Here is a 110,438-nt window from a genome sequence, read left to right on the forward strand (position 1 = left end):
AAATTGGCCAAGATCATTCCATTGCACAAATCCAATGATTTCACAGACATGAATAACTATCGTCCGATTTCTTTGTTAAGTGTAATCGCTAAGCTATTAGAGAAAATATCTAAAGACCAACTTGTTTTTTACCTCCACCAGTGCAATATTTTAAGTGAAAATCAGTGTGGTTTCAGGAGTGACAAAAACATATCTGATGCTTTATTCGATATTAATAAATGCATTAACGAGGCAATTTATGGCAACAAACGAAGTATGTTAATATTTTTAGACTTGAAAAAAGCTTTTGACTCAGTGGACAGAAGTCGATTGTTGCGTAAACTTGAGCTTGTAGGGGTGCGCGGCACCTCGCTCGCTTGGTTCAGCAGCTACCTCTCTGATAGGCTACAAACTGTCGCACTTGGTGAAGTGTCAAGCGATGTTTTGCCAGTGGAGTATGGTGTGGTCCAGGGTTAGACCCTTGGTCCTGTTTTGTTCCTCCTTTATATTAATAATATTTCTAAAATTCAAACAGAAGGAAAATTAACATTATTTGCTGATGATACTCTAATATTTGTAACCGGATCATCCTGGGAGGAGGTTAAAAACAAGGCAGAATCAGATCTCTGTTTGCTAAAAAAATGGCTTGACCAAAATGTATTGTCTCTTAATATATCTAAAACCAAATTCATGCCAATTTCATTACGCAAGATAACCGAATACAAACTTGAAAACCTATCTATTCATGTCTGTGGAAATCATTCCAATAACTCTTGTTTTTGTAGCAAAATTGAAAAAGTTGATTCATACAAATATCTTGGTATTGTTTTTGATTCAAAGATGAAATGGTCGGAACATGTTGAATATCTAAAAAATAAATTACGTAAATATATTTATGCATTTAGGCAACTTAGTGATATACTCGAAGAGCAAGAAATTAAAATAGCATACTATGCATATGTTCAATCATTTTTATCTTTTGGAATTATTGCTTTTGGTGGTGCTTACAAAACTATCTTGCAACCTGTTTTTGTTGTACAGAAAACAATACTTAAAGTTGCTTTTAAAAAACACTTTAGATATTCAACTGACGACCTTTTTGTAGAAACGGGAGTTTTGACAGTCAGACAGTTATTTTTAAAATTTATTTTAGTTCACATGTACAAAAACTTTGATAATCTAATATATAAAATTCTCGTGTCACAGTGTTTGTCTGCAAACTCCTCCGGAACGACTTCACCGATCATTATGAAATTTGGTGTGTAAATTCTGTAGGTATGCGAATCGGACGTAAACTATTTCCCGTTTCGAAATTCTTAAAAGGGCTCCGCCCCAGTGGCTCTGGAGTTTCCCATGTTAACCTTATGAGAAATGGAATTAATGAATCTTAACAGCTGTTTCAATTAAACAAGTTGGTTCTGTTCTATGATGTTCAATAGCATTAAAGTTACAAGGATTACCAACAGGGTGCAGCACTATTATTTCTTTTACATTTATGACAACAGCTAATTTGCAACCAAAAGGTGAGTGAGCGTAGCGAACGAACTTCAACCTGGAGGCGAGTTAGCGTAGCGAACGAGCTAACCTGAAGGCGAGTGAGCGCAGCGAACGAGCTCCAACCTAAAGGTGAGTGAGCGTAGCGTACGAGCTCAAATCCAAAGGTGAGTGAGCGTAGCGAACGAACTTCAACCTGGAGGCGAGTTAGCGTAGCGAACGAGCTAACCTGAAGGCAAGTGAGCGCAGCGAACGAGCTCCAACCTAAAGATGAGTGAGCGTAGTGAACGAGCTCCAACCCAAAGGTGAGTGAGCGTAGCGAACGAACTTCAACCAGGACGTGATTGAGCGATGCGAACGAGATCATCTTGAAAATTAAACGTAACGGTACTTTCTTTCCATCGGTCTGTCTTAGGGGAAACCTATAACTTAGGCGATACGAAGTTCGCCGGGTCAGCTAGTATTTTTATAAAAATTACTCATCCCCACAATACGCGCTTTTCTCGAAATGTTGGTATAAATGTTCCACAAACTTTAAAATCATTTTCACATACGAATTGCTTTCACTTAACCCAAATCATTTATCGTAACATGTGTAACAGATATCAAAATGTCAACATTTTAAATTCGCCCTCTCTCTCTCTATTTAAGAAGCATGTAGTAGCGTGGCTTGTAGGATTGAGTGCAGAGGACACCGAGGCCGGCCGTTATCGCGTTGGGCGGACCTGACCGTTGACCCTACACAATCACTGATACACCACCTCCACTGACTGACCAACACACCACACTCCACCTCTCCTCTTCAATCTTCACCAGATTTTTATAAATTTTCTCAGTTTTGTACAAAGAGTTTTTTATCGTCAATTTAATTCACAGAAGGACACCAAACATTCAGTTTCAAGCAAGAAAATTTTTTAAAAATTTAGAATTATACGAATTATTTTTTGTTTTCCTATACATTTTTTTACCTCCCATCTAAATTAACCTTTTTCGCAACTCGAGTCTACGCACAGGCCCTGCCTATGTAGACTTTTTCCTTTGTTATAGAAGGTATTTTTTTTTTGCACATTTTTCGTTTTATTTCTACAGAATATAATTTTTCTTTTGTTATCTAGTTAGTAATGTTTGCTGTATTATATTTAAGTAAAAAAAATACAATGTAATTATATGTATATAATTTATGGGAAATAAAATATTATTTCATTTAATTTAATTTCAAATTAGTGCGACCTAACAGTAAAAGTTAGAGTTTAAATACGGGAATGTTTACTTTTAAAACGTTGATGCCCAACACAGTCTTCTTTGCCTAAAATAATTTTAATATAAAGAGTGTTAGTTAAAAATTTAAATATAATACTTTGTATATTATGTGTGCTTTAACAAAGCAAACTTCTCTTTGTACGCAATTTGCTATAAACGGGTGTTAATTAATAACAAATAGTACGGTAAAAGTAAAGGTTTGGAATATGAAATGGTATAGGTAGTTTTGCATTGGTGTGAAAAATAGTATATTATTTTGGTAATGACTGACGAGTCTATAGACTACGTGCAGAAGATGACCTTGAGATCTGGGGCTATGGAACTTCTTTGAATCACGTTTTGATCATTGTAGTAAATTATATGATGAGTTTGCACGTAATAATGATCGAAATCGCAACTTCACAGGTTAAAAATACAAACAAAAGGGACTAAAGTGTCCTTGATTTGCCAAGGCCTTCCCTAGACTAGATGCATGTTATCGTAGTTATCACTTACAAGTTATTACTTGTTAAGCAAATCGAACATCAATAATAGTTGTATTGAATAAAACAGGACATTAATTACGGTTTTGGTAGTATACATTTGACATATGTGATAGTAAGATAATCTTCTAATATATAAAACTAGAGAACCCGTGCGGCTCAATGAGCCGCATAGTATGAAACATAACGCCGAGGAAAACGTTATGCTTAAATTCGAGTAATTCTAGTTACATCTTAGAGTTGTTTAAACACTTGTTAGAAACTAATTTTAAATATCTCTATTTGTATCGTCAAGGTTCACCTACATTATTTCTGCTCTCAGTTTTAACTGATAACTTCTAATAAATGCTAAATGATCTGCTTCAATTCGAGCTAACATGTTGCAACTAAGTTTTTCCAGCATTGAGAATTTAAGAAAACTGTTGCCTAGACATCCCCCTAATCAAACGAATTTTCTTCGAAGAGAATCCTGAAAAGTGGAATGATATCAACCATTTAATGTGCTCCATTTTTTACCCATAAACTCTGGGTTATCAACTGGAAAGCCATAATCTGCTTTGAATAGGCTAAAGCAGCAACACCATTGATAGTTTGTTAACGTATTTTAACGTGTTGTGTGTTAGTCATAGTATATGACCCGCATCAGAACGTTCTCACGTTGTTCAGAGGGGATTCTCTTAAGAGGCTACCTGTCCCAAAGTTTTGATAGTATGGATTCATTTGTCGAAATAGGTTGGATAACTATTGTAGCTATAAGATTTGGATAGCAATTTTCATTTTCCCTTTTTGAACAGCGTATATTATTTGCCTCTCCTGAATTATAAAAATAAACTTGACTGTAACTACTCGATCGTTGAATACATAAACACTAATTCCTCCACTTATGTCTAATATTGCCACTAAAATTCAGCCAAAAACTTTGTATAAGTTTGTCCGAGGAACTGGCAACATAACCTAGAAGTAAACAATCCATTTGTGTTTTCCTCAATAAAGTAGAGCTAGTAATACAAAAGTTTACAATAAAAACATAAGGTCCGCCAAGATTTTGTATAATCTTATTACTTGAACTTATCATAGTCGAGGTATTATTATTGTTTGTACTAAATTTTTTGAGATCTCTCAGTGTCAGAAGTAAACATTTCTCACGTTCATTCATTTGATCTGACATTATCAAGTTTATTTTACCATCGTGACAACACTACAGTATGTGCTTCGTATATTTTTTTCACTTCCAAAGTAAGTTGCATAGCAGAACTGGCAAATATTATTCACCTCACCAAGTGAATGTGTATGTATGGATGTGTATCTGTTAGACCAGGCCTCTCTTTCTCTACTCTCCTTATACGCATAAGATACCTTATTATTAATTGTCTCCTCCATCCGTTTTCAATATTTCTTCTTTAAACTTCAGGCATTTTCCGTTCTTCCAAAAAAACTGATTAACTGTTTAACTTGGTCTTAACCTACTATGTTTAAACATCAATATTTAGGCTACTCCCAAAAAGCTAATGAGTTTCTTTTTATAAACAGCTGATTTTTGTTTTTAAATTTGTTCTATGTATTTCTTATGGAGAAAACCCGACCTTTGAGAGGGTCTCGCGCCCTTAACAGTAGACATTTTAAAGTTCTAAAACCTTATTGCAAAACTACATATTGAGACGAATCTTTTGACACCTTGAACGTTGAAATTGGTCCACAAATAAGGGAGGAGTTGCGTTAACAAAATACGGCTTCACGTATTATATATATAGATTCTCGTGTCACAGTGTTTGTCTGCAAACTCCTCCGGAACGACTTCACCGATCGTTATGAAATTTGGTGTGTAAATTCTGTAGGTATGCGAATCGGACGTAAACTATTTCCCGTTTCGAAATTATTAAAAGGGCTCCGCCCCAGTGGCTCTGGAGTTTCCCATGTTAACCTTATGAGAAATTGAATTAATGAATCTTAACAGCTGTTTCAATTAAACAAGTTGGTTCTGTTCTATGATGTTCAATAGCATTAAAGTTACAAGGATTACCAACAGGGTGCAGCACTATTATTTCTTTTACATTTATGACAACAGCTAATTTGCAACCAAAAGGTGAGTGAGCGTAGCGAACGAACTTCAACCTGGAGGCGAGTTAGCGTAGCGAACGAGCTAACCTGAAGGCAAGTGAGCGCAGCGAACGAGCTCCAACCTAAAGGTGAGTGAGCGTAGCGAACGAGCTCCAACCCAAAGGTGAGTGAGCGTAGAGAACGAACTTCAACCAGGACGTGATTGAGCGATGCGAACGAGATCATCTTGAAAATTAAACGTAACGGTACTTTCTTTCCATCGGTCTGTCTTAGGGGAAACCTATAACTTAGGCGATACGAAGTTCGCCGGGTCAGCTAGTAGTAATATAGATAATTATAGATATCAGTCGATGAAATTAGCATAAAATGTGGTTACTAACCTGTTGTCAATCAATTCTCATTTGTCGTGATGACTATAGTTTCGGGGTTAAACCCCTGTTTTCGAATCTTCAGTCGTCAAATCGTCAAACATGATCGTTCAAACTGAAGATTTGAAGGGTTGACTCTTCAATCCCTCTAGCCTTGAGGCTTTCGGTGAGACTGTAAAGTGGGTCTTTCAGCTTATTGGCGGGTGCATTACCCTTATATATTTGTAGGCTATATCATCTTACGCATCGATGGCACCACTCCTTCCTTGGTATCACTCGTTACATGGTATTATCATCACATACCAACCATGTTGATCATTGAAGGTATATCCAGAGTCAAGGTGTAAAGCCATACGAGTGTACAGTTATTTCGAATCCCATTGTAGATATATATAAACTGTGTGTATACATCGGGGACCGGTTGGGCACACGACTGGGTCACCGACCCTCCCCCCACACATAAATATCAGCTGTAAGTACGCGCCTCATTTGAATTTCATTGGTTAGATTGTTGCAACACTGTAGGTGCTTGTTTTGGCAGATGCGTGTAAGGGATCCATTAAAGAAACAGCTTTATTGCGTTTTGTTGAGCACAATTTAGATAAGCTCGCCTTAAACCGGTATAAACATAAGTATATGCTATATCCTCGTTCCACCGTTAAAGGCGGCCATTTGGATGCATTGTTACTGATATTAAAGTCATGAAATGGATTATTTATGCACTATTTACTTGTGCCTCGATACTTGCGATTACTTTAGTTGGGAATGCAAAACTAGGACTGCATTCGGATTAAAAATGGGAAATGCACAGATAATCAAAATGTTACTTTATATTGAATGTCGTACGTTCTCAATTCGAAATTAAACATTAGCTCAGTTAAACTTGGCTTTTTAAAAGTTATTCTTGAAATCGTGAACTTGGACAAAATGTGTACTGTACTAAGCTTTCTGATCTAATTGTGTTGGTGCAATATATTATGGTTTTCAGTATTGAGTTCTCTTTCATTTTCACTCAATGAATTACATTTAACTTTAAACAAAAATACTAGCATTAGTTTGATGACAATTTATTTTTATTAAGCCTTCAACATTCGTTTGCTAAGGATCTTGCAAAATTGGTGCAATGCTTACATTTTTGAAACATACAATAAGAACGTCGTAATTGAAGTGTCATAGTGATCGTCGGTAAAAAGTTGACGCTATTAACTATGCCTTAATCCGAGAAAATCCTGAAATAGGTTTTGAGTGAATGAAAGCGGGCTCGGAGTTAATGAAGGAGTAACTGACGCAAATGGAGGATGAACGCTCAGCCTGGATACGCGACTGTGAATGTAGGCCTCAGACCGAGTAACACTTGGACAGCTAGGTAGTATTGTAAATGATCTATGAGCCAATGACTGAACTGGGACATTGAAATATCAAAGCAAAATGTAAACATTGTGAGTATTCTCATTGCAGACATGGAGACCAATCAATATTTACTTTTAAAAACCTCACCTTAAGGAGCAAAGCCCACGGTCAGTATCGAAGTGTGAATAGTCCTAATCATTCTTGATATGGTTGTTATGTTTATGTAAAATTTACGCCCAGTCGGTTAAGTAGTTTTTGCGCCTATTAGTAATAGACATACATACAGACACCATAAGATTTTTATATAATAGTATAGACTTTTTATATGGTGTGTATTATAGTACCTGGGGTACGAGCTGTGCTCGGGGGATATATTTAGTATAGTCTGAGAGCAGTCTTTGCTAAAAGTCGTTTATTTATACAAATCTTCTTTTATAATCTTTAATATGTTATAATATGTAGTATACTGTAGTCAACTTTGTTTATGTTTAAGCAACATTTATGACTTTTACTGTATTTATTACGTTGTTATTTTAGTACGGTAACGTACACAATATTCATTAGTTTAAATATAAAAAAACTAATAATATACATTTTTGGCACAGTAATATTTTATATTCCGTAAGACCCTATTAGTTTTCTTTTCCCCTGAGTTATAGCATGAGAAATGCAGCATTATGGTCTTGTCTCAATGTAATGATCTAATGATATAGTTGGATATGCAACTGTTATCAATGTGGCATGTTTAGTTGGTCACTGTTGGGTGGAGTCAGACCTCCTACAGGTGCACGTAATTAATGCACAGCTTATCAGCAACCTTGGAGACAGAGATCGGCTGATCAGCTGACTCACACTGCACCTGCCTGATAAGGCACTGGTCAATTGATTATCACTTGCACTATGTCTTATAGACACTTCCTTATTGGTTTAATTGAATTGTCATTGGTATACCCTTGCGCGGAAAACTTTCAAGTTTCCCGTTGTAGAAAACAACTTTCCCTCTAGTCGTAAATGCCCAGCTGTAATTTTTTCTTGCAATTCCTATTTTTATGTAGCCTTGTATTTTAAAATATAAGTATTGTGGTTTGTGCTCAATTGAACAAACATTTACTAATGCTTGTCTTAAAAAGTAATCCACCCAGCTTGAGATTTGAATTTGTATGTTTCCTATTACAGCAAAAAATGATTAACTAAAAAAATTTTCATATAACTTTAAACTAAAAATGTTTTTTACAAGTATGAATCGTTGTAAATACAGTAATATTATCTATAATATTACTGTATTTACATCTCTTTTTTTATATATAAAAAAGAGATGAATGGATTTGGCAACGCGTGTGATATATCGATAACATTTTGAATAAATAGTCGAGAACAAAATATATCAACATTATAACCTTACAATACAAAAACAACTAAAAACAATAATTGTATAAAAGTAATGAAAAAATACGTTGAATCAATTACAAATGCTAGGGTCGATGAATTTCAACACATCAGAAGCAGACATGTTATTGGCTGAGACCATGGCGGAAGATGATGATTAGATTAGGTAATTTTTCTTGCCCCTGTTACAAAACAGCCAACCGGTAGTTTTATCAAACTCTTACACTATGATAACATCTCTGCCTTTCTAACCTACATCTCATCGCGATCACTGATCAGTTATATAACTGTGTCAAGACTGTGAGCGACCGAGCGACCGCCGCAAATGCTGTTTGCATTGACCGATTCATTTCTTCTAACTTCCATTCCATTTAGTCTGTAATTGCACTACCCGTGTACAGATATGATCATTAGCCTTGTTTATATACCTATTTAATGATATTGGCATAACCTAACTTGTTTACTTGTTAGAACTAATCGCTAACTGTTTTTGCATGGTAATAATGCGAGTGGAATATATTGGTTCATTTTTTACCAACAGACCTCCAGGAAGAGTACAATTCCGTAAATATGACACTTTCTACAATTTATCAAAATAATAATGTCTATTACTACTTGTCTACAAACTAGTAAACACAAGATTATTTATCAGATTATATTACGATGGTCCAGCAAAGTACTTTGCCATTGAGTGTACAATCTACCACCAATAGGGAAGTTTCAATGTATTAATCTCCTTTTGAATCTTAGGTGCTAAATCCTCGTCCACAGTTCACTAATTAAAGACTTTGAGGAAACATTGACAACAATTTTGAAAAAATGTATAGGTATTTATATCTTTCAGTGTAAAAAAGTCTATAAACCTTTTATAAATAGCATTTACCGAGAAAATGTTCATATGTATGATTTTTACAAATGTTATTCCTGAAGTGTCTTCCTTGGCTGAATAGTTTGAGTTAGGCCGAAGAGAACATAGACCTAGAGGGGACTCGGTGGACTCATCCATTAATCGCCTACTGAAACATCCCCAGTCATCGATGTATCTCATGGCTGATATCAACTCCACTACCAATTAATTGATATGAGATACTTCCAGTATTTAAAAATGTACAATTTGCTTACTTGCATCTAGGGTTTGCACTTATTGAAGTGAGATGGACTTAAAACCCAGCTTGCCTAACCTGATCCTAGACCGGGCGACCTCTGTTTTAAGTTGGCAAAAATAACTGCAAGGGTCATGTAGAATAATTTTACATTTTACTACACACACAATGTTGCGTGGAAAAGAAAAATTGATTCACTACTTACAAGAGTTACACTCTAATTGATTCTTGGCAGTTTGTTAAAGGGACTAACGAATATTTAATTGGCCAGTAGAATGGGCGAATCATCGGAAGTAGACTGTATAGGACGTCAACGGCCACCGGAAGTCCAGTAACACCAGCAGTAACGGACAGCAGGTGAGCAGGTGTTGGTGTGGGAACTAACGTCTCTCCCTCTAGGACTCGGTGGTTGGCTGTTTTTGTGTTTAACGGATTTTAAAATTGATTTCTTTACAAGTTTTTCTCTTATTGAAAATCTGCAGTTATAACTTTTTACATCGTCGCCCATGTGTACTATCAAAGTAATTTAGATACGCGAAGAGTCTGTGAAGTAAACTACTAAGGGCTGGACCATTTTGCAACTCTTCTAACCAAGATATACCCCTGATCACACCCAAGAGCTAATGTATATTTTAATAGGCAAGCATGTTTCTTTAAAAAACATTTTTTCTCAGCTCGTGTGCATCACAGGGAAAATCTACTAATACTGATAGAAAGATGGTTTCCTGTAGACGTGCACTGCGCAGTATCCCTTTATGAATTAAAACTAGCAACAGAGCCCGTTGTGGTTAGATACAACGGTCTATATTAAAATAATGGTTGATATATCCATACACCACTTTACGTTTACTCACCAATATTAATGGTACAGATTAGGCACATAACTTTAGAATCGCACACATAACATAAGGAACACACTTTAACCACAAATGCAAATTGTGAACAACAAACAAAATCAATTAAATAACAATATAGCAATCAGCTGTTAATATTAATCAACACATGTTTCACATGATTACATGATGCATACCGGTACTGGCAAACCAATTACTGTCATGAATAAAAAAAAAAATCATGATTATTTGCAAATCTACATGGATGAAGCTTTTGATTGATCTATCTATTAATTAATAAAATCAGTTCAGTAGAACTGTAGATTTAATTGTACATAGTTTGACATCCATATCTCTAATTCAGTATTTTCTCACCACTATAAATTTGGTGGTTGCTTAGCTTTTTTGCAAATAACCTTTGATTGGTGAGGAAATCGACCAAAGTGGAACATGATTTTCTGAAAGAGAATAAGATTTCCTACAAATGACTATATAACATTTCTTACACAATACTCAATAAAGGCGGTCTAAAGTTGTCTGCAAACAGAAACTTTGACATACGAACTTAAATAAGCTGTTTAAATCTATTCTTGTTTTTTAACAAAAAATATTTAATAAAATCAATCATCCATTTTTATTTGCAAATCTACACGAATTAGCTTTCCAATGACTTATTAACAATTATTAACAAAATCGGTCCAGTAGAAGTCAAGTTTTAGTTGTAAGCAAAATTAATAAAAATAGCTCTAATTCAGTAGTTTTTATCAACTACAAATTCGGGGGCCGTTTAGCTTACTTGCCAAAATAGGCCCCTGAATATATGTTTTGACCTAGAAATAATTAGAACACAAATGAAACCATTGTAGTTTGATAGTGAAAAGTATTGTGAATAACATATCAAAAGTCTCCAAAAATATCTTTGGTGGAGCACCACCATTTTTTCAAAATGGCGGCCAAATCCAGTAGTTTTTCCTTTTTATTGAAATGCTGACTTTCCAGTCAATATTGGTGAAAAGTCGTAAATGCATTTTATTTTCCTCCTGAAATTACCTTTAAAATGATACCAAATACATGGACGTACAGCCAAAAATAAACCCCGCAGAAATAATAAAAATTTTCAAATAAAGTTTTTCCAATAAATTAATGTAATAGTCCAAGCAAACTAATAAAACAGAAACAGGGATCGTATAAAAATTTGCAAGTAAACGTTTTATGGTTTTATTTTTATTTTTGTGGTGTGCAGAGTGACATATCAAAAGTTGCAAATAATCAGTCCACGGAAAACCCCTAAATTAATTACATAAAATTGCAGCTTTTCCCAATATTGGACAAATTTTGCAAAAAGAGATACCGAATGCTTTTTGCACATTTTTCAAGATATTGACTTGGGAACACCACCGATATTTATTGAATGGTCCGTAATTAATTTCGATAGGGGATGCTTTTTGGGCCGCCATCGTGGATCTTCCATATTGGATATCGATATTATTTAATGTAATTATAGTGTTGTGACACATCATTATCAACTAGATTTCCACGCTGATTTCAATGCTGAAATCCGTTTTTAAATAGCTATTTTCTATTTTAAGACATATACAAACGAAAATTCTCCCCCAAACATTGCTTATGGACGTTTCGTACTTTGACAATTTAAACACACATTGAAAACTACCACAGCCTAAGGATGTACCATCAGGTTCAAGTATGGCGAGGAAATAATTCACCAGCAGAACCAACAGATTGGGGTTGGTGTTTGACTGATAGTGCATATGCCCTTTATACCAGCACTACCTTCTCTATTAAAGCTCATCCAATGAAAACCGTCATTCTGGTTGTGGCAGTACGTGTAAATGCCAAAAGAGGGGTGATGATAAAAAAAATGCTATATGTGAGTACTTTGATACCAGAACGAACTTGTTGACATTTTAACAACCCGAGATATAAATCTTTTAACAAAAACTTATTTAAATAAAGGGTACCTAATTTAATATTGTGTTGGGGTATGTATCTCGCCTCCAAATAGTCTGTTTTAACTATAAATAGCTAAAATGAAAGCTCTTACATCACTGAATATTTTAAGGCTATAACGAACTGCAAGCATCAATAAGACCTGGAGAAAAATAATCTAAACACATTTTCAAAGTACGATACGTCCATAAGTAATGTATAGGGGAGAGTTTTCGTTTTAATATATTTTAAGAAACGAAAAAAAACTTATTTAAAAACTGATTTAAGCATTGAAATCAGCGTAAAAATCTAGTTCACAATGATGTGTCACAACACTATAATTACATAAAAAAAAAAATTTATGTCCAATATGGCGGATCCAAGATGGTGGCCAAAAACGCGTTCCCTATCGAAATGAAGTACTGACTACCCAATAAATATTGGTGGCCGTCCTAACTTAATATCTCGAAACAATTTGCAAAAAAAAGCATGTTGCATCTTTTTCAAAATTTGTCTAATGTTGGGAAAAGCCGCCATCTTTTATCATTATTTCACGGGTTTCCCGAGGACTTATTTTTGGCAACTTTTAGTATGTCACTCTGCACACCCAACAATAAAAATAAAACCATAAAACATTTACTTGCAATTTTTTACACGAACCCTATGTCAGAAATTTTAGTTTGCTTGGACTATTACGTTAATTTATAAAAAAAAATATTATTTGAAATATTTTATTATTTCTTCGGGGTTTATTTTTGGTTGTAGGTACATGTATTTGGTATTATTTTATAGGTAATTTCAGGAGGAAAATAAAATGTATCTACGACTTTTCACCAATATTGACTGGAAAGTCAGAAATTCAATAAAAAGCAAAAAACTACCGGATTTGGCCGCCATTTTGGAAAAAAGGTGGTGTTCCACCAAAGATATTTTTGGAGACTTTTGATATGTTATTCACAACACCATTCACTATCGAATAACAATGGTTTCATCTGTGTTCTAATTATTTATAGGTTTTGCTATTTTAGCGAATTTCCCTATAGGGAAGTAGCTATTACCGTAGGTCTCATGGTAAGACTTAGGCCCGGGACCGATTTACTTTTTCATTTTAATGTCCCCAGAGGCCAAAAACACCATTCGTTCAAATTTTTATATATGTATATATATATATATATATATAGGTATATATATGTGTCCGTGAACACGATAACTTGAGTAATTTTTATCCGATTTTGATGAAATTTGGTTTGAAGGTGTAAGGCGGGATAAACTTGAATGAGTTCGCGATCCAGCATGATCGGACCATGGGAACAGGGTTTTATGGGGTAAAAATTGGTTTTTCTCACTTTTTACCCTCAAAACACAAAATTTCCCAATTTTTCTCTAAACCTTCTTAAAGAGCTTAAAAAAACAAACAATTCAGTATATCAAAGTGTTTTTGTACGGTTATTGGTTACGGAGAAAACTAAAAAAATAGTAAATTTAAAATTCCCATGTTATTCTTATGGAGAATATTGTAAAATGTTGTAGTTTGCTTGTTTATAGACATATTTTGATCAAACTTGGCAAATTTATTTATTTTATAGTAAGCTATCAATATTTTACTAAAAACACACTACTTTATTAGTTTCCTTGTAGCAGCAAACCTAGGTACTCGTTAAACCTAATATTATTTAAATAGATCAATTGAAAATCAATTCGGCCAAATGGAAATTCGCTTAGACGGCAGGTTTGCTGCGGCGGGGGTATTTTTCTTATTTTAAGGCGCCTAAAAACCTTTAAATGGTGGGAAAACAACGAATGTGGATGTTTTATTCTGAAAGATAATAAGATTTCCTACAAATAACTACTATGTATTTCTTGAAAATCTTACTAATATTATAAATGTGAATGTTTGTGTGTTTGTTTGCTTGTTTGTTTGTTTGTTTGAAGTTCAATCACGCATAAACCACTGGACGGATTGCGCTGAAATTTGGCACGATGATAGCTCAAATTCCCGATTAACATATAGACATATTCTTATCTCAAAAATCCTTTCGGGCTCCGCCCGGTTCCCCATGTTAACCTTATAAGTATTCATATTTAAAGGGAATTAAAGAACTTTGTCGGCTGTTTTAACTAAAAAGTTGGTCCTATTATATGCAAAAGCATTAAAAAGTTATAAGATTTACCAACAGGGTGCAGCACTATTATATTTTTTGCATTCATGATAACAGCTAATTTCAACTAAACAGCAACATAAAGCTGTGATACGCAATGAGAACTGTCAAAGTAGGATTGTTTACAGTTGTTTATGTTTATTATTTAATGAATATTTTTAGATATTTTGTGAATTTTTTTAAACTAAATTTTTCCTATTGTTTAGGAAGTTTAGCTGAAGTGGTAGAACATTATGGCTATGGTAGATGTGTAATACTATGTATACCGTAAATTTAAAGAAGCAAATTTTATCAAACTGTGTCCTCCCCCATTGAAAACGCAAAGCTCGAGTATAACTGCAATAAGCTTTTTATCCCTATATGCCAACACCGCACGAAGGACGGGTTGCTAGTACTTAATAAATGCAGGCAAAAGTTGTAAAGGTAGTTTTTACCTTTGTACTGTGCTTAGGTCGTGGCTTGATTTAACATATGCTATGATTCTTTATTTTGTTTACATTTATGTCATTATTTTGTAACCAGCATGTCAACCCATAAGGCCAATGTTAAAATTTAAAAAGAATTAAATTACTTTTAAAATATAGAGGCATTATCAAAAATTTTAATTGGTTTCGTCTAAACATTCCAAACATTTGACAAAACAACCTTGATAAGTTTGGCAAAAATATGTCCAGCCGTTATTGAGGTAATGTGTTAGAAAGTTTGCATTGAAGTCGATCCCAAAGAGCTTCGCTTCGCTCCGCTGAACAGTCAACAAAAAACTCATGCATTTTTGTTTCGCTACATTTCCTAAACTTGACCTAGCTTATGAAGAAAACTGATGACATTTATTACTGCATCTTCCCAGCGTCTTGGTGCTCTCTCCTCCTCAACCAATTACAAATTACAATTGAAGCTCTTCCCTGCAGATCCCCAGCTAACAATGGCCTGATGCTATCACTTGTGTTATCAGGTCCGGATGTAGCAGCAGGTGAAACCACTTCTCGCGAGTCTATCACTCCAATCTGCATTTGAGACAAGCGCTGGCTTATCTCTTCAATCTCAGTTAGTGACATGTAGCCCGCAAAGCTATCCCTCTACAATGCCACCTATTATATCTCTCGTACATGTATTCCTCCTAGGAGAATCTGAGAAGGCAATCACATTCGGTTTAGTCTGCCACTGAGATGCGCTAATCTGATATTTAGCTAATGGTCAAAGCCAGATTGGAGATTGGATCTGGTTCAAACTCAAAATGGAAAGACAAATTACGTAAATAAAAGTTTTAACTCTAGAAAAAAAATTAAAGTGTATCTGAATAGATTTAAAATATCTTAAATAATACCAATAAACGATATAAACCATCGATATTTTCAAAAGTTAGTTCATAAATGTACATCTGTAGTGTTTTATCATGCTAAACCCTACTTTTTTTCCGTGCATGATTCAAACCATTGATATGATCAAACGCGCTTGTACTTCAACCCTACTCTATGGTATTGGGCGAACTTGGTTCAACTTTCAATTCAATTCAATATGAGGTTTGAACCTGTTGAATAATGTATTGTTGTTTTTGATCATACTAAAACGAGATCCGAAATAGAAAGAGGAGCTAACACACAATAAGAAAAAGTCGAGTTAATGAATTGTGACCACTGGATTGTTCGCGGGAGTCAAGTAATTATGTTTTTGCCAAGACCAGCCAAGCAAAGAGGAGAGCAAGAAGGTTATTGACAAAACTGTTTTGTCAAGACAAACACTTCACCCAGTTCTACTTGGACCGGACACGGACACAAAAACTCAAACTTACTTTGTCCATGGAGAAACAGAATTGGTACTATGACCATTGACTAACTTATATAAACACTAGTGTTTATATAGTCAATGCTATAACGTCCATCAGATATTTATAAAACATTGAGATTTTTCACAATATTTCTTTATATGCAAGTTTATTTGTATGAAATCATTAAATAAATTTGTGAATAAAATTAAATTGTGATCAAATTAATCATTCAATACAACGCAACATGTACCCTTAAAAACCTCCATCGTCCCCTATGAACACATTGCAAGAGGTTTAAGCTACTATTACGTAACACAATCTACAAGTAACTATAAATCATCGAAAAGTTATCTTTGGTTGCTTTAGGTGAGTCTTTTTATTTGTTTTTGTCAAACTAATCAATTGTATAATCTGAAAACTATAGAATCATCTCTTTTAATTTGACAGCTATGCTTTGGATTCAATTTTTGTTACCTAGAAGGTGAATATTGATAAGCGTGCCAAAAACATATTATTTTGAGTATAAAGATAGTAATGCTTATTTAACAAAAATTTTAATTTTAAGGATTGAATAACAAAATTATTTCACCTAAGAATATTTAAATTAGTTCAAATTAAAAATGAATTACTTTCACGTTTCACTTGAACAAAAATTTAAATATATATATATAAACATCAAATGATTATAATATAAAACCTAATATATGGCTTAAAGAAAATACGTTTATTGATTACAAATACTGTACCATCACCATAATACATTTAAAAATGCTATAGACTCCAGTAGGGCATTTTAATAACGAGAAATAATAATGACTTTTATGTATTTTCTTCATTATTAAGTTACCTACCTGACTGAATCGATCGAATATACATAGTAAAATATGGTGACATTATTGTAAAACTATACTTGATAAGAGGCTATGGACGGCGACGAGAGAGTTGAAAATCATTTACGTTAACATCGTCCTCAACATTTTTAAATTGTGCTACTTGGTAAAATTATTTGACAAATAATTTTATCTGGTTATTAAATCAATTGATGAATAGCCTTTTTTATATTTTCCTATGAGTCTTTTCCTATGACACCAATCTTCACTTATACATTGCTTAAATTAATAGATCCCGCGGATAAAGAAAATGTATATCTACACATTATTATTATTATTTTTTTTTATGAGTGCCAAAGCAGCCTAGGAGCGGGGGAAGGCGAGGAGAGAGCTGATTCTGTGAGTGAGTGAGTCAGTGTGGTGTGTATAGCGGAGGCGAGTAGACCTTGTGTAGCGCTGTCTGATACAACAACACGTGTGTGCGGAGACTTGAACGCGGGGAATCGCCCAAGTCGTCACTGACAATGTGCTCGGATATGTGGACGTAGTGTGTCATGTGCATGTAAACCCACAGACAACATCAGTAACAGTTTTGGATTTATCATAACATTTCAAGGTAGGTGATATGGTGATATTTTAGCATAGCTGTCATGATATATGAGTGCGTTCGTATTGACCTGTGTTTTATCTTTACCCGCCAAATTATTTTACTATTTCCCTTTATTATTTAATAGATGTGTGAAAAAATCTTATCTAAAAATGAAATGCCAACGTGCAAAATCTTGAGATGTAAATCATACAAACAGGATGTACTGTGTGAACTTGTTTGTTTCCTATCGTCAGCTACCCCTTCTAAATTATTATCTATTGCATGCGCTCCACGTTTTTCGTTTTAACTCTCACAAGTTTATAAATTTCTCCACATATTTATAAATTATTTTCTACTTTTTAGTTTTTGATATGTAAATATATTAAATCTATATTATACGGACTGTAAGTGCATAACCAAAACCTTTTAATCTGTAATCAGATGTTTTATCTTTACTTGAAAATGTTTGTTTATATTTAGAATCTCTCGGGAGCAGAACCTGTACAATGAATACACTCATTGACCAGTACCTCTTAACCTCTGCCAGTTGAATAAACTGACAAATTAAAGCATTTACAGCTGACTTCAATTGATATATTATATTTACATTCTTCCAAAATGTAAACGTTGAAACTTTGGAAGCCCATGGGGCGTAGCCCAAGAGAAATATGAAAATAAAATGATTTAATATTGCATTGTCATCCATTTGTGAGCTATGTTTCAAGTTTCAAGTCTCTAGCTCATCAAGAAGTTAGTTAAAAAAATCAATTGCAAAATTTGTAACGAACAGACACGAAAGTGAGCTAATAAAAACGAGTTATAGTAAGATTATGTACCAGTTGAGTTGAATATCTATGCTACAAACATTCATACAATCCTACAATATAATACGCTTTATCATATGAGTAGAGTAGGATTTTGATAACACTATATTTTCTATTTTTAATATAGGCCTATACTATGAACATAATTTAAATACAAATTAAAGAAACACACGCACTAATTGAAGAACCAGCCATACAAATACAAATACCCACAGAAAAATTAAGTACAATAAAACTGGCATGATGGTTAGTACGGAATGTTGGGATTACGTAGAAAATCAGAGCTAGACAGCCTTGTTGGTGAAACCATATGGTTCCGAGTGGGATAAGGAAGTTTCACTTAATAATAAATAAAAAAACTAGTTCTTGGCATCATACTTGATTCGAATAGTCTTTCATTCGTTCAAAATGTATTTAACCGACACTTCCCTTTTATATATGGGACTAAACATGCCATAGTTGTTGCGTATGTTAATATTTATCTAAGCGCCTGTGGCCGAAATGTATGTGGGGAACTTAGTAAAATTTAACTTAACGTTAGCCGTTGTCAATGTTGACATGCTCAACAAGCAGCCATATTGCCTGGTTTATGCTTTATCAACGACATGTTTAGCATCAATAGTAGACACTGGTAGTACCTAGTGGATGTATTAAGACATCAAGTACTAACAGGCAATGTTAAGAGGATATAGTGGCAGAGTTGCGTGTGACCTTGAGCTAAGCACCTGCTTGCACCGCCCGCCGCTTCCCTAGATTACTTTAATTAGAAGAGTTGGAAACCGTTGATCGGCGAATATCCGGGCGTCGTCGTCACGCGCTGTTTCAGCTCATCCCGGAGATGGTCGATCAAAACCAGATTGTTTTTCTAAATGTCTCAAGAGTTGAATTCTGATCTAGTTGATAAGTAGCTTCCACTACGCGTTTACATTAATCGTTAACATCATTTTATATGTTTATAATGGCATAAAACATATCTCGAGACGACTGATTTGTAAAATCTCGATGGTCAATGACAGCTGCGTCTAATTTCTATTGACGAAAAAGTGTGTAACTTTTCTCAAAACGGACGGGACCGGCGACTTTCTTGGTGAGCACTATAACCGATCAGATTCGCAGTTCATTTATCAATAATAAAGTTTGTCACCCTGCATGTGACGGACGTTGGCACGTGTGCCACTGTGCTTCTGACATGTGCAGATTCCCATGTTTTCTCGTAAGACCGTTACATTGAGCTGGCTGGGGTCGGTTGATGATCGGTTGTCAGTATGTCAGTGGTGTGTTGTTGTGTTGGTGTGTCGGTGTACGTTGGTGGTGGTGTGACGGACAGAACACGCGGAGATCGTAACTTCCGCTGCCACCATAACTCCGCCGCTCTGACAATCTCTGATATGTTAACTACGCCATTACAACAATCACTGCACCCTTCCCTGCGGCCACTGCCAACCCAACTCGTCGACCATCCTGACCATCATCTGCAGTCCACAACAGACGACACGACGCCAACACCAGCTGACTAATGATATTAGTATGGCAGTGATTTGATTTCAGACAAACCTTTTAGGTTGATAACACGTCAATACTTTTAATGACCAATGTGTTGTCCCTCATAAGTTTCAGTTTTGATTATCATACGAGCAATTTACTACTTTGCGTCATTTTTTTCAATCACTTTGTATCACTTTAGAAGTTAAATCAACTTGAATCCATCCCACATAGAAAGATTTATTTTTTAAATGTAATTATAATTGCTATGAGAATACAAATGAAGCCTAATGAAGATGACCATCCAAAATATTCTGTGCATATTAAACCTCACTCCGATCTCGAGACTTGTGGGGTGGGACTTCACTACTTTATAGTGAACCGAAGGTCAGCAGGATTATTTTACTACTCGAAGCACATTTTACAACACGGTTCTTCAGCCAAGAATATTGATTTACTGCTATTTTATTTTATCGGCAATTCGCCTAACAGAACATGACTTTAGCTTCACATCAGAGGTCGCTATAAACCTACTGCATTCAACCGGTCACCACCTGAGCTCCGTTTAGAGCTTGTTTGCTATTAAATTTTTCTTGGTAAACCTCCATGTTATTTATTCAAATCAATATATTTTATTGCATTTCCAAAGCTATTGTGTAAACGTTCTAGGGATATTAAGTGGTAAATCGTGCTTGATACATGATCACTCCCAACTCCAAAATAACGTAAACAAGAGGATATCAAGTTACACGATACAGATGGCCTTGGTTGTGGATTGTCATACAGAGCTCAGAGCTCAGACAATGTTTGGCCAGCCACAGCACCGGTCCACCTTGGGACTCGGCCAGGCTCTTGTGGTTGTGCATCTGACAAGTAAGCATATGTTGTTACTCTTTAAAATGTCTCTCCAACAGCTGACAAATATTATTATTTTAACAAATTTACATAGGCAAGTGCCACTTCTACGACAGAGATTATACTGTTTTCGACTATCTCGCCTAACAATCTTCTTTACAACTTCATAGTAATTATCTTAGATAACGTTTTCATTTAATTTCGGGGAATCCAGGAAAGTTGATCATCTAGCTCGAGGTAACGCAACAGGATGAGACTATGGACCACCTCAAAGAGAAATCAGATCGAAGCCTGGTACCCGATAATTTATAGCTTTGCTCAGTTCTTCACCCGATGGTTACCGAAATCAAAGGGTTCCTGGTAGAATAAAATGGCCGACACTCCACGCCGCACGCCGCAGCTGTAGCCGCACAAGACGCTACTAGACAACTGACGTGGACGAATAGCCGCCGAGATAAGAGCGTCGCTCGCGCTGACAGAGGCACCGTGTTATTACGATAACTGATAAGCTCGGCACGCGTCTGACGTCATTGGCCCCAAGCGCGCCCCACCGCTCACCGCCGGACTTGTCTGGTCTTCCTCCGAACAGCTGTTCCCGTTTGTTTCCACCCGGAAGGCCCGACAAGGCTTCTCAGCTCCACCCTGCTGTTGGAACTGCGCAGCGCATGATATTTTGCTGGGATAGCTACATTCATTTATGCGAGTACTTGAGGCTACACCTAGTGGGTTTGTTAGTCTAGTAGTGAATAAATTTGTCGCTACATTTATTCAAACTGATTAAAAGATCAAAATCCAAGTAATTTAGAACGATGGCTCCTTATAAAAATAATAACTAGTTACATCCCAAACAAATGCCCCTCTGTGGTGTGCCGTGCTATACGACTCCGTGCCTCGCTGTACTGTGCCGTGCCGTGGACGCCATCACATCAAGGTCCCGTTCCCTTTAGTTCCACTTCTCGGCGGGATAATTCGCGCCTTCCGGATATATGTTGCTTCAACAATGGCAGACTACATGTCTCCGGTTCGATAACCTGCTATTCCTCTCCCCCTTGTGTAAATAACACACTTCATACACTGTTTGCACTACCATTTTATCTTAGTATTTTACTTGTAGGTGGTGTGTGTTTTTGTGTGCGTGTGTGTGTTTATCTAAGTAATTAATTGGTATGTTTGATGTTTTTGAGTTTTTAGAAGGAGTCGGTCCAAACCCTGGTGGATGGTGTTACTAAACTATCTAAAATCGATCTTTAATTACTAGCTAGTCATCATCATTAATTTCTAGCCCAATGATTATTGTAAGTCCTTGTGAACTTGTTTAAATAAAACTACACAATGGATGCAAGCTAAGAGGAAGTCAAACCGTTTGTTTGCAAAATCTCATACCGAATAACAAGTATAATGATACTCGTAAAAAAGTTATTTAAGTATAAATAGTCCACAATTTGCATGCCCACAACAAACTTACGCTTTCATGAAAGTCAGTAAAACTTAACATCATCCTGCGTCACATTAACACGCTCATTCAAGCAGGCTAGTTCTGGCACCACTCTTGATGTTGATCCATCAAATACATTGACGATATATCTCCAGTTCCAGTAGACGAATGGGTGGCCCTAATTACAATATCACTTAGCAGTAATGGATTTTCTTATCTTTACGTACACCAGCTCGATAAATCTGTAAGTGTGTCAATAAGAGTGTTTAGAGAGAGTTATGTGATGAATGTTGCCGGGGGCGGGTTGGGTAACGTCATACATAAACACTTCTCGTACTGGGTAGAGTTGGGACAACCGATATACTGCATACAGCATTGCTATAACTGCCAAAGGAGATTAACCCATCTATATCTATAAGTATAAAAGAGGATGTTTGTATATATATATATCTACTAGCTGTACCAGCGGGCTTTGCCCCGTTTAACTTCATAAGTATTCGCATGGCTCATTCACGTCCTGGTTGAAGTACTCAGACACCGCTGAGCCGATTGCCACGAAACTTGGTACATACGTGTAGAATTTCATGGAATAGGTTTATACACCATCAATTTCGTGATCCGTCCAATCGGCTCCGCCCCAGTGGCTCTGGAGTTTCCCATGTTAACCTTATGAGAAATGGAATTAATGAATCTTAACAGCTGTTTCAATTAAACAAGTTGGTTCTGTTCTATGATGTTCAATAGCATTAAAGTTACAAGGATTACCAACAGGGTGCAGCACTATTATTTCTTTTACATTTATTATGACAACAGCTAATTTGCAACCAAAAGGTGAGTGAGCATAGCGAACGAACTTCAACCAGGACGTGATTGAGCCGAATAGAAAGACCAAAAATATTGTCTACCCACTAGCATTAATATAAGAGCAATAATAAAGAATCGGTTATCCTTTGTACTATATGTGTTTCATTAGTTGTCGTACTTATTTTAATTTAGTTATAAGCACTTCATATACAATAAGACAATTAAACGTTACGGTACTTAAATTATAAATAGTCAAAGGCAAGACAACGTCTGCCGGGTTCAGCTAGTATATATATATATATAAGTCAAATTAATTCATTTATAATATAACCATTCAAGCTTTGATATGAAAAACATTAAGAATCGTCTGAATTAGACTTTAACGGATTATAGTTCTAACTAGCACTATAGAATTAACAAAAAGATACAGTTCAATAGTTATTCCATCTCTGTGGTGGAATAACTATTGAACAAAAAGTTCGTGATAATGCTATCATTGGTATTGTTAACTATCCTGACTTATTTTTGAATTCATATGTTTGAATCTATATTCGTGAGTAGTCTAATTTTTATGCGATTTTTGTTCTTAGGAGAAAATGTTTTCCTGATACTCGTAAAATTTTAAATCCTAAAACCGTTTGATTATATTCTGATACAGTAGATATCTCAAAATCTCTCTTCAATTGATTGACAAATGTATAACGATCTAGTTTATAATGACAAAATGAATTACTAATAAATTACCAGTAGCTGTTACGGAGTAACTTGCGGGTAAGAAACTTTCCTGCAACCATAAATGTTACGTTAATTACAAGTACAAGCACTGGATATATTTAATTTAAAATACATTTAGAATGGAATTTATTAAATGTCTTCGTCAACAGCAGATATCGCACAGCAACGACGCAGTGTCTTCAGTGCATGTCCTAGACCCAGAACCTAGTTCCCAACAACTCTCTCTGTCCCACACGAACAATATCAGTCGTTTATGTTGTTCATTTCACTCAAAACAAATATTACTGGCATACATTGTTAACTTTAGAGGGTCTACGGATCCGCAGTGAGTCAATTTCCATCCGCAACATATGGCCGGAGGCTGAAGCAGCCCCCCAAATCCAATTTCTGTAACTCGTACAGGGACGTGGCCCAATTATGTTTGTTGTCATCACAAAAAAATAAGGTAGGGTGTTGCCTTAAGGTTACATCGCTATGTTTGAAGTATAAAACATTGTTTTTTGTAGCATCCCCCTTACATCTTATGATTATGAGTCTCATGCCAATATCAATGAGCCTATTAAGAAATAGTTACATAATCCATGCTTCTTTAACCCTTGAATGTGTCAAGACCGAGCTAAGTTCACAACGAAATATCATCAATATAACATTAAAATAATTCTCTAAGAAAAAGGCCTACTTAAGAAATATTATTTTACAGCGCTAAAAATTAAATCCTACAGGGAAAATCAGTCTTCAAGTAAATAGGGAATAATGACAACTTTATTCTATTTTTTTATAATAAAGGTTTAAGTCGTTTTTACATGTATTATCGTAAGTGGTGACTCTACACTATTACGTCCAGAAACAATAAAGATGTTTGATGATTTAGCTTTATTCGCATAAATGGTAAACATACAGTATCCAACATTTTTTTTAACTAGGTTTTTTAACTGGGTGTTTTCTCATCATTAGATCCATACTAGAATTAAATTTAACATGCGTGATTTTCTTGAGGACTCAGTCCTCATAGCATACAATCATCATAAATCTGGTTTTTCTTGTCATTCTTGATAACCTAAAAAGGTAATATGAATATTAAAAGAGACATTTAACTTGATGTTTTACAAGGACAGTAAATGTTACTGTATAAGGCATGTAGGTCATTCAATTATATGTAAAGTCGTGATTACAGAAGTGGAACATGTACACTTTATTTAATTAAGAGTGAGCCAGCATAAAACAGATACTTTTATACCGTATATTTCGAAACAATATTTTATTACTTTTATTTTATTATTATTATTATTATTATTATTTACGATTTTTTACGTGATGAAAACTAAACTTATCATGATCATAAAAATTGTCTTAATCAATTTTATTTTGTTGTACTGGCGATGGTCTTAGCAATACGATTCGTAATATGTTCAAATAATCGATTTAAATGCATTTCTGAATTACTTAATTTAAATTTAGCACCATTTAACAATCATGCATGTTATATTCACAAGCTAGTTATGGACAGTGGCTTGTGACTACTGTATATGACAAACAATGTAAGTTATAAGCAAGAGCCGAGAAATTGCCGCACTTGGGATGGAATATGTATGGATGATTTTAGAAAACAGCTCTCTCAACAAATCACACAAACTAAGTAATTTTATTTTAAGTCAGCCTTGAAGTACGATATTTTGGTAATGATCCATTCCTTATAACTAGCAGTCTGTAGAGTCAATGGTAGATGTGACATATTTGTATATGTAATACTAAATTATTTTCGGAATGCTCAGGCCGAATGGCACAGTAAGGACTGGAAAACCTTCCACATGCTCGCTAAATCAATTCGGTCAGACTCTTTTCAGACAATCTCTAGATACCTTAACAGTTATACTTTATATTGGTGTCGGAAACACTTGATGGATTTTAAATGGCCAGTGGCCAGGTAGTACTGTATTTAGTCTATCCACCAAAGTACGCTTCGTTGGCTAGTTGCAGAATAGTTGGTTTTTCAATGATCTACTATGTTGGATCTACTATAATTGGATCAGAAGCTCGATAAGTAGAAGATAGAAGATACTATTTCTTAGGCTATCCATCAAGTTAATATAATCTTAACAAACATAAAAGTATATTGTCAAGATTTTATCAACACTATTTATCCATGCAGTAAACAATGTTTTCCAATCAGTCGGGAGAGCGTGATGTGCAGCGACCACGGTACAGTCAGTCGGTACTGGTTGGCTTGGCGTGGCGGAGTCCGTGTGAAAGTGAACGACAGGAGTGTTTGGTTGAATGGAGGGACGATCCGTTGCAACACCTCATCGTGGAGCAACAATGCCAACAAATCTGTGTCGGCAAAACTCGTGGAAAAACTATTACCGTCTATTACTGCGAGGACCGAGCAGCGAGCAGTGCGTGTGCGGCGCGACCGGTTCCGAGATTGAGCAAAAGATGGTTTGACTCAGCGCAACTCTTCATTGTGTACTGAAAGGTCACTCGCCTCAAACTACTTTCACAGAACATTGGGCGTTAATATTGAATAATATTAAGTCATACATACCTATGAGCCTAGAGTCAAGATGCAAATTTTTAGCAATTCACTATTTTGCCTAGAATCAAAAGGGATCAAATTGCAACAGATTTTATTCCAACGTGTTGTTCTTCGTTGGGTAAGTGATCTGAGTTTGTGATTAAATTCAGTGGAATGACAACTTGATGGCGTGGTAGAATTTCCTTTACATTGTGTGACCTTGACACGTAACCTCGCTACAGCTGCGTGTGTTGTGTTGTGAGACCTCTGCTGGTCAGGATGGGCGGTTTAAGGCCGTGGCTCCGGAGGATGCGTTGCCCAATGCACGAGGTGTGGGAGTAACCACTTTATTTACGAGGATATTTACCTAATTGCTCTTCCCACTGTTATTTTCTCTGCTCCCCCCTCCCTCCTTGTTAGTCTATATCGGTCATGGACAGCACAGGTATTACTTATTCCCACCTCATCTCCGTCATGGCTCTAATGGTTCTTATCAGTCACGCTTGCACTTTACACTGTCATCAATTTTCGTGATCCGTGAACTTAAAATTTGTTATATGTTTTAAGTCCGACGAAATTTTTTACTGCCTCAAATCGATAACCGTCGTTGACCAACACGGTACAGCCTAATAGTGTTCTATTGTTTCCTAGGTGTTGAATGTGTAGTCAGGGATTTTACTACGCTATTCCATCAGGAATATGAAGTTGTATACGCAGTGATAGATTGGCAGAGTGAAATTATTGTTAGACTTTCCAACATTTCCTCGAGGCATCCAATCTGAAGAGAAGAGACCGTCATGGCAGACGGAGGATTCTATTAAGGCAACGTTCACGGACCGACAACCTCTTTGTATGAAGCTGTGATTATGTAGTGGGGCGCTACGCATGGTGGGCCTAGCATGACCGCTGCGCCGAGACGAAGCAACGCAACGCCAGGAAATGACTAGATCTCATCTTCATCAGAGAGATTAGCTAATATAATGACATCGTCATTGAACAAAACACATTTATGTTGCTGAGTGGTACTTGCGATTGTTTTTGGACTGAATTAAAATCCATGCAATATCTTCAGGGACATGCACATGTTAGTATCAAATAAAGACAATGCACGTTACAACATTACAAACAAAGACTTATGGAGATCATGTATGACATACAGCAACCCATCGATGATGAGAAACTCCATAGGCAAAAATATTAGGCTGGAACGAGATAACAGATTTTGTTTACACTTCTACTCTGCGATCCGGTCGTCTAAAATTATCATTGAATGCATGTTTTATCTTATACCAATGTAATGTATTACAGACAAAAGAGGAGTAAAATTTTGTTCTGGATTACCTATTCACGCACACTTCAGACAAGTTGTTTAAGATTCAGCTTTTTCACAATATATTTTTCGTTTGGCTCACAGGACAGTCTTGACTCCTTCCGACCGATCTCTGACCTCCTGGCGTTGTTTGATAACGAAAGATTTAAGACCAACAACAACTTTGCAATCCGATCGGATCCAATTCGATAAAAGAAAGTTCCGTTATATTAACCACCAGAGATCCTACGATACGACTTCTGAGGGGTATTGTATTTTATGAAAGGTCAAGAAATACCGCATGCAAAATGGGTAATAAAGCTGGCGAGCGCGACCGAGATGTTAACAAAGGCGCGAATACTCCTGACCTTGTTGGACCGGCTGCACCCAGGGCTTTGTCCGAAACTGCCCGATTCTGACCTCGAAACCGGGGACCGAGTCACAATATACCACACGTGTGTTGGCACTGCTGCCGAAGCATCCGCAGAAATGTGAGTGTTGCTCCGTGGAAGATGCAGCATCGGGTAATTAGTCACTAATCCACAGATTATTCCTTCTCTTCTGTAGCCAGTTATACAATAGTGTCTCAGTACAAGGTGAGGAATTTTCCGTCGGATCATGTATGGCGGTCGTGCCCCACTTGACCCTCGACCTCACGCGCGTTATTGATGGACCCAGCGGTCACGAGGATTCGGCCCTTAACTAATATTTGGGCGCCTCTGTCTCAAACTTATAATTATTCATTGTGGCGGTTCCTGTGAAACACACGAAAGAAAAAGACACCGAAGAAAAAATTATCTCAGCTAGGCTAGATCATGTTTTGAAAGATCGATCCTAAATACGTTCGTTTGGGTAATCATACAGTGATATACCAGTCACTAATGCTGTTGTCTGCAGTCTCGATCGATAGGAATCAATAAAATCTCGTGTAGGTAATATTTACAAATACAAATAGGTTAATCTAAATCTATGAATTACTATGGATTTTTCTAAGCCATGTCTATAGTATCCATCGTGGTTCTACATAATACTTACATTTATATACCCTGTTTTCTACAGGTATACAGTAATTATTTGATATGTTACATCCGTAAGTTTATAATAAACCTCCACTATCTAGCGGATTATGAGATTTTACACTGGTGTCCAGGACATGCAGTTGGTAGCCTAGAGGAACTCTACGGTAGAGTTAGTTATCTTAAGCTCCTTCTTGCAAGCTAAAAGAGGGATGGGAAACAAAACTCATGTTGACCTACAAATAGAACAACGCAATATCAGCTTAATAATAAAACACGTCATAAAACACGTCGAACGCAGGATGCGAAGAGAAAGGAGTTAGTTAAAACAGGACCGCAGGCACGGGAGACTCGGAGAAAGTACCGTCCGATATCGGATTGCGGATGGCCACAGGTGTCTGTTGACGGCTCGCAACTTTTGCCGCTGATGAGATGTACATGGGAAGTATACAATCTCCAGACAATGCATACTATCTGAGGTTAACAATTACTGCGATGGATGAATTGGATTTAAACGCGAAATCTAGTGGTGAAAAAAGAAGAAAGAAATGAAGGGTTGTTTAATAATATCAAGACTCCAATGGACGAAATATATTATCCCGTAAAACAGACCACGGAATTTTCACTAAGGAAAGCCGCTGCAACTGGACATAGTCCTAAATACAGAATACAAAATTAATAGCTTTTACTTGTGTTCATTGAATGATGGTTCTTGAAACGGGCCATATTACTGGTATAGAGTTTGGGAGTTGAAGTATTAAGATTTCGCCAGGCAAATGTGCGTTGACTAAACAACGCAAACCCATGGCAATATTCGTCTATCGTGTGATGTTAATTAGTTCTCTTAACCATGTACTAAAGAAAAGAAATTAACATTGTTGTAGTTGTTAAAGTATTTTTTTGGTTTGTACATCGTTAATTCAAATGTTAAAGCAAAACTGCTGGAGATGAAGTCGAAGACAATCTAATGAACTACATTAAACCCACGAGACAAATAGTAAAGTGGAGTTAGGTTGTATGTCAGAGTTTGGGGTTGAACAGTCTCTTATGACATGGGGTACAACATATTGCCTATGAATAGCTCATCTATACACGGATTACAATTCCAATCTTCCATACCCCGCACACAATTTTAGTATATGATGGGATTTATACGTTTACTGCATCTGAATATAAAACTCAAAAAGTATCGAAAATTTGTTAAGGGTTACTGTTTTCATTATTGGTTAAATAAAGTAAGAAATTTGGCTAAGTAAAAACTTAAAGTAAACTACATCAGTTACTCATGACGTAAGCTACTTCTCGAGTTAAACATAAATTGATATTTCGAAATTGAATAGGTACTCGCATCTTTGAAACACGACGAAATTGATTGATTGATTTAGCATTGATCCGTTCAGCACATTAAACCTGGCAGCCGTAATTGTCGGGTGAAAACAATTTGAGTAGTTATGAAAGGAGATGGTTTTATGGAGAATTGAAATGAAATTGAAATTTTTTTTTTTTTTTTTTATGTATGTGTGATAGGAGGGGTAGATGTGATTGAAAGTTGAGGGGTGGGGTTTGTTATTGTAATAGAATGAGAGAATGAAAGAGAAAGAGAGAATGGATGATGAAGAGGGTAATGAAAGAGAAAGGGATAGAGAATGTTTGGGGTTGTGTGTGAGAGAGAGAGAGAGTGAAAGAGAAAATGGGGGAGGAAGAGGGGTATTGAAAAGAGAGAGAGAGAATGTGAGATGGGAGTGAGAGAGAGAGAGAGAGCGAGAGAGAAAATGGGGGAGGAAGAGGGGTATTGAGAGAGTGAGAGAGAGTTAGAGAGAGGGGAGATAGAGGAGTGATAGTGAGTGAGAGAGTGAGAGTGAGAGAGAGAGGGTGATGATGGAGGGTGTTCATGATGATGTCATTGTGTTATGTGTGTGTGTGTGTGTGTGTGTGTGTGTGTGTGTGTGTGTATTTGGGTGTGTGTGTGTGTGTGTGTGTTTATTTTTTATTACTGCTTTATTCTGTATTACTTGGTATAGTTTATTATCAATTACTCTGTTATAGGTGTTGTACATTTTAATGGACAGTAGTATGTTTTTATAGTTTGTAAAATTAAAAGATTTGGGTAAATTCTTTAGTCGTGGTATGGTATCTTTCAATGTCCTGTACCCGTATGTTTTACTTCTTACTGTAACGAATTCTAGAATGGGATTATTAGGAGATGTATCTTTGAATTTACCTAAGAGAGTATTAGAAATGAAATGTTGATCTTTTGTAAATGAAGTAGTATCAGTAGTGAATACTTGTATTGCAAATGAATCGTTGTCTGTGTATATTAAATTGAACGGTGGGAAGTACTTTTTCAAGTTATTGTAATACATGTGGTACATGTATCTCTTACTTAGATCTAGTATTGAAAATCCTACAGGTATGGGTTTCTTGCACTGGACCCTTTTCTTTTTCATGAATATTATATAGTTGTTTTCATTTAGAATTAGTCTGTCTATGAACGTGGGTTGTTTTATTAAGTACATGAGTTTCTTAGTGTTGTTGTACAGGAAGTATTTGTTAAGGTTTTCAGTTACTTTTTCTATTGACTTGCCATAGATTAAGTTCGATTGCAGTTTAAAGAAATTTGAGAGGGTTTTGTCGTGTGAGTAGGTTGTTCGTAATTGGGTGTTTATGTCTATGTAGGGTTTTAACCAACATGATTGGTTAAATGAAATGACTCTATGGACTTTCTCTAGTATCATGCCCATTGACAGAGCTTGTTCTAAGGTCTTGTAATGGATCACATAATGCTTTCTATCTTTGAAAGAAGATATTAATGTCCTACCTCCTGTACTTTCATCGTGGTAAGGGCATAGTGGATAGTCTATGTGATCGGTATTGAAAGGGTATTTTAAATCTACTTCTAGAATGTAACCTGTACCATTATTATTACTGATGTTGTATAACATGTTGTATAACATGTTGTTAGAATGTAAGTTTTCAAAATCTGAAGATGAGTTACAAACAAAAAGTTTTAAAACTCAAAACATAACAGTTTTTAATTTAACTGATTTAAATCAACAATATACAGGTAATATAGAAAAGTTATTACTGGAAAAATCTAATTTAGAAATGCGTGGATCAGGTTGGGCAATTTACACGATAGTCAAACTTGAACTTCGCATAAACAGATATGAACCAGTTTGGGGATCATCACACTGTTACAGAAGAATCAAACTACCCTCTTTCATAAATGGTAAAAAATCTCTTGTAAACCCCTTTCGTACAAGTAGTATGAAAACTAAATGTTGTAGTAATAACAACATATGTTTCAAAATAGCTATAATGGGTAAACTATTAGCAGATGCTAAAAAAGATTACCATAACATTTTAAATTACTTCAAATATGTATCTATAAGTAATCGTTATAAATGGTGTATTTCCTTTCCTGTTAAACTTGACGAGATACAAGTATTTGAAACCATAAACAATATATCAATTAACGTCTACACACTAGACAGTAAGAATAAAAAAATAATTCCCCTTAAAGTGACACCACAAAGAAAACATGATCATCGAGATATACTATTGTACAGTAACCATTACATGTGGATAAGAAATTTTGAAGCATTCATAGGTAAACAATTAGTAAAAACATCATCTAGACTGTACATTTGTAGACAGTGTTTCAAACATTTCTACAAGAAACTCCATCTTCTGAATCATGAAACCGTCTGTGCAACAACTCCCTCAGATCCAATTGTCACACTACCAAAAACTGGTACTAAACTGTTCTTTAAAAATTACCACAAACAGTTGAAGATACCCTTTGTCATTTACTGTGACATAAAAAGTAAGTTAGTCAAAGAGGATACCTGTGAACCAAATCCAAATATATCATTCACTCATCGTATAGGTACATACTCAATAGAAAGTCTCACATACAATATCATAGATGAATCAAGTAAAATAATACGTACACTTACCTTTCCAGACATATCCACATTTATGATATCATTAGAAAGTGAATGTGAATCAATAGGAAGGATATATAAAAGAAATATCCCTCCTAACTGTTATCCTCCCAAACCACAAATCAATGACACCTGTCACATATGTGGTCGTATTCTTGATAACGACTATGTCCTTGACCATAATCACGTAAATGGACAAGTAAGAGGTTACACCCATTCAACATGTAACTTTAACTATCGTCTACCACATTTTGTTCCTATAATAATTAAAGATTTCGGAATAGAACTGTTAAACTACTTCACCAGTGTCAATGCAAACATAAAATTCATCCCATTCAAGGGACAGATAGAGAAGTTCTTGTGCATATCAAAAAGAATCAAGAACACGACAATGAAGTTTTTAGATTTCTTCCAATTCATCCCCGATGATATACCATTCCATCAACTAGAATCTATACGATCAATCTGTATAGAGAACTATAACCTCGACATATTCCACTACCTGACAATAGGTTCTTACTGTTTTGACGTCATGCTCAAAGTCACTAAAGTCCAAATAGAACTTTTAAACGACATAGACATGTACAACATGATAATGAAAGGAATAAGAGGTGGATATACATCTGCAATTAAAAGCTATGCAAAATCAAATCACCACACTCTTCCAAACTATAACGCCTCAGAACCAGATTCATGTATATACTTTTACGATATAATAGGTCTATACGCCACTATAATGTCAACAGAACCACTTCCACTTGACAATTTCAAATGGATTTCACCATCAACATTTGACCTATACAACATCAGTAATAATAATGGTACAGGTTACATTCTAGAAGTAGATTTAAAATACCCTTTCAATACCGATCACATAGACTATCCACTATGCCCTTACCACGATGAAAGTACAGGAGGTAGGACATTAATATCTTCTTTCAAAGATAGAAAGCATTATGTGATCCATTACAAGACCTTAGAACAAGCTCTGTCAATGGGCATGATACTAGAGAAAGTCCATAGAGTCATTTCATTTAACCAATCATGTTGGTTAAAACCCTACATAGACATAAACACCCAATTACGAACAACCTACTCACACGACAAAACCCTCTCAAATTTCTTTAAACTGCAATCGAACTTAATCTATGGCAAGTCAATAGAAAAAGTAACTGAAAACCTTAACAAATACTTCCTGTACAACAACACTAAGAAACTCATGTACTTAATAAAACAACCCACGTTCATAGACAGACTAATTCTAAATGAAAACAACTATATAATATTCATGAAAAAGAAAAGGGTCCAGTGCAAGAAACCCATACCTGTAGGATTTTCAATACTAGATCTAAGTAAGAGATACATGTACCACATGTATTACAATAACTTGAAAAAGTACTTCCCACCGTTCAATTTAATATACACAGACAACGATTCATTTGCAATACAAGTATTCACTACTGATACTACTTCATTTACAAAAGATCAACATTTCATTTCTAATACTCTCTTAGGTAAATTCAAAGATACATCTCCTAATAATCCCATTCTAGAATTCGTTACAGTAAGAAGTAAAACATACGGGTACAGGACATTGAAAGATACCATACCACGACTAAAGAATTTACCCAAATCTTTTAATTTTACAAACTATAAAAACATACTACTGTCCATTAAAATGTACAACACCTATAACAGAGTAATTGATAATAAACTATACCAAATAATACAGAATAAAGCAGTAATAAAAACACACACACACCCAAATACACACACCAATACACACACACACACACACACACACACACACACACACACACACACATAACACAATGACATCATCATGAACACCCTCCATCATCACCCTCTCTCTCTCACTCTCTCTCTCTCTCACTCTCTATCACTCCTCTATCTCCCCTCTCTCTAACTCTCTCTCACTCTCTCAATACCCCTCTTCCTCCCCCATTTTCTCTCTCACTCTCTCTCTCTCTCTCACTCCCATCTCACATTCTCTCTCTCTCTTTTCAATACCCCTCTTCCTCCCCCATTTTCTCTTTCACTCTCTCTATCACTCACTCACAACCCCAAACATTCTCTATCCCTTTCTCTTTCATTACCCTCTTCATCATCCATTCTCTCTTTCTCTTTCATTCTCTCATTCTATTACAATAACAAACCCCACCCCTCAACTTTCAATCACATCTACCCCTCCTATCACACATACATAAAAAAAAAAAAAAAAAAAAAAAATTTCAATTTCATTTCAATTCTCCATAAAACCATCTCCTTTCATAACTACTAATTTGTCAGTCAAATCATATGATTAACGAAGTTATCTTCACCCATCAATCAACAAGCATTTGTGAAGTCGTCAATTGCATACATATAGCCTCACAAGAAATCCTATTGAGCCTAAAAAAAAAATACCCCCGCCGCAGCAAACCTGCCGACTAAGCGAATTTCCAGTTTCCTGAATTGATTTTCAATTAAATGTATTTAATTAACATTAATTTTTATGAGTACATAGGCTTGATGCTACAGGGAGGGTAAAAAAGTGTGTTTTTTAGAGAAATATTAATAACTTAGTATAAAATAAATAAATTTACCAAGTTTGATCAAAATATATCCATAAACAAGCAGACTACAACATTTTACAATATTCCCCATAAGAATAACATGGGAATTTTAAAATAACAATTATTTGAATTTTCTCCGTAACTAATAATAGTACAAAAACACTTTGATATACTAAATTATTTGTTTTTTAAGCTCTTTAAGAAGGTCTGAAGAGAAATTGGGAAACTTTGCGTTTGGGGGGGTCAAAAATTAGAAAAACCAATTTTTACCCCATAAAACCCCGTTCCCATGGTCCGATCATGCTGGTTCGCGAACTCATTCAAGTTTATCCCGCCTTACACCTTCAAACCAAATTTCATCAAAATCGGATAAAAATTACTCAAGTTATCGTGTTCACGGACACACACACACACATATATATATATATATATATACACATATATAAAAATTTGAACGAATGGTGTTTCTGGCCTCTGGGGACATCAAAATGAAAAAGTAAATCGGTCCCGGGCCTAGGTCTTACCATGCCACCTACGGTAATAGCTACTTCCCTATAGGGAAATTCGCTAAAAAACAGGGTTGATAAAAATATTGGACAATGGTTGTTTATGGTGCTGTAATAACCTCATCGTAGACAAAACTGTTTAATTTACCTATATATTTCAGTAAAACTTTATAACTTTCTTGACGACGAAAATTTTTACAGGAGTGAATGCAAAACCAAATGATGAGAATAAACCATGCAATCAAAATCAATACTTCAAAATCAATCACCTCAAAACTGAATAACTATAATAGTCACGTAAATATTTGTGCGCACGACTTACTTTCAGAATTTTCGTCCCACCTTGGACATTAAAATAAAATAGGAAATATAATATGTACAAGAGGTCGTTAAGATTTGTTTTGATTTTCTGTTTATATTTCACTGTTATTTCGTCACCAACATGGCAACCAATAAGGCCCATGTTGATTTGTTTAAAATTTTAAATTCATTTATTGTGTTTTTTCCTATTTTAATCTATTAAGGGATTCTGCACATCTACAGGAAAATATATTTCTAAAAATATGCGTGGATTTTCCCTGTGATGTACACGAGCTGAAAAAAGGTTTTAAAGAAACATGCTTGCCTATCAATGTGTAGATTTTACATTTTGATTTACAATGTAAATGTCCAAGAGGTAGAGAGTACTCTTAACAAACTGACGATGAAGATAGCCATTGATAGCTGCAGGAGATAATAAATTTGCATGAGCTCATTGATACATTTATATGTTTAGAAGTGTAGTTGTAATACAATAAAGCGACAGTTTCCTAGTTGACCTCTGGTTGTCCTCCGCAATGCATTACTTCAGCACTTTCACTCGAATGTAATGGCTGAAACCACTGCTCGGAGTTACAGGAAAAATATCATGTGCTTTTAAGGAGATTCCCAATCTCGGAAATGACAGTCTTAAGCCACAAGTTGGACTCGCTTTCATGTTTCGCGGTTTTACAAGACCGATTGAGAGCTGTATGTGTGCATCTGCATAATATATTACGACTACAAACGAGGTTCTGCATAAACTTCGTGTGAAGCTCTGCAGAATATTTGACGAGTGCATTTGGTAATCTGCAGAATGTCTGACGGCTTGTGAGTGGCTATAAGAGAATTTTAGTGCTTGTGTGAAGCTCCGATAATTATTTATCTACGAATCATTCAATCCAAAACTACACATTCTCCCTCATAGCATTGTGAAAAGTTAGTTTTATATAGAGACTAGCTGTACCCGCGGGCTTTGCCCCGTTTAACTTCATGAGTATTCGCTTGGCTCATTCACGTCCTGGTTGAAGTTTGTTCGCTACGCTCACTCACCTTTAGGTTGGAGCTCGTTCGCTGCGCTCACTTGCCTTCAGGTTAGCTCGTTCGCTACGCTAACTCGCCTCCAGGTTGAAGTTCGTTCGCTACGCTCACTCACCTTTTGGTTGAAAATTAGCTGTTGTCATAAATTAAAAAAAAAATAATAGTGCTGCACCCTGTTGGTAATCCTTGTGACTTTTATGCTATTGAACATCATAGAACAGAACCAACTTGTTTAATTGAAACAGCTGTTAAGATTCATTAATTCCTTTTAAATATGAAAAATCATAAGGTTAACATGGGGAACTACAGAGCCACTGGGGCGGAAAGGGCCCGAAAGGATTTTTGAGATAAGAATATACTTTAATGTTAATCGGGAATGTGAGCTATCATCATGCCAAATTTCAGCCTAATCCGTCCAGTAGTTTATGCGTGATTGAGCAACACACACACACACACAAACTCACAAACTTTCAGATTTATAATATTAGTAAGATAATTTAGAGTATAATTTAGGGATTTTTATGCTCTATTTCTACTACATCACGAAAAGTAAAAGTAAAAAGTAAAGTAAAACACTTACACTTTGTAGTCAGCCTAGAGTCGTAGTTTTAGTTCCCAGTGAGCCCTGGGCCGCTCGCCACTCGGCGGAGGTCGGTCTACGTCCCGCCATGTAATTTGATCGGCCCAAATGACGGGGCGGGACGGCCACCCTATCGCTCTCATATTTGCCCAAAACACTTTACAGCTCATCCGTGATTCCCAAGTAAATTGCTTCATCGAGCGAGTCTCGACTACGAGGTCTACCAGAGTGATTAGTTCACTCACGACAAGACTATTGTACACTTGTACTGGTTACTCTGGTGTGCTCGACAGTCTATAACACTCGAATGTCAAATCCTGGAATAAGAAACTGTATGTGTTAGTAAGCTTGTTGGTTTACAAGCGATCCTGTTAACAATATAAGCCCGATTTCAAACATTACTAGTAGGATTGTAGTATCTGAGAGAGATTTAATCAAATATAACCAAAATCAATGTTAATTACCAGAATTTCACTCCTATGTACTTAAAAAAGCACATACAACTAATTTAATCGACTTATTTTTTAACATGACGGAGTTTATTCATTTTCATTTTCATTTTTTATTTTCCACGGCAATGCCATTTACAAAATACAATCAGTTAAGATTATAATAAGAATATATGAATGCAAAATATTAAATTATAACCAAACAACATTTCATCAGCAATAACAACAATACAATCGATCAACAATAAATAAACTATGACATAACAAAAACAAGGCATAAGAATAATAATAACAATAACAATGATAATGAAATGTGGTATGGTAGGATGTCTGAGTTTGATCTGTTGTATTCTAATGTAAGTGGTGTAGTTCTGTAGTATATAGTAGTGTGAAGTCTGGTGTAAATCTGTATTTGGATGTGAAGTGTAATGTGGTGTGAATTAATTAAACGTGTAGGATTTTATGTTTAAGGGAGGCTAGACTGTCGCTGTAGAGGTCAACATGGGTTATTTATTCATGAGTTTATTCCTATACTGGTATTTCTAAAATAAACAGGAGCAATGTAACGTAATGTCAATGAATGCTCTGAGGTAACTTACTCCACATATTGTGTCACAGCCTGTGGGTCTGGGTCAACAACACTGCGTGTTATCATTATGAATGCTCTCGTAATTTCCTCGCACCAGACTGGTCACAAACAATAGACTTGCCGTAGAAAAACATTGCTAGATCTCATATCTGCAGTTGCCTTCCTCCTTGGCGTGCAGATTGGCGTGCAGTCGTTAGAACCAACTGGGATAACGGACCCTTGTCATGTCAAGGAACACGGCTTAAAATCTTTTAAACAAATCGCTAGACCTCATATCTAGAATGGTCTTCTTCATTGACGTGCTTTAGTTCAGACAATGGAAGATATCATATTATATTCAGGGTTTGAACCCAAAATATAAAAACACATGTGGGATTAGAAGATCGCATATATTGCATACGTATCGTTGTTGAAGGCAAACTTTTTATCAAAATTTAAAGTACTGAAGCATTTTAGCTGACAATTTTGAACGTAAAAATCCCAAAATCTGAGTTCCTTGTTTGACTACGACAAACATGTACGCAACACATTATAATTCGTGTTAGTATTTTATAAACACATACAAACTAAGGAGTTAAAACATTCATTTAGACTTTAAACTAGTCATTATGCTCGATATGGAGATATTTCTAAGCAATATTGACTATATCTAACCTTGAACATTCATAGTACCTCGACGTATCCGTGGACTTGTTGCTCACTAGGCGGAACCAATTAATTATCACCAGCTTCTAATTAGAGACGTTATGGCCGGTGTGAGATCTCTCCTCGGCCGATCTGGCCCATATCACGCGCATCTCTTGCATTATAACAGCGTGTATATCATTATCATCGATGCACGGACAAAACTATGTAAAACACAATCGCCAGACGCCAATATTCAAATTATGAAAGATAACCTAAAGGTAATCGTTTGGGTTGGAACGTGTTTTGAAATTGATAACTGCACGGAATCCTTAAGTTAAATTTAATTGAAGCGTTGCGAAATGATATACTTACAACTATTTTATTGGTGTAAACAGACTTTAAAACATCGACTCAGTTTATTTAGAGTATGTGGGGAAGCCGGCGATCTGTGTACAGTTAATTTCCCCTCTGCGATAGCAGGTATTGGCCAGTTAGTTAGTTGGTGGTTGTGGCCATGACTTGTGAGCGCTCCGGGGCCTCTGTATGGCTGCTACTGCGTTCATCACACAACTCTGGTCACCCGACTTAACACAGTTCACCCACAATTAGTAGCCACTCATATCAGCGACCAAACACAGTCCATCCATAACCAGTAGCCACTCATATCAGCGACCAAACACAGTCCATCCATAACCAGTAGCCACTCATATCAGCGACCAAACACAGTCCATCCATAACCAGTAGCCACTCATATCAGCGACCAAACACAGTCCATCCATAACCAGTAGCCACTCATATCAGCGACCAAACACAGTCCATCCATAACCAGTAGCCACTCATATCAGCGACCAAACACAGTCCATCCATAACCAGTAGCCACTCATATCAGCGACCAAACACAGTCCATCCATAACCAGTAGCCACTCATATCAGCGACCAAACACAGTTCATCCACAACCAGTAGCCACTCATATCAGCGACCAAACACAGTCCATCCATAACCAGTAGCCACTCATATCATCGACCAAACACAGTCCATCCATAACCAGTAGCCACTCATATCAGCGACCAAACACAGTTCATCCACAACCAGTAGCCACTCATATCAGCGACCAAACACAGTCCATCCATAACCAGTAGCCACTCATATCAGCGACCAAACACAGTCCATCCATAACCAGTAGCCACTCATATCAGCGACCAAACACAGTCCATCCATAACCAGTAGCCACTCATATCAGCGACCAAACACAGTTCACCCACAACCAGTAGCCACTCATATCAGCGACCAAACACAGTCCATCCATAACCAGTAGCCACTCATATCAGCGACCAAACACAGTCCATCCATAACCAGTAGCCACTCATATCAGCGACCAAACACAGTCCATCCATAACCAGTAGCCAACAAACATAGTTCGCCCATCCAGTAGCAACTCACATCAGCTACCAGACACAGTTCACCCAATACCAGTCATACAATTATTTTCCATTATAAATCAAATGTCCTCTATCAACCAGGAACTACAGATTTCTACTAACACTATCCCTTCGGCACTTCATGTTTGCCCACCTACATACTCATTCACAAACAGTGGCAAAATAAATTTACTACCATACGAATATAGTTTTTTTACAGTAGTTGGAAATAGGATTCAACCGATCCTGTCAAACATATTTTTCCGCTAATACAGTAGTAACCAGAAAAGTCAGATCCAAGAGGCTATCTCTCAGACAGGACTACTATCTGTAGCCACACTTTCAGTTCACTTAACGTTCTCACTCTCCCTTTAATTCCAGCAGGGACAGTTATCTCCTTCGGTTTATCTTCATTCGTTTTTTTATGTTATCAGTTATTAAATATATGGGGTGAAGTGGGGTAAGAGTAACCGGGGGGCTAGTGTAACCACGGCTTATCACTCAACTGATAAGATAATTTTGGACCTAAATACTATCATATCTTGTTATTTGGACCTTCCTTTGTTATATTTAGCCTTAAGAATGCATATAAAATATGTGCAAGTAATAGTTTTAGAATGTTTAAAAAAGGCTTACATTTCCACTCCATCGGCAAGTGCCGACCTCAAACTTTGACAATTTTTCATACTCACATTTTTAATGTAAATTTGACAGTTTTTGGTTTACAAACTAATTTTTGCATGTAGAATCTGAATATAATTTCAGATCTGTGCTAATTCCTATTGTTTAGATTTTACAAGCGTGGTTACACTTACCCCTGAAATTTTGCAGTCGGGGCAAGTGGCTTTTTGGATTCGGGGCAAGTGTAACCAGGGTGGTTACACTTGCCCCGCATATTAATACACAAGCAACATTATTTATTTTACACTAGTTTTGCTGCTGATTATGTTTTTTTTTTTTTTGTTTAGAGAGCTTGCTTTTGCTTTGTTTAATGCCTGCTTTATTTTTGTTTCAGATTTGTAAATTAGTTTAGGCCTAACTTTTTGTCTGTGAAACGTGTTAACATATATAGACTAGGCCTAAACCAAAATGGTGAGACATTACAAAAGAAAAAGTGATCGTGGCCTTTCATATACAAGAGAACAGTTAACAACTGCAATAGATGAAATACAAAGAGGTGTTCGCTCAATGCATCAAGCTAGTAAACATTTTAACATACCTTATTCGACACTGCAAAAACATATTAAAGGGACTCGTGGTGCAAAAAGTGCTTCTCATGGACGATCAACCATAATACCCTTTGAAAAAGAAGAACAGCTAGCAAATGGCCTCAAATCTTTGGAGAAGTGGGGGTGGGGTTTAACCAGGAAGGAAGTTTTGGAATTGGTTGGGAGCTATGTACGGCACAACAATATACCAAACTCATTCAAGGACGGTATTCCTGGGGAAGATTGGTTCTTGGGTTTTAAAAGAAGACACAGACTGTCAATAAAAAAACCACAGACCCTTGAATATGCACGGAAGAAGTCTGGCTCTGACCCTTTTATAATTGAGGGGTATTTTGATATTCTTCAGCAAACGCTCATAGACCTAGATATTGAAAATAAGCCGAAGCAAATTTTCAATATAGATGAGACAAGTTTTTGTTTGGACCCGACCAAAACAAAGGTTGTTGGCCAAACTAATGCACCCTCTTCAAGAGTCACAGCTGGACCGGCTAGGGAAAGTACCACTGTATTGCTTGGTGGGAACGCAGACGGGGAAAAGCTCCCTCCCTTGATAGTGTTCAAGGGCAAGAATATCTGGGACACTTGGATGGCACCAACACGTCCTCATTCTACTGAAACCTGCTATGCTGCGTCAACAAATGGGTGGATGGAATCGGACATTTTTTTCAATTACTTTGATAAAACTTTTTTGAAATTTTGCGGTTCAGATAGACCTATCCTCTTGATATACGATGGCCACACAACTCATATTGATGATCGTGTGATCGCTAGTGCTATAAAAAATGATATCACAATAATCAAACTACCACCTCATTCAAGCCACATGCTCCAGCCAATGGACCTAGCTGTATTCAAGAGTTTGAAATCTGTGTGGGATCAAAGGTTAACTCGTCACCAGAGACATCAGCAAGGGGTTAAAATTAGCAAACGTGACTTCTCCGATCTCCTTTCAACCATATGGAATGACACATCGCCAGATTTGCTGAAAAAGGGATTTGAAAAAGCAGGAATATTTCCCTATAACAGAGAGGTAATTGATAAAAATAAGTATGATCCACTGGCATATAGTAGGTATTTGGCCTCACGTAACAAATCTGTGGCAGAACCTAATCCTGCGCCAGCTTATGAAAATGCAGCCGAAGAATCAGTAGATATTCTTACTAAATCTCTGCCTCCTCAGATTCCTGCAGAGTTTCCAGCTGAACAAACTCCAAAGCGTGTAAATATTTCTGAACCTGGCTGTTCCTCTAGTATTGGTTCGTTTTCATCCATACCTGAAAATCTGTCAGAGACCCCTGAACCAACCAATCTTTCAATTTCGTCTGATGTGTCTTTTGAAAGCTTGCTATTGGAAACAGTCCGTCAGCGTACTCCCCCCAGTAAAGTACAGAAGAAAAGAATTGCACCTGGTGCCGAAGTTATCACATTTCAAGATTCCATAGCCAAAAGAAACGAAGAAAAGAAGATAACAAATGATACGGAAAAGATAAAACAGAAAAACGTTATCAACTTAAAAAAGGGCTTGATAAAGAAAAAAATAGGCCTATCTATGAAACAAAGGTCTACAAATTTATCAAAAAAAACACCTAAAAAAGTTTTTAAACAGAAAAGATTTAAACTTATTCAAGTAGGCCTAGGACAAAAGAGAAAAAGAATAAAAGTTGAATCAACAAGTGAAGAAAGTGAGTGTGATGAATATCTCTATTCAATTGATGAAGAAAGCAAAAAAGTAACGACCATAGAAGATTTAAGGGCAGAAATGCTTGAAAAGTTTGAGGAAGAGCAAAAAGATAAAGCCTTTTTTGAAGCTAAGAAAATTACAGTCGGAAACTATGTTCTGGTATCTTTTGCAACAAAATCGTCAAAAAATCTTCATTTTGTTGGCCAAGTTAACCAAGTAAACGAGTGCGGAGATCCACAAGTAATTTTCCTCAGATGCAAAAGCAAGGCAAAGCATGGCACCACATTCTATTGGCCTGAAAAAAAGATGAATACGAAGTTCCATCTACCGATGTTATCACTGTGCTGCCTGAGCCCACTTTGGGTCGCAGGGGAGACCTTACATTTGGTGTAGTGTTCGACTCATATAATATTCAGTAAAGAAAAAAAACTTTGTTGTAAATATAAAATTAGGAATTTAGAAGATAAGGTAAAATTTGACACATAATGTTACTGAGTTAAGTTGGTTTGAGAAGAAAAACATAATTGTTTGTGAGTGAACTGCTTAAGTGATTTTACGTTAAACTTACCCCGTTTTATAATTTAGGATTTTCTTGCCCAAATGTAAATAAAAAAACAATATTACTGTGAGATTTATTCTACACATGTTAAACAACATTAAAAACCATGTAAGTACCATTTAATGTTGTGTTTTTTATGTTTTAACAGTAATCTTCCGTTTTGCATGTTTTGCGTTTTTCACAAAACGCGAGAAGAGGTTCACGAAAAAGTTCGTAACTTGAGTAAAAATTGAGATATTTTAATAAGTCAAAAAGTCTTGGAATCAGCAAAAGATTTGAAATCTGGCCACTAGCCCCATGTCTCTTTTTCAATGCTTTATATATTTTTAACAGGCAGAGGTTACACTTGCCCCGAACCCTGGGGCAAGTGTAACCACAAAACGCAAAATTTTTAGTATTTTTTTTTACCAAAAAAGATTTTATTTTTTAATAACAATGCATATTGTTTTAAAGCCCATTAGTCAAAGTTTATGCATAAAAATTTCCAGAGCTATATCATGTATAACAAGATGGCAATTTGAGGTCAAAGTTGAACTATGCCAAAACGTGGTTACACTTACCCCACTTCACCCTGATTTATTTCTCGTGGAAGTGTCGTCACGTTAAAAACCTTATTTCATTTCTCTCACGCAGCTCATATTTCAGCAGTGCGTATAAATGCGTATTCATTAGATCAAGTCCATTCAGTTCCTCACACGTAAATATCAAGTTTCAAAAACGGTGCTTGGGGCCATTTCAACTACCCTAAGGTTAAAGTGGGGATGACAGCCTATTCTTGATGAGCAAAATGCTTTTAATGGGCAAACAACTAATTTTTATGTTGAACCCACATTGCATAAAATATACCGGTAAAAACGGAAAAAATAAAACTCTTTCAAATATCATTGGCCTAACATGATGTTTCTGATAAATAAAACTCCATGAAAATGATTAAATTGCGGTATAACTTAGTAGAACTACGTAATGAAGTTGTTATTGTAAAAAAACAGCAACTAAAAAAGTCACATTTTTTAATTACAGATTTTTTTAAATAGGCCTATCTTGACAACAGATGAAGGAGGATTTCGTATAGCAAAAACTCGCTTATGTTATCAAACTAAAGGGTTAGGATGTGGATAAAGTAAAACCGGTAGCTCGCCATCAGTGCGACCCAACGTTCAAGTCACCGGGCTCAGGTCAGTTACTCAACTGCGCTGATATAATTAAATGCCGTCGTCGGTCGAAACCCTTTCTAATGTATGATTGTGTAATATCCAGTATACCAGCGCAGGCTCCCATGAACAAGGTTGTTGTAGCTTACAGCTTATTTTATTACATTTGTTTCAAAATCTACTGCTTTCATTATCTATCCACGCGAAAATATAGGGGCGATGACATACTTTAGTTTGCTTAGCACGTTGAAACTTTATCTATCATAACTTTCACTAAATTTTAGCATATTTAGTTATTAAAAAAGTTTCAACAATAAACATGCATAACTATATCGTATTTAGTTTGGTCGCGGAGCAATATAATGATTTCAAACTAGATTTGACAATAAGTTAGGTTTATACTAACTCAAGTTAAAGAAATGCTGTGATGCGGGTGAGAGGATTATCATAATATCTCGTAGGCTTCCGATATTAGCATATTAGGCCCTTTTGATTAGTTGTACTTTTATTGTAAATCAACACCATTTTACAGTTGAGTTAATGTTGAGAAATACAAGTGTTGTAGTGATGTACCTTTACATATCCTTTGACGAAACTGCAAAACAGTTTATCGACCTTTAAAATCGTGATCATCTATTTATAAAAGAAATAAAAACCTTGTATGCTTCCAAAATTAGATCTGGTTATCATTTAGTTTATAAATAAATGAATGTCGACTACTCAATGAAAACTAAATACATTCATGTACAAAACACACATTGTAAGGCAGTGAGAATGACCGTGGGAAGCTAAAATGCATATTACGACAGTATTTCACTGATGTTATTAGACTTAATCAGTGTAATTAAAGAAAATGCTTAGTTGCCTCTTAGTTTAAAACAGTACATTTGTACGTAGTTAGGATCTGACGAGGCCTATTTGTTACCAGTAGAAAAACGACTACAAAAACGCTAATGGAAGAGAAAGTGTATCACGGAAACAATTAGAAACGGTATCCCACTTGAGTGGAATAAAACGTCAGACATGTTGTAACTTAAGTTCATAGAAATTTCATTTACTGTATTAGTTAGAAAACGTCCTCATGAGTCTAATCAGATGTAGTACAAACACTTAAATGGGGAGGAGTAAAACTATAATCACAGTTTTGGTTGGTGATACAACTCTTTAAAACGTTTATTTTTTTAGCATTTTTAGCGGTTTTGTAAGGGAGCGGTACACCCCCCCCCCGAATTATGTGTATTTTACGTCGACATTTTTCTTAGATAGCATCTTTAATTGATAGCCCAGTTATTGAGTCAAATTCTAAATTTTTTACAAATGACAGTAGTTTCTAGTTAATAAACTCCTCAATGAAAATAATACAGTATTCGTCCGTAAAGAAATAATGAACAGCCTAGAAGTGAAGTCCTCTTTTCAAGTCAACTTAACCAGCTTCCATTACCAACTGAAGTTTCTTAAAATGACTCAGAGTTTTCTGAATTCATTATCGTATTATCCACTAACGAAGCAGAGCACATGCAGTTTCTACATGGTGTTTCCTCAACTTTACGCACAACCACCATATCACAGAGAATACTGCAACTGATGGTAAGCAGGCAAGAGTGAACTGTGGGTATGTGATTAGGGAGACACGAGCATAAGTCAGGAGGTTTAGGAGACTGTAGGACCGAGGACCGTGGGTGAGCGATAGTCAGATAACCTCGTCCAGCGAGTGACACTTTAGTCACCATCTGGGCTTATAAACATGCTGTCACACCTTCAGATGTGGCTTAAACGGTGGTGATAGTTTATATATATATTGCAAACACGATAGTTCTACACAAATCAAATGGAAATCCTCATTGTACTCTAGTAATAACAGTATTTTCAAGGTTCGTTTACTATACAGAGTCCTACACAAGGAAATGCATTTGAATCTAAACTAATATAAATATACAACAATTTTCATGTATTATTCTTTTTGCAGAAACACTACCAATTTAAACGTAGCTTACAAAAAATATCAGGTATGGTACATTTGTGTGTACATTTTTTACAGTAAACTGTTTAAAAATTGATTCGACTGTGTGTGAGGTCCAGGTCAAATATCGGTGTACCTGGCTGGAGATGACTCAAGCACCGTGTTATGTGTAAACATATAACACAACACAACACAGGTGTGTGTCGCAAGCGTGTAAATGTCGACGTCGTGACGAGCTCTCACGCCACACGACGCTGGTGGACAGACACTCCCTCGCCACTCCACCACTCACTGCTTCCCTTACCACTCATCAGTCACTCCTTAAACCCCAATCAACTCTTTTACACCAAGAGTAGACTACGGTGTGTAGCTAGCTTAGTGGTTAGTGTCTCAGACTTCGACAGGGGGCGTTTCAACCCTGGCATGTCAACACAAATTTGTGAGGTTTGGACCGCTTTCCCTTAAAAGAGTTTGCGACTCTTTCATGTAAAATTTCACTGACGTAGCTAACAATAAAAACAAATTAAAATCTAATTGAATCGAGTATTCGTAATCCTAATTTAAATCGGTATAGTATGCCACGGTCTGCAAACAGACAAAGCTCTTTGAATAAGTTTACTGGAATTTTAACCTAAAAGTGCAAAGATGTGAGGGGGTCAGAAGCCAAGGGGTACAAGTGACATTTTAAAAAATTTTGAGTTAAGTACAGATTTGGATAGAAGATTCAAAAATAAATTTGGTGGTAAAGAGATACAAGTGAAACCTCTGTATAGTGCTGCTCTCTGGTGGAGAAACTAAACAACAGCTGAATGTCTTGTCAGCTGTTTTCAAACATTTGGTGGCCAAGGGGTATAGGTGGCACTTATACCTGTTGTGCTCCAAAGTTGTAGGTTATTATTGAGTGTTGTTTTGTAACAGTGTGTTTCCTCTACCCTTCTCATTTAGTAATATAACTTACTATTAGTTATTTTTCAAGATTATTAAAGGAAGATAAGATTATTAAGTCTGTATGGTAATTTATCCAGTGAATATTTTAAGTTTTAATTATGAGTGATTCAGATCCAGATGATCCACTTCCTAACCTCTTTGGTGGTAAGTGCCAATTTTACACCATTATTTAGTGTTTTGTATGAGAATAGATAATTTTAATGACTAGGAAAATACTTAAATAACCAATTAACTAAATGATTCATTACCTTTATGTAAATCTTGTGTACATTATAAAACAGAATATTGTTATGGCACAACTCTGACTACAGCATAACCTCAATCCATTTCAGGGTATTTTTAAGACCCTTATAGACCAAGTAGTTTTTAAACAAGTAGGCCTAGAATTAATTATTATTTTTTGGCAAAATATTTTACTAAATGTAAACAGATCTGTCCCAGAATGGGTATTTGCCCATGTATTTCCAAAGATAACTAAAAAGTGCGCATTTAGTTATGCATAGGCTTAAAGTTTATAATAGACTTAACAGCCAATAATAATAATAATATTATGATACCATAGCCATATTTTATTCTTATGGTTCCTTACTCAATAATTTGGTTTTGTAAATTTCAATGAGTTGTATTTTTTTAGATGACGATACAGACGAGGATCCAACGTATGAAGAAGAAAGTGCAGAATCTGACGATTCAATTGGCTCTCAAAGAGATAGTGGTGGGTTTATTAACTACTTTATACACTAAACTAACCTAAACTAAAATAATTAACGAACTAACAAACTAACGTAACATAACAAACCTAAACTAACAAGTGGTGTAAAGTTATACTAATTTTACTTTCACCCCCTATATACATAGTATAGGGATAAAGTATTGTTTTTGTCAAAATTTTCGAATTTGAGTTGGCAGTGGAAGTAGGCCTATTTGTTTTGGTGCTCCCTGAATCCAAAAGAGCTAACCGCTTCAGTGGTTTTTGGATTTGTGTCTTGTCTGTATGTGAGTGTGGGTGTGTACATAGCTAGAGAATTCTCTGTACACCGTTGGTCCAATTCGGATGAGATTTGGTATGTAGGTAGGCTATGGGTGATCAATGTTATTCTTATGGGGATTATGTTTGTTTCAGGAGTATGCTTGAGGAAATCTGTTGTCTTAAGCATAAATAAGGGAGAAAGTATGTGTCAGTCTACTGATACCTTTTATTCACTATTGTTTTTCTCCTTTACTTCATAATACTTAGGCTACAAAAAAATTTCAACATTTTTATTTTTTTCAGATGATGGTGCGCTAGATGAGCCACAACCAAAGAGGACAAAACATGAAGGACGTAAGAAAACACGAAGATATGATTTGTGGAAAAGAAATATTTCTAAAAAGAAACGAAATGAAGGTAAATCTTATGTTGATAGGAAAGGCGTACATCATGACAAGAAGCAATTAAGAGAGTGCATCCACCGTTGTAGGTTTAAGTGCAATGACAATCTCAGTGAACAGGATAGGCAAAACATTTTCGAACAATACTGGAATCTTGGAAATTGGGAGCTTCAGTCTGCCTACTTGCATTCATGTATAAAAACAGTAGAACCAAGGAGAAAGAAATTATTTGGACAAGGATCAAAATCTCTCAGCGCCCAATATTTTTTTCTTGACAAGAGAGTATGCAAGAAATTCTTTCTCTGTACTCTTGATATCTCTAACAAAAGAGTGACAAATGTTATCAACAAGAAGACGATTTCTACTTCTGGGATTTCTCCTAGGGACAAGAGGGGTCATAAAGTACCTGGAAACAAACTTTCTGAAGACAAAGTTGCATTCGTTAAAGAGCATATTCGTAGATTTCCAAGATACACAAGTCATTATTCACGCAGTCAAGCTCCAAATAAAAAATATTTATCTCCTGGCCTAAACATCAAAAAGATGTACAACTTGTACAGAGAAAGCTGCGTTGAACACATGGTAGAGCCTGTGAAGGAAAGCTATTATCGCCACATCTTTAATACGGAATTTAACTTGAGCTTTCACAGACCACATACCGACACTTGTGTTACTTGTGACACACTGCAGAATACCATCAACAATGGAACTCCAGATGAGAAACAAAGCGCTATTACACAAAAGGAAGTACATTTGCGGAAAGCAGAATCGGCACGACAACAAATAAAGGACGCTCAAGAAACTGCCAAAGATGATACTAGTCACTTTGTGATTTGTTTTGACCTGCAAAAAATGCTACCCTCTCCGGTCCTTACCTGCTCCAGAGTGTACTACGCGCGACAACTGTGGACGTATAATTTTTGTATACACAATTTGGTAAGTAACAACGCTAGTATGTTCATGTGGCATGAGGCTCAGGCTGCTAGGGGCTGTGAGGAGATGCTCTCTTGCCTGTTGCGACTTGTAAAGACACTGCCTACAAGAGTAAAAAAAATTACAATGTTTAGTGATAATGCAGGTGGGCAGAATAAGAGCCGTTTCACAGTGAAGTTCTGGTTGTATATAGTACGTACTACCCACATTGAGGAGGTGGACCATAAGTACTTATTGTCTGGTCATTCGTATAATGATTGCGACAAAAACTTTGGAGTCATTGAAAGAGCCCACAGGAATTCAGGTACAGGGATATTTACACCAGAACATTGGATGAATATTGTTGCTAAATCGTCTAGCAGATTCATGGTAGTGAACATGGAAGACCAGGATTTCATTTCTTTGAAATCTTTGGAAGAGCATTACGTTAAGTCAGTCACAGGTATTCGTAGTATGCAATGGCTACGTTTTCAAAAGTCAGATCCCTATACACTGTTTTATAAAAACACATTCAATGCTGACATGCCTTTTTCGCAGTACAATATGAAGCCCAAGGAGGCTCCAAAACAACGCCTTCCTCAACAACTATCAGCCAAAAATGCTGCCCCAGGAATTAAAGCAAGCAAGTACAAAGACTTACAGAGCCTGCTTCAGTTCATTCCTCCATCATATCATGCCTTCTACAAAAATCTGAAGATTCAGCGAGAAAGACAACAGCCTGGAAGGGGAGGAACAGTGCCAACCGATGCTGAGGAAGACCGTACTGAAGTTGAAGACGAAGAACCTGATGCCGTTTGGGAAACTGATTCTGAGTAATAACTCAGACGTTATTACGGACAATACAATGTCTCTGTATTCAACTCACTATTTTTGTTTACATTTTGTATTTTAATAAAAGTTCTCTTATACACTATTTTAATTTTTTTCTTCAACTTATTGTCCTTTGGAAGACAAGAGGTACAAGTGACGCTTGCTATCACTATTATCTTAATAACTACCATATTTCCTAAGATTTTTTCACAAAATTAGTATCTAAATTTAAGTTATGATGTGTACAACACAACTTCAACTAATTTAATTTTTAAAACAGGTTGGTTGTTTTACCATAGCATTTTAACTTTGAAGAGTTTTATCTCAAAACTAAGAAACCGTCACTTGTACCCCTTGGCTTCTGACCCCCTCATGTATAAATTAAAATAATTGTAAGAGACCTGGTATGAATTTTCTGGTAACTGTATAATTTTACACTGGAAATGTCGTCGTTTATATTTTTTGGCAAGGGGAGAAAAAAAAACACTAAGACGATCAATGAAACCATTACTTATAAATTTGGAGTGGCGACAAATAAAAGTAGGATCTTCTCTCGTCGTCGTGAATAAATAAATAAATTAATGAATGTCCGACTAAAAGGGAAAAGGCCGATTGTGAATGATTGGTTGTGGTGAGCTTGGTACGATCGTCTGCCGCTTATTATTACACGGATGCAATTCATTAACAGTATTGTCACTCATTAGTGGTAAATTACACAGCCCAAGGACGGGGGAAGGTCAGCAGCCGGCGCGTGCGAGACTGGAATCTTGATATCTGAAGGAAAAACTGAACCAGAGCGAAGGAGACGAGACGTAAAAAGCAGTCGTGCACTATCGTATCAGGAGACGACGCGACGGACGTCAGATGTAACAGGGTAGGATCATCCTACCGTTCCCCATATCACGGGAAGCACCGTATAGTAGTCACAGCGGCCAAACCCCATGCCGTAAATCCTAGTCATATACCTTTAAGAGGCACCATGTGATAAAACGTCAAAAGTCCTAGCGGGATCGGTATCATCAAATACCTCTCTTCCCCATATGCATATATCTTGAGAACCACCATGTGATGAGACGTCAAAAGTCACAGCGGGATCGGTATCATTCAATACCTCTCTTCCCCATTTGCATATATCTTGAGAAGCACCATGTGATGAGACGTCAAAAGTCACAGCGGGATCGGTATCATTCAATACCTCTCTTCCCCATATGCATATATCTTGAGAAGCACAGTGTGATGGAACGTCAAAAGTCACAGCGGGATAATCCAACACCTCTGGCCTCAGCACTCGAATTTCTTTGGGAAGCAACATGACATGGGACGTTAAAATCCACAGCATCAAAAGTCAAAAGTTAGAAGATAAATCCCTAACCCCCGTAACCCCTACTCCTACATCTTTGAGAAGCACCGTGTGATGGATATCAAAGGTTAGGGGGGTTCATCCTATCACCCTGTACTTGTAAATCTGTAAGAGGTACCGTTCGATGGTACGTCTAACTTATGTCCATAGCCATGCTCTCGTACTATTCACAAGTCACAACACTGGTATGGTTTAGTGTAAGTTTCAATAAAAAGAAAACGATTTGTTGAACTGAATCATATTTTTGTATTTTTAAGTTCTAAAACTCGTTCATTTAGTTCTGTTGCATAAGCAATTTTAACCATTCAATCGAAGTAAAAAACTACTTTAAACAAGTTGTTGGCACTATGTGTCTTGTGTTTATACGAAGTCAAAACAAAAGTACATCCCTCCTCCCTGTGATTCAAACGGAAGACATTCCATCTAGATTGCATTGTTAACTCCATTTCCGCTTAAAAACCTAATAAGTGCATTTGAAGGGGTGCAAATGAGAAAATGCCACATGCATTTCAAAACGTTCTCAAATGAGGCAACTAAATGTCATGAGAAGTTATTGCATTAGATTATATTTTACACAACAAACTGTTTTCCCAAGAGTAGCTCGCACGAATCATGAAATACTCATTATTTCTGGTAAAACTGTAATTATCTCGTGAAAGGTGAGGAAACCTATAATCAACATATTACAACAATGAGACAATTCTCGCATCTGTGAGGTCGTCTCTTCTGGTCTAATTCTCATTGAAAACACGTCGCGGGACGTTTAGTCATGATGATAGGTCAGTGGCAAAGGTAACTCTTCACAAAAAGGTTTTTAACAAGGAAAATCTGCGTTATAATATATTTTCGTCTTTAGTCCTTGAGAAAGCAGTATTTTAATATTAAACGAGAATGTGACGTGTCATACTGAGATCGATATTCTGTGATAGGCTTTTATATGGCTTGCACTCTGTGGTCAAATCTCAGTGCTTTATGTCTCTTTTAATTTCTACACTGTCTGTACTGTGTTCTTTAGTGTTGTGATCTGTAACATGTACTCTGTGCTATACCTACTATGGCCTCCTGACCCAGAGTGCTGGAAAGTGACATCCATCGCCTGCCCCAGGAAGGACTTTCACGCCGTTTCACACTTGATCGGTCGTTTGATCTCAGGACATTAGATTTCAAAACACTTGAAACTGAGAGGAAACTTCTTACTATCTAGACTTTTCACTACTGTAAACCTTGTGTATTTACAAATTAACCTTAAAAGGTTAATTCTATATTTATCAAATATCAATGATTACAGAAATCTTTTGGTCGATCTATTATATTATTAAAGTGATACAATCAAATATTATGGAAACGGTTAAGGCCATTTACCAAATAAAAATATAGGCATATAGCACATCAAAATGAAGCTTAGAGTGTGTAGGTTTGCCGAAAAGTATTGATATGAATGAATTTCCTAAGGGATCTGCCCCACAGGGCCACAGGCTGATTTCCAAAGGGCTACGCCTGGCATGCTTCCAAAGTTTATATAATTCAATTGATTTTAGTTAATGAAACAGCTGGTCAGTACAATGAACTGGTGTTTGTTTATTAATTTACTAGAAAAAGATGTTTGTGACGCTTTATGTAGATTTGGGAGGGTTATGTTTCGTTTTAAAGAAAGGTTGTATACGTCGTCATGTTCTTTTTGATCTATTAACATCAAAATTAGGGCTTTGAAAGTAAGTAGGTTGACACTTTTAAATCAGTTTATATGTTTTAAATCATAGAGTTACTGTATTTTAAATCATACATCAGCACCCACTTTAATAGCTCTCTAGGTCACATTTTCTTCCCGTTGCAAAGCACGGGTATAGCAGCTTGTATTCCTAAAAAAGAATACTAAGAATGCGCCTCCACTTGTTTCAGACAACATTTTACTTCTGCCATTCAACATCAACAAGCAAGCCTAGCAGTTATATTTTACTCGATAGTACGGGTAAATATTTATTTTTAATCGCCAAAGATTTTCTTTTGTTACGAGGTCGTGAATGGCAATAAAACTCGACAAGAACTCTACACATTCAGTTCCTGGAAATGTTTATTTGTTTTTTGACGACGCATTACGAAGTCGTCGGCCTTCCTAACTCGAGCTATAAATCAAAGGAGCGGCTCTCAGTTACATCGTCGCCGAACTCGTTCGCTCGGCTGAAAGTGAAACCGATTGACGAAATAATCCGTTAATTTGGTCAAAACCGGTTCATTTTTACGTGTCGACATTTTACGCTACCGCGTCGCGTAGTCGAGAGGACCGTTAAGTGTTCTCGCCTTGCCGTGACGGGAGGCCTCTATTTTGTCTATCTTGGTTTCAGAACAAAACTTTTTGTAGTTTCATTACTTTTTAACAATTGTGATTTTATATTTTTTCGTGTAGTAACTCGGCGAAGAATGAAATTCGCAGTGATGTTTCCTAAAAGTCAATTCCATCCAAAGCTGCATTTCATGAACATATTTTTCCAAAATGTTCCTACTTAGTGAGAGAGGGTGTTGCTAACTACTACCCATCGAAAAGCTTTTTAATACTAAATTTGTTTTTTAATTATTTGTTTCAGAATTAATTTATGTTAATCTGGGCCCATTTCGCTAGTGACTCACTGGTATTCCCCGCACATCACCACCACAATGGATGAATAGAATGTAAATCATAAGATAAACTCGTTCGCGTTCCTTGTGACTCACTCCGCTCTAACCGCCCACTCCCAGTCATTCACTCAACATCAAACATCACAAACGAGATTCATGTAGTACCTAGAAACTCCACGAAATTGTGGTAAAGCAAACGGTCAATTCTTCTTAAGAACACTGTTACCAAATTAGTCGCTACCGAACCAGGGGTTTCTCATATTATTATCATGGATACCTTTTAAGTTGTGAAATACCTAACATCATCCAACACGGACAAATTTATCGCAGAACACATGGATGGCCCTGTTTTAAGTGTAAAATACTTACTTCATCGACTTTACATAACAGTTTCGAAAAGACCGTCTTGTGGTTACTGACACGTAATCAGCATAAATCCGTTTTTATGAAGTAAAGTATGCACCAGTCCCAAAATACAATAGGCTACATACTTAACTAACTGCTTAAGATATTTTGATAATCCAGATTATTGTACATCCAAGAAATTGATTCACAACACTACTGCCATAAGCTGCTTCTAAGAAAATAATACCGCTGGGGAGATAAAGTCGTTAGGTCGGCTATTAATTCGTTAGTTATACTTATCACGATAAAGTAGGAATGTTTGATTTAATTTACGAAGGATTAATAACTTGGAGATCATGATATGCTATTGCTTGTCGTACACTACAACAATAGTAAATGGCTCGGCCTTGTAGAAATATCGCGATAGTCATCAAGGTCTACAGTGGTCTTGTTGCAGCAGAGTTACTGCGTTTGTCCTGAACTGTAACATCCATCATGACACGACCTCGGCCACGGTATAGGTCGCGGACATGTACGTCACTACATACTCTCGATGCGAATGGAGTTGTTGTACGGTATGATAAACGGATATCAATTAATGAAAGCTCTCCAGACTCGTGATGGATTATCTGCCGGGCAAGGGTTTATTTGGTTCCTCGTTTGCTCAGGTTTACATAAAACATGGGTTTTCTTGGTTCCTACAATAACAATTTTAACTTTCTCATTATGGAAGTGAAAATTGTATGTGAACTCTCTTAGCAGCTAAGAATAGTCGGGCTGCAACACTTCTACAGAATGATGGTTCATAAGAACTCGATGATAATTTCATTTGGTCATTTGTCAAACATCATAGTTAGCTGGAGGCAACAGCTGTGATTTGTGATTATTCCTGTTCAAGTTGATGACTTCCATGAAGGACCCTCAGCCGCGACCTTGACGGATTTTCAAGTCGTTTCCGCTGGTGACGTTCCTCGCGTGCCTTCGTCTCATCATAATATAACCATATATGTTTGATTGCATCGCCACAATAATTCGGCAGTTCCTGTCTCCAATTAACAGCCTCAGCATAGCTAGAGATGTTCACTCTTGTATACGTAGTTCTGGTCGTAAAATCACTTAAATTACATTTGTAATGTTATTTCGGAAAAACCTTTTATAGATAATAGGGACAGAGTGTTCTCTCTTCGTATCGAGCTTCGTTGCCATTCCAGTAGTGGTTCGTGCGTGGTTTCTTTCATTAGTCTCAAGTACTTGGATGGAAAGAGGAACAAATCTGTTCACTCAAAAGGTTGCCCGTTTTTAGGTTGAAAAACTGCACCAAAATCTCACATTCATGGGATTCTTGAGTCTTGCCAAATGATCCACAATGTCAGCATATAATGATAATCAACACACATCCTTTGATCATAAAAATGTTCTCAATGCCAAGTGAGGTATGAATAAGAAAAAAACTACTTGCTCATCTCATCGCATTTGCTTCAAGATATTTGTTTCGTTTAGTTGTATATCGTCCTTGAACTAGTACTACGATTAGTATTTTTTGTCCAGTGTATCGCATAATCCAAAATTCACAATCTCCACCGACCCAGCTCTTGACAAGCAACCGCAAAACCGCTGTGAATTGGTTTGCTCAGTGGAATGAATTGATCTGTTGACCAAACAAAAAATTAAACCACAGATTTCGTTACGGTAAATAATGTGGTCAAAAGGCGTCCCACATATATGTGACCTTGTGAGGATTTACCACTCGGATGGAGGCTAATACATGTGACTTAGTACAATTTTCTCAGCTACGAAATATGGCAGCTATAAGTCATTTTCTTTCACCTCAAATTGCAAGTCATTGAGTACTCAGAATATTTTTCAGTTACATCGACCCCGCCTATGTTTATAACCAACTGGCAACGAGGGTCTCAATCCAGAGAATCCAATCCCGATATTTCGGGATTCGTCTAAGCACCCTTCGTGATAATATTATTCATGATTATAACTTTTTAGCCATTTTAAATTAGCGTGGAGTCCCCTTGTTGACTCATCTAATGTTTTAACTGGCCGGTTTAAAACATTAGGATTCAACAAGGCCGCAAACGCTACAGTGCGACATTTTGACGTCTATCTAAGTAAATTGTACCACACAGAACGTTCATCACTCGTATTTCATATTTTACATTGTTAAGTTTTTTTAGAATCTATTAAATGCCATATAGAGTAGGTATACTCGTTCTGGATTTACTTTGAAAATTAAGTTGCCCCCGAAATACTCCATTTTGGGGTCCTGGGTAAAATTTGCATAATTACCAAAAAGTGCACTTAACTTATGGACACGACGTTTTTCACGCCCAAAAGGATCATACATTCTCTGCTAACTACGTGACGCATATATTTTTCAATCTCAATCTGATAAGGAATTAATTATTTTGGTCACGAGATTGTAAACAGAATGTTACCCAAGTAAGACGGTGGGTCGAGTGTTTGTTTGTACACAAGACTGGCTGATGACAGGAGACAATCGGAACCTAGTTGGCGAGAAATGGGTGGAAGGAGCGACAATGCTCAATAAATACTCCATTAGTTAGAACAAGAAGTCATAAATATTGTTGGCGACAATGGCATAGACCCGCCCTTCGTCAGCAACAAAAACCCAACGCTCGTTAATAAACTTGTAGAGATTCTAGGAAGATGGTCAGCTTGAAGAGCCCGGAGGACAATATGGCTGGGTAGCAAAGACGGTAGCTCGGTAGTCGGTAGCCTCCTGCTGGTTTATTGCTTAGCCTTCACCGGCTTTGTTTTATGGACCAAAACGAAATTACACTTTAAGCAAATCAGGGAGTGGTGATGACTGACATAGTAGACAATGTCATTTACTTAGGGGATTCGACTACAACACAAGCAGTTCACGTATTCTATCATATGACGCCGCTGCCAAAGCCGTCAGAGCACAGGGTTTCTGTCCTTCGGGCTTGGGTTCAGATCCCACAAATGGCAAGTAAAAATATACTCGAGCTTTAGGCTAAAGAAGTTTATATTTATTGGCCCCTTTCTCTAGGTTTCCTAAACGAATGATATATTTATTATTGTTTATGTCAAGGAGGATTACACTGTACCACTAATTACTTACCTGTATCATAGCTGACGTATTCCTGCAATAGCTGTACAACGTTTAGCCCGTAACGGTACATTCTGCGTTAGGAATACAAAGTGCTTAAAGTTTGAGTACTTAGTTGCGGTTAGTGATGCATACGATTATGGTTAGTTTGTTAACTTTCTATCAGCAAAGAGTATATCTAATGATATTTTCAAATGAAAAACGTTATTTTTATCATCAAACTATTGATTTAAAACGGACAAGTGAAAATGTCCGCACCCATCTAAAGATATACAATGCAGTTGGTTGTCCTCGATGGATTGGTCCGTACCTTTAAACAATCAACAACTCAACTGCCATATATACGTAGATGTAGTTGCTAGTCCTGGTCGGATAGATGTTTCATGAATGGACTCTGTGAGCCTCGCGTGATGTAACAATTAGCAAGACACAGGATGCGATGTTCACTGAAACAAAACGAACTAACGGCGAGTCCCTGGAGCAGGCGCAGCTCCTGTCACACAGGCAGAGGCAGAGGCACCACCCAGCAAAGGGTTATACTACTCAATAAATATTTTCGACGTATTGAATCAATATTTTTAACTACCAAAACATGTTTTTGAAAGTCTACATGTTGTGTGTTTTATTATATGCCTAAACTAAATTGCTTCAGTTGTAAATTAATGCAGATGTACGTAAAGCATTAATTCCAATTATAACGACAATTGTTTTCCATGATACTCAAGTAAATATATTTGGGCAAAATCCTCACACTAGTCTCTAATCACCACGTATGGACGTGATTTGCCTACAACAGAATCACAATATCAAATTAAATTCGTAATCAGCCACTGCATGAATGAGCTATCTGACAAGGCTTAGATTGTAAAGGCACTTCCCATTAGCCCAGAATGGCTTCGGGGTTTGCAGTTCTACTACCGGTAATGAACGACTCTGCCTCCAAATTAGACGCCAATTACAACAATTACAGCATAACAGCCGGAGGACACGGACTGTACTGCTAATGTACAGCAGTTCTCACAGAACCCTGTGTTCAGCTCATCCTCTCAAATGCCAGTTGCGGAGCCCACCATCCGCAGGTAAAAAGCTGAGTAAAGATGTTCAGCGTTGGATGATTTTGTTGATCCAAATATCTTTATAGACATTTTCAATCTATTGGCAATTATATTAGACGAATATGTACAACTGAAGGGCTGTGTACTAAAAAGGTAGACTACTACAATTTCAACCAATTTAACCATTAATAGGCAAGCATGCTTATTCAAAAAAATTTTTTAGCTCGTGTGCAGCGTAGGAAAAATCTACGCATACTGTTATAAAGATGTTTTCCTGTTGGTGTGCAGAATCCCTTTATAAATAGAAATATGCTCAACAATGAATTTAAAATCTAAAATATTTAACATGGGCCTTATTATGGGGCTGGGTTGCATGCTAATGACGAAATAACAACGAAAAATAAACAGAAAATATAAAAAAAATTTCGAAAAATTCCAATCACATGTTTTATTAATTATGTTTTTTAGCGTTTTATGTTTGAGTACAGCTAGGGGTGAAAATAGAGAAGTCTGTACATTAGATATTTTGGTCGAGTTTTCAACCACTGGACGACCTCTAGTACTCTTTAATCTATGGTTTGGTATACAACAAAATGCGATATAGTTTTTATCGTTCTGTGATTGGTTGTACACATCGTATTTCTATTCTCCTAGTTTTCGTTTAACTGCAGCTTAATGTCTTACTTACTCCCTTCTGACCATTCAAAGTTTCTGCTTCCCCGTACTTCTGAATTGTAAACGCTTTATGAGAGGGAGACTGGACTCCGTGAAAGTGAATCTAAAAGGACAATTCTGAAACTTGCTTATAATTAACTCAAGTTGTGCGATAATTGGTGGGAAGATCGCTCACTTGTACTGTTAATGGGGGAGAAAGTTACATAACAACACTTGCGCTTGCATAAGAGAATTTGTCGTGGAAGTCGTAGTCGTCACATGTCTATTTAGAGCTAAATGAGAGAAAGGAGGAGCGTCGATCTATCAGTCCTCTTACTTGGAGAGGCTCGTTAGCTGCCGAAACACCGACGTCTGTGATACTTGGAGTCTGTAACCTGCAAAACAGAATCCGTAGGGTTCCACGATAGGCGTAAAGTATAATTTAGATCAAAATATAATCCAGATATAAAATAACAGGTTCATATTTAATACCTGTTAAAACAAACATCACATTGCACATTTCTACATGATAAGACAAATTAACAATACGGATTGAGTAAAATTCTAAGCGAGGTAGTTTTTGGACCCAAATTATATTTGTCCATGGTCTTTTAATTAATGATGCCTTCTAACGAAATGGTCAACGTGATACCCATCAGTTTCCAATAGTCATCTATCTGGCCATCGTCAGGACAATGGAAGACTGCTAAGAAGTGCTAAGAAGTGTTTTTATTAAAAGGAACAAAGAACTGGTATGGCGAAATAATCTTTGACCATTATATCGCAGATTATCTTACGTAAACGAATTATAACTATTGTTTGCGTTGATCCTATAACTATGTAAAACCCTAAATCCATTCTATATCAAGGTAGAGCGACGTTACGAACTAACGTGTATTTTTATTTGTTGGTGACCAGATAAGTTCGTAATTAGTTCGTAAGTAGTAATAGGACCTGGCTATAACCGTTCTACTATAAGCTAATCCAACTTATAAAATGCATACGAATACTTTGATAGTCATAGTATAATTGTACTAATGCCTACCATTACATTTGAATAACTCCAAATTACAATTTAAAATCAGATTTCTAGTTAAGCCGAGACTTAATAATAATACGTTCATGAAAATTTCAAAATGTGTACAACCCGTTATAGGTCAACTGTGTAGATACAAAATACTTAAGTTAATGGGAATAGGAAGTGGTGAAGACATGGTCTCCATTATCTCCCTTTCATCTAAGAATGTGGGAAAATCGCTTAAGTGGCAAAAATCATTTAACTGGTATGTTTTCCAAACCACATTAATGCCAAAGAAAGACAGATAAAAACGTAATAGCAGTAACATAATTTGCAAGTAACGAGTCGATAACAGTAGTGACTTTCACCCGATAACGGCGAAGTGGTTCATACACAACCCTTCTACTGTACTGCGTCACGACCACATCACCACATCGCGGGGTTATCTGGGGAGTTGCTTTCGTTGAAAGCTCACAACCAGATAGTATAAGGAAAGTAACTGAGCTACTGTAAGCCTACCATTGTAATAATCGCTCGCGTGCCACATGAGTAGTATCATTGACTATATACAGGGTGTCCCGGAACTCTCTACCAATATTTTAGGGCATTGTTCCTGGGTAAGAAACATATCTAAATATCATATTTAAATTGTCCAGAAGTCCTTACTTACTCAGATAGCCGCCATTTTGTTTTTTTCACTTATTAATTTTTTTCTGAAGATTGGTTAAACATACGAAGTTGAAACTTTGCACAAACATTTATGACAACTAGACAAAGCTACAAAAAAATTATGACGATTTTTCAAATTCATAAAACAAAATGGCGGCTGTTTAAAATTTTGTTTCTTAAATTACTCGAAAACCGTTGATTTTACAAAAATACCGCCGGATATTAGTTGCAGCGCATGCTGAAAGCGGTCACGTATCACTAAAACTGCCATATCTCAGTTAATACTCGTCCGATCTTAAAGATTAAGGTGCAGTTTTAGTGATACGTGACCGCTTTCAGCATGCGCTGCAACTAATATCCGGCGGTCACGTATCACTAAAACTGCCATATCTCAGTTAATACTCGTAAGACCTTAAAGATTAAGGTGTCGATCGATTTGTAATAAAATTTCCTTAAAAAAGTTATTCTTGTAAAATTTTTGTAACATCAACGGTTTTCGAGTAATTTAAGAAACAAAATTTTAAACAGCCGCCATTTTGTTTTATGAATTTGAAAAATCGTCATAATTTTTTTGTAGCTTTGCCTAGTTGTCATAAATGTTTGTGCAAAGTTTCAACTTCGTATGTTTAACCAATTTTCAGAAAAAAATTAATAAGTGAAAAAAACAAAATGGCGGCTATCTGAGTAACTAAGGACTTCCGGACAATTTAAATATGATATTTAGATATGTTTCTTACCCAGGAACAATGCCCTAAAATATTGGTAGAGAGTTCCGGGACACCCTGTATAACATTTGAAACTTCGTGATCCCCCTGATTTAAGTAAAGACGATGGTTTGGGATTTACTTTCATTAAACTTAAAAAAGTTAGCTCGGAACCATGCTGATGCTATATCCATAGACTCAGACATTTGACCATAGTTATCAGGTCTTTAGAGGAGCTAAAAAGGGTAGTGCCATCAGCATAGCAGACGATATTTTCCACAAAATTTGGAATGAGGTCATTGGTCATGATAATCAACAAAAGGAGACCCAGTACAGATAAGACCCCTGTGGGACACTCCATAAAAATTCAATTTACCCAGCAGTATCCGATGGTCGACCCGTGTCAAAAGCCTTGCTGAGGTCATACAGGGTGGCCCCAGTAAAGCCTCCAGCCTGAAATTCATGCAGTACTACTGCTTCAAGCTTATCGAGTGCATCTATGGTCGAGAGACCCGTGTGGCGTGTGCTGAGACTCGATTCAATGATTTTGGTCTATAAAACCAAATCAAACTTATGGCTTTTGCTTTAATAAAAAAAAAATACTTTATGTCCAGCTTGAATCATGCCATTTTTACAGCTCTTCTTCGTGCAGTAGTATGGATATTACATAGGCCTCAGGAAGGTATAAAATTGGAAGACCTCTTTTACTCGAATATATCTGTGGAAATTAGAGTAGATAATTTTTTAACCTCAAACACGTTAAGTTTTAAAACTATTAAGAAAAATCCAAATGTTATAGTGATTCTTATGAAAATAAAATGTCAACATAACTCAATCAAGCTCACTTTGCAGCCTCTGGGAATGTATGTTGGAAGGATACAACTGTGCTATGAGCCCAGGACAGACAGTTGTTGACAGGCTTAAACACTGTGGGGAATGACCAGCGTACCTCTGGTAATGTACGTTGGAATGATACAACTGTGCTGTGAGCCCAGGACAGACAGTTGCTGGCAGGCTCAGACACTGTGGAGAATGACCTGCGTACCTCTGGTAATGTATGTTGGAATGATACAACTGTGCTGTGAGCCCAGGATAGACAGATGTTGGCAGGCTCAGACACTGTGGGGAATGACCTGCGTACCTCTGGTAATGTATGTTGGAATGATACAACTGTGCTGTGAGCCCAGGACAGACAGTTGTTGGCAGGCTCAGACACTGTGGAGAATGACCTGCGTACCTCTGGTAATGTATGTTGGAATGATACAACTGTGCTGTGAGCCCAGGACAGACAGTTGCTGGCAGGCTCAGACACTGTGGAGAATGACCTGCGTACCTCTGGTAATGTATGTTGGAATGATACAACTGTGCTGTGAGCCCAGGACAGACAGTTGTTGGCAGGCTCAGACACTTGGGAGAATGACCTGCGTACCTCTGGTAATGTATGTTGGAATGATACAACTGTGCTGTGAGCCCAGGACAGACAGTTGTTGGCAGGCTCAGACACTGTGGAGAATGACCTGCGTACCTCTGGTAATGTATGTTGGAATGATACAACTGTGCTGTGATCCCAGGACAGACAGTTGCTGGCAGGCTCAGACACTGTGGAGAATGACCTGCGTACCTCTGGTAATGTATGTTGGAATGATACAACTGTGCTGTGAGCCCAGGACAGACAGTTGTTGGCAGGCTCAGACACTTGGGAGAATGACCTGCGTACCTCTGGTAATGTATGTTGGAATGATACAACTGTGCTGTGAGCCCAGGACAGACAGTTGTTGGCAGGCTCAGACACTGTGGAGAATGACCTGCGTACCTCTGGTAATGTATGTTGGAATGATACAACTGTGCTGTGATCCCAGGACAGACAGTTGTTGGCAGGCTCAGACACTGTGGAGAATGACCTGCGTACCTCTGGTAATGTATGTTGGAATGATACAACTGTGCTGTGAGCCCAGGACAGACAGATGCTGGCAGGCTCAGACACTGTGGAGAATGACCTGCGACCCTCTGGTAATGTATGTTGGAATGATACAACTGTGCTGTGAGCCCAGGACAGACAGTTGTTGGCAGGCTCAGACACTGTGGGGAATGACCAGCGTACCTCTGGTAATGTATGTTGGAATGATACAACTGTGCTGTGAGCCCAGGACAGACAGATGTTGGCAGGCTCAGACACTGTGGGGAATGACCTGCGTACCTCTGGTTATGTATGTTGGAATGATACAACTGTGCTGTGAGCCCAGGACAGACAGTTGTTGGCAGGCTCAGACACTTGGGAGAATGACCTGCGTACTGTTGAAAATGCCTGCCTTTTCTATTTATTTGTAATAGTCATACAGATGATATGAATGTTGTTTTTACTATCAGCTGTCTGTTTTGTTGTCCAATATTGTTCCTTGCCATGAAAACATTAATGAGAAATACATTTGATTATTTTATAGTTTAAATTCGTTTTTCGTTGTAGTTTTGCTTAGATTATCCCTAAACACCTCCACTTGGGAGAATAATTCAAGAGGTTATGGGCCCAGCATCGTTTTATGTACATAACAGTGTTGGGAAATCTAGTCTACTACGTACACGGTAAGAACAATTTATACTGACTTATTTTTCTGTCTCAATTGGTATATCTTTCGATCGAGTTCGTTCAGCTCTACAAATGGAATACGTGAAAGGTATAAAACCATTGAAAGGAGCAGAAGATTGGCCGACGTGGAAAGATCGAGTGTTGGACGTTCTAGAGTTGTTCGACGCGGTTGACATCGTCGAGGGAAAGAGAGAAAAGCCTACCCTCTCTGAGCCTCCGACTAAAGCCGAAAAGGAAGAACTTCAGAAATTCAACAAATCCACGACTCAGGCAAAAATAGTTATTTCTCAGTGCGTCAGTGATTATCTACATCAACGTATTTCCGGAAGATTATCAGCTAAGGAAGCGTGGGACATTTTGATCGAGCAGTTCGATAACAAGGCAGAAGATCAGTTGTTTCGTCAGTGTTTGGATTTCTTCAGTATGGAATGGGATGATACCGAGGATGCCCCGACCGTGCTTTCAAGATTGAAGAATCAAAACCGCGAATTTGCAGCTGGCCTCAAAACGCGTAACATCCAAACAGTCGAAGATTTTCTTGAGCTCCTGTTTGTGTCAAAAGTGTTACACATTTTGCCGAAGCGTTTTGAATCGTTCAAGTCTAGCTACTTACTTATGAAGGCAAACGAGAGCAAGAAACTTGAAGATGTTTCATCTGCATTGATCCTTCATGAGCGTAATGTTGCTCCTACTTCAAAAGCTGGTGACATTCTTAGTGCCACAAACAGCGGTGGTCAGAAGAATAGAAAACCAAAAGGTGACACTTCGTGCAAATACTGTTCGGGGAAAGGTCATTGGATTCGCCAGTGTTCTAAATGGAAAGCTGACGGCAAGCCTGCGTATCCAGCTCGAGCTAACGGCATTAGCACTAGTTCAAAAACTAGTGACACTGATAAGAAGAGAACGAAGGGCTCGCAAGTTAACGTGACCGACAACCGAAGTGCGCTGATTTCCATCAGCAGTGACATGAATATCGTGACCACGAACGACCAGTGGTGGATCGACAATGGTTCTACGCGGCACATTACGTCAAATCTGAGTTGGTTCACGGAGTACAAACCTTTTCCTGCAAACTCGAACGCAACAGTAAAGGCGGCGGGAAAGGAAGTTATAAAAGCTCTTGGCAGTGGAGTCGTTGAAGTAGCGAACTATGAAAATGGAAAACTGGAAACGTTCACACTCAACGATGTCTGGTATGTTCCTGACGTTTCTCGGAACTTATTGTCCATTCTCGCAGCTCATGATCGAAACCCTAATAGCAGGTTTGAATCGACTAATACCGAGTGTCGGTTCACTATTAACGAAAAAACTGTATTCAAAGGTACTCGAAACTGTGGCGGAACTTTGTATCGTGCCTCATTTCACACAGTTCAACCATCTGAGGTTTGCGCTAATGCAGCAGAAGACAATCGCATTCTGCAGTTATATCATGAGCGCTGGGGTCACATGGATAAACGCTACGTCCGATCGAGGCTCGAATCTGAAATGGGTATCAAAGTGCCAGCCAGCTACGAGATCTGCGAACCGTGTCAGTTCGGAAAGGCACACCGTCTACCATTTGGAACACGAGAACGCCCCTCAGCCCCCGGTGAGTTGTTATCCGGTGATGTTTGCGGCCCGTTTGACCCATCCTTCGGAGGTCGCCGATACTTGATTGTCATAAAAGACCACTTTTCAAGGTACCGATACTGTTTTGTCGCAAGGGAAAAATCTGCTGTGAAGGAAGCGTTGCGTGAAGTGTTGGCTAAAGCACGCACAATTGGTCATCACGTCAAAGAGTTTCTCAGCGACAACGGGGGTGAGTTTGACAACGCTGAAGTTCGTCAAATTCTCAGAGAATATGGTGTTAACCAACGTCTGACAGCACCGTATACACCCGAACAAAATGGTGCTGTGGAGAGAGAGAACAGAACAATCGTTGAAATGGCCCGGACCTTCAAGTACGCCAATCCAAATGTAACATTTCCTGCAGCGATCTGGGCGGAACTTGTCATCACTGCTGGCTACGTTTTGAACCGAGTGGGAAAGTCAGCAGTTGCCAACAAATCACCTTTTGAGCTCTGGTTTGGTCAAAAGCCGAGGATCAAACATCTGCGAGTGGTCAGCTCAAAGTGCTACGTCCATGTTCCTGTTCAGAGGAGGTGAAAAATGGACAAGAAAGCTGTGGTTGGTTACCTGGTTGGATACGATGGTGATGAACGATATCGAATCTACGTCCCAGAGAGAAGAGATATCGTAGTTTCTCGTGACGTCGTTTTTCAAGAAATCGTTGGAAACTGTGACAAGAAAGTTGAGTTGCCTATCAAGATTGATAAAACCAATGACGTCGAAGAAGACTGGCAAGAAGTTGAAGAGACTATTGACGAGCCTAGTTCTCCAGTGAAGGGTAATAATGCGCCCATACCGACTGAGGACCCGTCAAGTAGCAGTGATAGTGAAGATGGAGAGTTATCCAACGATCCTGCAACTCGGCACTCGACTCGGGAAAGAAGGCAACCCGAGTGGCTAAACGATTACGTCTCGTCTAACTTTGCCGAAGTTCTTCTTGTTGACGATGAACCTAAGTCTTACACTGAAGCCATCAGTTCAGAAGATAGTGCTGAATGGAAAACAGCAATGGACAAAGAAATGGGGTCCATGCATAAACACGGTGCATGGGAATTGACCGAACTCCCTCCGGGAAAGAAGACTATCAACAACAAGTGGGTCTACCGAATAAAGCGCAATCCTGATGGAAGTGTTAACAAATATCGAGCGAGATTGGTCATCAAAGGATGTGCGCAAAGACCTGGTATTGATTATGCCGAAACCTTCAGCCCGGTTGCTCGTCTGGAGGTCGTTCGATCAATATTGTCCATCGCAGCTGTTGAGAAGATGGTTCTACGGCAGTTTGACGTCTCAACTGCGTTCTTGTACGGAGTCGTTGAAGAAGAGATTTTTATGAAGCAGCCTGAAGGATATTCAGATGGGACAAATCGTGTTTGTTGTCTCAAACGCAGCTTATACGGCCTGAAACAGGCACCTCGATGCTGGAATAAACGGTTTGACGACTTCATGAAAGGCTTAGGATTTCGACAGAGCCGTGAAGATCCCTGCGTCTATATTTGTCCTACCCCTGCTGGAAAAATCATCGTTGCACTCTATGTTGATGACGGATTAGTCGCAGCGACTAGTCAGACTGAAATGGACTTATTTATTGGGCAACTTCGTTCACAATTTGAAATTGTTGCTAAAGAAGTGTCATACTTTCTCGGACTCGAAATTTCTCAAAGTGATGGTGATATATTGGTCTGCCAATCAGCGTATATCAAGAAGATCGTTTCTCGATTCAACATGGAAGGATGCAAGCCAGTACTTGCTCCCATAGAGAAGCTCACTGCTCAAACACCAGGGAAAGCCTCCGATTTTCCATACCGATCGGCAGTTGGAGCCCTACTTTATGTTGCTCGTGGTACTCGTTTTGACATTGCATTTAGTGTAAGTGTTCTATCACGTCACTTAGAAAATCCTACACAAGATGATGTCACAAGAGCAAAGCGTGTTATACGCTATTTGACCGGCACTGTGGACCAGAAGCTAGTGTACCAATCCAAACCTAAAACACGTCTACTGGAGTGCTATAGTGACGCGGACTTTGCTGGTTGTCCAACTACAATGCGTTCAACAAGTGGAGTTATTATTAAATACGCGAGTGCAGCTATAACTTGGCTTAGTCGTCGTCAGGAGTTAGTTGCGGATTCAACTTGTGAAGCTGAAATCATTGCAGCTAATCTTGGTTCAAAAGAAACAATATGGATTGCTCGTTTGTTCAAAGAACTTATAGGATTGTCTGCTGTTCCTATCCTGAAAGTTGACAACGAATCAGCAAGAAAACTCTGTGAAAACCCCGAGTTTCACTTTCGTACAAAACATATTCAGCGGAAGTACCTGTTCATTCGGAGAGGATAAATATAGGTATGCTGACTGTAAAGCACATCGGTTCAGAATATCAACTAGCAGATATACTGACGAAGCCTATACCTCGACCAAGACTTCAAGTTCTGCGAGAAAATCTTGGACTATGCAAATAAGGGAAAGTGTTGAAAATGCCTGCCTTTTCTATTTCATAGAGGATACGCGTCCGGTAACCGGACGTGGATAAGGCGTACGGCAATGACGTCATGGGGTTGCGGGAGCCTGGAACGCCTTTACCACAACAATACAATGGTCAGCCATCGGTGGTCGTGGTGTAGTGGATAAGGTGCTCGGCTGATATGCATGAGGTCCAGGGTTCGAATCCCATTGATGACTTTAACTTTTTGTCGAAGAGTTTGCATTGAATACCATTTATTCTTAACTGTACATCTTTTATTAGAATTTTTGGCATTTCTAATTTTTTTTATTGAGCAAGAATTTAACCTTAATTCGATTTTTTCATTATCAGCAAGTTTGGTTGGTTAGGTTAGGTTATGACAGTAATTGCCGGACGTCTAATCCACGTCTGGTTACCGGACGTGTATCCTCTGCCTTTCTATTTATTTGTAATAGTCATACAGATGATATGAATGTTGTTTTTACTATCAGCTGTCTGTTTTGTTGTCCAATATTGTTCCTTGTCATGAAAACATTAATGAGAAATACATTTGATTATTTTATAGTTTAAATTCGTTTTTCGTTGTAGTTTTGCTTAGATTATCCCTAAACACCTCCACTTGGGAGAATAATTCAAGACGTACCTCTGGTAATGTATGTTGGAATGATACAACTGTGCTGTGAGCCCAGGACAGACAGTTTTTGGCAGGCTCAGACACTGTGGGGAATGACCTGCGTACCTCTGGTAATGTATGTTGGAATGATACAACTGTGTTGTGAGCCCAGGACAGACAGTTGTTGGCAGGCTCAGACACTGTGGGGAATGACCTGCGTACCTCTGGTAATGTATGTTGGAATGATACAACTGTGTTGTGAGCCCAGGACAGACAGTTGTTGGCAGGCTCAGACACTGTGGGGAATGACCTGCGTACCTCTGGTAATGTATGTTGGAATGATACAACTGTGCTGTGAGCCCAGGACAGACAGTTGTTGGCAGGCTCAGACACTGTGGAGAATGACCTGCGTACCTCTGGTAATGTATGTTGGAATGATACAACTGTGCTGTGATCCCAGGACAGACAGTTGTTGGCAGGCTCAGACACTGTGGAGAATGACCTGCGTAGCTCTGGTAATGTATGTTGGAATGATACAACTGTGCTGTGATCCCAGGACAGACAGATGTTGGCAGGCTCAGACACTGTGGGGAATGACCTGCGTACCTCTGGTAATGTATGTTGGAATGATACAACTGTGCTGTGATCCCAGGACAGACAGTTGTTGGCAGGCTCAGACACTGTGGGGAATGACCTGCGTACCTCTGGTAATGTATGTTGGAATGATACAACTGTGCTGTGAGCCCAGGACAGACAGTTGTTGGCAGGCTCAGACACTGTGGGGAATGACCTGCGTACCTCTGGTAATGTATGTTGGAATGATACAACTGTGCTGTGATCCCAGGACAGACAGTTGTTGGCAGGCTTAGACACTGTGGGGAATGACCAACGTACCTCTGGTAATGTACGTTGGAATGATATAACTGTGCTGTGAGCCCAGGACAGACAGATGTTGGCAGGCTCAGACACTGTGGGGAATGACCTGCGTACCTCTGGTAATGTATGTTGGAATGATACAACTGTGCTGTGATCCCAGGACAGACAGTTGTTGGCAGGCTTAGACACTGTGGGGAATGACCAACGTACCTCTGGTAATGTACGTTGGAATGATACAACTGTGCTGTGAGCCCAGGACAGACAGATGTTGGCAGGCTCAGACACTGTGGGGAATGACCTGCGTACCTCTGGTAATGTATGTTGGAATGATACAACTGTGCTGTGATCCCAGGACAGACAGTTGTTGGCAGGCTCAGACACTGTGGAGAATGACCTGCGTAGCTCTGGTAATGTATGTTGGAATGATACAACTGTGCTGTGATCCCAGGACAGACAGTTGTTGGCAGGCTCAGACACTGTGGAGAATGACCAGCGTACCTCTGGTAATGTATGTTGGAATGATACAACTGTGCTGTGAGCCCAGGACAGACAGTTGTTGGCAGGCTCAGACACTGTGGGGAATGACCTGCGTACCTCTGGTAATGTATGTTGGAATGATACAACTGTGCTGTGATCCCAGGACAGACAGTTGTTGGCAGGCTCAGACACTGTGGGGAATGACCTGCGTACCTCTGGTAATGTATGTTGGAATGATACAACTGTGCTGTGATCCCAGGACAGACAGTTGTTGGCAGGCTCAGACACTGTGGGGAATGACCTGCGTACCTCTGGTAATGTATGTTGGAATGATACAACTGTGCTGTGATCCCAGGACAGACAGTTGTTGGCAGGCTCAGACACTGTGGAGAATGACCTGCGTACGTCTGGTAATGTATGTTGGAATGATACAACTGTGCTGTGATCCCAGGACAGACAGTTGTTGGCAGGCTCAGACACTGTGGAGAATGACCTGCGTACCTCTGGTAATGTATGTTGGAATGATACAACTGTGCTGTGAGCCCAGGACAGACAGTTGTTGGGAGGCTCAGACACTGTGGAGAATGACCTGCGTACCTCTGGTAATGTATGTTGGAATGATACAACTGTGCTGTGATCCCAGGACAGACAGTTGTTGGCAGGCTCAGACACTGTGGAGAATGACCTGCGTACGTCTCGTAATGTATGTTGGAATGATACAACTGTGCTGTGAGCCCAGGACAGACAGTTGTTGGCAGGCTTAGACACTGTGGGGAATGACCTGCGTACCTCTGGTAATGTATGTTGGAATGATACAACTGTGCTGTGAGCCCAGGACAGACAGTTGTTGGCAGGCTTAGACACTGTGGGGAATGACCAGCGTACCTCTGGTAATGTATGTTGGAATGATACAACTGTGCTGTGATCCCAGGACAGACAGTTGTTGGCAGGCTCAGACACTGTGGAGAATGACCTGCGTACCTCTGGTAATGTATGTTGGAATGATACAACTGTGCTGTGATCCCAGGACAGACAGTTGTTGGCAGGCTTAGACACTGTGGGGAATGACCAGCGTACCTCTCGTAATGTATGTTGGAATGATACAACTGTGCTGTGATCCCAGGACAGACAGTTGTTGGCAGGCTTAGACACTGTGGGGAATGACCAGCGTACCTCTGGTAATGTATGTTGGAATGATACAACTGTGCTGTGATCCCAGGACAGACAGTTGTTGGCAGGCTCAGACACTGTGGAGAATGACCTGCGTACCTCTGGTAATGTATGTTGGAATGATACAACTGTGCTGTGATCCCAGGACAGACAGTTGTTGGCAGGCTTAGACACTGTGGGGAATGACCAGCGTACCTCTGGTAATGTATGTTGGAATGATACAACTGTGCTGTGATCCCAGGACAGACAGTTGTTGGCAGGCTCAGACACTGTGGAGAATGACCTGCGTACCTCTGGTAATGTATGTTGGAATGATACAACTGTGCTGTGATCCCAGGACAGACAGTTGTTGGCAGGCTCAGACACTGTGGAGAATGACCTGCGTACCTCTGGTAATGTATGTTGGAATGATACAACTGTGCTGTGATCCCAGGACAGACAGTTGTTGGCAGGCTCAGACACTGTGGGGAATGACCAGCGTACCTCTCGTAATGTATGTTGGAATGATACAACTGTGCTGTGATCCCAGGACAGACAGTTGTTGGCAGGCTTAGACACTGTGGGGAATGACCAGCGTACCTAATGTAAACACTCCCTCGGTCCTCTGTTTCATAGATATGCAGTTTATATAGTATAGTATAACTACCTAATATCAATTTCCTACTTACCTACTTATTAATTTCCTTTTTGTCTTAAGTTGTAGGCACTCCTTAAGCACGTGGGACCTAAACAAACATATGTTTACTGCGGATGTAGGATTTTCAGGTATTGCATACAACTCTTACAGAAGAAGTAGCAAATACGTTCTTGATTGACTACAGATTATTCATCCGTTGATTTGCAGTAGTGTAGGTTCCATTAATTGTTAGATACATAATCCAAGGGCATGATCCTACGCCTTTCATAATATGCTATCTGCCTACGCATTGTCAACTACTAATCTGAAAATGCTACTCATTTCTCACCTGTATGCAGGATTCCTTTAAGAGAATTTGCAATTATTCTAGTTAATCAGTCAGTATTGTAGCATATAGGTTAATGCACGAGAATATGCAATCGATCAACATTGTAGCAAAAATGTTAATGTGCGAGAACATTTGTAGGTAATAAATTAGCATTGTAGCAGATGGACCAATGTGCGAGAACATGTAATCGATCAGTATTGTAACAGACAGTTAAATACACCAGAGTTTGAAATCAATTAGCAGAAGGTCAATCCGCGAGAACGTGTAATAAAAAGCATTTTAGCAGATAGGCCAATGAGAAAGAATTTGCAATCAGTCAACATTGTTGCAGATGGGTCAATGCGCGAGAACATGTTCTAAATCAGCATTGTAGCAGATGGTTTAATGCACGAGAACATACAAACAACAAGCATTGTGGCAGATAGGTCAATGCGCAAGAATTTGCAATCAATCAGCATTGTTGCAGATGGGTCAATGCGCGAGAACTTGCGCAATAAGGCCCTCAGCTACTCATTATAATGCGCTATTCATTATGTCTGGTTCATTTACATTATTATGTCACAAACACAGGGAAAGTTAAGTCCGCCACCGCCGCGCCGCGCTATTGTCGCTGTCGTTAAGAATGGTGTAATTGTAATTGTGCTCCTCAAGAGCGTGATTTACCCGTACTAAACCACCGGCTTTACGAGCTTTCAGCTGATAAATTGTTATTGTTAGTTTATTGCCGTTTAACTTCAGTAATAACTCGGTTGTAGACAAAACAGCTGACAAACACCTGTCAGATAACAACGAGGCTCACACTTGGCGGTTGATTGATATCGCTGTTAAGTCAAATTATAGTAGTTTCTAGATAATGACTAAATCACTCACTATCTATATTTGAACCGTAAGGCGTATTTGAACCCAAATATGAATGATAGATGAGTCTAGAATTATAAGATAACTACAAGATGGCTTGATAAAGCAAATGGCCTTTTTATATTGGACAGTAACAAGTTATAAAGAATCGGAAATAGAAATATATTTATGTATATATTGTATGTTGTCTGGCAAATATAAAATTTAAATATATTATAGCACTTTGAACTATGCATATATAACATACATATTATGATATTCAAAACTCAAATCCGTAAAATATTTTGTGACGAGTGACCTAATTAAACAATAAATACCCCCGCCGCAGCAAACCTGCCGTCTAAGCGAATTTCCATTTGGCCGAATTGATTTTCAATTGATCTATTTAAATAACATTAGGTTTAACGAGTACCTAGGTTTGCTGCTACAAGGAAACTAATAAAGTAGTGTGTTTTAGTAAAATATTGATAGCTTACTATAAAATAAATAAATTTGCCAAGTTTGATCAAAATATATCCATAAACAAGCAAACTACAACATTTTACAATATTCTCCATAAGAATAACATGGGAATTTTAAATTTACCATTTTTTTTAGTTTTCTCCGTAACCAATAATTGTACAAAAACACTTTGATATACTGAATTGTTTGTTTTTTTAAGCTCTTTAAGAAGGTTTAGAGAAAAATTGGGAAATTTTGTGTTTTGAGGGTAAGAAGTAAGAAAAACAAATTTTTACCCCATAAAACCCTGTTCCCATAGTCCGATCATGCTGGATCGCGAACTCATTCAAGTTTATCCCGCCTTACACCTTCAAACCAAATTTCATCAAAATCGGATAAAAATTACTCAAGTTATCGTGTTCACGGACACACATATATATATATATATATATATATATATATATATATATATATATATATATATATATATATATATATATATATATATATATATATACATATATAAAAATTTGAACGAATGGTGTTTTTGGCCTCTGGGAACATTAAAATGAAAAAGTAAATCGGTCCCGGGCCTAAGTCTTACCATGAGACCTACGGTAATAGCTACTTCCCTATAGGGAAATTCGCTAAAATGAATTCATTATTTTCCTTTAATTTTTAACTCACAATTTAATGAAAAAAAAAATGAAGATACGTCCATATAGAAAAATTATTATAACCAATAAAGATGAAATGGGCGAAACCGTCTATTTTCAAACTACAGTAGTTAGAAAAGTACAAGATAGAAATTTACTTTATTTTTCAGTATGATCGTTAAAAAAATAAAATAAACTTAAACCCCCTCGAATTCTTTCTCTAATTATCAGATGAAGCTGGTTCACGAACTCTTTGAAATATTTGTGTCAGAGTTCATGTTGAACCTAGTTGATTCACTGACACGAAGACGTTTTATATCCACAAATACTGGATTCTCCCACTGGAAATTCTAATATTGTTTGCATTCGGAGGAAGGCCTCATATTACGTTGCTGGCTGAATAGAACAGCGATGTAGAATGATTGAAAATTGCATAACTCAATCACGTGTGCCTGGGAGTGTACGTGTTTGTGGGGTGGGTGGCCGCTGTGCCCGCCAGCCGCTACCGTCCGCGCAACGCCACGCCGTCAAATTACAGACCTCGGACTTGGTTAGGAAACTCGGGTTCGTGATCTACACCTACGCTATTAAAACTGTAAAATATCCGCTTCAACTTATCAAACAATAGTCTACTCTAACATTTCGGCCGTTTGGTTCCCCCCAAGGATTTCCTTGTTATAGTGTTGAGTTTTCTATTTGTGAGCTGATTTGCAACGGGATGAGTTTAGAGTTTGCAGTGGGGAAAACCTCTGAACTCTCTTCCGTAAATCTACTGAAGAAACCAGTTAATTACATAAAGATCCACCTAAAATATTTGGACGTGCAAAAGCCGTATCCCGGTGGGACTTTAATAAGGAGGTGAACCGAGTATATTAGCACCTAAGTAATTGGTTCAAAACTTAATGTATCTAAATACTATACATTCCTATATAACTATATGTACAGCAAATCAACTAAGCGATGCAGTTATATCATTGTTATCTTGAACTGTATAGAGGTTTTAGAAACTAAAGACGTGTGAAATCACGTAGATTATGTGAAATATAACCCAGATAAGTGATTGGGTGGCGAAGTGACCGCAACCGCAGAGTGGAGGTGTCCGGCTCAATAACACCTCGGTCACTAAACATGTACCCGCAAACCTAGTTTACAATAGACCAACCAAGTTAATCTACGCGAAAGATTGTGAGAAAAAACTATCTTTAGTGGTTTGCCGAATCAATCCTAACGTAACCATAATTAAATGAATGTAAACGGAGCACAACATTGTTAAATCTATATATTAATATGCTAATATAAAGTGAAAGATGCTCATTGATAAGTCTTAAATATTTGTAGATTTTTCAAAGGTTTAAACTACCATGATAGTTTTGACTGTACATTGAGCCTAGTATGAGCTAAGAAAGACTATCAGAATGCTAAGAGACAACATCATGCACAGCATATTGATGGGTTTGACCAGCCGGATATCCTCATCCTCCTTACACCCTTACATTACTTCGATCATGCGGCGGACATCCGTCACCAACCAGATATTATGAATCTTCATCTTCTGTGACTATAAGATGGCCATGATAAAACAAAAATACTGTGCTCTTGGATACAATATCGCCCTACAATCTATCGAGGGAGATTATAGACTCTAGGATAGCTGCATGAACCTCAATTGGCATTATTTCAGAAGAAATACAGTCGTCATGTATAACCCTCATTTGGAAACAATGAGCGTAGCACTCGTGAAAATATAAAGGATTGTATAAAGCAGTTTAAATATTTAAAAAACGAGTAACGTAGTGCTCCTTAGGATGCTGCAACACTTAGAACATTATAGAGGGGTTTTGTCGAACTTAAGTGACAGTACCTCTCTTCTTATGATAAAGCCATTTCTGGTTTATTCATGACAAATCAGAAATAGTTAGTCAATTTCGGAATGATGTTTAGGTAAGCTTTACTGTAGTGTTTTAAAATTATATTTTTGCTAGAAGATACGAGTCTAGAGGGTTATGCGTGAACTCGACCTCATTAATCAACAGAAGAACACGGCTGGTTCTTTCTATCGCATTGCTGTATAAAGAGGCTGTCAAACTGTCAAGCATGTTGTGTCTCCACCTTTCAAGGGTGCGGCTTTGTCATGGTAATATGGAACAACACCATTGAATACAATACACTAAACACTGATACTAACATCAGTGCATAGAACTCAAGTGTCGAGTCTCTGCTGCTCGTACCAGTAAAATATGTAATAAAAGTAAATATGAAATGTTATTATGAAAAACCACCATACACAGTCCCAGCTCGATTTTTGTAGGAGTCTGGACCCAGCTTAAATGAATTTAGGGTTTACAGGCAGGCGCGTATCCCAACATTTATGAAAACGCATCGCAACTGATGCACTGATTAGACCGACAACTTGGGTAGTGTAGTGAACTTTAAAAGCGTATAAGACAGTCATTCAGAGGCATGTGAAGGTTTTTTTCTACCTCATCCTAGTTTTTGTCCATCCTCAGCCATTCAGTAGTATAACAATTTTTTCTTTTACGGTCTTGTCTTATCGTCAGCGAGCCAGAGGTAGACCATTGGCCTCTCTATTGATCTTGATCTATTCTTAGCCAAGCCACCCAGAGGTAGATAATTGGATTCTCGGTGGGTCTTGACCTATCCTCAGCCAGCGATCTGTGGGTTTTGACCTATCACTTAGAACCAGAGGTAGATCATTCACTTCTCTTTTTGTCTTGGCCTATTCTCAGCCAGCGATCTGTGGGTCGTGACATATCACTTTAAGCCAGAGGTAGATCATTCACTTCCCTGTTGATCTTGACCTATCCTTAGCCAAAGATCTGTGGGTCTTGACCTATCACTTTGAGCCAGAGGTAGATCATTCACTTCTCTGTTGGTCTTGACCTATCCTCAGCCAGCGATCTGTGGGTCTTGACCTATCACTTTGAGCCAGAGGTAGATCATTCACTTCTCTGTTGGTCTTGACCTATCCTCAGCCAGCGATCTGTGGGTCTTGACCTATCACTTTGAGCCAGAGGTAGATCATTCACTTCTCTGTTGGTCTTGACCTATCCTCAGCCAGCGATCTGTGGGTCTTGACCTATCACTTTAAGCCAGAGGTAGATCATTCACTTCCCTGTTGATCTTGACCTATCCTTAGCCAAAGATCTGTGGGTCTTGACCTATCACTTTGAGCCAGAGGTAGATCATTCACTTCTCTGTTGGTCTTGGCCTATTCTCAGCCAGCGATCTGTGGGTCTTGACCTATCACTTTGAGCCAGAGGTAGATCATTCACTTCTCTGTTGGTCTTGGCCTATCCTCAGCCAGCGATCTGTGGGTCTTGACCTATCACTTTGAGCCAGAGGTAGATCATTCATTTCTTTGTTGGTTTTGACCTATCCTCAGCCAGCGATCTGTGGGTCTTGACCTATCACTTTGAGCCAGAGGTAGATCATTCATTTCTTTGTTGGTTTTGACCTATCCTCAGCCAGCGATCTGTGGGTCTTGACCTATCACTTTGAGCCAGAGGTAGATCATTCATTTCTTTGTTGGTTTTGACCTATCCTCAGCCAGCGATCTGTGGGTCTTGACCTATCACTTTGAGCCAGAGGTAGATCATTCATTTCTTTGTTGGTTTTGACCTATCCTCAGCCAGTGCTCTGTGGGTCTTGACCTAACACTTTGAGCCGAGGGTAAATTATTAACATCTCTATTAATCTATACTCAGCCAGCAAGAAGTAGATCATAAACACCTCTATTAGTACTGACTTTTCCACAGCCATCCAGACGTAGATCATTAACACCTCTATTAGTATTGACTTGTCCACAGCCAGCAAGACTTAGATCACTAACACCTCTATTAGTATTGACCTGTCCACAGCGATTCGCGGACCAAGGAGCGCACAATACCTGCTCTAATGGGAGGTCATAAATAAAATCCGTAGGGGTAGGACCAAGGAGCGCAGAGGCACCTTGCGCGCCTCGGTCCTACCCATGCAAGGAACTAATCCCCCAATTATACGGATTAAAAGAGACAATTGCTGGGTCAACCCTGCAAGTAAATCCCATTAGTCGTGCCTCATTGAATACACTACTTTAAAATGAAAATGTAAGGAGTAATTTTGAAACTATAAATATGTTAACAGAGACAATGCAAGATACTGTATTATGCATTCGAAGTAGTTATCTTAAAAACAGTTGGTTTTTGTCCTACGTTAATCAGCCCATTTTCAATGCAGACAAACTGCATATTTTTCTAAGTGCAGTTTAATAAAAATTAAATATTTATCACTAAATAGTACGGAACTAAATTTGCATTATTCTATTATAATTAAAATCATATTAGATTATTCGAGACAGCTAAACTTTCTCTCTGCGTTTCAGAACTATCAAATGTTTACATTATTTTGTTTTGCAGGTATAGTTTATACAATTTTGAAATAGCTTTGAAGGCATGACGACTATTAATTGCTTGATTCTACGTGATTTGTTTTGATCATCGACCCGTGATTCAACCTTCGTCTCCGTCCTGTGGAAACACCTGACATTTTCTCTCGTGATAGAGGTTAGGATATTGAATGACTTAATATTACCGGACGTTCGTACTATTTAGGAGCAACGCATACCATTCTTGAAACTAATTCTTAAGAACAACATTATATTATGTTGTGCATTTCCAGATTAGGTGGGTGAGCCTACTGCTGAAAGTTATATTTGCCAAATGACAATGTGCCTGGGCAAAATTTACTTCAAAAAGTAGTGTTGTTTACATAGGCTTTGTTTAAATTTAAAAATACTTTTTGCATAAGAATTACTTAGGTTTTTCTGAAAGTATGTAGTTAGAAATGTCTGAAAATAAATCGATTATTTTGTTTCGTTTACTTTTTTAACTGTTGTATTGCCGACAAAAAAGTGTTTCTAATGAAAACATTTACTCCTCAAGATCCTATAATTATTCCCAACTGTTTAGACAAGCACAAATTTGTTTAATCAGAATTTACTTGGCTATTTCCAAAGTAATGGTTTAAGCATCGTTTAAGTAGATTTTATAGCCTCCGGATTACCAATGAATATAAACATAATTACTATATTTTAATGCTAAATTCAAATAACAATAACCGGCACATACTCTAAAAGGAATTAAAAAAAAAGAGTAAACTACAAAAATTAAAACTTGTCTTTATTCAAGTAGTGTTACCAGTTACAAAGTAAATTATCTATTATAAAAAAATAAACTTTTGAGTCTAGAATCAAATAAGAGATAATAAGTAATGAGTAACTTACAATCAGTGACTTGGGTTTTTTTTTAATTTCTTGCTGTACATCTAATAAGGTGACCAATTTTACAAATTCGTTACCGGTGCAGATTCCTAAAGAAAGTTCTATTCTCGGTTAATGTTAACGGTGCAATTGGTACATTTTCTAACTAATGTCACAGATTCGTGGGTAAAAATACTTCATTGGGGCCGAGAAATCCTAATCAGAGTGCACCATTAGTCAGCACCCACAATGTAATATGCTGTGATTTTTCTTTAAATTAACAATAACTGTTTCATCTAAATAAGGCTAACTGATTATTTCAGGGCATAATAATCAAACTTATTTATCCAGCGAGAACAAAGTTATTTTTGAAAAACATCAAACCGTAGGCCTACAGTTTAAACATTTTTTAGGCCTATACAAACATCAGTAACAATGAATTATGTTGTTCGACGTTGTGACATGTTGCTATTTAGACATTGTGATGACAATGTTATATTATACATCATTTGTGTCATTTAACAAACGTTTTACATGGTGACAACATAAACGCCAAATATAGATGATAATTCGAAAACTAAAAGAAAGTAATACAAATTGAGTTTAAATTAGGAAGATGATTTGGAATTGCAATAACTTTAAAATTATATGGAATTTGATTCATGTCACCATATAAAGTGTTGGCTAAGTAACTTTAAAAAATTGTTCCTTTGTAAAATCTTTTTTTTTTGTAATATTATGTTATCACTGTTGACATTAAAAAGTAAAGCTTACCTCCTAAGAAATGTGAAATGAATTGAGAATGGCCCGTATTGTATTTTTGGAAAAAATATATGGGATTCGAAATAGTAAAAAATTTGTCTACATAAAAAGTCATCATTTTGACACAAATACAATATACATAGTAAAATTCTGACTCCGATCCTTGCTCTCGAGTCTGAGAAACTGCAAAGCATATCAACTATATACTGTATTGGTACGTATGTTTTGTATTACCTTTTCTTTTTATCAATCGATGGGAAAATAAAGTACTTCAATGGATATGCGCATTTTACATATCATAAAGAAGAGATGGTTTCTGTCTGTTGAATTTACCTATAAAACTAAGATGTAAAATTCAGGTTTTTTAATCAATGGTGGGTACACGTTGAAAGCATTTAATTGTATTCGTGGATTTAAATTAGCTAAGGATTTTACTGACCATTCCTGCATAAAAATTTGTATATTTCATAGCGAGGGGTCCCATTGCAAATTTGCACATTTTAATAGGGTTCAACACCTTTTCTAAGGTAAAACTAACGGTGCAATACCCCTTTATTTTCAAAGATTATGTTTGTTTAAAGCAGTTATTAAAAGTGAATAAACTTACTAATTTACAATAATTTCCATTCATTGATTTTAGATCTACACCATGAAGACTAAAGTCACCTACAAGACCAAGTCGCAATTATTAAAAAGTAGCCTATTTAAAATCCATTTTTATAAAATAAAAAAAAATCTAAATGTGGTTTAACATTCAACTGAAGGATCAGCTTTTATATTGCAATTTAAATTCGAAAGTGAAAGTGTACGGCCTGGTAATTTGTTGATACATTAGTTTGGTAATAAGTTGCACTAGAAAAATATGCCTGAATCAATGGTGTAGTCAGTGAGGCGCGACTAATGGGATTTACTCACAGGGTCGACTCAAGGGGCGCACATGAAAAGAGCCCAAAAACTCAGGCAGACGCTTGAAAAGCGCCCGGACCTCCAAGGTCCCAACCAGGATGGTGCGAAAAGAGCCCGGTCTCTTTTTAGAACTTTCACAACGGGTCTTCAAAATATAAAAAACAAATAACACAGTTGAATTACATGAAATTATTTACAATATTAAAAGATATACTTTTAAAAGATACATTAATAAAATATATAAGATATTTACATTACTAAGATATAGTCTGTTTACCTAACCTAACCTAACCTAACCTAACCCAACCTAACCTAACCTAACCCAACCTAACCTAACCTAACTTAACCTAACCTAACCCAACCAAACACAACACTATTTACTAAAACACTACTATATATACACACACACAATTTATAGTCAGCTTCCTCCTCCTCAGGTACCTGTGGAGACCCGGGCTCTTTCCATGCTTAAGATTAGTGAACCTTTTTGGGGATTAAAATTTTGGGCTCTTTTCATGCGCTCCGGACTCAAGCATTGTCTTGTTCAACCCTCGCAAGTAGGGGATTAGTTTCTTGCCCGGGTCGGACCAAGGAGCGCAAGCACCTCTGCGCTCCTTGGTCCTACCCCGACGAATTCTTCGGGGGAAACGGACAGAGGAGCGCAAGTCGTAAAACTGTCAACCCCGCGGCCGAAGAATTCGTCGGGGTAGGACCAAGGAGCGCAGAGGTGCTTGCGCTCCTTGGTCCGACCCGGGCAAGAAACTAATCCCCTACTTGCGAGGGTTGAACAAGACAATGCTTGAGTCCGGAGCGCATGAAAAGAGCCCAAAATTTTAATCCCCAAAAAGGTTCACTAATCTTAAGCATGGAAAGAGCCCGGGTCTCCACAGGTACCTGAGGAGGAGGAAGCTGACTATAAATTGTGTGTGTGTATATATAGTAGTGTTTTAGTAAATAGTGTTGTGTTTGGTTGGGTTAGGTTAGGTTAAGTTAGGTTAGGTTAGGTTGGGTTAGGTTAGGTTAGGTTGGGTTAGGTTAGGTTAGGTTAGGTTAGGTAAACAGACTATATCTTAGTAATGTAAATATCTTATATATTTTATTAATGTATCTTTTAAAAGTATATCTTTTAATATTGTAAATAATTTCATGTAATTCAACTGTGTTATTTGTTTTTTATATTTTGAAGACCCGTTGTGAAAGTTCTAAAAAGAGACCGGGCTCTTTTCGCACCATCCTGGTTGGGACCTTGGAGGTCCGGGCGCTTTTCAAGCGTCTGCCTGAGTTTTTGGGCTCTTTTCATGTGCGCCCCTTGAGTCGACCCTGTGAGTAAATCCCATTAGTCGCGCCTCACTGACTACACCATTGATTCAGGCATATTTTTCTAGTGCAACTTATTACCAAACTAATGTATCAACAAATTACCAGGCCGTACACTTTCACTTTCGAATTTAAATTGCAATATAAAAGCTGATCCTTCAGTTGAATGTTAAACCACATTTAGATTTTTTTTTATTTTATAAAAATGGATTTTAAATAGGCTACTTTTTAATAATTGCGACTTGGTCTTGTAGGTGACTTTAGTCTTCATGGTGTAGATCTAAAATCAATGAATGGAAATTATTGTAAATTAGTAAGTTTATTCACTTTTAATAACTGCTTTAAACAAACATAATCTTTGAAAATAAAGGGGTATTGCACCGTTAGTTTTACCTTAGAAAAGGTGTTGAACCCTATTAAAATGTGCAAATTTGCAATGGGACCCCTCGCTATGAAATATACTAATTTTTATGCAGGAATGGTCAGTAAAATCCTTAGCTAATTTAAATCCACGAATACAATTAAATGCTTTCAACGTGTACCCACCATTGATTAAAAAACCTGAATTTTACATCTTAGTTTTATAGGTAAATTCAACAGACAGAAACCATCTCTTCTTTATGATATGTAAAATGCGCATATCCATTGAAGTACTTTATTTTCCCATCGATTGATAAAAAGAAAAGGTAATACAAAACATACGTACCAATACAGTATATAGTTGATATGCTTTGCAGTTTCTCAGACTCGAGAGCAAGGATCGGAGTCAGAATTTTACTATGTATATTGTATTTGTGTCAAAATGATGACTTTTTATGTAGACAAATTTTTTACTATTTCGAATCCCATATATTTTTTCCAAAAATACAATACGGGCCATTCTCAATTCATTTCACATTTCTTAGGAGGTAAGCTTTACTTTTTAATGTCAACAGTGATAACATAATATTACAAAAAAAAAAGATTTTACAAAGGAACAATTTTTTAAAGTTACTTAGCCAACACTTTATATGGTGACATGAATCAAATTCCATATAATTTTAAAGTTATTGCAATTCCAAATCATCTTCCTAATTTAAACTCAATTTGTATTACTTTCTTTTAGTTTTCGAATTATCATCTATATTTGGCGTTTATGTTGTCACCATGTAAAACGTTTGTTAAATGACACAAATGATGTATAATATAACATTGTCATCACAATGTCTAAATAGCAACATGTCACAACGTCGAACAACATAATTCATTGTTACTGATGTTTGTATAGGCCTAAAAAATGTTTAAACTGTAGGCCTACGGTTTGATGTTTTTCAAAAATAACTTTGTTCTCGCTGGATAAATAAGTTTGATTATTATGCCCTGAAATAATCAGTTAGCCTTATTTAGATGAAACAGTTATTGTTAATTTAAAGAAAAATCACAGCATATTACATTGTGGGTGCTGACTAATGGTGCACTCTGATTAGGATTTCTCGGCCCCAATGAAGTATTTTTACCCACGAATCTGTGACATTAGTTAGAAAATGTACCAATTGCACCGTTAACATTAACCGAGAATAGAACTTTCTTTAGGAATCTGCACCGGTAACGAATTTGTAAAATTGGTCACCTTATTAGATGTACAGCAAGAAATTAAAAAAAAACCCAAGTCACTGATTGTAAGTTACTCATTACTTATTATCTCTTATTTGATTCTAGACTCAAAAGTTTATTTTTTTATAATAGATAATTTACTTTGTAACTGGTAACACTACTTGAATAAAGACAAGTTTTAATTTTTGTAGTTTACTCTTTTTTTTTAATTCCTTTTAGAGTATGTGCCGGTTATTGTTATTTGAATTTAGCATTAAAATATAGTAATTATGTTTATATTCATTGGTAATCCGGAGGCTATAAAATCTACTTAAACGATGCTTAAACCATTACTTTGGAAATAGCCAAGTAAATTCTGATTAAACAAATTTGTGCTTGTCTAAACAGTTGGGAATAATTATAGGATCTTGAGGAGTAAATGTTTTCATTAGAAACACTTTTTTGTCGGCAATACAACAGTTAAAAAAGTAAACGAAACAAAATAATCGATTTATTTTCAGACATTTCTAACTACATACTTTCAGAAAAACCTAAGTAATTCTTATGCAAAAAGTATTTTTAAATTTAAACAAAGCCTATGTAAACAACACTACTTTTTGAAGTAAATTTTGCCCAGGCACATTGTCATTTGGCAAATATAACTTTCAGCAGTAGGCTCACCCACCTAATCTGGAAATGCACAACATAATATAATGTTGTTCTTAAGAATTAGTTTCAAGAATGGTATGCGTTGCTCCTAAATAGTACGAACGTCCGGTAATATTAAGTCATTCAATATCCTAACCTCTATCACGAGAGAAAATGTCAGGTGTTTCCACAGGACGGAGACGAAGGTTGAATCACGGGTCGATGATCAAAACAAATCACGTAGAATCAAGCAATTAATAGTCGTCATGCCTTCAAAGCTATTTCAAAATTGTATAAACTATACCTGCAAAACAAAATAATGTAAACATTTGATAGTTCTGAAACGCAGAGAGAAAGTTTAGCTGTCTCGAATAATCTAATATGATTTTAATTATAATAGAATAATGCAAATTTAGTTCCGTACTATTTAGTGATAAATATTTAATTTTTATTAAACTGCACTTAGAAAAATATGCAGTTTGTCTGCATTGAAAATGGGCTGATTAACGTAGGACAAAAACCAACTGTTTTTAAGATAACTACTTCGAATGCATAATACAGTATCTTGCATTGTCTCTGTTAACATATTTATAGTTTCAAAATTACTCCTTACATTTTCATTTTAAAGTAGTGTATTCAATGAGGCACGACTAATGGGATTTACTTGCAGGGTTGACCCAGCAATTGTCTCTTTTAATCCGTATAATTGGGGGATTAGTTCCTTGCATGGGTAGGACCGAGGCGCGCAAGGTGCCTCTGCGCTCCTTGGTCCTACCCCTACGGATTTTATTTATGACCTCCCATTAGAGCAGGTATTGTGCGCTCCTTGGTCCGCGAATCATTCTTCGGCCGCGGGGTTGACAGTTTTACGACTTGCGCTCCTCTGTCCGTTTCCCGTCCACAGCCAGCAAGACGTAGATAATTATCACCTCTATTAGTATTGACTTGTCCACAGCCAGCAAGACGTAGATAATTATCACCTCTATTAGTACTGACTTTTCCACAGCCATCCAGACGTAGATCATTAACACCTTTATTAGTATTGACTTGCCCACAGCCAGCAAAACGTAGATCATTAACACCTCTATTAGTATTGACTTGTCCACAGCCAGCAAGACTTAGATCACTAACACCTCTATTAGTATTGACCTGTCCACAGCCAGCAAAACGTAGATCATTAACACCTCTATTAGTATTGACCTGTCCACAGCCAGCAAGACGTAGATAATTATCACCTCTTTTAGTATTGTCTTTTCCTCGGCCAGCCAGAGGTAGATCATTTACTTCTTTGTTGGTGTTGACTTATACTTAGCCAGTCACAAGTAGATAATTTACTTCCCTGTTGGGAAGAGCCAGCAAATCAGAGGTAGATCATGACATCTCTATTGGTATTTTCTTATCCTCAGCTACTCAGAGGTAGATCATTCACTTCCCTGTAGTTATAGACTTTTCCTAATCTAACCAAGGGTAGATCGTTCATTCTCTACTGGCCTTGACGTCTCAGTTTGATTAATTCACGGTGTGAGGCAGAGGCCGAAGCCGGAACGGGATTCTTCTCTCTACATCGTCGCTCTAATTAGACCCGATAATCTAAGCTGCCAAGAGAAACCGAAAGACAGTAAATTTACAATTCAATTAATTATTAGGGAAATATTGCATACTTTTAATTTGATTACAATTTTGCAGTGTCCTTGATTGCTATAATCGATGAAAATTAAATTAAATTACTGTCAATGAGTAGTCTTTAAGATGTTTTATAATTCAGAGCTATACGAAGGTGTAATAGCTAACAGAGCTACATTACCTATTAAGATTTAAGATACTTTTACGTCTGTAATTTATAATTTTTAAAGGCTTACAAAATAGAAAATACGACTTTTCAAGAAGTCTCGGTAATTTTGGTTTACTTCCTATGTTTATATTATAACCGACTCAATTGGACGGGAGTTCAAGGATCGTATAAGAAAGTCAGCCAGTTCCACATTTGGTTATTTCCCATAAAGGGAACACTGCACCTTTAGACATAACATAACATTGAAAAATACTGTACATTTTCATTCCAATACCAGGTCTGTAGAGCGTCTAGACGTGGGCTGTAGTTTGTATTCGCCAGTCACGTTATGCGACGGGGGCCGGGTGTTCACATAATTTTGAATGGTAGAATTCAAGTGCAAGTGTGACTCGTGGGACTTGGCAACTAAGTTGTAACTCTAGACAGACCGGTTGTAAAGTGTTCTAAGCCATCCAATTACCGCGTCTGATTAATTGTATCGCATTTATTCGCTACACTAAATTTACATTCCTCACTCAATGCTTTCAAATATGTTCCTTAAATAATAGCGTGTTACAAACTAAGCACACGATTAAGTAAACTTTTAATGTAAGATCAGAAGAGCTAAATGCAGTAATAAGGTAGTATTTCCATATTTCATAGTCTAAATGTATTAATTTAAACGTAATAGACCTAAATCTAAAATGATGAAGATGCACATTGATATACATGAATAACGAGGAATGCTACGCCGGATGGATTAATGATTTTCTCCCACAATTACAGCTAAGTACGGCATCTGGCTCTTGAGATGTATTTTCCTACACTCATCCTTCACTCATATTTGGGTTAAAATACGCACATAGTGGCGTCCCCATCTTAAATAATTGATAATTGAAATTGATAATTTAATTGCTTATTTGAGAACTCCCTCAGACAACAGACCATCAATTTTGGGCTGAAGTATTAGAATATTGAAGAGTTGGTGTTTTGTGAATAGTTATGCTATGGTGTTTTGTGAGTAAATGAACTATTATTCCAATTCGGGTGTCTTCTGATTGCTCTTTCTAAATGGGTTCCTTAGTTGATATTGGGTAGTAAAGGTTGCTTCACCTCTCAACAAACTGATCAGCTGCGGTTTACTTCGTCTGTAGACGTTGTAAGCATCTAGAATTTTGAACCGATTTTTATGCCTTGACTTGGTCTGGTTGTCGGGATTGCCTAAGAAAGAACGTATCCATGTCTCAGGTGAAAAAGTAATATCTTAAAAGGGAAAAACTACCTCTCCGCATGGATCTCAATTTTAATCCCAATTGTAGTACCATTGACTGTGATGGTCTTATTTTGCCTTGATGAGTCAAATTACCAAACCATTTTCTTGGCTAATATTGCACAAAATATATTTATTTTGCCTAAATAGTGGGAATGGTGGAATAGTTGTGTAAATTTACATAATGATCCCGTGGATCTGTACATAACTTACTGTTCAGATTTTAAATATAATTTGTATTGAAATTAACTTTGTTAAAATAGGTTTGCCATAATTTCACAGGGTTAAAAGCCCCACGTTTTTCGTTTTAAATCTTACAAGTATTTATTCTCTCAACATTCTATAAATTATTTTATACTTTTTAGTGCGTTTAAAAACGTGGCATTTTTAAAAAGTATTTTTATTTATAAATTATTTAGTGTTTTCTACAAATGGCCTTACTCATAGCCGCATTAGGCTGTCCATAATAACGATTATAAATTCTAAAAAAACATGATTTCTATTTCTTCTCCTTGTTGGTGTTCTATGACTTTCCTATGTTACCATAGTTTGCAAATCGGCTCTTTCAATGATTAATTTCTGACAACATCTGAAAGAACTTTAAAGGGCCCCAGGGCCTCACTCTCTAATTATTTCCCTAAAAAGAAAGTTTCCTGCACAACTTCACTTTACGCTCTTTCCAACGACACCAAAAACATGTCAATCGGTTCAGTAGTTTCGGAGGAGTAATTGTCACAAAAAACCTTCTTGCGTATTAAATAAGTATATATATATATATATATACAGGGTGATCAACTCAAGGAGGCCACCATTGGGATATCGGAAACGGTAAGAATTAGAGAAAACTTTAAATGGGGGACATTCCTTTATTTTTTGTGGCAGTTAAAAATATGATTTTATTTTTTCGAAATTCAGCCGCCATTTTCCAAAATGGCGGCCAACTTTGAAATTTCTTATGGAAGACCCTATATTTTATCATGTTTTCGGATAGAACAGGCAATTTAAAAACTTTTTTATTCTTGACATTTTTTCGATAAACCCACTCGTTTAGGAGTTACAGCCTATGGAAAAATGACTTCCGGTGTACATTTTACATCATGTAGCTCCTAAACAAGTAGGTTTATAGCGAAAATGCGAAGAGTAAATTAGTCAAAGAAGTCTTAATATTGCATCCACATACCAAAAAGACCATAAAATTCGTTAAAACTATTAATTCTATTATTTCCAAAATGGCGGCCATTTTCCAAAATGGCGGCAAACTTGAAAAGTGGAAAAATGTGTATTTTATGGTCTTTTTGGTATGTGGATGCAATATTAAGACTTCTTTGACTAATTTACTCTTCGCATTTTCGCTATAAACCTACTTGTTTAGGAGCTACATGATGTAAAATGTACACCGGAAGTCATTTTTCCATAGGCTGTAACTCCTAAACGAGTGGGTTTATCGAAAAAATGTCAAGAATAAAAAAGTTTTTAAATTGCCTGTTCTATCCGAAAACATGATAAAATATAGGGTCTTCCATAAGAAATTTCAAAGTTGGCCGCCATTTTGGAAAATGGCGGCTGAATTTCGAAAAAATAAAATCATATTTTTAACTGCCACAAAAAATAAAGGAATGTCCCCCATTTAAAGTTTTCTCTAATTCTTACCGTTTCCGATATCCCAATGGTGGCCTCCTTGAGTTGATCACCCTGTATATAGATAGTGTGACTGTTACAGATTGAAATAGAGATTTGAGATGTATTTTCCTATATGGCCATGTGCGATTGTGTGAAGGGAGGGGACAGTGAGTGACATACAATGACGTCATGACTCTGTGTTGTATACCCAATGGGTATCCGGTAGCCGCACAAGTAGCCAAAGCGTTTAAGTTAAGGATGAACATATACATTAAATTATGTTTTGACCATGCAATTATTCTTACATATAATTTTGAAAGCTTATGCTGCGTGACAGTTTAATATTTTTCTCACACTTTGAAAAATTAAAGTTATCAACATTTCCTCCCAATTACAAAGCTTATGTTAAGCTAATTTTACTATGCTTCACCTACAAAAATATTGCCAACCCCTTTGATATCAATAGTAACCAGCAAAAGTCAGTCTGCAGCAGTTTTAGTATATGGAGCGAGAGGGTTTACTCGCCTATTGAAAATAATATATTGCACGTGGTTGAGGAATGGAGATGTCTCAATACTCATAATGGACTCCTTATATTGATGTATTTAACGGAGATAATCTCCTAAGAAATAAAACTTGAATTTGTTGATTATGTGCAAAATAATTTGTTGAATTTTGTAAATTGGTAATGTCAATTATAAAATGGATAACTTATTTTTAGTTTTTTCATATTAAATTATGTATGTAATGTGTGTGGTATATGTTACAGGGCATGACCGGGACGGGCGAGGTGCCGGTGTGGGTGTCAGGACAGCAGCTATGGGTACGCGGCGTGGACCGCAAGACTACAGTGTCTGATGTCATCACGGCGCTTCTGGGTCGTCCAGACGAGGGCTACGTGTTAGTGGAGCGATGGAGGAAGGTCGAGCGTCCTCTAAACAATGACACGAGGCTGCTGAAGCTGTGGGCGGCGTGGGGCGAGGAGCAGCGCGATGTCCGACTGTCGCTGCGAAGAGTGGCCGACGATGACAGCGGCAGAGGCAGCCCGGCCAGCGTCAGTAGGCGGAGGAAGCACTACCGCCAGAAACAGCACCTATCACAGACCGTGCATCCACGGAGGTTGGCACAAATTTCCAAGTCACAGAACATCGAGAGACTTTTGAAGTTAATCTTGGTACAGGGGGAGACGATCCAGAACCAACTGAAGAGGTTACACGACAGGGACGACCAGATAGACAACCTCGAGGAACAAAAACACAGGACGAGGACGAAGCTGCTGGGTTCCAACTACCTGCTGGAGACTTACCTGGGCGACGCTTGTGGAGAAGAGGAGGAGAAAGAGAATGACAGCGGCGTCGTAACCGAACAGCCCAGCAGCGAGAACACGAGCACGCCTACGGGAGAAGACACCAAAGAAGAAGACGACGACCCGACCATAGAGGAGGACCTGGAGGCAGAAATTCACGACCTGCAAAAACGGATTGAGCTGTGGGAGAAAATCGTGAGGGTCAATAAAAAGTTAGAAAAGGAGGAAGAATCCGTGTTAAGGTTAACCGTAGCTATTAAGAGAAGTGACGAACTGAGCGAACTGAGGGGTGAGTTGGACAGATTGCGAGAAGAGACTGAGAGGAACGCCAAGGAGTTGGAGAGGACGACGTGTACGTTGACTGAGACGGACACGGCGTTGGACTGTCGGAGACGGTACCTGAGGCGACTGCAGCTGGACCTGGAGGTGACGGACGGAGAGACGGAGCGACTGACGAGGGTGGCCGAGGGACGTAGCAAGGGAGACCATGACTCTGGCCTCAGCTCTCTACACAGCAGCAGCGAAGAGTGTACCTACCATCCCCTGGACACCCTTGTATGACGATGGCCTTCACACCCTGTACATACTGTAGTCATTGTACAATAACTAGCTTTCCATGACCAGTTCAAATCTTAGGTTGAGTTTATTTCTAGTAATTTATTAATGTGTGTTCATACTCTCAGCGAACTGATTTAAAGCCCATCGACAGTAATAATCCAATATTTTTGAAGTCACATAGACACAAATTACACTTGAAGTTCGGTATTTTCAAATAAATTTCTAGCAAATCTCCTGTCGAATTAATCAAACATGTATTGGATTCGCAAAATGAATAAAAGGACACGAAAATTGGATTATAAAATCAAGTTAATAAACCTGGCGTATCCACAACACAATTTATATTATAAGCCCGTGCTTCGTTCTTAAAAGAATGGCATACAATTTCTTAGTTAACAGCGTATGTGGAGATCAAAATTGTCCTCAATTTTGTACAGTACTTTTACCTTAGACTTATAAGAAAAAGTTTAAAATCCAAACAAAAGAATCAGAAAAAAATAGAGTCAAACGAGAGGTAGTATGACCTAAGAGAAATGTTAAGATACGTTGATTAAAAACATTTATCAAACTAAATGTTTTTTAAAGTAAATAAAATATACGTCTAATAAACCTTAAAACAGATATTTACGATTATACTGTTAATACACAACACGGTAAAATTACATAAAAGATGGTACGTGGTGATCGATTTCGATTGGACACTCCAATCATCATCAGACCCAATAGGTGAATGTATCCATGTCATTCGCCTATTGGGTCTGAAGATGATTAATGTGTTTAATCGAAATCGATCACCACTTACCATCTTTTATGTATATTCACCGTCTTGTGATTTAACAGAATAAGCGTATAAATATATGTTTTAAGTGTTATTAGATGCATCTTTTATTTACTTTCCGTAAATTTAATAACATGTACAATGCTGATATTATTTATATTAGTCTACACACAGTAATTTTATATCTTCACTCTTCTGTCATAATATAAGACAAACTCTTCTACAACTGTCCTTTCCTGGTTTGCATCTATTTATGTGACCTGCTAGTATTTAAAATAAAAAAGTGTAGATAATGTAAATACCAATATTTAATTTAATAAAAATGTACATTTTGCTCATGCCAAAGCAAATTATGAAAATGGGACTAAACTGTTTTGTAAGTACATGTTGATTATTTGTAAATGTACCAAATATAACAATCTTTAATAAAATTTTGTTCAAAGCCTAAAGAACTTTAATTTCCCCTCACCTTTCCTTCATTGAAAGAGGATTTAAGCTATAACAGAATTTAATGGTTTTATGCACTTTGTTTTTTCTAAAAATACTAGACTATTATAGGTTAACAAATACATATATCGACGCGTCTGTATTATTTTTTTTTATTATTTTACAAAGTATTAAATCTGTCACTGACGTTGGGATTATTATTCTTTTAATTTAGATCCCTATACTGTATATTAAAAATAGAGCTTAAGTAGTAAATTAATTGAAGTCTTTACATTTAAAAAAAATACATATCTTAAAAAACAGCAGTATATTTGAAACTTTTTGATTCGTCATGTATCAAAAATGTAATTGTAATAAATCAGTTGAAGCTGTTGATAGTTGTTAATTATGTTTTGCAGAGAGACGTGGTTTCAAGTAGACCACGGAAAACGATCCGATGAAAATATACAAATTGGGAGGGCCCCAAGATGGAAAATTGTAAGCAGGTATCCAAATCTAAATACCACAGGACTTTTATTTTGGCTACCACTTGAAGTCAAAACCAACAGAAATCAGAAATTAAACATAAAAACGTAGACGATAAAATAATGTTCTATTTCATGGATATCAGAGTTGGCCGTCTCACCTCTGTTTTCTCGACATAATGCAACATTTAGTTGCATTGTCAGGAGTGCCAATTGCGACAAGTGTCTACTAAATATCCCTACCTGAGCACTGTTGGCCTTACCGGGAACTAATCTGCTCTATCAATTGCTCTACAATTACAACACGCTTTAATGACTGTAAGAAACGTGCTGTTCCAAGTAGGCCTACCGTTGCGACCGCGAAGCAACCTTAGCCTACCTCGAGCAAAATACCCGACATACAGGTTTATAAAAAAGAGGTTTATAAACATTTATAGCTACTATAAGGATGACTAAAACAAGGTACTGTACAGTCAAAATAATGAACTCAGAATGTAATTTTCACCACACTATGATGTTTTTGGCTGTATTACATACGTTAATTGGTGGCTGAAAGTTACGTTTTGCTGGCCATGCCAGCTGTCATCGAAATTTGGGGACCGAGCAGGTTTTTACAGGCCGGGGCCGCAAAATCAGCTGTCCGCTTACTTACTTAAAACATGAATGCATTTTAAATACACAATCAAAATCCATAGCATTGCAATAGAATTGTGTTATTATCGCCGTTGCCTAGCAACTATTTATTTTTATTTTTGCTGATTCCTCAAATTATTTCTTTACATAACCTTAATGTTGTAGTTGTGTTGACTATCAGTGTGCATTATTATAGTGGTGAATAGTGGTAATAGGGTATAGTGTAGTGAAAAATAGCGTTCGTACCACGGGCAGAAATGGTTTTGCAGCTCTCGATCGATTTAAGTTCTCGACTTCGTCTCGAACTTAAAAACTATCTCGAGCCGGCAAAACCTCATTTTCGGCCCTAGGTACGAAATATACTATTCCGACTCAGTGACCATGATAAAAAGTGTAGGAAGTTGTATTAAACCCATTAAATCAGAATTGATCATGATAGAATAATCTAGGTAAAAGTATTTTATTAGTATCAATCAACTCCAAGTAAACAAAAACAATTAACACATGATAATAAACTAAAATGACAATAGTCAGTAGAGCCAACCATTACATCTCCCTCTTTAAAGGTTGAGTTTCTGGGGAGGTTTTATAAGTCGTCTTGATCGGGTTGTTATGTTAGCAGAAGACATTCCAGAGGTGTTTGGAGGAACCGTTGAAAAGTTTGGCATGTCTTCATGATGATCCATCGGACCTCTTGTTAATGGTTGACTGTTACGGTTATCTGTTGAAAAGTTTGTTAAGCACATACCGTTGTCTTCCTCAGATCGATGATCCTTCTGACTACTTGTTGATGGTTGATGGTTGTGGCAATGATCCTTCTGACTATTTGTTGATGCTTGATGGTTGTGGTAACTTTCCTTTTGAATGTTTGGCATTGGTTGTAAGTGAAACCGGTTTCTTCGAACTATGGTTCCTTTGTCCGTCAGTACTTTATAAGATCGTGGTGAGTTTAACTTTTCTACGACTTTTCCTTCACGTTTCAAATCAGATATCCAAACTTTGGTTCCTGGGTTCATATCTGATAAGGGTCGAGCACCATGTCGTCGATCGTAATTTCGTTTGTAATTTTGTCTATAATGATTCTCCATCGATCTGAGGAAGACAACAGTGTGAAAAGTGGCCATTTCGCTTGCACCTAGAACATTTGCGATCTTTTGCTGGACACAGACCTCTTCGATGAGAAGGGGTTGAACCACACCAAATACAAGAGTTGGGATAGCTCTTGACATTTGAGCTTGAATACGTTAATCTCCCTTGATCCCTATTTTCTCTTTTGGATGAATGTATTGCATTATCATATCTAGCACGTTGATTTTTATTTACAGCTTCGATTGATGGGAGGGTCAATTCTTCTTTTTGTCGTTTCAATTCTTCTGATTTGCGAAGTGAAGTTATTGCAGATTCCAATGTAACTTTATTTTCTAATTGTAGTTTATCACTCAAATCTTGATCACGCATACCAATAATAATGACCATTAATAACATTTCATCTTCAAGCGTTCCCCATTCGCAGGTACGAGCAAGAGAATATAAATCTGTCACAAAATCTTCTGCAGTTTCTGTTAGTCCTTGTTTTCTACGTAGAAATTTGGCTCTTTCATAAATAATATTCTTCTTTGGATTGAAGTGCCCATCAAATTTGTCCATGACTGTTTTATACTTTGTTTCTTCGTTGGTCATTTTGAAGGATGAGAATATTTCTTCTGATTTTGGGCCCATTGCATATATGAGTGTACTCACTTGTTTTTCTTCAGATGATTGATCCAAATCACTAATTGTTCTAAATCTTTCGAAACGTTTTTTCCATGGTGACCATTCCGCTGGTTGGAAGGAAAAAGGTTCAGGCATTCTTACTTGTGTATGAGCCATGATAAACTTTTTTGATAATGGTAGATACCACAAAAGTTGTTGATATGTTTGTATAGGTAAAAAAGTTAAATTTCAGTGTCAGTATATTAATTAATACATAAATAGTTGAAACAACCAAAGCCTTTGGTTACCCCAAACTATGCAAATACCGACTGCGCCATGTATTAAACCCATTAAATCAGAATTGATCATGATAGAATAATCTAGGTAAAAGTATTTTATTAGTATCAATCAACTCCAAGTAAACAAAAACAATTAACACATGATAATAAACTAAAATGACAATAGTCAGTAGAGCCAACCATTACAGAAGTACTATAACTTTCAAAGTAGAACTACATCACATGTGTGAAGATAATAAAATAAGTGGTCATAAATACACTGAAATTTTTGTTTACATTACTAACACTAAACAAAGGTTACAAAATAAGAAAACCTTTAAGAGGTCATATACAAAAAATCATCTTAAAAGGTCGTACCTAAAAATTCAATGTTGTTGATCATAGATTAAAACATACTCTTTTATATAAAGATTTATCAAGCCTTATGGATCAACTGAAGACAATTTTATAGTTCTTGGTCCCGTCCAGCTTATGTTTGAGGCGTCTTGTCCCTTATGTTTGTTTCTTTTTGGTTCATTTTCTTGTAAAGTGTAAAACTGTTTTATGTGTGTTTCATGTTCGATAGCTTTGAAAACCACCGTAGTACCCTGACCACCTTATGTGATCTGACTAAGGCGTTTGACTGTGTGTCTCATGAGATCCTTCTCAATAAATTACTGTATTATGGTGTAAGTGGCGTGGAGCTAAGTTTTTAGCGAATTTCCCATATAGGGAATAAGCTATTACCGTAGGTCTCATGGTAAGACCTAGACCCGGGACCGATTTACTTTTTCGTTTTGAGGTCCCCAGAGGCCAAAAACACCATCCGTTCAAATTCATATATATATATATATATATACATATATATATATATTTATATATGTGTCCGTTAGCGCGATAACTCAAGCAAAATTGATCCGATTTTGATGAAATTTGGTACAAACGTGTAAACCTACATTTATTCGAACGAGTTCGCGAACCAGCATAATCGGACCATGGGATCAGGGGTTTATGGGGGGTTTTATGGGGTAAAAATGGGGTTTTCTCATTTTTGACCCTAAAAACTTTAAATTTCTGAATTTCTCTCTAGACTATTTTGAAGAGCTTAAAAAAACAAATAATTTAGTATATTGAAGTTTTTTTGAATGTTCATTGACTACGGAGAAAATTAAAAAAATTGTAAATTTAAAATTCCCATGTTATTCTTATGGAGAATAAATAAACTGTTCTAGTTTGCTTGTTTATGGATATATTTTAATCAAATTTGGCAATTTGGCTTATTTCATACTAAGCTATCAATATTTCAATTGAAAAAACACACCTCAACATCTTCCCCGTAGCAGCAAACCTAACTACTCACTAAAATTAATGTTATTTAAATAGGAAATAAATCTGAAAATTTATAGGGAATATTTTAGTAGAAATCAAGCAGGGTAAATGGAAATTCGCTTAGTATGCAGGTTTGCTGCAACGGGGGTATTTTAGAAATTATCTGGCAAACCGCAGGCAACAAGTTTGTTTTTAAAACAGTCTCTCAGAGGTAGCGGTAGTCAAAGTGGTGTACCTCAGGGATCGGTTCTGGGCCCTTTTCTGTTCCTTGTTTTAATTAATGACCTTCCTGTAAATATTAGTTGTAACAAAGTCATATTTGCTGATGACACTACCTTTTTCTGTTCAGGTAACAATATTGCTGAGCTCTGTAACATTATGTCTGATGTGATGGCATGGCACAATCTGGTTTGAAGCTAATGGCCTCCTTTTGAATACCAATAAAACCCAACAAATATGTTTTTCCTTGTGCCAGTTTGATGTTCAATCTGATGTAGTTGTAGATTCTGTCGTTAAGCTCTTAGGTATTACTGTTGACACACCAAACTTACCTGGGATTCTCACATACAGAATGTTTGTACCAGACTATCTAGAGTGATTTCTCTTTTGTGGCATTTAAAGAAGCTGATCCCTAAAGTCTACCTGAAAAATGTGTATTATGCTTTGTTTAATGGAATAATTTCTTATGGCATTCGTCTATGGGGGAATGGCCACAGTATTGATAAAGTCTTGCGCTTACAAAAAAAGGCAATGCCTATAATCACACACTCAGCTTTTAAAGCACACTGTAAACCTCTCTGTAAACCACTGCTTACCTCTTGTAAGCTCTCAGGTTAGGTTAGGTTAGGTTAGGTTAGAAGAAATCTTGGCAGTGATTAACCAGTATATTTATGTTTGCCTATTGCATGTTAAGCAACATCTGCATGAGTATCCACTCAGAAGTAGTGTGCATGGTTATTGCACTAGAAGCATGTCCTCACTCGATCAGCCTTATGTTCGTTTGAGTAAATCACAATCCCAGCATCACACTATGTATATATTAATTACTTAACAAGTAGCCTGTTTCTGTAATGTGTCTTTCACTAATTTTAAATTCTGTCTGTCTGTGATATAGCCAAGGGCTGAGTTGTTTTATAAGTTATTTATCTGTCTGTTTGTTAGCATTGTATTTTAAATTGTATACTCTTTTCTTTCCCCTGCTATGTTTTTACTCATTTATTGAAAACACACTGCATGTATTGTATACACAGTGCACCTGTTTTCACATGTTTGCTCTAGTCTTTGCATGTTTTTATAACCTTCAGTATTTTATTTTTAAGACTATAGCTGTACCCGCGGGCTTTGCCCCGTTTTACTTCATAAGTGAGCGTGTTCGCATGGCTCAATCACGTCCTAGTTGAAGTTCGTTCGCTACGCTCACTCACCTTTAGGTTGGAGCTCGTTCACTGCGCTCACTTGCCTTCAGGTTAGCTCGTTCGCTACGCTTACTCGCCTCCAGGTTGAAGTTCGTTAGCTACGCCATAGACAAAAGGAATACCAAAGACCTCTTTCGGCAGCTGCGCTTGGTTTAGTTCGAGACCTGTCTGTATTGCAGCGCTGCTGTCGCATGACCCGAACATATGGCAGCGCCCAGTGGCAATATGGCGGCGTCCGGTGGTTTCTGTATTTAGACGAAGCTGACGAAGGCGTTTCTGTCCGTAGTCAACAGTCTAGCTGTGAATTGCGATAGAGGCTGCGGAACTGGCTGGCGCACGCAGCCTCGCGTTATATCGGTAAAAACCGAGAGTTTACATAGCAATTAGCTTGTGGTTTTTTGTTTATTACTGAGCAATACATTTGAGCACACAATAAGCTTATCGGATATTTGTTTACGACGTCCTTAATTTATTCTTTAGATAATGATGCCATTGCAAATCACAATGTTAGTTATCATGGCATAAACAATTTAATGATGGATATTAAGTTGATATTTATTTAGACTTTCACTTCAAACTCATTCAGCATTTACGTAGGGGGGAATGTTTACTACCAATTGATGTCCAATGAAAATTATTATTAGTAGTTAAATATTAAACTGAAAAACACATAACTATTCGTCACTTCGACTCCACTGGATCGTAAGCTTTGAGATGACACTTCAATGCTATTAATCAGTAAACTAACACAATTCATCGTAACACAATTGTTAAACTGATATGAAATATATATTTTTGTATGGATTTATAAACAAAACGTTTGATGAAGTAGGCCTAGTTTTGAAACTGTTCAAACTTAGATAAATACAAGTTTGACAATAATTGTCAAAGAGTTTTTGTTACAACTCGGCTTATTTATTTAGTTTATACTAGAAGTTTTTCAATATTGTTAACTTGAGTAAGGTTAATACTACTCAATGTCAGTAAAAATGGACATAGTGAAATTAGACTATGTAGGCTATTAAAAAGATTGTAACCAGTTTATAATGATGATGTTTAAATTTAAATTAATATGTCTTTTGATTACCAATAATAATATAGTAAGTAATGATATATTAGTGGGTGTCAAGAAATAAATATCACAATATCTTTTTCATTACTATTATTTCAGCATAAAATCTTTGACACGATAAATATGTGTTGTCCAGATAAATAAATAATACTGTACAGAATATATTGCAGTCTACGTTTATGCCTGTTTTTAAACCAGTACAATACACAATGAAATCAGTTGATGAAATAATTAATTTAAAAAATGTCTCACCAATAAAAACCGTGACACAATTTTCTATCCATGTAACAATATTATACTAAAACACGAGTTATTGTATATTGAAATAAAAGATTGACATAAATATACACATATTTACACTTAAAGTACACGGGTAATATGTAGAATTCATGAAAATATACACAATGATAACAAGATTAAAAATTAATTAATTGAGAAATATTTACAAAATTTATTTCTGTAAAAAAGACAAACACAATAATTGTTTACATATTTATTACATTTGCATTATTGGTAAACGCTATGTACAATCCATTACAGTTATAATTGGTCATAGTAAATACGTTTCTGTGCATTATTTTTTAGTTTAAAAGAAAGGCGAAAAACAAGTTCAATAAAAACTAATAGGGGTAAAAAACAACTTAAAAATTCAAGATATTTAAGATAAAAACGTTGAAATTAATGCACATATTTAAAAATGTACATAGAAAATGTACAATTAGAATTTATCATCCGGTAATAAGCTACGTTATTGAAAGAAGTTAACAGGTTAAATCGATTGAGTTGAAAATAATTTAACTAAAACACTCAGTACAATTTAAAGGAAGGTAAATAACAACTTAAAATCCATACATTTGCATTGAAAATTGTCAAACATTATTGTTCAAAATAAGCATTAACAGCGAAATATAGTATTGTAATTCATATTTGGCTTTTTGATGATGATAGTGTATCAAAATAAAAACCTGATATAAAATATTAGCCCTATGTACACATAAATTACCCTGCAATCAAACTTATTGATATATCACCGATGTACTGTGAAGTCTTTTAAAAAAATACAAAGTTTCTACCAGCTATTTATAAATTTAATCGACATTTGTAATATTTACAGCTGCATAGTCAACATGATTTTTTATACATGCTTTAAGATTCGCAGTTTTCCAATGGAAAAGTCTTTTAGATTGCTCGAAGTCCACTTACACTGTTTATACAGCAACACTTTGAACAGTAGATTTAAGAAGTACTTTGATTGTTTGTCACCACAGTTAGAACAAACCATAGAGTCGCAGCTCACAATTTTTTCAGTTATTCGGATTAATCTACGAACAACGTGTTTTTTGTGACCAATGCGCTTGTAGAGTTTGCTGAACACTTTGAATGCTGCACTGGTCACATGCAATGTTCTTTCAGATGGAGAGAGTAATCCACTGCTTGGATCCACTTTAATGTTTGAGTATGATTTATTCAACAGCAATAGTTCCTTACGATTTGTTAGAGTAGACCCTGCATCACACATTCTTTGAAAACAATCTTTACATTTGAATTTCTTATTGTAGTTTTGCACTAAATAGCCAGAAAAATACACTTGAGAACAATCTTCTAGTGTTACTGCGTCACTCGATCTTGATGAGCTCACAGGTTCGTCCTCACCATTTGACGAAACAGTTGAAGTTTGTGATGAACCGTCCTCTGTTAGTTTGAATTCGGGTGCACTTGATGGTTCCGGGAGAGGAGGCTGGGGTACTTCCAACAGTTTGTCTAGGTCGGGATCATATGATGAGCTTTTAGGTGGCTCCAAAAATTGCTGAACAGTTAATAGTTTTAATGTTGACCGTAAAACCCTTACTGTGGGATTTCTGTTAAAGCCCCCTCGCTGTCTGACTGATGAGAACAAATTTTCCAAGGGGTCTTGGTTGAGCCTGGACGTTAGTAAATATTTACAATTTTCACTCTCTAGAAGTCCAAGGAAGGCAGTGATTGTCAAAATGAAACCATCAAAGCATGGTGGTCTTGGGCGTTTTGCATTTATTTTTGTAAGACTTGAAAATAATGATAAGGCATCTTTGAATATATTAATTATATGAATGTTTTGGTTGCTTAGGGCACATTTGTCAGGGTTTTTTGAGAAACATCTTCGACTATTCATTGCATCGAAAACGGAATTAATTTTGCCTACAAAATCGGAAGTGTTTAAAGCTGTTGGAGTTTGCAGCTGCCCAGTTGCAACTGCTGTTTTCAATGCAGCAGAGGTCGTGTGGCTGAAGACTTGAACTGCTAGTGAAACTGACATTTTTTGAAAACTGTTGGGCCAGATATGGGATGGAGTTAACTGATGGGCTGCTCTTGTTGTTCCACTTTGTACTTCAATTTCAAAAAGTTTTCTTATGTCGGAGAATGAAACAATTTTGCTGTCAAAGGTAAAATCGTGGTTAAGCAAATTGTTTCTCAATGACTTTAAAAGATGAGGTGGGTCGAAAATAGCAAAGACTTTTTCTCCTTTACCTGTTAAAAAATATGGTTTGTCCATTGTTACACCCAGTTCTTTGTACGCTCTTGAGTTTGTCGAAGACTGGTCACAAACAATCGCTTTGACCGCTAATCCAACATCTGCCAGATTTTCCAGACATGTTTCAATCATAGCTTTGCTCTGTATCCCGTTTAGCCCTTTCTCAGAGACAAAATATCCTATTGGAAGCTTCCACTGGTAAAACAAGCCTCTTATCATGAACACTGTCGCTTGTTTTGCAATTTTGTCGGTCCTCCCTAAAGTTCCCATGTCCTCAAACCCCTCAATCAGATCGTATTGAGGGGAATATTCCAGGCATTGTTTAATAGCCATGTCATCAAACATAACAACGCACGCTTTTTCCATTTCCGTCATGGTATTAGATTTGATTTTTAACTTTTCCATTAAGTTTTTATCAAATCCTGTCGAGTGGCATTTTTTTGATGATAGCCACCACCTTATAGTTGATTCACCGGGTAAAATCAATATTTTTTGCAAATATTTGTAAGTCGAAGGTGACCTTAGATATAAACTAATGGCTAAATCCCTTTCAGATTTTGTCCATGGCTGACGTTTTTTATGGGTTTGCATCTTAAATAACAAATTTGCCTCTTTCGTTTTGAAGTGGATATTCCCTATTTTTGTATGGTTTCTACATTTGAGTAACTGTCTTTTTAATTTAGATATTTGTGCCCGTTTTGCGGCCAATAGAGCACTTGACTTTTTATTTTTAAGTTCAGTCTTGCTTGATGGAGTTTTAAATAACGTTCTCCTTATGATTTTTCTCGGTAGAATTGGAGATGCGTTATCTATCCAGGTACTCGGCAAAGGAGATACATCTTCTACAATGAAATTAGACGACGGAGTACTTACACATGGAGATGGTTTTTCTGATATTCCAATGTACCTTTTAGGTGACGTCAATTCGCGACGGACTCGAAGAGCAGGGCTTTGTATGGGACTTGAGTACGATGGGCCTGCGACACTCTCGGAGGTAGTGTACGGTTGTGGTAATGCACCTTTTAGAAGACGTCCACTTGGCAAGATGTCTTGCTGCCGAAAATGCCGCTCACATAATTTTCTCTTGCTGAGTGAATCTGGAGATAGGGCAACCAAATCTGGATTTCCTGAAAAAAGACAAATAACAAAGGCTGAGAATCAGCATCGAGTATGTGATTTGTCAAATAATTCTAATGAATTAAAATTAGGTACAAAATAGTACATTTCATAAAATAGTTCAAGAAACCCATTTAATAAATCTATCTGTATCTCAGGAATTACATCTGTTAGCGTGAACGAGTTTGTTTGATATCTAAAGATATCTTTAAAAGTTTAGAATCTTTACTTTTTTAATTTAGGCAAAATGAAAATGAAGTGAAATAACACATTATTTTTTTTTATGAAAAACATTTTTTTAATACCCTATATATATAAGATTGAAAATCAATCCAGGCAAAAGGAAATTCGCTTAGTCGGTAGGTTTGCTGCAGCGGGGGTATTTGGTTCTCTAAATCGTTCGCAAAATCATTATTTCGGGTATAACTTGAAATAGGGAACAGAAAAAAACATATAATACATGTTTCAGTTCGCAAACTTAAATGTTTGTTTGACAAAGGTTTATAAATGTCATTCGAACGCTGCTGATGATCGCCCGATATTTTAAGTTACATATACAGTATTTGTAAACAACCGAGATGTAAACATTTATGACGATTTGTGATTTATATAGCCTCAAATTATATGGTCTAATTTTATACTGTAACGATAACAAGGTTATGTTCACATAATGATCAAATTAGTTGTTCATTACAAGTAGCGAATGTGTCTTTTTGGTACTTCATATTTTTGGCGTACCAAAAAGAGCCACTTTCGCCCCTATTGATGACAACTTATCTTACTAATATTATAAATGTGAATGTTTGTGTGTTTGTTTGTTTGTTTGTTTGTTTGAAGGTCAATCACGCTTTAACTAATGGTCGGATTGGGCTGAAATTTAGTATGATGATAGCTTACATTCCCGATTAACATATAGACATATTCTTATCTCAAAAATCCTTTCGGGCTCCGCCCCAGTGGCTCTGGAGTTTCCCATGTTAACCTTATGAGTATTCATATTTGAAAGGGATTTTGTCAGCTGTTTCAATTACACAAATTTTTCTATGATATTCAATATTATTACAAGTTTTGAGGTTTACCAACAAGGTGCAGCACTATTATTTTTTTTCGTTTTATAACAACATAGCTAATTTTAACCAAGCCGTAACAAAAAGCTGTGATTAATGAGAACTATAAAAGTAGGATTGTTTACAGTTAAGTTTAGGATTTTAATTTATAAATGATGTTTTGATATTGTGTGAATCTATATATAAAGCCAAAAGTGCCCATGAACTTTTGAGAAAACTACAAGTCACACCCCCATAAACCATATACTTAAAATGTTCGTCATGACGAGAAATCTTGCGCAAAACTGTCCATTATTTCTTAAATTGCCCTATAAGGTCGTAATTGCTTTCCAAAGGGAACTTTCCATATACCTAATGTTAAAAATACCTCAGCTGCATTCATTTGTATGTTATTCTTTCAATTTATTACCTTATTAAAATCAGGTGAGATTTTTTTTTGTAGTATTGTATTCTGTTTTTTTTTATTTCAGATTAACCTAACCAATCAATAGTCTTATAACTTATGAAGTCAAAGGGGTGAAGCTCGTGGGTAACAACTAGTATTCGATAATTTACTTTTTTTATTGTTTATGTGTAGTGGTAGAACACTATTGCTATGGTACATGTGTAATACTATAGCTTCCGTAAATTAACAGAACCAAATTTTCTCAAACTGTGTCCTCTTCCATTGCAAACACAAAGCATGAGAATAGCTGCAATAAGCATTATTTTATTCTTATACGCCAACCCCGTACGAAGGACGGGTATTCAGCTAGTAATTTATAAACTTAAAATCAACTGACCCATGAAAGTACGAGACAAACTAGAGTGATTACTGTCATGGTTTTTTTTTAACATCACCACGGTGAACTTGTTTCCATCTTGCATATATTTTGCAGAAACTGCAGGTGGCCGTTAAAGGGACAGAAGTGAAAGTTGTGAAGTGCGCAGGCACGTCCTTGAGGAGGGTAACAATAGCGAACGTCCCTTTTTTGTTGGCGAGTGTTGACCCACCGAACTTAACAATGGGCAAGAAAGTGGATGAACGCACCAAAGAATTACCAACCCAAGACCGGCGAATGACAGTTGACAGTTACTCTAGGATGATTTTGAATTACAGTCCAGGAAACAACCATTCCCTTTTATATGCTAGAATATATATATCTATTTGGAATGTTCATCCATACTTAACATCATCTATAAAATGGTCATCTAATACGCAAGCAGGTTTTTTGTTACAATTACTTCTCCAAAACTACTGAACCGATTGACCTGTTTTTGGTGTTATTGGAAAGAGCGTAACGTGAAGTTGTGCAGGATATATTTTTTTAGGGAACTAATTAGAGAGGGAGGCCCCCCCCCTCTGGGGTTTTATACCCTCTTTTTAAAGTTTCGTATTTCTTAATAAAATTAACATCTGAAACAAACATTGTTATGAAACTCCAGCTGTTTCAGAAATTAAAAGTGAAAAGAAGAACACATGTTACTGTAATTGTAAGCAGTATGTGTGTAAATTATGTAGAAGATAGGTATGGACAACCTAATGAGGCTGTAAGTGGGAAAGATTTTGGGAAATCACTAAAAACGAGATCAGCTTTTAAAAAACTATAAGATATTTACAAGAAATGTTGATTACATTCATGGTAGAAGGAAAATAGATAGGTGTGCTATTCCCGTCATATTCTGACGTCACTCAGATTGCAAACAATAGATCACCTGCTTGTAACTGTCAAATTAGTATGTATTTGTTTTGATTTTATTCTTATTGTTTTATAACGTTAAAAAAACAAGTTTAGGAATAATATGAGACTTTCAAAAGTCGGATATACTTAAATTTAAAATGTCATTCACTGAGTCCCATCATAAACATTTAAATTCAAGGCTTTTATCAATGTATTTTTCAAAAAGCTTAGCCAAAACTTATTTCATTCATAAATACAATAGGTTACATTATTTGGATTTCTTTAAACGAATAAAACGATACCTACCCTCTTATTTTTTAGTTGCTTTATATGTAGTTAGTGGAATGATCTAATCCATAGAAAGAGTCTATGATTTAAAAACAACAACTAACAGACTGATTAATTAAGGACACCTCGACCTTAAATTTTCTCCATACGACATTAAGGATAGCATAAAATAAATGTACATAGGCAAGATTTTTTAAAAATTAATAAACATTTTACTTACCAGAATTCTGGGCCCAAATCTTGGCGCTGCATCGCGGAAAATAGAACATCCTCAATCCTTTCACTTTAGCTCTACTGTTCATACATTTCGCATATGCGCACAAATTACCCGCCATTCTGTACTTAAAAATAAATTAAAATTTAACATAAAAACTAATACACTCAATTTGAAGTCTTCGCCCGAACATTTGTCAGCTCGGTGACAGAGGCAGTTTGGCTATGCGCCACGCCGGGTCGAGGATGAGCGCGAAAACATCGTGTACCGATACGGCGGCGTGTGTGACTGAGTGAGTGTGCATAACCGCGCGCGCGCGCGTGTGTGTGTGTGTAGATCAGTTGCCATGCCAACGCCGCGTCGCTTGTACTCCAGCAGACGACGATGCGTGTGAGGACTTAGTTCGAACATGATCCAGTAGAGAGCGGCCCCGAGCAGCGGCATTATTTAAAAATATTTTCCAACGGTCGTTTCAGTTATCAGTCTGTAATGGTCTATTGTCTGTGGCTACGCTCACTCACCTTTTGGTTGCAAATTAGCTGTTGTCATAAATTAAAAAAAAAAATAACAGTGCTGCACCCTGTTGGTAATCCTTGTAACTTTAATGCTATTGCACATCATAGAACAGAACCAACTTGTTTAATTGAAACAGCTGTTAAGAGTCATTAATTCCATTTAAATATGAGTACTCATAAGGTTAACACGGGAAACTCCAGAGCCACTGGGACGGAGCCCGATCAGAATAAAAACAACTTAGTTTTCCTATTTAATGCCTAAAGAATCAGTGTACCAAATTTCAGCCTCCTAGGTAAATGGGAAGTGGGAGAATTAGTGATGAGTGAGTGAGTCAGTCAGTGAGGGCTTTGCCTTTTATATATATAGATGACTGTGATACTTTGCATGTATACACTGCACTTAATTGTTTATATTTATATTTACCCTTATTGCCTGTAAACTTTAGGCTACTGTTAAATGACGTTCATCCATTGCATGTAATGTACATAGCGCTTAACGATGAATAACAATTCTTGATTCTTGATAATACGGATTTTAAAATGTACCTTTATCAAATATTTTATTTTTTAACCATTAAGAGGTCAAAAACACCTAAAAATACTTAATATTTTTTTGTTTTTAAGCTCCACATTGAAAAAGAATTGCAGCAATTTTTATTCTGAGGGTAAAATGAGGAAACCAATATTAATCTCATACTACCCCATTCTTAAAGTCCGATCATGCTCCGTAGGTTCAGGAAATAATTTATTCAGCTCTCCACAAACATGCCAAAAATCAAAATCGAAATCAAACCACAATATAAAGGTCCACAATTGCCCTTGTTTATGTCCATCGTGTTCTCGGACACACACATATTTTTAATACTGAATGAATAATGTTTTTGGCCTCTGGGGACATCAAAATGAAAAAAGTTAAGTGGCCCTGGGTAACCGTGCCGGGGAAAATTCCCTAAGAACAATGGGGACATCCAATTTTACAAGAAGGTTTAGTTAGTGATTTTTTTTTCCTTTTACTCTCCAAATAAAAAAATATGAACGTAAGTACGAATGTAATTACCTAAGAATGCCAATTGCTTTATTAGTTCAGCTTTGACTAGTACCTTGTGAGAACATTGTTAGGGTTAGGATTTCACCAGAAAATAACTTCTAATTACCATGAGGTAAGTTTATTGAATAATAGAAGTAAATACACAGTAGACATACATATAAACCCTACTTCCCCTTACTTTAAAACGTGTGTTCTGATGCTTACATTAAAACCATTGTTACAACAATATAACATTAAATATTGAGTATGATTATCAGCTGTTTATGAGCAGGGAGAATATCACTCTTGATGATTGCTCGGTCCCACACTCATCTTGGCAATCTCGTCATCCAGCGATCTTCGAATAGCCGGCGATTCAGTTTTTTGTGCATTTAAATATCGATGTGATAGACAGAGTAAGTTTTTTGGTATTCAGTAGCAGTTTTATTTGGGAAAATTGAAAATGCAAAGGCTTTAAAAGAAATATAATATGAAAACAGGATTATTGGTGATGTATCTCATGCGTTTAAAAAAGAGTATGAAAAGAAAGACCTGGTTTTACAAATAGAAATCCAGATATCCTTACACAGTTTCTGTAATCTTTGCTCTCTAGCTTAGCTACTGAGAGTCAGTCAAAGATGTTAACTTCTTTGGAAATACGTAGTTGATTTTGAAATTTAAAAATATCCACGTGTAAAAGTAAAATATGTTGCATTTGAGATAATATTTTTTTAGATAAAAGTCTTACTTTCACAGAAAATAAAAGGAGTGTATTGGATATTTTTCCTTTTCAGACGAGTTGTATTGAAACTCAAAGTTTTGTCATCCTTTTGCAGAACACCCTGTATGTATATGCTATTGCTATTTGGACGAGGCAGGTTGCTACTAATGTAGGTTGGTCAAGGTCCAGCAACTACCTCTTTTACAGCTATTTAAGGAATTTCATCACCTTTAATAGAATGTTCTAAAATGACAAGGTGGACCACAACCGTGTTTTGAACCTTACATACATTATTCATGTCCTTCTTTAAATAGTTATAATTTAAGCACATGTTCTGATAACCTGCAGGTAATGTTCCACTTGTTTCTTTGACATTTTTTATTAACTCAAAATAAAGACTTTTAAATTGAAGCATGGATTTTAACCAGAGATAGCTATATTTCTTTCTGTGATTGAGTTTGGATACTACAACATAAAGGAAGTAGTCTACACTCTGCACCATGTTGTAAAATCTTACGATTTTTTTCTTGTGTTTCATGCATGTACCTTTTTGATGATACTGGCAAAATTTGTATGTGTTTAGAGTTTTCATTTTACTTTATTCAACACATGTTCTTTGTGTATCTATATAAATAAAATTAGAGTTTTGTCCGTACATTGCTCAGAACTATACATATTTATGCTATTTTTACTTTTTATACATTAAAGAAGCAGAAACAAGTTATCTCTATTTCTGTCTGT

General features: G+C 36.9%; 2 protein-coding genes across 2 annotated transcripts; one reads left to right on the forward strand and one right to left on the reverse strand.

The window, feature by feature from the left end:
* The first annotated feature begins 17,518 nt into the window (after positions 1 to 17,518).
* On the forward strand, positions 17,519 to 93,686 carry LOC128986508 (ras association domain-containing protein 10-like). The gene is made up of 2 exons (XM_054406912.1): positions 17,519 to 17,630; positions 91,377 to 93,686. The coding sequence occupies exon 2, from the start codon at positions 91,380 to 91,382 to the stop codon at positions 92,472 to 92,474; it is 1,095 nt and encodes a 364-aa protein (XP_054262887.1). The 5' UTR covers positions 17,519 to 17,630; positions 91,377 to 91,379; the 3' UTR covers positions 92,475 to 93,686.
* Positions 69,515 to 87,022, reverse strand: LOC128984188 (uncharacterized). Its single transcript, XM_054403483.1, has 4 exons — positions 86,817 to 87,022; positions 85,984 to 85,988; positions 70,072 to 73,121; positions 69,515 to 69,541 (listed from the first exon to the last, which is right to left on the reverse strand). The coding sequence occupies exons 1-4, from the start codon at positions 87,020 to 87,022 to the stop codon at positions 69,515 to 69,517; spliced, it is 3,288 nt and encodes a 1,095-aa protein (XP_054259458.1).
* Positions 93,687 to 110,438: the final 16,752 nt, after the last annotated feature.

Source organism: Macrosteles quadrilineatus, unplaced genomic scaffold, assembly GCF_028750875.1.
Source record: "Macrosteles quadrilineatus isolate MER2022 unplaced genomic scaffold, UCM_ALF_1.0 Scaffold_2__2_contigs__length_208266976, whole genome shotgun sequence".
Classification (NCBI taxonomy): domain Eukaryota; kingdom Metazoa; phylum Arthropoda; class Insecta; order Hemiptera; family Cicadellidae; genus Macrosteles; species Macrosteles quadrilineatus.

Excerpts from the sequence above, each read along its gene's own strand:
- LOC128984188 (XM_054403483.1), bottom strand. The coding sequence starts at position 87,022 with ATGATCTACGTTTTGCTGGCTGTGGGCAAGTCAATACTAATAAAGGTG. Across the intron at positions 69,542-70,071 it reads TCCAACATACATTACCAGAG|GCGTTCCAGGCTCCCGCAAC; the intron begins GTACGTCTTGAA and ends GTTGTGGTAAAG.
- LOC128986508 (XM_054406912.1), top strand. The coding sequence starts at position 91,380 with ATGACCGGGACGGGCGAGGTGCCGGTGTGGGTGTCAGGACAGCAGCTA.